At 43.0% G+C, this 144,179-nt stretch overlaps 2 protein-coding genes and 1 long non-coding RNA gene across 6 annotated transcripts; all 3 read left to right on the top strand.

Moving 5' to 3' along the window:
* Nucleotides 1-11,702: 11,702 nt before the first annotated feature.
* LOC138747236 (uncharacterized) lies at nucleotides 11,703-18,706 on the top strand. Its single transcript, XR_011347385.1, has 2 exons — nucleotides 11,703-13,701; nucleotides 16,500-18,706. It is a non-coding gene; the product is annotated as an uncharacterized lncRNA (long non-coding RNA).
* Nucleotides 18,707-36,309: 17,603 nt separating this feature from the next.
* On the top strand, nucleotides 36,310-57,348 carry LOC138747160 (zinc finger protein 229-like). Of its 4 annotated transcripts, none has more exons than XR_011347342.1 (4): nucleotides 36,310-36,447; nucleotides 39,457-39,706; nucleotides 49,431-49,685; nucleotides 56,802-56,899. XR_011347342.1 is itself a non-coding variant. In XM_069906145.1 (4 exons), the coding sequence occupies exons 3-4, from the start codon at nucleotides 49,979-49,981 to the stop codon at nucleotides 56,804-56,806; spliced, it is 729 nt and encodes a 242-aa protein (XP_069762246.1). In that variant the 5' UTR covers nucleotides 36,310-36,447; nucleotides 39,457-39,706; nucleotides 49,431-49,978; the 3' UTR covers nucleotides 56,807-57,348. The 4 variants fall into 4 exon arrangements, 2 of the variants coding, with proteins under 2 accessions (XP_069762246.1, XP_069762236.1); XR_011347345.1 differs by having other exon boundaries at nucleotides 49,431-49,680; nucleotides 56,802-56,893; XM_069906145.1 differs by having other exon boundaries at nucleotides 49,431-50,702; nucleotides 56,802-57,348.
* A 10,366-nt stretch (nucleotides 57,349-67,714) lies between these two features.
* Nucleotides 67,715-95,220, top strand: LOC138747151 (zinc finger protein 229-like). The gene is made up of 3 exons (XM_069906125.1): nucleotides 67,715-67,866; nucleotides 78,569-78,651; nucleotides 90,900-95,220. Exon 3 carries the CDS (start codon nucleotides 91,490-91,492, stop codon nucleotides 92,888-92,890), a length of 1,401 nt encoding a protein of 466 aa, XP_069762226.1. The 5' UTR covers nucleotides 67,715-67,866; nucleotides 78,569-78,651; nucleotides 90,900-91,489; the 3' UTR covers nucleotides 92,891-95,220.
* Nucleotides 95,221-144,179: the final 48,959 nt, after the last annotated feature.

Below are 144,179 nucleotides of genomic sequence, written 5' to 3'. Positions count from 1 at the left end.
CTATGTTGTGAAGAGATATTGACTCTATCTCATCACCAACAACTTTAATCAAAGTTTTCTCCCCTGTGTCAGTCTTTCGATCAAGAGTTCTTAACATCTTCCAACAGTGACTGAGCAGTCCCAGTATCTCGAATAATTTTAATTGGAACCTGTGATTCTAGCTCTTTACTGAAACCAAGCCCTCTGACACAAAGGGTTTGAAAACATCCATGACATCCGTAACAGGTTTGGAACATCTGCTCTCCTTAAATTAACCTGTCTGAATACATGCTTCTGGTAAATCCTCCTTTTCTCATCTCTTTTTCAAAACTAAACAATTTGCAATAATGTGACCAGGTTTTTTACAAAAATGACATACAACTCCAGAAGTTCTGTCCTTTCCCACCTTACCTTCATCTTTTCTCTTAACATTCTCCCCATACCTAATTTCAGGCTTACTTGTCAGCTCCACATTAACCTTCTGAACAGGTGTATTAATCTGTTCCACATTAACCCTCTGAAAAAGCTTATTATTCTGAATATTGTTTTTGTGAATTAGGGACTATTAGTCCACCAACCTTCCCATTTGCTGCCACGTCCCCACATCTCACTCATCCAGGTATAATTTAATCTCATTTGGAACACACCTTTTAATTTCTTTGATTAATATCAATTCTCTTAATCTGTCAAAATCAGTATTTATTCCTTTTGAGGCACAGCAACAGTCAAAACATACAGATTTTCTCAGAGCAAAATCCATATAAGATTGGTTCCACATTTTCACCAAACTCCTAAATTTTTGCCTATATGCTTCTGGAATCAACTCATAAGCTTTCAATATTGCTTGTTTAACAATATCTTAATTTGCCACTTGCTCTGTAGTCAATCTACAGTATGCAACTTGTGCTTTTCCCTTCAATACACTTTGAAGCATAAGAAACCATTTTTCATTTGGCCATCTTGAACTCTCAGCAACCTTTTAAAAACGCTGAAAATATGTCCATATCTCCCTCATCAAAATGAGGCACTAGATTTACCTCTCTACTATCCAAAAACCTCTCCCCAGGAGTTACAGCCTCAATTCTCTTACTTCACTCCATCTCAATTTTTAATTTCTCTAATTGAAACTGTCTATCCCTTTTAATCTTTTCCAAGTCATATTTTCTTTCTCTTTTATCATCCTCTCTCCATTTTACAGCCACCTCTAACTCATATTTCCTCAATTTCTCAGCCTCATCTACGTCATTTTGTTGTTTCTGCAACTCAAAGTTCCGTTTTTCTCTTTCTTCTTCCACCCTCAATTTCTCCTATTTCAATTGCAATTCAAAAGATTTATCCTCTGGAAAATTTTCTAAGTCTTCCCCAACAAATTTTTCCTCACCTATATAATATTTCACTATAATCCTCTGTATTTGTATTTTCCTCATCCAATGCTTGACTTCAGTCAGCTTCAATGCCTTAGAAATAACCATCAGTTACTTTTTTCTCTTGCTCTGTAGATCCGCAGGTGATGGGTATAATAAACATGTACTAATATCCAATGCTGCTGTTTCCCACACACTCTTTAAATTAGCTTGTAAAAACCAATTAACTAATAAATCACAAAAATGCAAAGTTTAAGATCCCAAGACTCCAATTTTCAATCTGAAAAATGTTATGAGCCCAGAGGACCCCAAAACCCAGCAGCAATAGAAATTCACCAAGATAAATGGTTACTTTAACAAAAGTTGTTTTAAATTATTTTTAAACATGAAAACAGAATCACACTTCAACTTATCACAATTGACTTAACTAACCTAACTTAACCCCCTTCTAACTCTTAAGTGCACATGTAAGTTCAGAAAAGTTCTTTGATTCGCAGTCCAATCTCACTTCTCACTCTTCCAAGTTCTGTGGTTACAGGCAATTTTTATACTGTGCACAGAATTTAACGTTTATGAAGTTCACCAGGCTGTGGTGCTTGAAAAGTACATGGTTACTGCTCAGGAAGGTTCTTGTTGGTTTTCAAAGAGAGATTTGTTGCTCTTTGGACGCAAACTGATTCCTTCCAATCAGCCACTTCAGAGTCTTTCTGAAGAAACTTGCTCCCTCAGGGTTTACCAGATGATAACCTCTTTCAGGTCACCACAGAGTTCCTTTTGTTTCCCTTATTTCAAGTGAAACTTGATACAACTAGTCCTCTCCTCTTGTATGGACCACAAGAGCTTTGACCAGGCTGAAGTAAGAACTCAACCTGTCTTCAAAATAGGGTTTTTTCCACAAACTTGCCAGGTTGTCCTGTTCCAGTCCCAGCTGCTGCTGCTGAACTGTAGAACTGTATTCTCTCTCTCTCTCTCTCTCTCTCTCTGTGAGAAAACCACATGACCCTCTTAAAACAGCCAACTGCACTTAGACAGACTACAGTTCCAGACCCAATCTTCCGAGTTCATTCATCGGATGCTTTCCAAAACAATAATCCATTGCTCCACAGTATGTCCAATTAACACCTACTTGTGAAGTCCTTATAGATATTCTTCAAAGTTTTTGCAAAGGCACCTGGAACCTGGCCTGTCTGGCTTGAGCCAAGCTCTTGCATTTTAAATGAGATCTGTTTTGAAGTGTTTGTATGTGACCTATACTAAACACCTTTGGAGTTATGAAACCATGCACATAATGTGTCATTGAAGGACGATTAAAACAGTGGTTTTCAAACTTTTTCTTCCCACCCACATCCCACCTTAAGCAATCCTTTACTAATCACAGAGCAACGACAGCAGAGGGAATAGTTAAAGTGGGATGTGGGTGGAACAAAAAAGGTTGAGAACCACTGCTTTAAACCATCTCTGCCCGGCTCAACTGCGAATCAGTATGTCTGATTCCTCCCCCTCCCCGACCCCCCCCCCCACCCCCCCCACCCAAGTCTGCTCAGCAATTTCTGGAAGAATTTTCTTCTGCTTCAACTATTCGATATTTTACTGAGATTGAGGTCACATGATGGTGAGAGTCTAGGAGGCTGCAGATCCAAGGAGCTCCCAGACCTCGACCAGAAAACATCATTAAAATTTTTAAATCCAGGATTGTAAAAGGGGAAAAAATCCTGTCTGGACACAAGAAGAAGATGAGGAAGTTTTAATCAACAAAAAAACCCCCGAAATTACAGTGAGGATGTGGGTAACCCGATGGGGATTTGAGGCAAGTGGAGGAACCTTATGTCGGGAGCAATGGTGGCACCGACCTGAGGGCCATCGAAGATAGCGCAACCCCCCTCCCCCCGACCTCAGCAACAACGTGATCTCTGCAGACAGGCAGTGCCCGGAAAGGAGGAACGGCCCTGAATGGCAGTAAGGCCAGACAAAACCTTGGGCCGGGTGAGCGGGAGTGAGGGAGGACAGCTGCCTCTTGCGGCTCGCAGGTTCGTGTGCAAAACAGCGGTCTCCCCGATGGTTGAGATCCTCTGGTAGTGTGTCGTCGGGGAGCAGCAGCCTCAAGTGGAGCCTGCGTGAGCTCGGGAATTGTGAACTCCGAAGAGTATGCAGAGGAGTGTCGAGTTTGACAAGGGTCGGCGGGGCGAATATAACGGCTGCAATGGCAGCGGTTGGGTGTGCAAGAGACCCAGCCATGAGGACAGGAGAAGCTGGAAGATTGGGCTGAAACAGAAATTGGAGGAGGAGGGTTCATAGCCCTCCTTAAGGGACATTTTACAGACTCCGACCTAAATGGAAAAGAGGTTGAAGAAGGCAGTGGACAGAAGGACCAGAGACAGGTCCGAAAAATTAGAATGGAGGGGGCTCTGGTGAATGTAACGGGCAGGGGGACAGAGGCAGAGGAGAGATTAGGGGCAGGGGAGGATAGAATTGCTACAACAGAACAAGAAATTAAAGGTCTCCTCAAAGAGAGAGATGAGATCTGGGGGAAGCTGGACTTCCTGGAGAAGTTCACAAAATGCTGCAACATTAAATTAGTGGGATTGAATGAAGACTCCGAGGAGAGAAACTTACAGAGGTCCTAACTAAATAGTTCTCTGAAGTACCAGGAAAGGAGGTGCTCGGAATGGAAATAGAAAGAGCCTTTAGAGTCCCAATCCCTAAACCAAGACTGGGACAAAGACACTGGTTGATCCTTATAAAGCTAAAATATTTTCAAGATCTTGAGAAAATATTAGGGGTGGCGGCAAAGGGAGCAGCAATTCAGAGGGGAGCCCCCTTGGAGAACAGAGGGTCGAAGTGTTCTTTTATCCAGATATTAGTGCAGCTCTGCTCAAGAGGTGGAACGACTTTGAACTGGTCAAGCGATTGGCAAAGTAAAAGGGCTATGATTGTGTTCTACGCCATCTTGCTACCCTGAGAATCATGTTCCAGTGGGGTGGGGGGGGGGGGGAAGGAATTTTTTTAAAGTAAAGGAGAAAGCACATCAGTTTCTAAATACTCTGCCTGCAGTAAATGGTGGACCAAGTGGAAAAAAATAAAAGGGGCAACAGGTCTTTAAAAAACAATTAAAACTAATAGATTGGGAGTACCTGGATTTCTGTTTTATATTAAGAATGGGCTTTTGGCTGTTTTCTAATTTAAAAAAAGAGGATACAAGATGTTATATGTAAAGGTCTGGGGTTTTTGGGACTGGACAGGTGGAGGGTGAGAATGGAGAGTCATTGTGACCGCATAGTAAGGGGTAATGGCGGTGAGAGTGACCACCAGAAGTGTGAGCGGAGGGCGGCTGAGTCTCGTGTATGATGTGTGTGGGGTATGTGTTCCCTTTTATTGTTTGGAGGGATATAGTTGTGAGTGGGGATGTATGTGGTGTGGCCAAATGGGTTTTTGGTGTCCTTTTTTCCCAGGGCTGTCGCAGCTTGGATGGAGTGGAGCAACGAGCAGATGGTAAGAGATTGGGTCTTTTGGGGTGTGGCAGTGAAGATGGAGGGAAAACATTTAGGGAGGGAACCCTGCTGTAATGGCTGAAAGTGTAAAGTTTGCTACTTTTAATGTTAGTGGCTTAAATGGGAGGGGTGAAATGAAAAAGGGAGGATGAAATGAAAAAGGGTCTTGGCACACATTAAAAAGATGAGAAAGGATCTGGCCTTGCTCCAAGAGATGCATTTAACTGAGCGGGAGCATCAGAAGCTAAAAAGGGGATGGGTGGGTTAGGTCATATCCTCCTTGTTTGGCTCAAAGGCAAGGGGGGGGGTAGCAATTCTAGTGGGAAGAATGTTCCGGTGCAGAGGGTGTTTACAGATAAAACGGGAAGATACGTTATGGTGCACTGTCAGATATATTCAGAATCCTGGACCCCAGTGAATGTCTATGCCTGAATTATGATGATGAAAAATCTATACAGGATATTTCCCGATGGTTGGTGGAGGGGAATGAAAATATTCTAATTGGGGGAGCGACTTTAATTTATGTCTGGATCCGGTGCTGGATAAATCCAAAAATTGGATAACTAGGACTAGAGTGGTGAAAGCCACCATGGACTGCTTGAGAGAGCTGAATTTGATAGATGCGTGGCAGAAAAAGCATTCAAGAGAGATAGATTACTCGTTTTACTCAAAACAACATGATTCCTGCTCTAGAATAGACTTTTGTCTGCCTTCAGCACATATAGAGGTTAGAATAATGGAAGCTGAATACAGGGCAAGGGTTCTCTCAGACCACTCTCCCCCCCCCCCCCCCCCCGGTTTTGAAATGCCAGATAAGCAGGACACAGCATACAGTTGGCGTCTTAACACTTGTTGAAAAAGCCGGAGTTTTGTAGTTTCATAAGAGCTGAAATAGCCTTCTTTTGTGAGACCAACTACCCCTCTACTACAAATAAATTCCTTCGTGGGACACCCTTAAGGCATACTTGAGGGGCCAGATAATTGGGTCTACGAAGATGGTCAAGAAAAATTATATGAGGGAGATGGAGGTATTGGAAAAAGACATTGTGCAATTAGAGAAGGATTTTCAGAAATCAGGACCACTATAGAGCTCTTACAAACAAGAAATTGGAATATAATACATTGCATTACAGATGTATAGTATGGAGAAAGCCCTTACGAGGTTGAGGGGAAAGAGCTCACAAGATCCTTGCCTGGGAGTTAAGGGCAGAACAAACCTCTAGAATAATCAATAAGGAATAAGGAATAGCCAGATCTCGTATAAACCAAAGGAAATTAATGAGACCTTCAGGGAATTCTATGAAGGACTGTATAAATCTGAATTGACTTGGAATTCTAATTGAACGGATGAGATTTTGGACAGATTGGATCTCCTAATCTTAAGCCTGGAGGAGCAGGAGGGACTAGACCTTCCCCTTATAGTGGAAGAGCTGGGGAAAGCATTGAGTGTGCTACAAGCTGGCAAGTCTCTGGGGGAGGACAGATTCCCATCGGAGTTCTATGGAGAACTTAAGGATTCATTCATGCCTCCATATATGGAGGTGATGGATCAGGCAAAGGAAACACGGACCCTCCCAGAATCTTTCACAACAACAATTGTTACGATCTTAAAGAAGGAAAGACCCACATTTGCTGCCTTCTTATAGACCAATTTCCCTGCTGAATACTGATTATAAGATTCTTGCCAAGGCCCTGACAAACAGATTGACATTGTATCTACCGAAATTGATAAACAAAGACCAGACAGGTTTTGTGCAGGAGAGACAAGCAGTGGATAACATTGGCAGACTGTTGAGTGTAATGCATTTGGCACAAATCAGAAATGAGAAGGGATTGGCTGAGAAAGCTGTTGTGGGAATTTTTATTTAAAGTGCTGAAGAAGGTGGGGTTAGGGCCAACTTTTCGAATTTGGATTAGGGTGCCATACCATGCACACAAGACAATTGTTACGTCCAATGGACAAATCTCTTCAGCTTTCTCACTTACCAGATCTATTAGACAAGGGTGCCCACTATCACCGGCTCTCTTTGTGCTAGTGATGGAACCATTGGCTGAGACCATTTGCCAGGATCCAGACATTAAAGGTTATAGAGTGGACCAGGAGGTGCTCAAAATTAATTCATTTGCTGATGACATGCTGGTGTACTTGACAGACCCTACGACTTCTTTGCCTCAACTGCATGTGGTATTGGAGGACTATGGGAAACTCTCCAAGTATAAGATCAATTGGGGAAAAAGTGAGGTGATGCCACTCACCGAGGGGAATTATAGCCAACTTAAAGAAAATAATAATTTAAAGTGGCCACAGGAGGGGATCAAATACCTGGGAGTTAATATTGATGGCAACTTGAAGAATTTATACAAGTTAAATTATGCCCCCTTGCTGGAGAGAGTCGAGGAGGATTTAAATAGATGGATGTCCCTGTCCATAACATTAGTGGGTAGGATTAACTGTATTAAAATGAATGTATTGCCAAGACTCCAGTATCTTCCAGACATTGCCTGTGCTGTTACCCCAGGATTCTTCAAACAACTGCTACATAAGATCAGAATGTTTCTCTGGAATGGTAAAATGGCAAGGGTCTCTATGGAAAAATTAAGGTGGGATTACAGTCTAGGTGGATTGAGAATGGCAGACTTTAAAAAAAATATTATTGGGAAGTCCAGTCGAGATACATCGCCTCTCTTCCAGGGAGGAGGTGTACCATTCTGAGCACAAATTGATCTGCACCTGATGGGCAAGAGGATGGCAGAGGACTTTATTTATAAATGGAAGCTAAATTGCTGTCAGGGAAGAAGGACAGCCCCATATTAAAACAGATGATTAATATCTGGAACAAAATTAACCAATATTTGAACATCAAAGTGGGTCTGTCCCCAAAAACATGCTTGACTCCTAATAAAGAAATACCATTTAACGGTAGGTAACAAGATCCTGGACACCTGGTGTTGTAATGGCATCAGGTGGATAGAGGACTGTTATGAGTAGGGGCAATTAATGTCGTTGAGCAGCTAAAAAATAAATGATTTGTCAAATCAGACATTCCACTGCTATCTTCAAATAAGATCTTTTTCACAGGACGTATTGGGTCCAAGTACGGCCCTACCTTGGTGCAGAGTGATAAAGACCATGATTTGAAGGGGGAGTGGAAGGAGATTCATTTCTGCAATGTATTTCATGCTCCAGTTGGAGGGACCCAAACTGGGCCTCCATAGATCAAGAGAAAGATGGGAGTCGGACTTGGGTATTGTAATTGATGAGGGATGCTGGTCTGACTTATGACTATGGTCATCAATGCAAGATACAGGTTAGAGCAATATAATTTCTTGCACCAGCTGTATCGAACACCGCAAAAAATAAGCAGGTCAAAACCAGAGCTCTCGGAGCAATCTTTCAGATGCGGTATTGCGACTGGGACATTCGTGCATGCAACCTGATCATGTGCCAAGATGAGGCCCTTTTGGGAAGAACTAGGCCAAGTCCTGGAGAAAATCCTAGGTAAAGGATTCCCGCAGGACCTGGAGTTATTCCTGCTGGGAAACATAATGGACATAAGGCTTACAATGAAGCTGTCCAAATTTCAAATCCAATTTTTATTAATTACATTGGCAGTGGCCAGGAAGTGCATTGTGGCGACTTGAAAGTCTGTCTCTATTCTTGGTATCGAACGATGGAACAAGGAAATGCAGAGCTGCGTTACCCTGGAGAAAATAACTTATAACCTGAGAAACTTTTCTTAGGATCTGGCAGCCATAAATGCACTACATAGGCACATGATGGTAATTGGCTTCCCATTCCTTGCTGTGGTTTCCTCTCCCTCACACTGATCCCAATCAAGGAAAGTCAGGAATGGATATCGGCCCAGAGGCCACCCATTGAGCTGCTACGGTCCTGACCCTTATTTATTATTTATTTTCCTGGTGTTAAAGTTTTGTGGTTGCTGGTTGAAGTTTGAGTGAGTCATCTTGTTTTATGTGAGGGAAAGGGGGTTGGTAGAGACACGGGCTTGTAATTATAGTCATAAAGAGAATGAATATATGTATATTTGAATGTGAACTGCCATCGTTGGCAGAACACTGTACATGACTATACAAGCTTGTGTGAAAATATAAATAAAAGAATCCAAAAAAATTACTGAGATGTTGGGGATGACTATCTCCTTTTGATCACTCTCTCAGTTTTTGTGTGGCTGTTTAATTATACCTGTTCTGAACTAACAATCCTTATTAGTACTAACACAGGTACAGTAATGGAAGATTCGCCAGACCATGGTAAATGCAAAATAATAGTTTTTATTAAACTATTAATTACATAACATTTCTTATTTATCTCTAAACTTAACTCAAAATTTAACTCCACTATCCACAAATGTAAATGTGTGTGAAGTCCAAACTATTTCAGTTTAAACTTGAGTGTGAAAAGTCAATCTTAAAGTCTAATTTCAAACTTCCTGTTGAACTTCAGGATCTTTTTAAAATTGTGCTTGAGAAGTAATTATAAAGCGAGAATGAAGCACCCAATTTTTTTCAAACTCTCACGTCTTTTGATGAGTTGGTTTTCAGAGAGATAATCTTCTCACAAGTGTTTTCACAAGTTTCCCCCTATCTTGTTGGGGCTGCAGAACTGATCTTCATGATGTCATGGACATCATGCTTTTGCTTCTGCAAGGCTGAGTATCTGTAACCTACTTTGAGAAGAATGTAAGAATCGGCAGGCATAAGCTAAATTCCACCATGGGACCCAGAGATGCAGTTATCTGACAAAAAGACATCTGGTACCAAGAACGTTTAATCTTCCTGCTTGTTAGCTGGTTGCTGAACTTTGAGATTGATGGGATTGTTGGTCGCAGACTGTCAGGAGAGACCTTGAAGCGAAGTAAACTAATGTATTCAAAGTGATAAGCTAGAAAGTTGTGGTATTTGATAAAAGCCTAGGCGTGCTTGGTTTTTTTTTGCGCAGGGAATAGGTGCTTGAGTAAGCAATTTTTGGGTAATATAAGCCGTGGTCCCACTGCTGAAATGTCAGACTCTCTGAGGGGTGGAAACATCTTTCAGCAAGAGGAACTTCTAGAGTCCAACCAACATCCCGGTCGGGGGAGGTGGAGAAGCTGCTACTGGTGCCCCGGCAACCTACTACAAGTGTGCGGTCGTTGCCTCGCTTTGGCAGTTGGGACCAGTCCAGGCATTGATAAGTATAATTGGGTAGGGCTTGCATATTGTAGTTTGAAATCAGCTTTAGAGTTAGTAATAAAGATTTATATAAACTGAAGTGCTCTCGGCATGTATCTCTCTTTTCTTTCGGTAACTCAAATACTGTGACCAATCTAAAACGAACAAAGTGAGATGTATAAGTTTACCAGGACAATTGGTGTAGTCGGCAGGATTGGTCTCGAGATGTTTCGCCGAAAGAAAGAGGTGAGCCCTGAGCAGATCTTGATTCCGGGATGGACTTCCAAAGACGATGGGTTTGGCATGTTGGGACTTTGTTGGGAACACCCATTAGTTGGGATGAGAGGTTAGATCCATCAAGTGCGCCTCTGGGAGAGTGGGTTGCCACTCTCCTTCGAGAGAGTAAGTTTCCTGATAAAAAAGGGGATGCTGACAGATGGTTTTTGGCTGCTGGCCACAGCCTTACACTGCACTATTCAGCGTGAAGCAGAATGAGTTCAGCAAGAAGTAGAATCCCAGTACAAGAGAGCAACTAGAGGAGGAGATAGAAGCCATGCAACAACGCTGTTCCATGATGAGTGAGATTGTTCACACCAGTCAGGACTGAGCCAAAGAATGGGAGGATAAGCATGTCCAAACGATCTGCTGTAATATTAAACTCCAGCAGCAGCTCTGTGCATATAAGGAAAAGCAAGGGGTAGAACCTTATTCGTGCCATAATAAGGAATGGCAACGATACTGATGTAATTGATGATTGGGACAGGAATATCTGGTATGATGGCAATGGTAATAATGCAGATACCCCTCGACATGTGCTTGACATACTCCCCTCTCCACCTGCTGTTCACGCCCACCCCGTAAGGCAGTGGACTTTCCAAACAGGCGGAGACGGAAAGGGGATTGATGTAATTGAAGAGATTGAAGGGATAGATGCCCCGGCCTCCCAAGCGGACCCAGGGGAAAGTACCTGAACCCCTGCTTATGCTCAATGCCCCCCCCCTCATACGGGATGGCCTCGGCCTCCTCCCGTCCACTGGGTAGAGGGCCCTGTGGGCCAAAGTGGGAACAGGGGTCGGGAGCAGTCAACGATACGTGACTTCTCTATAAAAAAGCTGGCCGCCATTGGAGATTGATTTAAGCAAAAGACGGGAGAAACTCTGGCGGCCTGGCTCCTGCGTGTTTGGGAACAAGGAGGGGGTAATGTATATTTAACCCCTGAGGAATTGTTAGGATTAGGAACATTGACTACTGATATCCAGGTCACTGCTGAGCTATGTGGTAGAATGAGAGGGGTGGATTACTTACTTGCCACTCTAGGGGATGCCCTGTTACGAGTATACCCGTCACCAGTAGATTGGGATTTACATTTGCACCCCAGAGGAGGGTATAGCAGTAATTCGTCAACAGGCCCTAGCCTCTGCCTTGTATGCAGGACGTTTGAGGCGGTGGGTACACAGGGGGAAGCCCTGATGAAGAGATATTCACAGCTGAAATGCATATCAGATTGGTTCGTTCCGCCCAACCCACTGTACGGGGACTGGTCTGTCCATAACTAGTCCACTAATTGGGCACCTTGTGTCTGAGGCGGAGCACGCCTTATCTGGGCTTAGAGAATTGGAGTTGGGAGGTAAAATCCACTCACGTACAACCCAGGTTAAATCAGACAAGCAGGATGAAAGGGGAGGGGCTGCTGCTAATAACGGACCGACAAGGAAGGACCTTTTTCTAACCTTGTTAAAGTTAGGCATACCTAAAAGTGATATTGATGGGAAACCTACCATGGTCCTTTATAAGAGGAAGGCAGGGGAACATCATCCCTAGCTGTTGTGTCCTCCTGGCCCAGCTGTGCCTTCTGCTCCCACTGCTGCTCCTATCGAGCCAGCTTCTCTTGCTTCAGTTACCCGTGATGAAATACAACAATTAATTAAAAAGGCTCTTATGGATAATAGTAGCATGTGGTCCTGTGGTCCTGGAAGCCCCTGAACCCTACTAAGGCATGAGGGTGTGGGCGGGATTCCCGTGTCTACTCCATTGAGATATTGCAGATACACAGGGACCCGCAGCCCTACATACTGTTAACAATCCATTGGGGTGGGGGTAATGATCGCCAATATTTGGCCTTGGTCGATAATGGTGCAGAGCTCTCGGTGATTCCTGGTAATCCCGACCTCTGGACTGAACTGACATTTCAAATAGAGGGGATGGGAGGAGCGATCACCCTGGCAAAGGAAATAAAAGTCCGCGCCACGGTGGGTGATGGCCCTTCACCTGTATGGTTACATGCCCTGGTGGCTGCCACTGACGAGTGTATCCTGGGTATCAACATGTTGGCCGGTACAGCCCTTAATACTAGCCAAGGGGGATTTGCATTTGGAATTTGGACTATTACAAAAAGACTAGTGATGGGTTGGGCTAAGTGGGATGCTGTGATGGTGCCTCCCTCTCCCCCCCCCCCCCCAGAAACCAGTATGCATTCCACAATATCGCCTCCCTGGAGGGCAGGAAGAGATTACTGCCACCATCGCTGCTTTGCAAGAAGAAGGGGTAGTGAGGCCTGCAATTTCACCCTTTAATAGCCCTGTATGGCCAGTCCAGAAGCCAGATGGCTCCTGGAGAATGACAGTTGATTATTGTTTTTTGAACAAACATGCCCCACCACTTGCTTCGGCAGTTCTGGACATTGTTACCCTTATTGAAAACATTGCTACAGTGAACTTGTGAACATGGTATGCTGTCATTGATCTCGCTAACGCCTTCTTCAGGATCAGTTCGCCTTTACCTGGAAGGGCACCAGTATACCTTCACCCGCCTCCCTCAGGGCTATGTACACTATTTGCCACAGCCTAATTGCCCGTGATTTGGAGGCGGTGCTAGTATCGCCTTCTCTCTCGATTCACCATTATATTGATGATGTGATGATCCAAGGGGCCACGGAAGAGATGGTACAGGAAGGTCCAATATACCCTTGTGAGAGATGAGTAAAACTAATATGAAAATATGAAAGATGAAGAAAACTAGTATGGATATATGAGTAATGAATAAAGCCAGTATGAATAAGATAAGGATAGATAATAGATAATAGAATGTAGGAAGTAAAGTTAGTCTGAATAAGATTAGGGTCTTCTAACCTTTTAGACAGAATTAGCAAGTTCTGCATATAAGAAGTTAGTAAGCCCTGAGAGTCAGGAAGGTGTGAATAAGGACAATGACATGATGGGACACCGACAGGATACCCCCTGGTCCTCCAAGTTCACAGAAACAGCACGTAGGCAGACAGGATTGCCTAATGCCAAACTCATCCAGGAGGCAGAAGAATGTAAGGGGGAGGGTACTTCTATACTGAAATAAACAGTATAAAAGTTGGGTGAGCCCCAGTGTATGTGTGTATTCCCAGGGTAAGGGGAAAGAACCCAACTTTGCATTGTTGTATAATAAATGTTCTTTGTTCTCAATTTTTGTCTCGAGCAAATTCTGTGAAGGTACTTCTGTTTCTCACAAATGGGGGCTCGTCCGGGATCCCACTCCCTCCACTGACAGAGTGCCCGACGACGAGGGTAGGTGCACCCCGGCTGATTCCACTGGACTCACGGACAACGGGTGACTTGTCAGTGGATTAAGTGAGTGATATCCGCGAAGAGGCATTGAGAACAAACGACGGGAGGACGTTAAGGAAGCGCGCTCGGAATAGCTACTGGATCCCGGTAAGAGGAATTTTACTTACCTGTTAGTATGGGAGGTGTGAGTAGCAAGGGAAATAGTCCTAAGGAAGGACGGGATGATCAGATAACTAAGCAAAGTCCGTTAGGATAAATGCTATCTGAATGGGGTGCGGGGAAAACCCGTAGGAAAGACAAACAGACCATGGTCAGGTATTGCTGTCTGGAATAGGTTAAAAAACCCGATAAAAGGGAATTCGGTATATTGGCCAAAGTTTAGATCCGATGAGGACTGGATGTGTCAGGCATTGAACATCTGGCTCTATCAAAATCAAAGAGATAATATTGAGAGCAGAGAATATGCAGCCTAGCCTGCTGGCTCAGTGGATTGGTTGATCAACTGGTTTTGAATGAAAAGGAATGTAAGGGCAAGAAGGATGAAGAACCTTTTGTCCCTGAAACACAAGGATGGGATGCGTTACATTCCCTTTCTCCACCTTATGCTCCTCCTATGCCGGCTCCTATCTTTCCCCTCTCTCCTATGCTCTACCCTTCTTCACCTTCCCCTCCTCCCCCACAGCTAAAGAAAGGAGAAGAAAGTAGGGGTGGTATGATGACCTGTTCACAAAGTACTAGATTACCACCTCAATTGACAAGAGAGGGAGGAGACTTTGATTCAAAACAGTGTGAGACCCTCCGGGAGGGAAGGGCAGAACCCTTTGATTCATTTCCCGGAGAGCAGGAATCTAGACATTATAAAGGAGAGGATAAGCCAGAAATTAACTGGATGAGATCTTTATGGGAAGTTCCCATGGGAGGGGGGTCTCAGTTTCGTAAATGTGCCCCTGACTAGTATGGAGGTGCGTAATTTTAAGAGATAATTCCCAATAAACAGAAAGGAAAGGCTAAGATTTTGATGCAGGCAGTCAAGGAAGTCGTGGAGGGACAGCAAGGAAAGGGTAGGGGCTGTGTGCCAGCTCCTGGGCATTGGGAGGAGCTCCGGGAGTGGGAGAGTAGAGACCAGAGCAGGGGCAAGGGTAGAGGGGAATTCCGGGGACGACGACTGTTCCCGGGACCTCGTGGTAATCCCGGTAGGAATTGGGAAACAGGAGCATTAGTTTGCTACCATTGTAAAAAGGAGGACATTTTAAGAGAGAATGCCCAATGCGAGCCAGGGAGACGCTATCTTACGCACTGATGTGTTGGAATATAGGGGTTAATTTAATCAAAACCCAACACCCAACCCCAACCAACCAATTTTCCCCTGCAGCCGCTGCAACCGTGTCTGCCTGTCCCGCATCGGACTTGTCAGCCACAAACGAGCCTGCAGCTGACGTGGACTTTTACCCCCTCCATAAATCTTCGTCCGCGAAGCCAAGCCAAAGAATCATAGAAAATATGTAGAATATATGCTTATGTACTATTCAGTTTGTATTCATGAATCCAGTACTATGTAACAATTTAATATTTACCTCATGGTGAAGGGAAAGAGTAATGTAAGTGAGGGGCAGCCACAGTATGTAGCAAAGTTGGCTGATTACAGTAGGTTTAGAATTGCCTGCTCCCAAAATACAAAAGAGAGGATATGTATGAAACAATTTAGTAGGAAGGTTAAGGCAAAAGGAGGTGTTGATGAGCACAGGAACGATGGCCAGACAAGAACAAAGAGAATCCTGACAGAGACTGTCAGAAACAAAGAGAATGGAATAACTCAGTAAGAAGGCAGAAGGAGGTGTTGAGTAGAACAGAAGAACATGGCCAAATGAGAACAAAGAAATAATTAGAAATATCTGGGGTATGAATTGATTTCTGATCAAAACAACAGGATATTCTGACCTTGATAGCTGCAGAGCAGGAAATTACTTGTGATAAATCTTATGCAAGAAATCTAGCAAAGAAAGCCAACTTTTGTTCTGTATGATAATGAAATCTAGCAAAGGAAGCCAACTTTTGTTCTGTATGATAAGGTTGAGCTATATAAACTGTAGAGACTGGACAGTAGCGGTCAGTCTTGGGGAATAGCTCACTGTGCAGGTAACCTATGAACTAATGACTGAACCAGAGCTCTGTTAAGCTTTATTCTTGTGCTGTGTAATAAACTGATTGTTGAACCGAATACCTTCTCCTATCACTTCATTTAACGAACACACTGGACTCAGACGACACATAGACTAAATTAAGGGTAGGGTAAAGCCAGAGTCCGACAATTTGGTGACCCCGACGTGATGAAGATGAAGAAGTGACGGAAGAGAAAGAGATGAAACACCGGTCGATTGTGGTGTGGTGAAAACAACAAATGGCCACTCAACAAAAGGAGGTAAGCAGACGCCTGTTTAAAAGAAGTTCTGCTATTGGCAATGATAAAATTGTGTGTGGTCACCACTCTGCAAAAGTCCTAGTAGAAGCCAATGAATAAAGCTTAAAAAACCAGGGGTTAGAGTCCCCTGGAGACCCAGGGGTTAGAGGTCCCCTAGAGAAACAGGAGTTAGAGGCCCCTGAAAAACCCAGGGGTTAGAGTCCCCTGGAATAAAAACGGGTTAGAGTCCCCCTAGAGAAATAGGGGTTAGAGTCCCCTAGTAGAGACATAGATATAAAAGTTAGAGTTCTTGGCCAAATAGATTTAGTGAACATATTGTATAATAGTTACGTTTTCTAGTAGTGTTCTGTTTTCCTTGTTCAATATTGTATAATAGTTACATTTTTTAGTAGTGTGCTAAGTTTTCCTTGTTCAATATTGTATAATAGTTACGTTTTTTGTTAGTATTGCACTGTTTTCCTTGTTCAGTATTGTATAATAGTTACTTGTTTTAGTATTGCGATAAGTTTTCCTTTTGTGTTTGTAGGAAAGTGTGAAAGTTCAAGGTAAATTGAAGGGAGGCGAAAAAGGAGGTACAGGAACATGAGAAAGAGAGACAAGGGTCTATCTTGAATAGAAGATAATTTAAACAACAGAAGGAAGCGAAGGAGCAGAGGAGAGCATATTTACATAATATGACATTGGCTTGCATGGCTGTGGAAACAAACCTTCAGCATGCTACTAAAAAGGCATCCCCTATCACAAAGGAGAAAACGGGGGAGGAGATGACAGGGGAGGTTAAGCCATCAGCCCTGCTCTATCCAAAGTTACCAGAGACGTGGCCACCACCTTATCCGATTCCCCAGATGCCAGTGATGCAAATAAGTGAGGGAATAGTGAATGTCACTGAATTAGCAGGTCACGAACTCCAGGAGGCGAAGGAGAGACTTAAGAGAGTTATGCAGGAAAGGGTGGAGGAAATGAAGGAGTTAACGAAGGAAATACAGAATGATGTATGTCAAGTAAGGGAAACTAGTATGCGACTGGAAAAAACAAATGAGAGAAAGCAAGAACAGACACTTGAGAATGCCTTCTCGGTAGGAATGTCAGAGGATCACTCCACCCCGTTTACAGCTTGGGCTGTGGGAAATACAGCAGGTAGAAATGGTCGCAGGAACCACTAGGTGCCCTGATGCCGAACCATTTGCAAAACATGCTAAGGCAGTAGGAAGTGCAATGTGGGATAAGTTTCTCGTTCGCCCCGGTATCATGCAGTCCCTGACCTTTTCCATTAAGGAAGATGAGAGATCTCAACCTTTTGAGTCTGTGTAAGGAGAGTTGGATGGATAAAGCAGGAGTACACCCAGCCACAGAACCCTTGCAGACTACACTATTTAGGTCTGCAGTAACAGCTGTAGTCAGGGAGGCGTTAGAGAATAACCCTGATATTCCTGGTTGCTCGACTGAGCAATGGGAAAAACATTTGACCCATCACATGAAGCGTTATAGGGCTAAGCAAAAGGAGGACAAACAAATTACGGAGTCTGCACAAGTGCAACTCCTTAACCTTCAATTGGAAGAGGCTAGGAAAAAGGCAAATGAGGCAAAAAAGAATCCCCCAAAGGGAGCGAACCAGATGATTCAGCAGCCACCGCAGCCACCACAAGGGAATAATATGAATTGGCACCCGGCCCCAAATTGGGCACCGAGTCCCACCTATGGGGGCAGGACTGGAGGTCCAATGGGGGGATTCTGAGTAAGAGGGAGAGGTCGGGGTGTTCCACGAGTGCAGCCAGCCGTATGTTTTGGATGTGGTTAACCAGGACACTGGAAGAGAGACTGCCCCCTAGCATGGGGTCTTCAGGACACTGGGGGAAGGGGATATGGATCACCACAATATGAGCCTTGGGTCCAGCCCCAGAGTTCGTCAGTGCCACCCCCGGTACATCAGGCACCCCATGCGGCTCTAGTTCCGACGAGACAATTCCCATTGCTGACGGAGGAGGAGCAATTTTACCCACAGTGACGGGGCCTGAGCACCCAAGAGCAGGCTAGGTTGGCAGACCCCTTCCTGCAGATTAAAGTGATGGACATGGAAGTATCTTTTTTAGTAGATACGGGTGCCAGATTTTCAACACTTACTGGCGCTGAGTTTCAATCTAAAAAGTCATCCTCTAGTGTCCAGTTGATAGGGTTCTCGGGTACACCAGAAAATCTGCCGTTTTCTACACCACTAGTCACTTCTGTGGCAGGACAGACTTTTGCACATCAATATATTCTGTCGGCAATGTGCCCTACTAATCTTTTGGGCAGAGATCTGCTGGTCAGGTGTGGAGCATCGATCCTTTGCGGACCCAGTGGAATAGAGGTCACCTTTCCAAATGGGTTTTCAATGAACTGTTCATTAACTACACTTCGTTCCAGTTCCCAGATGTTACTGTCAGCCGCTGGAGGATCCATATCTGAGGGACTATGGGCTGACATTTACTGGGGGCTGCTGGAACCAGAGGACCCACAGAAGGGAGGGCTGCTAAAGCTTTATAATCAATGGAAGCCGTGGATCCAGACGTTACACCTGTATATCCCTCCCTTGGACCCCATCCATGTTACCCTCTTTTACGATAGAGATGGGGATGAAAGAGGGGGGCGTGGCAAGATGGCGTAAGGATCAGACGTGCCTTCCAGTCCTCTCCTGACTCTATCTTATTGTTTTGTCTAGAAATGCCCATTAAAATTCTTTAAAAGTTTAGATAATTTCAGTGCTGTTAATTTAACTTATGATGGTACAATTGGTGGAAAAGAGCAAAAAAAAACGACAACAGATCATCAAAAAACTAAATTTTCCAAAAGTTCAAGTTTTGGAGCCTACCTACAGGAAAGACACCGGGACTCAGCGTGAAATGGATCCCAGGAGAGAGGTACAGTGTTCGGATGTAGAGCTCTATGTTACATCGGTAGAGCCCCCTAAAGAGGGCACCAAACAGCCTTTAGAACAAAGAGTTACTCAAAGGCATTTGTCAACTGTAGAGGTAGTGCTGCAAACTGCATCTCTTGAGATACAAGAACCTATACAACTTGATGTACTGGGAGAATTTAATACATTATGGACTGGGGAAAACCCCGGCCAGCGTCCTCCAGTCATTGCTGGAGAGACTGTGGCTGGGGTTTCCACACGCAGTCATACTACAAGGAAGGCAACCAGAATGAAGGAAGGAATAGAAGATCCTTTGGAGAAGAAGCAGGAATCTGTTGAGCCAAAATCTCTTCCAATTGAAAAGATTTTTGTGAATCTTGAATCTAAATTATCTTATACAATGCAGGGATTATCCAAGATTATGACTGAACTTGGTACTAGGTTTAATACTCTGGTGAAATGCATTCTCAACAGATGGCTGAGTTTGGAGCTTTTAAGCTTGAAGTGAGAGATAAATTTAATTCGTATGAAGAAGATATAGACGAAATACGGGATTAAGTTTTTGATGTGACCAAAATGGTCGAAGACTTACAAACTCAAAATAAAAATTTGGTGAAAAAGATTGATTATTTGGAAAACCAATCCAGACGGAACAATATAAAGATGATTGGTTTGCCGAAAGGTATGGAGGGACCAGACCCAAGAAAATTTTTTACTGAATGGATTCCGCAGGTGTTGGGTCAAGAACATTTCCCGGAAGGTATAATACTGGAACGTGCTCACAGAGCCTAGCGTAGAAGACCTATTTCAGTCCAAGACCTGTTTTGGTTCGTTGCTTGAATTATTACGACAGAGAAATAATTTTACGATTTGCTATTAGAAATGCACAACAGAGAAAATCACCCTTGATGATTCAAAATAATCGAGTTTTCTTCTATGCGGATTTGAGTCAAGAAGTTATGTTCCAACGACGGGAATTCAATCCTGCTAAAGAGTTGTTGTGGAAGAAAGGTTACAAGGCAACCTTTAGATATCCAGCTGTTTTGAAGGTTTTTCAAGATGGTTACCAACCAAAGTTCTTTGATTCTCCAAAGGAAGCTATAGTATTTGCTCAAGAGCTGCCAATTACTCAGTTTCATCAGAGACATAGTCCGCCGCGATCCCTAAGGAGTCAAGAGATGGAAGAAAAGAGCTGAGATCCAAGAAGGAATGGTTGTAATGGTGACTCGGCAGTTGGAGCTGATTAAAAGAAGAGTTGTCCTTTTTTTTTCTAATGTTTTTTTTAAAAAAAAAAGGGATATTAAATAATGATGATGTTAGTTTAAGATGAAGTGAGAGTTGGGGGAGAGAACTGGATAGACACTATTTCCTGAAAGTCATCTGCTACGTGTGAGTTATCTCACACCCATTTTTTTTTGGGAGTTACCGCATTGCGCAGTTTAGACGGGAGGGGGTATTTTTAACCTCCTACCCGTTTTTTTTCCTTTTTTTTTGTATTATTAGATTAAAGAGTGAAAGGTTTTATTTTGTTTAAATATAAAAAAAAGCATAAGAAAGTATTTGATTGTTTAAAAAAACTAAAAATTGATGTGGTTTTTTTTTCTAAAGTTTATTCAGTAGATAAGGAATATCTGAAATTTAAATGTGAATGGGATGGATAAGTTTTTTTCTAATATTTTTTCTTTAACTTTAAGGTGAAAGGAGTGGTAATTCTGGTGTACGTTATTTTGCTATTTTAGTTATAGAACGAAGGGAATAATGGTGAAAGTTATAAATTGAATTGTACAATTCTTAATGAGGCTTGAATTTTGTTTGTGGTTTATGCTCCATTTCTTGAAGGTATAGATTTCGTTGTAGATGTGTTTTTATTATTTGGAGATCTGAATTTTAATGTAATGATTGGGGATATTTAAATGTGGTATTAGAGCTTTTATTAGATAACCATTCAAGAGTAAAAGGGAAAAATGGTGGAAGAGTACTAAAATTGAATTGTACAATGTTTTTTTTTAAATTTTTTATTTTTAACACCATAAACCACATTGACCATGATACATACATTTTCCTTTTCAAATATATACAGTGCCATTTTCTCCCCCCTCCTCCCACCCCACCCTCCCTACCTCGCACCTCCCATCCATTTAAAGTACAAAATCTAGGATACATTAAACCAGTCAAACAATGATGTCATTCAATAAAAATAAACAAGAAATTCCACTGAGTCAATTCTTTTCATTTCCTTCTCCTTTTGTTAATTTAGGTAGTGAATGTCCCCAGTAGGTTTTCTCTATTGTGTTTCATGTAAGGCTCCCATATTTGTTCAAATATTTCAATATTATTTCTTAAACTATATGTTATTTTTTCTAATGGAATACATTTATTCATTTCTATATACCATTGTTGTATTTTCAAATTATCTTCCAATTTCCAGGTTGACATAATACATTATTTTGCTACGGCTAGAGCTATCTTAACAAATCTTTTTTGTGCACCATCCAAATCAATTCCAAATTCTTTGTTTTTTATGTTACCTAGGAGGAAGATCTCTGGATTTTTTGGTATATTGTTTTCTGTCATTTTATTTAATATTTGGTTTAGATCTTCCCAAAATTTTTCTACTTTCTCACATGTCCAGATTGCATGAATTGTTGTTCCCATTTCTTTTTTACATCGAAAACATCTATCAGATACTGTTGGGTCCCATTTATTTAACTTTTGAGGTATAATGTATAGCCTGTGTATCCAGTTATATTGTATCATATGTAACCTCGTATTTATTGTATTTCTCAATGTTCCAGAACATAACTTCTCCCATGTTTCCTCTTTTATCTTTATATTTAAATCTTGTTCCCATTTTTGTTTAGTTTTACCATTTGTTTCCTCATTCTCCTTTTCTTGCAGTTTAATATACATATTTGTTATAAATCTTTTGATTATCATTGTATCTGTAATCACATATTCAAAGTTACTTCCCTCTGGTAACCTCAGACTGCTTCCTAATTTGTCCTTCAAGTAGGATCTCAATTGGTAATATGCCAGCACTGTATCTTGAGTTATATTGTATATATCTTTCATTTGTTCAAAGGATAATAATCTATTTCCTGGAAAACAATTTTCTATTCTTTTGATCCCTTTTTTCTCCCATTCTCTAAAGGAAAGGTTATCTATTGTAAAAGGAAGTAACTTATTTTGCGTCAATATTAGTTTTGATAATTGATAATTTGTTTTATTCCTTTCTACATGAATCTTTTTCCAAATATTGAGTAGATGGTGTAATACTGGAGAACTCCTACGTTGTACCAATTTTTCATCCCATTTATATAATATGTGTTCAGGTATCTTTTCCCCTATTTTATCTAATTCTAATCTCGTCCAATCTGGCTTTTCCCTTGTTTGATAAAAATCTGATAGGTATCTTAATTGTGTGGCTCTATAATAATTTTTAAAGTTTGGCAGTTGTAAGCCTCCTTGTTTAATTTAACCATTCTGTTAATTTATCTAGTGCTATCCTCGGTTTCCCCCCTTTCCATAAAAATTTCCTTATTATTTTCTTTAACTCCTTGAAGAATTTCTCTGTCAAGTGTATTGGCAATGCCTGAAATAGGTATAATATCCTTGGGAAAATGTTTATTTTAATACAGTTTATCCTTCCTATTAGTGTTAATGGTAAATATTTCCAATGCTCTAAATCGCCCTGTAATTTTTTCATTAGTGGATAATAATTGAGTTTATATAGATGGCCGTGATTTTTATTTATTTGTATGCCTAGGTATCTTATTGCTTGCATTTGCCATCTGAATGGTGATTCCTTCTTAAATTTTGAGAAATCCGCATTATTCATTGGCATTGCTTCACTTTTATTTACGTTAATCTTGTAACCCGACACTTCTCCATATTCCTTCAATTTCTTATATAATTCTTTTATTGATAGTTCTGGTTCTGTTAAGTATACTATAACATCATCCGCAAATAAACTGATTTTATATTCCTTGTCTTTTATTTTTATACCTTTTATATTATTTTCTGTTCTTATCAATTCTGCTAGTGGTTCTATAGCTAACGCGAACAATAAGGGTGATAGTTGGCATCCCTGCCGTGTTGACCTGCTTAAGTTAAATTGCTTTGATATATATCCATTTACTGTCACTTTCGCCAATGGCCCCTTATATAATGCTTTAATCCAATTAATATACTTCTCAGGTAAACTGAATTTTTGCAATATTTTGAATAAATAATTCCATTCTACTCTGTCAAAGGCCTTCTCTGCATCTAAAGCAACTGCTACTGTTGGCGCTTTACTCCCTTCTACTGCATGAATTAAGTTAATATATTTTCAAATATTGTCTGTTGTGCGTCTTTTTTTGATAAATCCAGTTTGGTCTAGATTCACCATTTTCGGTACATACTCTGCTAATCTGTTTGCTAATAGTTTAGCTATTATCTTATAATCTGTGTTAAGTAATGATATTGGTCTATATGACACTGGTGCGAGTGGATCTTTCCCTTGCTTTAGTATTAGTCTAATTATTGCTGTTTTACATGAATCTGGTAAGCTTTGTTTTTTTATCAATCTGGTTGATTACTTCCAGGAGGGGAGGAATTAATAAATCTTTAAATGTTTTATGGAATTCTATTGGGAATCCATCCTCTCCTGGTGTTTTATTATTTGGTAATTTTTTTATTATCTCTTGTATTTCTACTATTTCAAATGGTTCTGTTAATTTATTTTGTTCCTCTATTTGTAATTTTGGTAGTTCAATTTTAGTTAAAAATTCATCTATTTTCCCTTCTTTCCCTTCGTTTTCAGTTTGGTATAATTGTTCATAGAATTCTCTAAAGTTTTCCTTGATCTCCTTTGGATTATATGTGATTTGTTTGTCTTTTTTCCTTGATGCCAATACAATTTTCTTAGCTTGTTGTGTCTTAAGCTGCCATGCTAGAATTTTGTGTGTTTTTTCCCCTAGTTCATAATATTTCTCTTTTGTCTTCATTATGTTCTTCTCCAAAATATATGTTTGTAGTGTTTCATATTTTATTTTTTTATCTGCCAATTCTCTTCTTTTAGTTGTATCTTCCTTCATTGCTAATTTTTTTTCTATATTTACTATTTCCCTTTCCAACTGCTCTGTTTCCTGATTATAGTCCTTCTTCATCTTGGTGACATAACTTATTATTTGCCCTCTAATGAACGCTTTCATTGCATCCCATAGTATAAACTTATCTTTCACTGATTCCGTATTTATTTCAAAATACATTTTAATTTGTCTTTCAATGAATTCTCTAAAATCCTGCCTTTTAAGTAGCATGGAGTTTAATCTCCATCTATACATTCTTGGAGGGATGTCCTCTAACTCTATTGTCAATATTAAGGTTGAATGGTCCGATAATATTCTAGCTTTATATTCTGTTTTTCTTACTCTATCTTGCATACGAGCTGATAACAAAAATAGGTCTATTCTTGAGTATGTTTTATGTCTACCTGAGTAATATGAATATTCCTTTTCATTTGGGTGTTGTTTCCTCCATATATCCAAAAGTTGCATTTCTTCCATTGATTTAATTATAAATTTGGTTACTTTGTTCTTTCTGTTAATTTTTTTCCCAGTTTTGTCCATATTTGAATCCAAATTTAGGTTGAAATCCCCTCCTATTAATATGTTCCCTTGCGTATCTGCTATCTTCAAAAAATATCTTGCATAAACTTTTGATCTTCTTCGTTAGGTGAATATACATTGAGTAGATTCCAAAACTCCAAATATATCTGACATTTTATCATTACATATCTCCCTGCTGGATCTATTATTTCCTCTTCTATTTTAATTGGCACATTTTTACTAATTAATATAGCTACTCCTCTTGCTTTTGAATTATACGACGCTGCTGTTACGTGTCCTACCCAATCTCTCTTTAATTTCTTGTGCTCCAATTCAGTTAAATGTGTTTCTTGCACAAATGCTATATCAATTTTTTATTTTTTCAGTAAATTTAGCAGTTTCTTCCTTTTAATTTGGTTATGTATTCCATTAATATTTAAAGTCATATAGTTCAGCGTAGCCATTTCATACTTTGTTTATCTTCCCTTTCCGTTTCTCCATCATCACCTTTCCTTCTTATCCATTTCTGCTTTCTTGTTTTGAACACTTTATAAGACAACATTTCTAAAACATCAAACATTTTCCTTATTCTCCTATTTAAAACTTCTTTAACCCCATTCTTCCCTTCCCCTCCTGAGTTGCCCTTTATCCCTTGTCGGGCAACCACATCTCCCCTCTCCATTTGGATTTGCGAATTCACTCGCAAACGTCAACTGATTTTGTAGTGACCGTAACTCCTCCCCACCCAGCCCCCCCAGAAAAGATTTCAATTTTCATATGTAACAAAGGTCACTCTTTTAATTCCCTCCTTATTCCCTCTATTCCCTTTCCCTCCCTTATTAATTCTTGTCTATACTCTATATATTTTCCTCTAAATACGGATACATTCATGTATACACACTACATATATACACACACATACATATAGTTCGTGGTCATTTTTACTCTCATTACATGTCTTCATCTCTCTGCTTGTTTTGTAGTTGTTCTGCAAATTTCCTTGCTTCCTCTGGATCTGAGAATAGTCTGTTTTGTTGCCCTGGAATAACTATTTTAAGTACCGCTGGGTACTTTAACATAAATTTATATCCTTTTTTCCATAAGATCGTTTTTGCTGTATTGAACTCCTTCCTCTTCTTCAGGAGTTCAAAACTTATGTCTGGATATAAAAAAATGTTTTGACCATTATATTCCAGTGGCTTTTTGTCTTCTCTTACTTTCTTCATTGCTTTCTCCAATATATTTTCTCTTGTTGTATATCTTAAGAATTTTACTAAAATGGATCTTGGTTTTTGCTGCGGTTGTGGTTTTGGGGCTAAAGTTCTATGTGCCCTCTCTATTTCCATTTCTTCCTGTAATTCTGGTCTTCCTAGGACACTGGGGATCCAATCTTTTATAAATTCTCTCATATTCGTGCCTTCTTCATCTTCCTTAAGGCCCACTATCTTTATATTATTTCTTCTATTATAGTTTTCTATTATATCTCTTCTGAGCTAACAGCTCATGTGCCTCTTTAACTTTTTTATTAGATTCTTCTAATTTCTCTTTTAATTCCTCTACTTCCATTTCTACAATTGTTTCTCGTTCTTCCATATTTTCCACTCTTTTTCCCATCTCTGACATGGCCATTTCTATTTTATTCATTTTTTCTGCATTCTTAATTCTTCTTTTTATCTCATTCAATTCTTGTAATTGACATTCTTTCACTGATTCCATATATTCTTTTAAAAAAAGATACATCCATTGTCTTGCCTTTCTCTTCTTCTTCCATTTCTTTCTGTTCTTCTTCTTCTTCCTCTGGGTTGACCATCTGTTGTTTCCTTGTTTTCTTTTTACCCTCTTCTTTCTGTTTCTCATACCCTGATGCAAAGAGAGTGGGCCATTAACCCCACCAAGGTGCAGGGCCCATCCCAGACTGTTATTTTCCTTGGAATTCAGTGGCATGCTGGAGAACAGTTGTTTCCTGATAAAGTTCACAATAAGATCGCAGTCTTGGCCACTCCTACTAGTAAAAAGGAGACCCAGCGTTTACAAGGGTTATTGGGATACTGGAGACACCATATTCCACACTTGGCATTGCTTTTATGTCCTGTATATAAGATTACCCGAAAGAAAACAGACTTTTTAATGGGGTAACAGTCAGGAAAGGGCATTCCAGTCCCCCAATCAGGCTATTCTTCAGGCCCTGCCCATTGCTCCCCGCATCCCAAATACCCCCTACGAACTACAGGTCTCCGTGACTGATTATGTGGCCTCCTGGAGCCTCTGGCAGAAACAAAAGGGTCGCCGAGTCCCGCTGGGATTCTGGTCACGAACCATGCTGGAGGCTGCCACTTGTTATTCTCCTTTTGAACAACTGTTACTGGACCGTGCTGGAGACGGAAAGAATGACAGGCAATGCAGATGTTCAGTTGCGACCTGCACTTCCAATAATGAACTGGGTCCTGGCTAATGACGCTAATCTAAAGATCGGGCGGGCTCAGCTGTTTTCTATTGTTAAATGGAAGTGGTATATTCAGAGTCGCGTGGCCATAGGGACTGAAGGGATGGGCCGCATACATGAACAGGTGGCTGATCTTCCGTCTCATCATGAGGACGTTGAACCCACCTTGCCCCCTCCCCTACCCCCTTCACCAGTTCAGTGGGGTAAACCATATGTTTCGCTCACTCCAGCAGAACAAGAGGTTCTGGTTTACTGATGGTAGAACCGATGTGTGCAAGGAAAGCAGAAGTGGAAGGCGGTGGCTTACCATCCCAGGTCGGGAACTCACTTATCAGAGGATGGGGATGGTGGCTCCACCCAGTATGCTGAGTTGAAGCGGTTACTTTACCACTAGACTAACATGATCACCCTCTTCGCCTGTTTACCGATTCCTGGGCTGTGGCTAATGGACTAGTGGTATGGATGCCTGATTGGCAAAAGAATGACTGGCTGGTACATGACCGCCCAGTATGGGGGAAACAGTTGTGGCAGCTGTTGTGGGATGCTTCCCCCCATCGTGAGATAACTGTATATCACGTTGACGCCCATATCAATGCGACAACGAACTTGGCACAACATAGTGCAGTAGCAGATCAGCTTGTCACTATCAGCCACGCCAATACCATCCCCTTGGCTCGATAGGCATATGAACAGAGTGGCCATTTGGGGGAGAAGGGATCATTTATGTGGGCCCGTACACATGCCTTACCTGTCAATCAGGATGATGTCCGCATGGTTGTGCGTACATGCCCAGCATGCCAGCTTGTGAAGTCCTGCACCGTTTCTCCTGGTCCGCATGGCTGAATAAGACAGGGAGCTTGCTCAGCTGCGTTCTGGCAAATTGGTTACATGGGCCCCATGCCAGACTGTATGGGTAAACGTTACATCCTAGTAATGATTGACACCTTTTCGGGCCTGGTTTTTGTTTTTCCCACCAAGACGGCTGACCAAGCTAACACTATCCAAGGACTAAACCATTTAATATTCCTTTTTACCCCCAGGCTGCCAGGTAAGTTGAACGAATTAACGGCTTACTGAAGAAACAAATTCATTTATTAACACCACTGGGGACCCTGAAGGGGTGGTGCCATGTGCTGCAGCAGGCAGTCGACAATTTGAATCATCGCCCTTTAAAGGGAGATACACCTTTCCACTGACTTCTTCACACTTCTGAACTACAGCCTATTCCAGAGGAAAAACAGTCATTGCTCCCCATTCCTGAGCCAGAGAATGCCGGACAAAAGGTATGGGTGGCCCCACCAGGTAGTGGCCCTCCTGTAAAAGGGGAAATAGTGACACCTGCCCAGGGTAACACTCGATGGGTAGCTATTGAGGGACAGGATGGTTTAGTTTGTTTAAATACTGAACGCTTACAGCATCGTGAGTGACATATGTCAGGCTTCTTTGTTCCAGGTCCTTCGTTTTGCAGTCCTACTGATCTGGCTTAACAGCTGCTTTGGTGCCAGCAATTGGATTTGTAATGTCGATGACGTTCCGAGGGAGTTGCCCGTGGGGGACATGGCCCGATGTATCCACTAATATATCTGTTATTGTTCAGCATGATTCAAAATCTGTTCGTGAGCTTCAGCATCTGAGTATTGTGGCCCACAAGGATAGTTTGAGCCTTGGTTGGGATCCTTTTTCATGTTAACTGGTACATTTGGGGGATTGGGCCACACTATTCTCCGTTGGTTGCTCACCTTATTGCTTATTTTTGTGATTATTGTAGTTTTGGTTTCTCTTTTTTGCTCCTTCTGTACTCGAATGCTTGTTAGGTCTCGTAAGTGACAGACTGCGACTAAGGGGTGGAATGTAATGGAGGATTTAGACCATGCTTTTGCTTCTGCAAGGCTGAGTATCAATAACCTAGTTTGAGAATAATGTAGGAATCAGCAGGCATAAGCTAAATTCCACCATGGGGCCCAGAGATGCAGTTATCTGACAAAAAAAAAACATCTGGTACCAAGAATGTTTAATCTTCCTGCTTGTTAGCTAGTTGCTGAACTTTGAGATTGATGGGATTGTTAGTCGCAGACTGTCAGGCGAGACCTTGAAGCTAAGTAAACCATTATATTCAAAGTGATAAGCTAGAAAGTTGTGGTATTTGATAAAAACCTAGGCGTGCTCCGTTATCTTTTTTTTTGTGCAGGGAATAGGTGGTTAAGCAATTTTTGGATAATTTAAGCCGTGGTCCCACTGCTGAAGTTTCAGACTCTCTGAGGGGTGGAAACGTCTCTCAGCAAGAAGAGGAACTTCTAGAGTCCAACCAACGTCCCGGTCAGGGGAGGTGGAGAAGCTGCTACCGGCGCCCCGACAACCTACTACAGGTGTGCAGTCGTTGCCTCGCTTCGGCAGTTGGGACTAGTCCAGGCATTGATAAGTATAATTGGGAAGCGCTTGCATATTGTAGTTTGAAATCAGCTTTAGAGTTAGTAATAAAGATTTGTATAAACTGAAGTGTTCTCGGCGTGTGTCTCTCTTTTCTTTCGGTAGCTCAAATACTGTGACCAATCTAAAACGAACAAAGTGAGAGGTACAAGTTTACCAGGACACATGATGAGTTATTTCTTAAACAGAAGTGACCATCTTCTGGGCACATGAGGCTTCCTCACTTTTCTGAAAAGAGCAGTCAGAACTGGTCTTACTTATTAACTCCTATAATAAGCATGATACAATACAGAAAGGCATCTCCTTCTCATTCTAGAGATTACTCCCCTAGTTCTGTCTTTCCAGGATGTCGTGTTTCTTCTTCAGTACCTTCGGTCTTCTGATCCAAAAATGTCTGATTTCTTCAGTTACTTGGGTCTTTGACATCGTGTGACTTGACTTCAGCATGATTTCAGTTTCATTTCTGCAAAATCTCTTGGCTTTTCCAAACCACTTACACCCTTAATTACACTTAATTACACTTCTCCCCTGTTTCAAGAGGCACAAAGTCTAGGCAAATGTCATCCAAATGGTACTGAATTTGCAACAGTTGCCAGCAATATTGCTTTTAAGAACCACACATTGTCCTGAAATCATTTAAAATCCACTTCTGTTTCATTATTAGCTTTGTCTTTCTAGACATTGCACTTTTTCTCTCAGTGCTGTGGTGTTTTTGCAAATGTGCTGTGTCTAACCCTGTAGCCACCCATAACTAAGTTTATGAGGACATTTTAATAGGATATATAGCATTGTGGTGGCTCATCACTAGGTAGGCGAACCGGCCCTGCTTGTAAGCCACGCGGCGGGGCAGCCGGCCAAAATGGCGCCGATGGGGGTGTTCCCTTCCTCCCAGCACATGGCTCAGAAGCCCCACACTGGGGGACCACATGATGCCCAGGTGACATCAGCGCCCTCCAGCGCGGTTCTCAGCCAGGTCCAGCCTGGAGTATAAGGAGTATGTGCAGCCCAGCAGCCGGCAATAAACTAGTCTGCTCACTGAACTCAACCCGATTGGTTGTGTGTTCTTTCAGTAGCAGTGTAGCTTCCGCTAAAATTGGTGACCCCGACTGGTTCAAATGTCTTTGAACCCATCATGAGCAAGCCTGGGATCAGTGCTATAGCTTTGAAACTGCCTGAATTCTTGGTTCAGGAGCTGGAGACCTGGTTCTACCACGCAGAGGCTCAGTTTCACCTCAGCCAGATTTGATCCGACCTGACCACATTCTACCATGTAGTTGCTGCCCTGGAACAGGTCACCGTCAGATGCTTGCTGCACCTCATTCAGCACCGACCCACTGAAGACAAGTATGAGACCATCAAGCGAGTGCTTACCGGGACCCTTGGACTATCCAGACACCAGCATGCCGCTTGGGTGCTACACTTCAACGGCCTGGGAAACTGGTCCCCAATGGAGCTGATGGACAAGATGCTCGCACACACGGGTGAGCACACCAACTGCCCACTCTTTGAGCGCATTTTCCTTGAACATATGCCTGGGGACATCTGGCCACTGCTGGTCCAGGAGAGCTTCACCAACCAGAGGAAGGTCACCTAGAAGGCTGAAGAGCTATGGCTCGCACAATTCCCGGAGGGCTCAGCGGTCCAGCAGATCATGAGGCACAGGCATGACCATGCTGTGCAGTAGAGCATCTGGCCCCTGCAGGGCCCCCCAAGAGCATAACCAAGGCCACAGCATCCGCTCCAGGCCTCTGCTTCTACCACCAGTGCTGGGGAGCCAAGACTCAAGTGTTTTCAGCCCTACTTGTTCCAGGGAAATGACCAGGCCGGCCACTGTTAATGGCTGCAGCGCCTGGCCAAGGACATAGCCTCCTCTATCTGTGGGACTCAGTCAGCAGCCGGCGGTTCCTCATTGACACTGGAGCCCAGATCAGCATCATCCCGGCCACGGCCATTGAGTCCAGGAACCAACCTCGTGGACCTCCCCTCCATGCGGCCAACGCAACAGAAATCCAGACGTATGGAGACAAGACAGTCCACTTCCAGATCGGCCAACGAAATTTCGCATGGAGGTTCACTGACTCATCTATCCCGACTGCCATCCTGAGGGCAGACTCCCTCCTTGCACACGGGTTTCTGGTGGACATCCAAGGTAGGCGCCTGGTGGATGCCCGTACCTTCCAGGCCATTCGCCTCGACACCTCTCGCTTGGAGCAACCGCAGGTGGCCACGATCAGCACAACCAGAGACGAGTTCCAGTGAATCGTGGTTGAGTTCCCAACATTCCTCAAGCCACAGTTCTCTGCTGCCTCGCCGCGCCACGGGGTGTTCCACCACATATCCACCCGGGGCCACCAGCTCATGCTAAGGCATGCCGACTCCCACCTGACAAGCTCCAGGTGGCGAAGGAGGAGTTTTTGCACCTGTTGAAACTGGGAATCATTTGGCGGTCTGACAGCCCATGAGCCTCGCCGCTCCACCTGGTCCCGAAAGCCTCCAGAGACTGGCATCCCTGCGGAGACTATCGATGACTCAATGAGGCAACAGTTCCTGACCATTACCCCATCCCTCACATCCAAGACTTTACAGCCAACCTGCACGGTGCGAGGGTTTTCTCCAAGGTTGACCTGATGCGCGGATATCACCAGATCCCGGTGCACCCTGAGGACATACTCAAGACGGCCATCATCAACCCCTTTGGCTTGTTTGAATTCCTGTGCATGCTGTTCGGGCTCAAGAATGCTGCTCAGACCTTCCAGCGCCTCATGGACTCTGTGGGAAGGGACTTGGATTTCATCTTTATTTATTTGGATGACATCCTTGTCGCCTGCAAGGATCAGGCACAACACAAGGCCCACCTATGAGCCCTTTTCTCCCGGCTGGCCGATTTCGGCCTTACCATCAACCCGGCCAAGTGCCAGTTCAGGAAAGAGTCCATGCAGTTCCTGGGTCATACCATCAAGGCCAAAGGAGCCACACCCACTGCTGCGAAGGTCGTCGCTATCAGGGAATTCCCACACCCGGACAACCTCAAGGGGCTGCAAGAGTTTGTGGGTATGCTCAATTTTTACAACCGCTTCATCCCGGGAGCTGCACGCATCATGCAGCCGCTATTCGCCCTCATCGCAGCCAAGCACAAGATGTTCGCTTGGAACCCAGAAGCCTGCACCCCATTCGAGGCTACCAAGGACGTGCTTGCGAAGGCCACCATGCTCGCCCACCCGCACACGACCTGCATGTGGCACTCTCTGTTGATGCCTCTGCCACAGCTGTCGGTGCCATCCTGGAGCAGCAGGTGAATGGATATTGGAAGCCGCTGGCATTCCTCAGCTGCCTGCTCCGTCCACCGGAAAGCAAGTATAGTGCCTTCGACCACGAGTTACTGGGCATGTACCTTGCGGTGCGGGATTTCTGCTATTTTTTGGAGGGGAGGACTTTTACCATCTTCACCAACCACAAACCCCTCACCCAGGCACTCGCAATGGCAAAGGATCCCTGGTCGGCCTGCCAGCAGCCTCATCTATCCTTCATGTTGGAGTTTACCACCGACATTCAGCACAAGGCGTGGAGGGACAATGTGGTTGCCGATGCACTCTCGTGACCGGCCATCTGTGCACTGACGCCCGGCCTTGACTTCGACCAGCTCGCCCAGGACCAGAATTCTGATGAGGAGACGAGGGCCTTCAAGACTGCCATCATGGGCCTGCGGTTCCGTGACCTCCCAACACTGAGCGGCGAAGGCACCATCCTGTGCGATATCTCCATGGGCACCCCACGACCAGTGGTTCCCCGGCAGTGGTGCAGGCAGGTCTTCCATCACATCCACGACCTTTCACATCCGTCCATCAGGTCCACGGTCCGGATGGTGGCAGAACGGTTCGTATGGCATGGCCTGTGGAAGCAGATCACGGGCTGGGCCAGAACATGCACCCATTGCCAGATGTCCAATATGCACAGGTACACCAGGGCACCCGTACAGGAGTTCGAGTACGTCCGGAAACGGTTCAGCCACATTCACGTGGACATCGTTGGGCCCTTACCCGTTTCCCGGGGCAACCGTTACCTGTTTACAATTGTGGACCGCACCACTCGCTGGCCTGAGGCGATCCCGATGCCAGATGCCTCCACCAACTCCTGCTCCTGAGCACTGTTGCATGGTTGGGTTGCTCGGTTCGGTGTCCCGGGTCACCTCACCAGTGATCGGGGCGCCCAGTTCACATCTGCGCTCTGGGCACAGCTCGCTAACAGGTTGGGGATCCAGCTACACCGCACCACGGCCTACCATCTGCAGGCCAATGGACTGGTTGAACGTCTGCACTGCCACCTTAAGTCGGCACTCATGGCCCGCCTCACCGGTCCTGACTGGGTGGACGAACTGCCTTGGGTGTTCTTTGGCATCCACTCCACTCCCAAGGAAGATTTGCAGATGTCATCTGCTGAGCTGGTCTACGGTGCGCCGCTGGCACTACTTGGTGAGTTTGTCAATTCACCTCACAATCCCTAGCGGTCGCCGCACGAACTACTTCCTCACCTCAGGCCACGCTTGGACTTGTTCGAACCCTCACCGCTGCCCAGGCATGGCACCCGCCTGTCTCACATTCTTGGTGAACTGCTTTCCGTGGAGTACATTTTCATTCAGCGTGGCCTGACCACAGCACCTCTGCAGCGACCGTATAGGGGCCGTACAGGGTTGTTCAGCGTTCCAGCTCCACATTCACGCTGGACATTGGCGGCAGGCGGGAGTTGTTTACTGTGGACAGGCTGAAGCCAGTGCGCCTCGATCCCACTGAGCCCGTAGTCGTAGCCCAGACCAAGAAGCGAGGAAGCCTGGCGAAAAAGGACATTGGCGCCGGTTCTGGGTGGGCTGTGTGATGGCTCACCACTAGGCAGGTGAAACAGTCCCGCTTGCAAGCCATGCGGCAGGGCAGCCAGCCAAAATGGTGCCATCAGGGGTGTTCCCTTCCTCTCAGCATGGAGCTCAGAAGCCCGCACTTGGGGACCACATGACGCCCGGGTAACGTCAGCGCCCTCCAGCGTAGTTCTCAGCCATGTCAGGGCTGGGAGTGTAAGTACAGACCAGCAGCCTACAATAAACTAGTCTGCTCACTGAGCTTAACCTGTCTGGTTGTTCTTTCACGAGTAGTGTAGCTGCCACTACAGCATAACAGTAACCTAAATATTAATTTTAACACAGATCCATTTCATGCCTTTTTTTTTATTCACTTGACTCATATATTTGGAAAAATAAGTGTCGCAGTCTTAGTAAAGTTTTCCTTCAAAACTTTAAAAAGAAATGCGGTTTGGCTTTACTTAATTTTAAATCTTATTATTGGGGAGCTAATATTTGATGTATCATTTTTTGGATTCATTGTAAGGACAGAATGGACTCTTCAAATTGGATTAACTTAGACATTGATTCTATTAAAAAGTACTCTCTTATTTCGATACTTGGAGCACCATTACCTTTTTCCAGCTTCTAAATTAATTGATAATTTTTTTGTTAAAGGTACTTTGAGAATTTGGTTTAACTTCAGAAAATCGTTTGGATCTCATAGAATCTTAATTGCTTCTTTAATTAATTCTTTAATTCTCTTAAGAATTAGGTTTTTAAAAGATTTTTCTTTTGATTATTTTTATAATTGGGGAAGTCCATTTTCTTTCATTTTTACTCTTTATAAGACTTAAGGTCTTATTTCCCTTTTTTTGATTTAATACTTTTTTCACTAGTTGGGATTTACTGTTAAGTGTATTAAATTGAAGTATTTTAAATTTAATTTGTAATTATAATTTAGGTAACATAAACACAAGGTGGCAGCTGCCTTTGTTTTTGCCCTTGTGTTTCTTTCTTAATCAAAACATGTCTAGTGTTTAATGGGCACTTTTGATGCAGGATTCCAATTTTCATGAATGGCTTAAGTTGGGTAACCAATCTTTTCAAGACTTATTTATTGATAATAATTTACCTTCATTCAAACAACTGTCTCTTAAATTTAAACTACCCTAATATTTCATACAAACATATAAATTAGGAGTTTTCTGAACTCTGCAATGTTGAGACTTCCTCAGGACGTTGTTATAAATACAATAGGAATGATCTATAGTTATAAAGCGAATGAAAAGTAGCTGAAGTACGATTTATTATTAAAGCTATGGATAATTCCCTAGATAAGGTTAAAAATCATGGGACAAGATCTTCAATGTTCAATTTCAGATCCTGCTTGGGATTCTATCTTAAAACTGCGAAATTCATCTTTTTATGTAATTGACATTCGCTTTTGCAATTAAAGGGATTACATTCAGCTAACTGTTCTAAAGTTCAATTGGCTCCACTTTGATGTTCCCCTTTTCCACCTTTTCCTTCTGTCTCTATTTTACTTCCTATTATCATTCTGCACATGAAGCCATTCCCCTGCCATAGGTATCTAACCCTCCCCAAAACCACTGGCAAACAAATGCCAGGACATGGATCCTGGCCAAGCCAGCATTGGACAGAGGTGAGGTGGGTATGCCCTGTTGATATAGAGGATTAGATCAGGGTGACCTTGGGAGGTGACCAAGTTTGTGGGGAGGGGAGGTGGAGAAGCCCTCTTGATTCAGGGTGAGATTAGGGTGACAGTGGGAGATGATCTAGTTTGTGGGGAGAGGAATGTTGGAGATGGAGAAGCCCTGTTTATTCAGGGTGGGATCTGGGTGACAATGGGAGATTATCTAGTTTGTGGAGAGGGGAAAGTTGCAGATGGGGGAGGTGGGGAAGCCCTGTTTATTCAGGGTGGGATCTGGGTGACAGTGGGAGATTATCTAATTTGTGGGAGGGGAATGTTGCAGATGGGGGAGGTGGGGAAGCCCTATTGATTCAGAGTGGGATCACGGTGACAGTGGGAGATGATCTTGTTTGTGGGGAGCAGGAGGTTGAATGAACTGGTGAGATCAGGAAGCAGGTGACGTCATCGACCCTGTTTGTACACATCACCACCTGCTGGCCACCCTTTGTATGTGCAGGTCGGGTTGAGCGTTGATGTGATTGGTCCTTTCTGATCACATGTCGGTCTGGCCATGTTAGTCCCTCTGTGCTGTGGGGAAGGAGGCTTCGCTGGTCCTTGATGCGAGTCAGCGCTGTCGATGTGTAAGAGCTTGAATTTACTTGGCGATGGGAGCTGGTGGTCCGAGGGGCAGCCGCTGATCCGTGGGGCTGTGACTGGGTCGGTTGTTGGTTGTGTCTGAGCCACATAAACCCACATTGGGCCCAACTTCACTGGGTCCAAAGGCCCGGAGACGGGGCCCTTCTTCCCGGCAGGAATTTGGGCTCAACAAGGGCAGCTCTCCTGTCGGCCCTGTCCCTATTATCACCCTGTCCTCTGTTCACTGTGGGGTGGGGCATTACACTGGGGACTGGGGGGAAAAGGGGGACATTACACTGGGGACTGGGGGGAAAGGGGGGACATTACACTGGGGGAAAGGGGAACTACTCTGGGGAAAGGGGGACATTTCTCTGGGGACGCGGAAAGGGGGGGAACATTACACTGGGGACTGGGGGGAATATTACACGGGACTGGGAGCGGAACGTGGGGGAGATTACACTGGAGACTGGGAGGAGAAAGGGGGGACATTACACTGGGGACTGGGAGGGGAAAGGGGGGACATTACTCTGGAGACTGGGAGGGGTAACGGGGGGACATTACACTGGCGAAAGGGAGGGGACATTACATTGGGGACTGGGTGGTGAAATGGGGGGCATTACACTGGGGACTGGGGGGATAGTTGGGTGACATTACACTGGGGACGGGAGAAGTAGGGACAAACTGGGGACTGGGATGGGGAATGAGGTGGGATATTACACTGGGTAATGGGGGAACATTACACTAGAGACTGGGAGGTGATTGGGGGGGGACCTTACACGGGATTGGGAGGGGATATGTGGGGGACATTACTCTGTGGACTGGGAGCGGGAATGGGAGAGGAATGGGGAGACATTGCATTGGAGACTGGGAGGGGGATGGGGGTAATATTACACGGGACTGGGAGGGGAAAGGGGGTACATTACACTGGGGACTTGGGGGATGGGGTGTCATTACATTGGGGACTGGTGGGAAGGGGGCACTACACTGTGGACTGCAGGGAAGGTGGCACTACGCTGGGGACTGGGGGGAAGGGGGCATTACATTGGGGACTGGGAGGGGAAGGGGAGACATTACACTGGGGCTGGAAGGGGAAAGTGGGGACATTACACTGGGGACGGAGGGGAAAAGTGGGAAATTACACTGGGGACTTGGAGGGAAAAGGGGGAGTTGACTTGGGGTTGCGGTGGGTGGGTGCGGGAAAGAGTGGGTTGCCTTGGTGGAGGGTGGGGCCGTTTTTGTGGGGGTGAAAACTGCTTTTGTTGGCTTCGTTCCTTGTATTTACATTGGTTAAAACTTTGAATAATACAGCACAGTACAGACCATTTGGCCCTCGATTATGTGCTGACCTGTTTATTTTTTTTTAAAAGTACTGAACTTACCCTACCCCATAACCCTCTATTTTCCTTTCATTCATCTGTCTGTTAAAGAGTCTCATAAATGCCCCCAATCTTTCAGCCTCCACCACCATCTCTAGCAAGGCATTGTGGACAACTACACTCTGTGTAAAAATAAAATTTACCCCTGATGTCTCCCCTAAACTTCCCCCCTTTAACTTTGTACACATGTCCTCTTGTGTTTGCTGATCCTGCCCTGGGAAACGGGTGCTGACTGTCCACCCTATCTGTGCCTCCATCAAATCTTCTCTCGTCCTTCTACTCTCCAAAGATAAAAGTTCCAGCTCTGATAGTCTTGCCTCATAAGACTTGTTTTCCATTCCAGGCAACATCCTGGTGAATCTCCTCTGCACCCTCTCCATAGCTTCCACATCCTTCCTATAATGAGGTGACCAGAACTGAACACAATAGTCTAAATGTGGTCTCACCAGAGATTTGTAGAGTTGCAACATGACCTCTCTACTCCTGAACTCAATCCCCCTATTGAAGCCCAGCATCCCATTGGCCTTCTTCACTATCCTATCAACCTTTGTGGCGACCTTGAGGGATGTATGGATTTGAACCTGAAGGTCCGTCTGTGCATCCACACTCTTAAGTAACTGACCATTAACCCTGTACTCAGTCTTCTGGTTAGTCCTTCCAAAATGCACCTCACACTTAACAGAATTGAAATCCATCTGTCACTTTTCTGCCCAACTCTTCATCCTATCTATGTCCTCGTAACGTTTCACAATCTTCAACTCCATCTACAATTCCTCCAACCTTTGTGTCATCAGCAAACCTACTGGCCCATCCATCTGCTTCTTCATCCAGGTCATTTATAAAAATCACAAAGAGCAGGGGTCCCAGAACAGATACTTGTAGTGTTCCACTAGTCACCGACCTGCAGACAGAATACGTTCCTTCCACTACTACTCTCTGTTTTCTTCCTACAAGCCTAATTTTTATCTGTGCAGGCAAGGTTCCACTGATCCTGTGTGTTGTGACTTTCTGGATGAGTCTCTCATGGGAAACCTTGTCAAATGCCTGCTAAAATCCATGTTGACCTCATCTACCACCCTACCTTCATCAATATCTTTTGTTAGCTCCTCATAAAACTTAGACTCGTCAGGCACAACCTTCCCTTCACAAAGCCATACAGACTATCCTTGTGTAGACTGTACTTCTCCAAATGCACATAGATCCTATCCTTAAGAATCATCTCCATTAGTTTGCACACCGCTGATGTAAGATTCACTGGTCTATAATTCCCAGGATTCTCCCTATTACCTTTTTTAAACAAGGAGACTACATTTGTCGTTCTCCAATCCTGTGGCACCTCCCCTGTGGCCAAAGAGGATTCAAGGAGCTGATATGGAACTCCTCATTTGCTGGAGTGGTTTTAGACTGATGAATCACGAGAGAATTTTAAGGAATGTGTACATGTAGGGAGCAGTCTCTTTGGTGGTTCCAGAAACTAAAGATAAGAAATTAAAAATTCTGTGTTTTTTTTAAAGCCACGAGTAGCTCCTTTATGAAAGTTAGCAGCTCGTGGCCGTTTTCTTGCTGTAACAGACTTGTCACACTTTGTAAAGTTTTTCAAAGTTTGTTTATGCAGCTGTATTCTTATTTGTTTTGGAGCAACTTCAGGTCCACCTTCAATATTTGGTGTAGTCGGCAGGATCCCAAGACAGGAATCACGGATTAAGTTAGACTGAAGAAATGGCCAGGCCAGTGATGGAGAAACAGAGGGAGATAGGGATCCAGCATAAATTTACCTTGATCTCTCACTGTTGATCCCTTGGTGGAATAGTCCCTCGCCCAAGGTTGACTAGAATGCCTTGATGGGATCCACAAAAGAAATGGCAGGAAGGAATATGGATTACATGAGGTTAGTGTATTTTAATGGGGCAGTAAGTTCGAGATACTCGGTCAATTGAACTAAACTCAGTCTATTTGGGAATTGGGTAGTGAGTAGGATGACTCCTATTATCAGTGGGAAGGATGGGGCTGCGAGTCTGGTAGAGCTCAGTCTATGGGGGAAATTTGGAATTGGACTGCGAGTCAGGGGATGAAGTCTATGGGGGCGTGGGGAATTGGACAGTGAGTCAGGAGACTCAGTCTGTTGGGGGATAGTGAATTGGACAGTGAGTCAAGGGACAGTCTAATGAGAGGTGGGGAATTGGACAGTGAGTAATGGACCTCAGTCTATTAGGGGGTGGGGAATTGGAGATTGAGTCAGGGGACTCGGACAATTGAGGGGTGTGGAATTGGACAGTGAGTCAGGAGTGTCAGTGGTGGGGAATTGGATAGTGAGTCAGGGACCAGTCTATTGGGGGGTTAGGGAATTGGCAGTGAGTCTAGGGACAGTCTTTTGGAGGGTTGGGAATTGGACATTGAGTCATAGGATTGTGTTTTGGGAGCTGGGGAATTCACCTCTGAGTCAGGGGCCTTAGTCTATTGGGGTGTGGATAATTGGACAGTGTCAAGAACTCTATTTGGGGGGGGGGGGCGGGTTGGGAATTAACAGTGAGTCAGGGACCAGTCTATTGGGGGGTTGGAAATTGGTCAGTGAGTCAGGAGGCTCAGTCTATTGGGGGTGGGAATTGGGGGAATTGTGCTGAGGACTTGGTCTCTTCAGAGTGGGGAACTAAAATCAGTAACAATGGATAAAGATGCCCCAATATTAAAAAATCTACTTACTATTTGGAATAAAGTTAAATCAGAAATTGATGGGTATTCCCTCTCCTTAAAAAATCCATTAATGAATCCTCTCTTAATCTTTTCAAAAAATAATCCTTTTTTTAAATACTTGGAATAACAAAGGAATTTCTAAATTGGGAGATTGTTATGATAATGGTAGATTGATGTCCTTTGATCAATTAAGAATTAAATATGGTATTCCTCATAATACGTTATTTTGAATTAAGATCTTATTTAAGGGAGAAATTAGGACCTGATATGACTTTAAAGAATCTTACAAATCTGGAGGAAATTATAGTGGATGGAATGATTAAAATAATTTTTTAAATTTCAATCACATACATCTTGTAACAAGAAAAAACACCTTAAAGTAGGTTTGTTTAATTCAAAAGAAAGATGGTAACAAGATTTAGATATAATAATAAATAAACAGGTCTGGCAAGATTTATGTAAAGTGATGTCCAATACTATCAATGTGAGATATAGACTCTTCATCATAATTTTTAACCTCAATTATATATTACACCTCAGAAATTGATTAGAGACAAAATTTATTAAATCAATATTTTAGATGTGGTAAAGAAGTGGGAACTTTTCATTCTATGTGGTCTTGTTCAAAAGTTAATCCTTTTTGGGTTTCCATTAGTAAGTTTTTACAACGAGTCACTGGTGTGACTTTTCCGTTAAACCCTGAATTATTGCCATTAGGAAACTTTGAAAGTATTACACCGAAGTTACTTTTGGTGGATTCTCAATTGAAATTTGTTAAATTAGTTTTACTAGTAGCAAGAAATGTATCGCTGCAACCTGGAAATCTGATCTCTCATTAACATTAGAAAGATGGCATACTGAGATTCAAAGTTGTATCCCTTCAGAAAAAAATTGACATAACTTAATTAAATATTTCTTATTTTTACAAATTTGGACCCCTATGCTAAATTAAGGAGATTAAAACTATAATATTTTGTTAAAAATTCTCCTGACCAATGTTGTTTCTCCTGAACCAATAATAATTTTTGGAGTGATATTTTTGGGATCCTTGAGTGTCATCCGAAGCATCCAAATTAATATGTAGTTGTTATGTTACTGTGCATTATATAATGCAGTCCTGGCAGACTGGAAGACAGCTCCCATCAGGTTGGAAGACAGCAAATGTCACGCCACTTTTTAAGAAGGGAGAAGACTGGAAATTATCGGCCAATTAGCTTGACATCTGTGGTTGGAAAAATGCTTGAAGCCATCATTAAAGATGAAATAGTGAAACTTTTGGAACATAAGGGTTCAATCAGGCAGATGTAGCATTGTTTTAGAAAGGGAAGATCTTGTTTGACAAACTTGTTAGGATTCTTTGAGGATAGAGGGGAACAGGTTAATGTTGTATATTTGGATTTCCAGAAAGCGTTTGATAAGGTGCCGCACAAGAGACTTATCAGTAAGTTACAGGAAAGTGGAGTCCAGGGAAATATATTGGCCTGGATTGAAAATTGGTTGTCTGACAGGAGGCAGAGAGTCGGGATAAATGGGAGTTTTTCAGGTTGGCAGAGAGTGGTAAGTGGGGTGCCGCAGGGGTCAGTGTTAGGCCCACAACTGTTCATCATTTACATTGATGACTTGGAGGAAGGGACAAAATGTGGTGTAGCCAAGTTTGCGGATGACACTAAATTGAGTGGAAGAGCAAATTGTAATGAGGATGTGGAGAGTCTGCAGACGGATATAGTTAAGCTGGATGAGTGGGCAAAGGTCTGGCAGATGGAGTACATGTTAGTAAGTGTGAGGTTATCCACTTTGGCAAGAAAAATAAAAGAGCTGAATATTATTTAAAGGGTGAAAAACTACAGCAAGCTGTTGTGCAGAGGGACTTGGGAGTGCTTGTGCATGAATTGCAAAAAGTTAGGTTGCAGGTGCAGCAGGTTATTAAGAAGGCAAATGGAATGTTGGTCTTCATCGCTAGAGGAATTCAGGAGTAGGGAGGTAATGTTGCAACTGTATAAGGTACTGGTGAGACTGCACCTGGAGTACTGTGTCCAGTTCTGGTCTCCATATTTGAGGAAGGATATACTGGCTTTGGAGACGGTCCAAAGGAGGTTTACTAGGTTGATCCCTGGGATGAAGGGGTTGACTTATGATGAAAGATTAAATCATCTAGGATTGTATTCGCTCGAGTACAGAAGAATGAGAGGAGATCTTATAGAAACATATAGGATTATGAAGGGTATGGATAGGATAGATGTAGGAAGGTTTTTTGAGCTGGCCAGGGAAACTAAAACGAGAGGACACAGTCTCAAGATTCGGGGGGAGTAGATTTAGGACAGAGATGAGGAAAAATAGTTTTTCCCAGAGAGTAGTGAATGTTTGGAATTCTCTAACCAGGGAAGTGGTTGAGGCTGCCTCATTAAGCATATTTAAAATTCAGTTAGATAAATTTTTACATGATAGATGAATTAGGGGATATGGGGAGAAGGCAGGTATGTGGAGTTAGGTCATAAATTAGATCAGCCATGATCGTATTGAATGGCGGAGCAGGCTCGATGGGCCATTTTTGGCCTACTCCTGTTCCTACTTCCTATGTTCCTATAATATATTTAGATTAGTAATGGGATTACATTAGGTTAATGGGGGGAGGGGTGGTCTAGGGGTTTTAGATTTTGTTTTTATTCCTTTTTTTCTATATATACTTACAACATATATTTGTTAACACTGTAATATTGTGATTTGTTATTCTTTGTTATTATTATCATGTATATGTTGATTAAATAAAATATTCAAAAAAAGGGATAACTGGCCAGCAAGTTCATAATGTTTGGTGTCATGTAGTTATTAGATTAAAGAGGAGAAGGTACAGGATCCAGATAAGGAGACGTTTGGCGAGGCAGCCAGGAGAATACAGAGAAAAATATATGACCAAAACACATATAAGATTAAGTATAGTGCTAACTGACTGGGCTAAGAAGTATGGCCTGTGGCGTGGGGGTGGGGGGGTGGGGAACACGATGAGTGAGCTTGTTGTCAAAGATCATGGTTCATGGGAAACACCAGGAAAGAAAAAGCACAAGAAAGAAAGGACCGGTCAGTCCTTGCTGGCAGGAAAAATCGCCATGGGATCCCAACCCATGGTCAAGACTGGCTCACTGGTGTTTAAGGGAAGCGATTTGGAACAGACTGATGATCATTGAAGTGCCTGATCTCCACGATGTCCTCGTCTGTGCCCTGCTGTATCTCTGCTCCCCCTGCTGCTTTCCCCGCATTGACAGCTTCTGTCATTCTTGGTTCCCCTTCATTTTCTCTTGTTCCTTCATAGAGGGAGAGAGAGAAAACTTTCCTCCAAATGCTTCCCCCTGTGTGACTGACTTAACCCTTTGTGTGGATGGCAGCTCTTTTATTGATGATACTGGTTAGCGATACTTTGTCTGTGCTGGTGTTTCTGATTCTGAAGGTCCTGAAAGTGCTTTTTTCTCTTCACCCATATCTGCTCCAAAAGCTGAACTTTTTGCACTCATTTTAAAGGCCGGTTATTCTGTGAACATCTGTACTGATACTCCTATTAATAATGCCCCTTTTGTCAAAATCTGTTAAACGCTCTACAGCTCCCTGCCAAACTAGCAGAGAATAGGTTTACTGCACACACAAGTACCTCTGCAAAGTCATTAAAAGCTGTATTTATATTTGTTTGGAAGCAACTTCAGATTCACCGTCAACAAAATTATAGCATTACAGGGGCGCAGACACTGATAGAGGTGTTTTAAAGGACATTCACACAGCAACATGATGTTGAATGTGGAGATACCAACACCCAGAAGGTGCTTCAGAAGTCAAGAACGAGGCCAAAATCTTCCTGTCACATAATTCTGTTTTTTTAAATAATTTTTTATTTTTCACACCATAAATCACATTAACCATGATACACACTTTTTCATTTTCACACATATACAGTGCCATTTTCTCCCCCCCCCCTCCCTCCTCCCATCCCACCCTCCCTACCTCCCCCCTCCCGTCCATTTAAGGCCTGTCACATAATTCAATGTAATTCCTATTACTACAATGTGTCCCCTTGTGGTGTCTACAGACAAGCTGCAAAAACAGGATGTCCTGACTTATTTGGTCTTATTACATTCTTTGTGGTATTAGTTACTATCTCACTCCAGCACAGGGAAGGTCCTGTTAGAAGCAGTCACAAGGAAACTATATTCTCACCCAGTTCATTAACCCTTTGTTAAGCATATCCATTAAACTGATTCTTTCACAGCAAAATAGCCCAATTTGTTGCTTGAGTGGATATAACGGCCTGTTCCAGTCCTATTCTCATCTCCCCCGCACAAACCAGATCTCCCTTTAGTGCACCTGTTTAGTGTAAAATATGGGGTATTGTGGACAGGTCATATTTGGCCTTATACCAGTTATTGAACAGATATTTAACAGGCCGGCATGGAATTGCTCTTATAATGCTCAAAGTCCAATTAGAGTGACATCTCCACGTCTGATGTTCTGATCGTTAAAGGCTATTCCTTTAATGGGGACTCCCTGACCATTGTAGGTTGATATGTGGGTGCAGGTCCCACAATGGGACACATTCTTAGTTCCAACATCCATCAAGCACATATGTAAATAGGTGTTATCATACCATTCCCATTTGGATCTTGGGGATTGTGACCCTGCTTGATGTTTTAAGTCCCCATGTTCCCTTATCTGATAAACTATTATCAGGACTATCAGAAAAAGAACAAGAGCCCCCAGAAGAATAATAACCATTCGTTTCAGCCATTCATTGGTGTTGTCTTTAAGTCCCCTTGTTTTTGGTTGAATCATGTTCTCCCGTGGAATCCTCTTCTTACCATCTTTGTAATGAATCCACGAGGCTGACCCTCCACCTTTACTGCTGTGGACATGGGTAGGAACACTTGGAATTGACCTTTCCAGTTTGGTGCCAACTTCTTCCACTCCTCATTTCCTCATTCCTTATCAGAACATTGTCTCCTGGCTGGATTTTCGGTGGGATCCCTCCTTATCACCACCTTCTCTGAGCACTACGCACCTGCAAATGTGAAGTCTCAAGAATTTCAGTTAGTTCTTGTACATAAGTGATCATCTTCTTACTAAGGGCAGATAGGTCAAACACACTTGTACGTTTTTATCTGCTGCCCAAGGTTTTCCAAAATGACTTCTGCTGGGCTTGATCTTGTGCGTGATCTCGTTTCAAAGAGGGCCAGAGGATGTACCTTTTCCCCATTTAGACCTGTTTCCTCTGATCGCTTGGCCAGCTTATTTTTCAATGTGCCACTTGCTCTTTCCACGATTTCAGCTGCCTGTGGGTGCTGGGCGCAATGAAATTGTTGTTTTATTCTTCATTGACTGTAGCAGGAAAATGCGGTCCATTATCTGTGCTAATATGGTCAGGAGTCAATATCGGGGTATGATTACCTGTAGTAGAATTCCTCCCGCTGTTTCTACTGTTGAGTTTGACATTGGGATTGCTTCCCCCATCAACTAAAAATGCCATTAAAAACAAGACAGTACTTCTAGCTGTGTACTCAAGGTAATTCCATAAAATTGATCTGTAAACACCCAAAGAATCCCATAGGCATTCATGCCCTTCCCAGAGGGCACTTGGTTGCTTTACCAGGATTATTTTTCTGACAGATAACACACGCCCGTGTTCTCCTCTGTGCCTCTTTTCGTAAGTTAGGATTCTGCCATGTTTGAAATACCACTCGTACCATTCCCTCTCTACCTAAATGTGTCATTGCACAGGTAAAAAGGTAAGTGAGAGGCTGGGAATGGGCATCTCTTCACACGTTAAAATATCCAAATGAGGGGCTGGGAATGGGCATCTCTTCACACATTACTATGTCCAAATGAGGGGCTGGGGGTAGGTATCTAACACACTTGATACATACAGGCATTCTTTATGGGGGAGCCTGATAAAGTAAGGAGCCCTCAGTGCTGCTGCAGAGCACCAAAACATGGGCTACCCCAAAAGCATAACCTGAATCACTGTAAATGTTAAGGGAAAGATCTCTTCCTTTGATGCATGCACGAGTCGAAGTGAATAGTTCAGTCCAATGAGCAAATAAGGGTTGGTGGAAGGCAGCATCTTCTATTTCAGTGTCACTGTCCCTTACCATCGCATATCCAGATCGCCGTTGTCCCTTCTCATCTACAAACCATGTTATCACTTTGTTGATCAGGCCATCTGTTAGATCATGGCAGGCCGAGGTCAGAAGATGTTTTCTCTGCAGGCAGTCATGATCTGGTTGTTCCTCAGGGTTGGGGACAGGTGCTGAGTTAATAGTGGCACAATGATGAACAGGCCTTGGGGTTGTGCACCATAAGTGGTCTGGGTGGAGTGGATATCATGTACAAACCCAACCGGATCTCCATTGCTGTCTGCAGCATGATGTGCTATCAGCAACATTTTCTGGGGGTTCCACAGTGTATAAATCTGGACCATAGGTTACCGGCCTGAGGATGAAGGACAACATCTTCTGTAATGGCTTCTGAGGCCTTTTTCTAGGATACGCCTTTACTCGTTCAGCTACTGAGGTTGGGCCAGGTGGTGCAGTTGTCTGTTACTGAGGGGCGGTAGCAGGGGAGGCTCCTCCAGCTGCCTGCGGCAGTGGTGCCTGGGCTTGTGGCACTGCCTGAGGAAGGGGCTCATAGAGGGGTGGTTGTGCCCATAAAAAGGAATCTTCTGATTCCTCATCCTTGTTTCATCCCAGAGAAGGGTCGCCATGACAGAAAGTGGGTCCCCAGGGTCATCCGATTGTTTATTGGCTGCTTTAGTGATCATCTGGGGATGGGCCTTACATTCACCATTTCTCCCCTTTTTGTCCTGGTTTTCACACTGAGATTTCAAAACCTCCCAGTCCTTGAGTGCACCCTCCTTTGTACATTTCTCTGTCCCCCTTCTACTTGCACGGTCTCACCAACTCCTTCCCTTTGTCCTGAGCCACTCATTTAATCCTTGTTCCCACCATTCTCCCATCCGTTTCTTCCACTTCTGTCCTGTGTGCTTTTCCCTGAATAATTGTTCCGCTTTCTCTATCGTCCTCACAGACCATGTACCTCCAACTGGCCATTCCTGGTTGCCTAACCTTTTTGTTAATGCTGTTGACAATGGTTGATATTCCTTTTGATATTTTGCATAGAAATAACATATTTGTTGCACTGGGGTTCGCCCATCCCTTTGGTCCAATGCTTGTCCCATAATGTAATACGGCTCTTGCCCGAATGGTACTTTATCCCAGCTAACACTGCTGCAGTTTGACTAAAATTTATCCCAGCCCTTGGGTATTAATCCTTGTCCTGTGCTTGTCTCATTTTGCTGTTTATCTGGCTTCTATGGCTGTTGTCCCAATTTACAATTTATCCCAGCATCAAGCATTGCACTAACCTGTAAACATCCTGCTCCTTCTACAGTTCTTTTGGATCTCGGCAGGGAACTAGGTCTAAATCGAACGAGGGATCACAGTGCTCCTGGAGGCTGATGTAGGAGTCAGATGCAAGGGATTGGAAGGTGCCTTTATTTCTCCCTCTGGCTTCCTGAACTCTGCTGCTTACTTGGTCTGAAGTAACCCAGGTGACCCAGTGAGATCCTGCCAAGTATGAGTCGACTTTAACATTGCTGATGACGCCAATATTGATGTTGACTTGAGTTGCAATAAAACAGCAGCAGAACCAATGAGCGTACAACTAACATTATTGTATCGCACAATTGGGAGCAAAGGATCTACAAAGGATGAGTAGACAGTGTCACTCATTCCCTGCACTGAGCCTTACTCAACTCATACAGCGATTTAGTTCCTCTTATTTAGTTCTTTAGATGGGTATTACGTGCAGCTGTACATGTTTGTTGGAGCTGGTTGTTCTTTATTTGCAGTTGGTTATTCTTGTTTTTGTAACATCTTGACCTTGCAGTTTTATCAACTTCAGATATGCTAATCTTGCTCAGGTCTAGTCAAGCTATCTTTGTCAAGTTGCACCATGATCTTGTGCCTTTGTTTTCAGTCATTTTGTGTGACCTCGTATTTGTACAACCTTGTTCATGTATATTGCTTAATCATGGTTCTTCATCTGCAAAGACCAGCAAATCTCCATGATTCTATATCCAACAACAGAAACCCCTTCCCTTAATACATTATATTCTTTCACAGTGCCAACATCCAGGTCTGTGTACTCTCCCTGTTCCTTGCCCATCCACACCCCATTATCTGACCCCTGACCTTACTCAGTTCTTGGATGCCTCTGAATTCCTGCCACCAACACTGTCTGTGCAAAGGAACCCCATTTCCCATCCCCCAGCGTTGCTGCTCAGGGAGCCCTGTGCAGAGTGGGGAGAGAGTGATTCAGCGACAGGTCTCTAATGTGACTGTAGGTGGGTCAGGTGGTTCCAATTGGTTGGAAGCTGCACATCCTTTTAACGTCCCAATGGGAAGGTGACATAGGGACACAGATTACATGTGAGAGCCATTGAGGCTCTTTGGACAAAAGGATTTCTGGACTGTTAAGGATTCTGGGTATCAATGCGGTCCTCAATCTCCGAAACAAAAACTACCTTGAGCCTTTTGCTTGAAAATGTGAAATAATTCCTGTGCCCTCCCTCAGATTGTCACGGGTTCACTAAAATGTTTCCCCCCCCCCTCCCCCATGTAACAGTAAATGCTGGGTTCATAATACGTTCCTTGGTTTGTGGCTTTTCCTTGGTTTGTGGCTTCTCCTTTCCCTCAAAATGTCTCACGCTTGTTTCTCTACTAAATTTCACCCTCATGAGTCTACCTGTCTGTGGTGACCATTCTCGCAGTTCAGGACACTTCTATAGTTTGTCGTGTAGCTGTCCTTGCCTCCAGGGTGTGTTGTCCTGGAACATTGGCTGTAGAAAATGCCTTGCTCCCTCTCACTCCACCATCTTCTCTTCACAGGGTGAAGAAAGCGGTGCGTTTCCAGACAGGAAGCTTCAGGCAACACCACGTTGTGGTCTGACACCCCGACTGGATACCTCGGGACTATAATATCAGCCAGATTTAGGGGTGGATCAGGATCACAGAGATTACTGCTGGAAAAATCCCTACACTCGTTGAGTGTATGAACTGGTCTTCAGCCGATTGGCTGACGTGGAGGATCAGGTGACCAGTGATACGGCAGATAAAGGACTCCAAAGTGAAGCGTGCGGTGAGGTGGGGCTTTCTTTGGACTTGCTGGACACAGATCACTGAGCTCTCACTGGCGAGAGACCATTCCCCTGTTCCAAGTGTGGGGAGATTTGCCAGCTCTGAGGCACTGCTGCATCATCAGTATGTCTCCACTAGTGTAGCACATTCCCCTGCTCTGACTGTGGGAAGAGCTTTAAAACCTTCAAGGGCTTGGAGGACCACGAGTGTGTTTCCCCTGGGGTGTGTCCGTTCACCTGCCGCGTGTGGGAAGTGGTGTGATCCCCCAGGAAAGTCTGTTCACCTTCCACGTAGGAGGGATGGGTTTCACCCAGTCCTCCAACCTCATGAAGCACCAGAATATTCACTCTGGAGAGAGAGCCTTTAAATGTGGTGTGTGTGGGAAGGGGTTCTCTCGGCCCTCCAACCTGAAGGTGCACCAGCGGGTTCACACTGGGGAGAAACCGTTCACCTGCTCCCTTTGCGGGAAAGGGTTCTCTCGCCCTTCCAACCTGAAGGTACACCAGCGGGTTCACACCGGAGAGAAACCATTTGACTGCTCCCTGTGTGGGAAGGGGTTCTCTCGCCCCTCCGGCCTGCAGTTACACCACCGGGTTCACACCGGGGAGAAACCATTCGACTGCTCCCTGTGTGGCAAAGGGTTCTCTAACCCCTCCAGCCTCCAGACACACCAGAGGGTTCACATCGAGAAGAAAACGTTCACCTGCCCCCTGTGTGGGAAGGGGTTCTCTCGCCCCTCCAACCTGAAAGTACATCAGCGAGTTCACACTGGGGAGAAACCATTCAACTGCTCCCTGTGCGGGAAGGGATTCTCTCGCCCCTCCAACCTGAAGGTACACCAGCGGGTCCACACTGGGGAGAAACCATTCAAATGCTCCCTGTGCGGGAAGGGATTCTCTCGCCCCTCTGGCCTGCAGGCACACCAGCGGGTCCACACTGGGGAAAGACCGTTTGACTGCTCTCTGTGTGGGAAGGGGTTCTCTAATCCCTCCATCCTGCACGTACACCAGCAGGTTCACACCGGTAAGAAACCGTTTAACTGCTCCCTTTGCGGGAAGGGGTTCTCTCGCCCCTCCAGACTGAGGATACACCAACGGGTTCACACCGGGGAGAAACCATTCGACTGCTCCCTGTGTGGGAAGGGGTTCTCTAATGCTTCTAGCCTGCAGGTACACCAGCGGGTTCACACCGGAGAGAAACCGTTCACCTGCTCCCTGTGTGGGAAGGGGTTCTCTCAGTCCTCAATCCTGCAGGCACACCAGCGGGTTCACACCGGGGAGAAACCATTCACCTGTTCCCTGTGTGGGAAGGGGTTCTCTCACCCCTCTGGCCTGCAGGTACACCAGCGGGTTCACACCGGAGAAAAACCGTTTACCTGCTCCCTGTGTGGGAAGGGGTTCTCTTACCCATCCAGCCTTCAGGTACACCAGCGGGTTCACACTGGAGAGAAACCATTCACCTGCTCCCTGTGCGGGAAGGGGTTCTCTCAGCCTTCCCACCTGCAGGTACACCGGCGGGTTCACACCGGAGAGAAACCGTTCATGTGCTCCCTGTGTGGGAAGGGGTTCTCTCACCCCTCTGGCCTGCAGGTACACCAGCGGGTTCACACTGGGGAGAAACCGTTTATTTGCTCCCTGTGCGGGAAGGGGTTCTCTAATCCCTCCAACCTGCAGGTACACCAGCGGGTTCACACTGGCTAGAAACTGTTTACTTGCTCCCTGTGCGGGAAGGGGTTCTCTAATCCCTCCGATCTACAGAAACACCAGCGGGTTCACACTGGATTAAAACTGTTCATCTGTTCCCTGTGTGAGAAGGGGTTCTCTCATCTCCCGCCTGCAGGTACACCAGCGGGTTCATACCGGAGAGAAACCATTCGACTGCTCCCTGTGCAGGAAGGGGTTCTCTCACCCCTCTGGCCTGCAGCACACCAGCAGGTTCACACCGGAGAGAAACTGTTCACCTGCTCCCTGTGTGGGATCAGATTCACTGAGTCCTCTGCTCTGCGCTGCAACCTCAGGATTCTCAGATGATTTCAGCATCTATAAAGTAAAAGTTGGTGGGCATTTTGGGGCTGAGGCTTTTGCCTGGAGTTAAAAAATGAGACAGACACCTGAATAAATAGGTAAAGGGAATTGGGTAACAGGGGCTTAAATGTGGGCACTGGGGGATAAGTTTGGAACCATCATTGGCCCTGTCAATGTGCACAGACATGGAGGTTCTCGTTCGAAAGGGCAATGCAACTACATTCCTTTCTACTCTGTATTTCCTGCTCCAAGCCCAAAGCCCAAAAATTGGGTTACATAGATCCCTGGAGAGAAGGGAATCGGACTTGGGCATTGTAATTGATCAACACTGCTGGTCAAATTTATGCTTGTATAGTGTGACATCTCTTATTAATTCAAGGTATAGAATAATCCATTTCAATTTTTTACATCAACTCCATCTCACACCTCAAAGTTACATCATTGGAAATTGGAAATTACAAATCTGTGTTTTAGGTGTGACATAGATATTGGTACTTTCATTCTACCTGGATCTGCATGAAATTAAGACCCTTTTGGATAAATTTGGGGGAATATGAACAAAAATGACAGGGGTGGACTTCCCTCTTGATCCACAATTGTTCCTTTTGGGGAATTTGCCGTTATGAATGTTAATGTCCCCAAAATTAAATACAAATTTATTAAAATTGCTTTGGCAATAGGCAGGAAATATATGGAAGTAACATGGAAATTTGATTCCCTCTTACATCTTGATAGTTGGAATATGGAAATCCAAAGTTGTAAACCCATGGAGAAAATTACTTCTAATCGTTGAAATTAATACAATATGTTCATCGATATTTCACAGTCTTATTTGAATTATTTAAATGCCCGGATAATTTGGACCAGTGGTTCTCAACCTTTTTCTTTCCACTCACATCCCATTTTAAGTAATCCCTATGCCGTTGGTGCTCTGTGATTGGTAAGGGATTGATTAAGGTGGTATGTAGGTGGAAAGAAAATGTTTGAAAACCACTGTTTTAATGTACCCTCATTGACTCGTTATGTGCACGGTTTCAGAACTTCAAATGAAATGGGCCAATGACAATTTTTCTCAAGCAAAATATTTCATTAACAATTGGATCTAGAGCAGTGATTCTCAACCTTCCATTCCCATCCCACCTTAAGCCATCGCTTAAATCACTGCAGTGGAAATATCTGCCTTATTCCACAGATATGACTTCCCCCTCCACAACCATCAACAGCTCTCACCCACGTCTCCTCCATTTCCCACTCATTCTCCCTGACCCCCTCTTCCCCCACCTACCACTCCAGCCTCCGCATCCAACACATCATCCAATGGAATTTCTGGCACTTACTCCAGGATCGCACCACTGGACACATTTTTTCCTCTCACATCTTGGCCTTCCACAGGGACTGCTTCCACCATGATTCCATCCCCCTCCTGGAACCTTCTCCTGTGGCCGCAGGTGCAACACTTGCGTCCTCACCACGGTCTGGAGCACAAAACAGGGCTTAAAAATGAAGAAACGCATGCATATCCACCTTATTTATTTACTGCTTCCGGTTCTCCTTTTGTGATGGTCTACATTGGAGATACCAGTCGCAGATTGGGAGCTCACTTCACTGATCACATCCTCTGTCCGCAACAACAGAGACCTCCCAGTAGCCAACCACTTCAATTCTGGGTCACCCTCCCAGACTCGGATGTTTGTCCATGGTCTTATGTACTATCCCACCCTGACCACCAACAGATTGGAGGAACAACACCTTATTTTCCATCTGCGCACCCTCCAGCCAGATGGCATTAACGACTTATCTGCTTTCTGCTAAACCTGTTTGCCTTTTCTTCTCCCCCTTTCTGGTCTTTTTCCCCCCCTTCCCCACCCAGCCATCCCCCCTCCCCCTGATTGCTGCTGTCCCCTTCCTCCACCTATCATCTCCAGCCTAGGCTACCTCCCCTCTACCTTTTTGTTCAGACCCTGCCACCATTCTCAAACCTTGATAAATCTCAAGCCCGAAACATTGGTTCTGTATTTTTACCTTTTTTTTACCTAATGGGCACTGTGTGACCTGCTGAGCTTCTCCAGCATTTTGTGTTTTCACTTCAACCGCTGTGTCTACAGATTTTCATGATTTACTACAGGTGGGCAGTGGTGGGAGGGTAGAAGAGAGAGAAGCTGAGAAGGGCAGCTCGCTGATGGGAGCAGGAAGTGAAGGGGGTGGGCAGCTGGAAGAGAGAAAACGGATAATAGAAACTGGAGAAGTTGGTCTGATTCCACCGAGTTGGATAGTGCCAGATTGGAATAGAAGGTTCACACACAAGTGCAGGTCAAACTCAGCAGGACACACAGCAGCCACAGGAAGTGACAGGCAGTCAACGTTTTGGACAAGCTCTTCGCCAGGAACATGGAAAAACAGACAGTCACCTGAATAATCAAGGGAAGGCTAATCCGATACCCACCTTCCCTGGACTCAGTGCAGGCTGTGCTTCTAGGGACACTCCCACCCCTATAAGGGTGCACACATTACCATCCATTTCTCTAGTGCTGCTCCATGGTTCTTGGTCTGGTATGAAGCAAGGTGATCCCAAGATGGCAAGGAGAAAACTGAGCACAAGTGGTGCTCTTTGTAGAGCTGGGGTGGGGGTTGGTGGATCCAGCCCAGTTCGTTCACAGGGTCCCAATGACTCAGTGCCAGGAAGGTTAATCTGATTACAAAAGCCATTGGCCCAAGGGCAAGTACAGAGGAATGGAAGATGGCCTTTGGAAAGGAGCGCACTAATGGGTGGAGCCAAACCTTGATTGGCAAGTGGTGTGTCTTCTGAAGAAGTGGGCAGTGCTGTCAAGTGACGGCCTTGACCCATTACAATACAGGAGAGGGCAAGGCAGGGATGGGGGTGGGGAGCTGAAGGAAAGGAGGCAGATGAGGAAAGAGAGACTTTGAAAAGTGGCCAACAGAAATTGGAAGTCAATGTGCATGCTGTTTGGTTGCAGACTGCAGAGACAGAATATAAAGGGTCGTTACTCCAGTTTCTAAATGTCGTCAACATTTGGGGCCCGATTGTTGCAGTGGGGTTTTCCTTTTAGACTCCAGATCTCTGTGTTTGTATAATCCCCAGTTGGCCTGCTGCACCTGTTCGTCGGACTTTTCACCTAAACTCCATCAGATCTCCTGGGTCACTTCCCCTTTGTACTTGCTGGCCTGGCTGGTACAGATGACCCTGTCTGACCTGGACTTTAATGGACAATGAATAAAAATGGCTGTGACTAGAAGATTTTGACCTCGCTCTTGACTTCCAAAGGGCCTTCTATCTTCAGACTCAACAGCTGCCTCAAAGTCCTTTCAAAATGCCTGGGCCTGTGCCTGCTCCCCTGTAATCCTATTATTTGAGAACCTGTTCCAGGTTCCACTGTGTTTTTGTCCCCTTATTATCTCTAATTTCTATCTAGATTGCTCCAACATTCTACCCACAAACTTGATCATCTCCCACTGTCACCCTGATCTCACCCTGAATCAATAGGGCTTCCCCACCTCCGCCATCTCCAACATTCCCTTCCCCACAAACTAGATCATCCCCCACTGTCACCCTGATCCCACCCTGAATCAACAGGGCTTCCCCATCTCCAACATTCCCCTCCCCACAAGCTAGACCATTTTCCACTGTCACCGTGATCTCACCCTGAATCAACAGGGCTTCCCCATCTCCAACCTCCTGCTCCCCACAAACTAGATAATTTCCCACTGTCACCCTGATCCCACCCTGAAACAACAGGACTTCCCCATCTCCTACATCTTCCTGCCTGTCCTTCTCAATGACCTTATATCCCTGGGTATTCAATTCCCAATCTTTACCAAACTGCAACCACATTTGTAAAATGGCGACTAAATCCCACCCCTTCAGGCTGATTTGTGCAAACAGTTTGTTCACCTGGTTTCCAATCCTCTCAGTGTTCAGATATAATGCCCTCCCACTCAGTGACTTTTTGAATCAAGTTGCAATATGGCCCTTTTTTTGTCTATTGCATTGATCTTTTCTGTCCTCCACTTTGACTTTTCCCTTTTCTGCCTTTTGCTTCTGTTTGTATTTTACTTCTTTCTTGCCAACCTGCAGATGAAGCCATTGCCCTGCCATATTCATCTAACCCTCCCCAACTGCACTGGCAAACAACCTCCTGGGACATTGATCCCAGTCCTGCCCAGATGTGGAACATCCAGAAGGGCTGGTGGAACGGGTAGACGGGGATGAAACATGAAGGTGAATGGAGAGACAGTCTGAGGCGTCCTGACGAGGGGTTGAAGGAATGTGTCCATGCTCCCTGACAGAAGCTACAAAGGAAACTATTTTGTTGGGAAGAAAGTGGCGGTAAATTTCAATTCAAGAGCAAAATTCATAAAATGGTGCAGGGACAAAAAAATTGACGAGAGAGTTAAAGAAAATGAAGATTGGGAGCTTTATAATGAGATGCAGATTATAGCAGCTAGGGAGTAAATGATAAACGTTCAGATGCTGTGGTTTTAAACTAGGAACAAAATTTTCAGGAACACGTGGAGGTCGTTGGGAGAATAAAGAAATAATTTATCAGAATACACTTGATTATTTTTTATGGGGAAAATCATGTTTTGCCACTAACAATGAGTTTGATGGTGATGTTTTTACCCAGAATACTTCATGGACCAGAAAATGCTCTAATCTCTCTGATAGAACTCACCATGTGAGCAGGTTTATGACATCATATTTAACCCCTCCTTCATGCAAATCACACTCAACCCAGCCTCCATCTTCCTCAGATTCTAAGACTCCTGGACCTGCCTATTCCCGTCTCTACCACGGATTCCCATGGTAACTGTTAATCACCATCTCTTGCATCTGTACACTGAAATCACGGTTCAGATTTATTGTCAAGAGTACAGACATGACATCACTTACAACCCTGAGATTCTCTTTCCTGTGGGCCAGATAGAATTTCTCCTATTAGTTGTGCAATAACTGTACTGAGTGATTCTGATACAAAAGAGAGAAATGTATACAAAAGGAATATAGAAAATAATTATTAAAGATCAAATAAAGTGCAAAGTAAGAAATCTTAAATGTTTGATTGAGTTTGTTGTTTCGTAGACTGATGGTGGAGAGATAGCAGCTGTTCCTGAACCTGGTGTGTGCGAGTCTTGTGACCAGTACCTCTTTCCTGATGACCGTAGTGAGAACAGAGCGTGAGCTGGGTGGGTGTGGATCCTTGATGATTTCTGCTATTCTCTGACAGCAGCCTTCCTTGTAGATTTTTTCGATGGTGGGGAGAGTTTAGTGATGTACTACGTTTTGCAGGGCATTCAGCTCAGGGGTATTGGTGCCCCCATGCTAAACCGTGATGCAGTCAGTCAGCACACTTTCCACTCCACATCTGCAGAGGTTTGAGAAGTTTCCAATGATATATGGAACCTCCCTCCACAAACTCCTGAAGAAGTAGAGGGGCTGACGACCTTTTTTCACAATGACATTGATATGATGGGTCCAGGAAAGCTCCTACAAGATGGTGACTTCCAGGAATTTAAATATGCTCACCCTCTTCACCTCTGATCCCCCAATAATCACTTTACTGTACATCTCTGGTTTTCTTTTCCTAAACTCGACAATGAGCTCCATGGACTTGTGTCATTGAGAGGTTGTTGTTAGTGCACCATTCAGCCGAGCTTTCAGTCTGCCTCCCGCATCACCTCTATACAGCACACTAGCGTGGTATTGCCAGCAAATTTGGAAATGTTGTACTGAGCCACACAGTCGTCAGTGTGAAGTGAGTAGTGCAGGGGCTAAGTGCACATCCCTGTGGTGCTCCAGGGTTGATAGAGACTGTGGGAGAGCTGATCTTAACAAACTGCCCTGATTGGGGTGTGGAGGTGAGGAATGCCAGGATCTAATTGCACAATAAGGTATTGGGACCCAGGTCTTGGAGTCTGCAGATTAGTTTTGAAGGGATGATGGTGTGGAATGTCGAACTGTGGTAAATAAAGAGCATCCTATGGATGTTTTGTGTACAGCCAGCGAGATGGCACCTGCTGGAGACCTGTTGCTGCAAAAGGCAAATAGGAATGGATCCATGTCACCACCCAGACAAGAGCTGATCTGCTTCAACACCAGCCTCTCCAAATAGTTCCTGACTGTGGATATGAGAGCCACTGCTAGTTAGTCATTCAGGCAGGTTACCACACTCTGCTTGCACCCTGGTACAATGGTTTTCTCCATTGTTTCTATTCTCACCCCATATCTCCACTTTGCCCGGGAGATGGCTTTCTGTAGGACATACACAACACTTTGTGTTGTGTTCTGGATGTCTGGACTTAAATGCCTGTGATCTGGCTCTGTCTTTTAAAGCTGGATCCCTCCTCCAACTGCTGGTCACAATCACTCTTACCCCTCATCATTACAGAGGTAGGAAGTACTTCCATCTGTGCCAGCCTGGCGTGAGGGACAGAGAGATCCTGAGGTGTGGGAGCTGGAGGGCGTCACAGAGAGGAGAGCATGAGGTTGCTGGTTGGAAGGATGTAGGTATTGGAGGTGGTTGCAGAGATGGATGTGTCAGAGGTCCCATCGCCAACCAGATCAGTCTGTGACAACCTGTGCAGAACAAGCCCATAGTTTATAACATTAAACTAAGCACCTTGATTTCTGCCTCAAGCCCAGACAGGAGCCTCAACAATCCCAAGCGTAGAGGGGTCAACATTCTACACAAGGCTGACACAGAGTCCCTGAACAGGCTCTGTGCTAAACTGCATCACAGCAAGAGGACATACAATACTTCATGAAGGTCCCAGGCAGAGATTCTCCAGAACCGTTGGTTATTGCGCTGGTCCCTAGCATCTCTATGAAGGATACAGGTAAATTGGAAAAGGAAATAACATTATTGGAAAAGGAGATTCAAAATTCATCTTCTGAGGATGAATATAGAAGCTTAGTCAATAAAAAAACTACAATATAATACATTGTTAATATACGGAACAGAGGAAATTATACCCTATATTACAGTTCAAGTATAAATATTATGAATTAGGGGATTGATCACATAAAGTTCTAACTTGGCAATTAAAAGTGGAACAATCTTCCAGAACAATTAATGCAACACAACAGAATAGTAATGAAGTGACCCCAGCATCTGCAGATTTTCTTGTTTAACTGGAAAATACTTCAAGGAAATTCTGTGTTTTCGCTGAGATGCAACATGCTCCTCGATCATCGGGAGCCCCTGGTCTGTGACTACACAGAATGAGCAATGGGAAGGTATCCATCTTCCTGAATGGAAGGGAGACTGAGGCCCCACAATGGAGGCAGACAAATTCACAAACCTTCTGTCCATAACATTGGCAAAGGCTGCAGGCCTGGACAGAGAAGATGGAAAGGGGTGGGGGGTGGTGGGAGGGTTCATAGGACGTGGGTATGAAGAGTAGGGTTAGGGCAAAAACAACAGCAGGCCACCATAGGGCTGAATGGCCTCACCATCTTCTGTTGCTAAGGTGACCATGGGAGAAATGGGATGGTTTGGATGGATCCCTCCATCAAGTCACACAGTGTGGAAACAGGCCTCTCGGCCTAATTTGGTGACCAAAACTTCCCACCCACACTGGTCCTGCATTTGAACCACTAAAACCCATCCAATCCAGGATCGGGCGTAACCATCTCTCCAACACCCATTTCCTTCCAACCAGCAACCTCATGCTCCAACACCTCTCAGGACTTCTCTGTCACTCTCTCCAGGTTGGCTAAGGCGAAAGTGCCTCCTGCCTCTGCAGTGATGAGGGACCTGCACCAGTGGCAGGAAGGAGGGATCCAGATTTGATTGACAGAGACAGGTCACAGATATTTAAGTCCAGAGCTCCAGGACCCAACACAAAGTGCAGGTACGACCTACAGAAAATTATCTGCCTGGTGAGCTGGAGATTTTGGACGAAGGAAACCGAAAAGCTCCAGCACTCACCCTGAGTGACATCATCTGCTACAAAACCCAATATGGTGCAACTGGACACAGCAGAACTTCACTCCCAGATAAGCCTGATTTGACCAGAAGAGCAAATCTGATCCACTGGGCTCTCCCACATCCAAACCTGGATGATCTTCACTTGTCAGTATTCGAGGATGACATGCAGGCTAGCTTCAGGAGAGTGAGGCCAGGGAAAGGATCCCGTCCGGATGGAGAATCCGGCTGAGAACTGAAAACCTGTGCTAACCAACTGGCCGGAATGTTGGGGAGGGTTAGATGACTATATCTGGAATGAAGGTATTTGAGAGGCTGGTGTTGAAACATATCAACTCTAGTCTGTGCAGTGACATGGGTCCGTTCTGATTTGCCTTTTGCAGCAACAGGTCTATGGCAGATGTGTAGTGTGGATTGTGGAAAGTCATGTGGCCTCTCCATCTAGAACCTGGTGGGAGTATGGATTGTGGAGAGTCATGTGATCTCTCTGGAACCTGGTGGGAGTGTAAATTGTGGAGGGTCATGTGGTCTCTGTCTGGAAACTGGTCGGAGTGTGGATTGCAGAAGGTCATGTGACCTGTCTGGCTGGAGCCTGATCAGAAGTTACCTCACCTGCCAATCAATGGTTGATCTACACACAGGTGAGGCTGATGCACAATTGTCCTCTCAGGCCACATGGATGGTTCTTGCACTGAAAATGCCAAGCATGTGCAGTCTCTGTTCTCTCTCTCCCTCTCTGTGTTTGCTACATGGAGACCATTACTGAACACCAGGCTGCAGGCCACGGGCAGTTCCACAGGGCTGACTGAATACAATGGGCCCGTCCCAGATCCCGAGCCGTGGGCAATGCTGGAGACCAGGTTCATTTGTTAGTTGTAATTAATTTACTAGTTGTTTGTGTGCCTCTCCTACTAGAGATAGAGAGAGTGATTGTATGGGTGCTTAACCCTTGTGTTCCCTTTCGGGAGTTGAGAATGTTTAGCAGTGATTTATTAGCACCCGATGTATATTATTCCAGGTAGGTCTGTGTGAGTGCATGCCCTTTTGTGAATTCCTCCACACTGTTTGTTCATAGCAAGTGTCCAGCCTTGATCTCTTTGAACCCTTAACACAGCGTTAGATGCCAACTCACTGGCTCTACACAAACTGCTGGAACATCTGGACACCAAAGACACACCCATCAGGATGCCCTTTATTGATAAGTTCAGCCTTCAACACCATCATCCTCTCCAAACTGATCTGCCCCCTCCAAGACCTGGGCCTCAATACCCTACTGTGGGATTGGACCCTGGATTTCCTCACTTCCAGCCCCCAATTAGTGTGGATTCGCAAGGACATCTCCACCCAATCTTCATCAGTTGCGGAGCACCAGAGGCTTGTGTTCTTAGACCTTGCTCTTCTAGCTTTACATCTATGACTGCGTGGCTCAGTTCGACAACACCACCATTTGCAAATTGCTGTATAAAAAGGCCCAATGAGTCAGCATACAGCAGGGAGGTTGATAGCTTGGCTGAATGGTGTACAAACAACAACCTCCCAGTATCACAAGACTGTGGAGCTGATTGTAGACCACAGGATTCTCAAGGTGGGGCATACACCCCACTGTTGGGGCATGGGAATATCTTGGTGGGGCAAAGGAATATTTTGAAAAATAATCAAAAGGTTGGTTTGAAAAAATAATCTCATTATGTTGGTGTGAAAGATGTGACTGTCAGTACAACATAATTGTGGTCCCTTCCAAGTAAAATCACTTTGTTTTTATTTTCATAACGTGTTTTTGCTCTTCCAATGTTTCTCTGTTTCTCTTATTTAACTGTTGTTATCCTTGGTTAACATTATAATTATATTTTTTCTGACCAGTCTTTTTTATCATCCATTCTAAATTATCTCATTGGCGACGAGGATTCCAAAATATTTCAACAATCATGTCTCTGTCCTTACCCCTTGGCTTTTTCAGTTCAGTAGTGAGTGAGACCTGTTTCTGTATGGATCTTTGTGCACTAGCGTATTGATGGGGAAGGGGCCAGTGCAGTGGGGGGGGGGGGGGGGGGAGGTCCGCTCCAGCAGATGACAAAATGGAAAAGAATAAGAACCCCAGAAAGTAAAGCGCGAGTCTAGCGCAGTTTTGATTCACTCTCTGTGAGAAAAGATCTCAGAAAACGCGCTAGTTTTTTTTAGGGTCAGTATTGTTCCTTTGATTCGATCTTTACCTTTATTACATGTTTCAATTCTACAACATAATAAAATATTGATTAATCAGTTTCTGGGAGCTCGCGCTGTTGTATGAATCTGTTTCAGGGACCTCATGCTGTTGTATTAATCTGTTACAGATAGCTTGTGCTGTTGTATTAATCTGTTTCGCGGAGCTCATGCTTTTGTATTAATTTGTTTCAGAGAGTTTTCGCTGCTGTATTAATCCGTTTCATGTGTAACAATATTAATATTTGGGGAGAATTTAGAAATTTAGAGTAGGTCACATACATACACACATTTTAAAACAGATCTTATTTGAAAGACTGAAGAATTCACATTGCAGGATCTCTTTGAGAATGTAAGCACCTTTCACAAGTAGGTGTTAATTGAACTGATGTCATAAAATGCTTGACCATTGTCTTGCTGTCTAAGTACCCTTTCTGAAAAGTGCTCATAGAAAGGTCACTCCTGGATTTTCTTGATCTAACAACAGATGGGAGCAGAAGAAAGAACTCCTGTTGTTTGCTGGAGAAGGTGGGGGTTTTGCAAGTGAGAGTCACATGCTTTTCACTGGAATTTTCATTTGGAGTGAGAGAGAGAGAAGAGAAGCCCTCTCAGCTGATGTGACACAGTGCAATCCAGGAAGAACTGATGAAAAGTTCCAGAAGCAGTGGATGGCTGGAAGTGCTATCTGACTAATGTTTCTCTTGGAATAAGAGGGACAGAAGTAGCTCTGTCATAACTTGAAAGAAAGAGGTTACTATCTGAAAAACCCTGATGGGGCAAGTTTCATCAGCAAGACATTGAGATGACTAATGGTGGTATCTCAGTTGTGGAAATCCTGCTGCGACAAATATCTCTCTTTGCAAACCCTACAAGAACCTTCCTGAGTGGTAAACATTTACCTTTCAAGCACCAAGCCTGGTGAACTTTATACAAGTTAAATTCTGTGCACAGTATGGTGATTGCCTGCAACCAGAGAACTTGGAAGAAGGAGAAGTGAGATTGAATTGTGAACCAAAGAACTTTTCTTGAATTTACACACATATTACATACATGTGCACTTAGAATAAGAAAGGGGAAATTTGGGTTAGTATAGAGTATAGTATAAGAATAGAGTTAAGTTAAAGTTTGATTCTATTTTCATGTTTGAAGTTGATTAAAAATAACTTTTGTTTTGAAAGCCACTTGTCTTAGTGAATGTCTATTGCTGTTGGGTTCTGGGGTCCTTTGGGCTCGTAACAAATGGACCAGGCGCTGTTGAATTAATCTCTTTCAGGGACCTCGTTCTGCTGTATTAATCTGCTTCAGGGAGCTCGTGCTGCTGTATTAATCGGTTTCAGGGAGCTTGTGCTGTTGTATTAAATTGTTACAGGGAGCTTACGAGCTGAATTAATCTGTTTTAGGGACCTCATGCTGCTGTATTAATCTGTTTCATGAACCTCGTGCTATGTATTGATCTGTTTCAGAGACCTGGCGCGATTGTATTAATCTGTTTCAGGGAACTCGCGCTGTTGAATTAATCTGTTTCATGTACCTTGCGCTGTTGAATTAATCTGTTTCAGGAATGTTGCACTGTGTATTAATCTGTTTCAGGGAGCTCGGGCTGTTGTATAAATCTGTTTCAGGGAACTCGTGCTGTGTTTTAATCTGTTTCAGGGAGCTCGTGCTGTTATATTAATCTGTTTCAGGGAGCTCGCGCTGCTGTATTAATCTATTTCAGGGAGCTCGCGCTGCTGCATTAATGTATTTCAGGGAGTTCGCACTCTGTATTAATCTGTTTCAGGGAGCTCGGGCTGTTGTATAAATCTGTTTCAGGGAGCTCGTGCTGTGTTTTAATCTGTTTTAGGGAGCTCGCGCTGCTGTATTAATGTATTTCAGGGAGCTTGCGCTGTTGTATTAATCTGTTTCAGGGAACTCACGCTGCTGTATTTATCTGTTTCAGGGACCTCCTGCTTTTGTATTAATGCATTTCAGGAAACTCGCGCTGCTGTATTAATGCGTTTCAGGGAGCTCGCGCTGTTGTATTAATCTGTTTCAGGGAGCTCGTGCTGTGTTTTAATATGTTTCAGGGAGCTCGCGCTGTTGTATTAATCTGTTTCAGGGAACTCACGCTGCTGTATTTATCTGTTTCAGGGACCTCCTGCTTTTGTATTAATGCATTTCAGGAAACTCGCGCTGCTGTATTAATGTATTTCAGGGAGTTCGCACACTGTATTAATGTGTTTCAGGGAGCTCGGGCTGTTGTATAAACCTGTTTCAGGGAGCTCGTGCTGTGTTTTAATATGTTTCAGGGAGCTGGCGCTGTTGTATTAATCTGTTTCAGGGAACTCACGCTGCTGTATTTATCTGTTTCAGGGACCTCCTGCTTTTGTATTAATGCATTTCAGGAAACTCGCGCTGCTGTATTAATGCGTTTCAGGGAGCTCGCGCTGTTGTATTAATCTGTTTCAGGGAGCTCGCGCTGTTGTATTAATCTGTTTCAGGGAGCTCGTGCTGTGTTTTAATATGTTTCAGGGAGCTCGCGCTGTTGTGTTAATCTGTTTCAGGGAGCTGGCGCTGTTGTATTAATTTGTTTCAGGGAGCTCACGCTGCTGTATTTATCTGTTTCAGGGACCTCCTGCTTTTGTATTAATGCATTTCAGGAAACACGCGCTGCTGTATTAATGCGTTTCAGGGAGCTCGCGCTGCTGTGTTAATGTATTTCAGGAAGCTCGCGCTGTGGTGTTAATATGTTTCAGGGAGCTCGTGCTGCTGTGTTAATGTATTTCAGGGAGCTCGCGCTGTTGTGTTAATCTGTTTCAGGGAGCTCGCGCTGTTGCATTAATGTGTTACAGGGACCTATCACTGTTGTATTTATCCATTTCAGGGAACTTGCGCTGCTGTATTAATCTGTTTCTGGGACCTCGCCCTGTTGTATTAATGCGTTTCAGGGAGCTCGTGCTGTTGTATTAATCTGTTTCGTGACCCTCCAGCTGTTATATTAATCTGTTTCAGGCAGTTTGCCCTTTTGTATTAATCTATTTTAGGGACCTCGCACTGTTGTATTAATGCGTTTCAGGGAACTCATGCTGTTGTATAAATCTGTTTCACGGAGCTCGCGCTGTGTTTTAATCTGTTTCATGGACCTCGCACTGTTGTATTAATCTGTTTCAAGGATCTCGTGCTTTTGGATTGAAGTGCCAGTTAATGAAGTAGACGATGGAAGGGTAGTCAAGCAGTAATCATGGCTTTTATTAGCAGAAACTAGTGGTACAAAAATGAAAAACAATGGGTGCATACACAGTTATACCCAAGGCGAGTGTCTTAAATGGTAGAGATAATAGACGTCCAATGTCAGTAAAGCAGGGCAAGGCACAGTGAGAGACTGACAGCTCAACATAGATTCACCAGTCTACCCCCGGCAGAGTAGGGTTAAATGGCTAAGTGGAATTCAAACAGGCAAGCAAATCTACTGCAAGCGTAATACAACAATAAAATAAATGGCATTGAGAATTGTGAAATATAATGTGTTCACAATCACTACTCTGTAGACAAAGTCTTGGAGAACAGGTTCAGCTTTATTTCGAGTCTGCAGAGTCAGGTGTCCCTGGTCTGGAGACACACTGGAGGTTCAGAATCATCACTCTTTTGTACAGTCCCGGGCTCAACATCACCCCACCTTCATTTACCTTCTTACAATCGGAATCCAAATACATTACAACATTCTCCTTTACCCTTCCATCAATACAGGTATCACTCAGTTCCTCCCTCTTCATACATCGCATGTTATGTTAATTAGTTCATTCCTTCCTTAGAGGCATCTAAGTTAATATTCATATTCATGTCTCTATTAAGCAAGCGCAGTACTAGCTATAGACTACCTTAGGTCGCTGTACCAGCCTGAACCAGATCCTAGCATCCTTGGGGCTCCTGATAATAAGAGGTCTACTAGCTAGTATTGCCTGTTTTCAAGCTCTCATCTACATTCTTAGCATTCCATCCCTTTTCACAGAATAGTTAATCATCTTCAACCATATTTCACATTCCATATTGACTGCCTCGACATCGCATTAGTTTGCCAACGAGTCAAGTGCATAGGCAGTATCACTTTCCCCAGGTTCTGTCGTCTAGTCAGCAACTGGTGTTGAACAAGTACCACATTCCGTGGCACCGCATAGTAAGTGGTCATTCCTTCTTGGGCTATAGCCAGAATCATAGCTCCTGGCATTACAGGAAAAGGGACCTCACCCAGTAGGGAATTCAGGTGGCCCCACTGTATTGCCTCATCGACCACGTTGTTTTGAGCCATGTAGTAATTGAAACAAGCATTACACTGTGGGGAGGGTTGAAGATTTCTCTGGCACTTGGGGCAGACTGGTCGATTATCAGCTGCTCTGCTTGAGTGCTGCATCCATTTCTGCTAAAAAATTGAATTGCCAGTTAATGAAGAAGATGAAGGCGGTGGAGTCAACAGGCAATCATGGCTTTTATTAGCAGAAACTAAAAGTACAAAATTGAAAGACAATGGGTGCATATACAGTTATACCCATGGGGAGTGTCTTAAGTGGTAGAGATAATACACGTCCAATGTTAGTAAAGCAAGGTTAGGCAAGAGGAAGACTGACAGCTCAACGTAGATTCACCACAGGGAAATGATCTAGTTTGTGTGGAGGGGAATGTTGGAGATGGTGGAGGTGGGGAAGCCCTGTTGATTCAAGGTAAGATCAGGGTGATAGTGGGAGATGATCTAGTTTGTGGGGAGGGGAATGTTGGAGATGGTGGAGGAAGGGAAGCCCAGTTGATTCAGGGTAGGATTAGGGGTAAAGTTGGAGATGATCTAGTTTGTGGGGAGGGGAATGTTGGAGATGGCGGAGGAGGGGAAGCCCAGTTGATTCAGGGTAGGATCAGGGGTAAAGTGGGAGATGATCTAGATTGTGGGGAGGGGAATGTTGGAGATGGTGGAGGAAGGGAAGCCCAGTTGATTCAGGGTAGGATCAGGGGTAAAGTGGGAGATGATCTCGTTTGTGGGGAGGGGAATGTTGGAAATGAGTGAGGTGGGGAAGCTCTGTTGATTCGGGGTTGGATCAGGATGACAGTGGGAGTTGATCTAGTTTGTGGGGAAGGTTTGTTGGAGATGGGGGAGGTGGGGAAGCCCTGTTGATTCAGGGTAGGATCAGGGTGACAGTAAGGGATGATATTGTTTGTGGGAGGGGAATGCAGGAGATGGGGAGCCCTGTTGATTCCGGGTGGGATCAGGGTGATAGTGGGAGATGATTCAGTTTGTGGGGAGGGTAATTTGGAGATGGGGAGTGGGGATTCCCGCTGATTCAGGGTGAGTTCAGGTTAACAGTGGGAGGTAATCTAGTTTGTAGGAAGGGGAAAGTTGGAGATGGGGGAGGGTGCGAAGCCCTGGTGATTTGGGGTGAGACCAGGGTGACAGTGGGAGTTGAGCTAGTTTGTTGGAAGGGGATTGTTGGAGATGGGGGAGGTGTGGAAACCCTTTTGATTCAGGGTGTGATCAGGGTGACAGTGGGAGATTATCTAGTTTGTGGGGAGGGAAATGTTGGAGACGCGGGAGTTGGGGAAGCCTTGTTGACTCAGGATGGGATCAGGGTGACAGTGGGAGTTGATCAAGTTGTGGGGAGGGGAATGTTGGAGATGGAGGTGGTGGGGAAGCTCTGTTGATTCAGGGTGGGGTCAGGGTGACAGTGGATGATGATCTAATTTGTGGGAGGGGAATTTTGCAGATGGGGGAGGTGGGGAAGCCCTATTGATTCAGAGTGGGATCACGGTGACAGTGGGAGATGATCTTGTTTGTGGGGAGCAGGAGGTTGAATGAACTGGTGAGATCAGGAAGGAGGTGACGTCATGGACCCTGTTTGTACACATCACCACCTGCTGGCCGCCCTTTGTATGTGCAGGTCGGGTTGAGCGTTGATGTGATTGGTCCTTTCTGATCACATGTCGGTCTGGCCATGTTAGTCCCTCTGTGCTGTGGGGAAGGAGGCTTCGCTGGTCCTTGATGCGAGTCAGCGCTGTCGATGTGTAAGAGCTTGAATTTACTTGGCGATGGGAGCGGGTGGTCCGAGGGGCAGCCGCTGATCCGTGGGGCTGTGACTGGGTCGGTTGTTGGTTGTGTCTGAGCCACATAAACCCACATTGGGCCCAACTTCACTGGGTCCAAAGGCCCGGAGACGGGGCCCTTCTTCCCGGCAGGAATTTGGGCTCAACAAGGGCAGCTCTCCTGTCGGCCCTGTCCCTATTATCACCCTGTCCTCTGTTCACTGTGGGGTGGGGCATTACACTGGGGACTGGGGGGAAAAGGGGGACATTACACTGGGGACTGGGGGGAAAGGGGGACATTACACTGGGGACTGGGGGGAAAGGGGGGACATTACACTGGGGATTGGGGGAAGAGGGGGACATTACACTGGGGATTGGGGGAAAAGGGGGACATTACACTGGGGATTGGGGAAGAGGGGGACATTACACTGGGGATTGGGGAAAGGGGGGACATTACACTGGGGATTGGGGAAAGGGGGGACATTACACTGGGGATTGGGAGGAAGAGGGGGGACATTACACTGGGGATTGGGGGGAAGAGGGGGGACATTACACTGGGTCTGGGGGAAAGGGGGACATTACACTGGGGACTGGGGAAATGTTGGGATATTACACTGGGGACTGGTAGGGGAAAGGGGGACATTACACGGGTCTGGGGAAATAGGGGGGACATTACACTGGGGACTGGGGGGGAATAGGGTGGTCATTACACTGGGGACTGGGGAAAGAGGGGACATTACACTGGGGTCTGGGAGGGGAAAGGGGGCACATTACACTGGGGACTGGGAGGGGAAAGTGGGGGATATTACTGAGGACTGGGAGGAATAGGGGATTACACTGGGTCTGGGGGAAAGGGGGACATTACTCTGGGGACTGGGGAATAGGGGACATTACACTGGGGACTGGGAGGGGAAAGGGGGATATTACTCTGGGAATTGAGGGTGAAAATGGGGGATATTATACTGGGGACTGAGTGGAAAGTGGGGGACATTACACTGGGGACGGGGAAAAGGCGGACATTACACTGGGGACGGGGGAAAGGGGGGACTACACTGGGATCTGGGGGAAAGGGGGGACATTACACTGTGGTCTGGGAGGGGAAAAGGGGGACATTACACTGGGCACTGAGTGGAAAGTCGGGGACATTACACTGGGGACGGGGGAAAAGGGACATTACACTGGGGACATTACACTTGGGATGGGGAAAAGGGGGACATTACACTGGGGACGGGGGAAAAAGGGGGACATTACACTGGGGACGGGGAAAAGGGGGACTACACTGGGATCTGGGGAAAGGGGGACATTACTCTGGGGATTAGCGAAATGTTGGGACAATGCACTGGGGACTGGTAGGGGAAAGGGGGACATTACACTGGGGACTAGATGGGCAATGGAGTTAATATTAAAATCGCGACTTGTCAGAGGGACAGATAGGAGGTTTGTTGGACGAGTTCGGGATCCAGGTTGGTCTGTTGCCTCCCTGGTGCTAGGGTCAGGGATGTCTCTGATCGAGTTCACAGAATTCTGCAAGGGGAAGGTGAGCAGCCAGAAGTCGTGGTCCATGTGGGGATCAATGACTTAGTTAGAAGTGGGGATGAAGTCCTGAAACAGGAATACATAGAATTGGGCAGGAAGTTAAAAAACAGGACCTCTAAGGTAGTAATCTCTGGATTGCTGTTGGTGCCACGCGCTAGAGAGGGTAGTAATAGGAGGATGTGGAGGATGAATGCGTGGCTAAAGAGCTGGTGCAGGGGACAGGGGATAAGATTTTTGGATAATTGGGATTTCTTCTGGGGAAAGTCGGACCTGTACAAAAGGGATGGACTCCACTTGAACTGGAGGGGGACCAATATCCTGGCAAGCAGATTTGCTAGAGCTGTGAGGGACGGTTTAAGCTAGTTTGGCAGGAGGGTGGGGAGCAGAGTTTGCGAGCAGTGTCTAGGATGCATGGCCACCTAGTTAAGAATGATAAAGATAACAAAGGAAGGATGGAGGTAAAAGGTAGAAAAGGGAATATATGTGAGGGTCCTTCTCTGAAATGCATGTACTTTAATGCAAGAAGCATAGTGAACAAGGTAGATGAGCTTAGAGCATGGATTGGCAATTGGAATCATGATGTTGTGGCAATTAGTGAGACCTGGTTACAGGAGGGTCAGGACTGGCAACTAAATATTCCAGAATACAAATGTTTTAGATGTGATAGAACAGGGGGTAAAAAAAGGGGGAGGAGTTGCTCTGCTTGTCAAAGAGGACATTACTGCCGTGAGGTGGCAGGATGGTTTGGAGGGATCGTCCAGTGAGGCTGTTTGGGTGGAATTGAGGGGTGGAGGATGCATGAGGGCACTAATGAGTGTACTATAGACCACCAAATGGGCCAAGAAATTTGGAAGAACAAATTTGTAAGGAGATAGCATATATGTGTAATAAACATAAGGTAGTGATCATGGGAGATTTTAACTTCCTTCACATTGATTGGGATACCCATACAGTAAGAGGGCTGGATGGGCTAGAGTTTGTCAAATGTGTACAAGGTAGTTTTCTTAATCAATACGTAGAGGAACCGACTCGGGACGGTGTAATACTGGATCTCCTGTCAGGGAACAAGATAGGTCAGGTGTCTGAGATTAACGTGACAAATTGGGTCTAGTGATCACAACTATTAGTTTTAGGGAAGAGCAAAGAAGGGCCTAAAGTTGAGGTTCTGGATTGGAGAAAAGCAAATTTTGAAGGAATAAGAATGGATTTGGGGAGTATTGAGTGGGATATGATTTTTTCAGGAAAGGATGTAAATGAAAAATGGAGAATATTCAAAGAAGAAATTTTGAGAGTATAAAGTAGATATGTCCCAGTGAGGATCAAAGGAAAGGCTGGAAGTCATAAGGAGCCTTGGTTTTCGAGGAATATTAGAAATTTGGTTAGGAGAAAGAGGGAGGTGTACAAGAGGTATAAACAGCAAGGTGCTGAGAAATTGAAAGAGGACTACAAGGAGTGTAGAAAAAAATCTTAAGAAAGAAATTAGAAAGGCCAAAAAGAGGCACGAAGAGGCTTTGGCAGAAAGAGTAAGAATAAATCCAAAGGGTTTCTAGAGGTACATTAAAAGTAAAAGATTAGTGAGGGGTAGAATGTGAAAAGTCAGAGGAGATGGGGGAAATTTTAAATGATTTCTTTGCCTCGGTATTAACTAGGGAAAAAATTGTACCAGTTGAAGTAAAGAAAAATAGTGTGGAGGTCATGAATTATATAAGGATAACCGAGGAGGTAGTGATGGCAGTGTTGAAAAAGATAAAGGTGGACAAATCTCCGGGTCCGGACAAAGTATTCCCAAGGACACTCAGGGAGACTAGTGTACAGATAGTGGGGCCATTAACAGAGATATTTAGGATGTCACTGGTCACGGGGGTAGTGCCAGAGGATTGGAGGGTGGCTCATGTTATTCCACTGTTTAAGAAAGGGTCCAAATGTAAGCCTGGAAAATATAGACCTGTAAGTCTGACATCTGTGGTGGCTAAATTTATGGAAAGTGTTCTGAGGGATGGCATTTACAAATATTTGGAAGAACAGGGATTGATAGGTAGTAGTCAGCATGGTTTTGTCAGGGGTAGATCATGCTTAACAAACCTTATAGAGTTTTTCGAGGGGGTTACAAAAAATATTGATGAAGGGAAGGCTGTGGATGTTGTCTATTTAGACTTTAGTAAAGTTTTTGACAAAGTTCCCCAGAAGAGGTTAGGAAAAAAGGTGGAGGCATTAGGTATAAATAAGGAGGTCGTGAAATGGATTCAGCAATGGCTGGATAGGAGGTGCCAGAGAGTAGTGGAAGAAAATTGTTTGTCAAATTGGAGGCCAGTGACTCAGGGATCGGTCTTGGGTCCACTATTGTTTGTTATATATATTAATGATCTGGAAGAAGGGGTGGTGAATTGGATAAGTAAGTTTGCAGATGATACAAAGATTGGTGGTATTGTTGACAGTGAGGAAGATTACCGTAGATTAAAAAGAGATATAGGAAAGCTAGAGGAGTGGGCTGAGAAATGGCTGATGGAATTTAATATGGATAAGTGTGAAGTGTTGCATTTTGGAAAGGAAAATCTAAATAGGTCATATACATTGAATGGTAGACAATAGAGGAGTGCAGAGCAACAAAGGGATTTAGGAGTTATGGTAAATAGTACCCTCAATGTTGATACTCAGGTAGATAGAGTGGTGAAGAAGGCATTTGGAATGTTGGCCTTCATAAATCGGAGTATTGAATTCAAGAATTGGGATGTTATGATGAAATTGTACAAAGCATTGGTGAGGCCAAATTTGGAATACTGTGTGCAGTTTTGATCACCAAATTATAGGAAGAATATAATCAAAATAGAGAGAGTGCAGAGAAGGTACACGAGAATGTTGACAGGATGTCATGGTTTGAGTTACAGAGAAAGGTTGAGCAGCCTGGGGCTTTTTTCTCTGGAGCGTAGAAGATTGAGGGGGCATTTGATGGAGGTGTTCAAGATTTTAAAAAGGACAGAGGGAGTCAACATGGATAGGCTTTTTCAATTAAGAGTGGGGGATATTCAAACCAGAGGCCATGGTTTGAGATTGAAGGGGGAAAATTATAAGGGGAACATGAGGGGAAATTTTTTTCACGCAGAGGGTGGTTGAGATGTGGAATAAACTTCCGGCGGAGGTGGTTGAAGCAGGGACGTTATTTACATTTAAAGAAAGACTGGATAATTACTTGGAGAGGAGAGGATTGGAGGGGTATAGAGCAGGTGCTGGTCAGTGGGACTAGGAGGGAGGGGATTTGTTCCGGCATGGACTAGTAGGGCCAAACTGGCCTGTTCTGTGCTGTATATGGTTATATGGGACTGGGAGGGGAAAGGAGGAACATTACACTGGGGACTGGGGTAAAGGGGGGACATTACACTGGGGTCCAGGGGGAAAGGGGATCATTACACTGGGGGGGGGAGGACATTATACTGTGGTCTGGGGGAAAAGGGGGACATTACATGGGTCTGGGGGGGAAGGGAGTGCATTACACTGGGGACTGGGGAGAAATGGGGGAAATTACACTGGGGACTGGGAGAAGGGGAAAGTACACTGGGGACTGGGAGGAGAAGGGAGGACATTACACTGGGGAAAGGGGGAGTACATTACACGGGAATGGGAAGGAAAAGGGGACTGGGAGGGGACATTACATTGGGGACTGGGGGTGAAGGGGGGGACATTACACTGGGGAATGGGAGGCAAACGGGGGGCATTACACTGGGGACTGGGAGGGGAATGGGGAATATTATACTGGGGACTGGGAGGGGAAAGGGGGACATAACACTGGGGACTGGGAGGGGAAAGGAGGGCAAATTATACTGAGAGAAAGGGGACATTACACTGGGGTCTGGGGGAAAGGGGGGACAACACTGGGGACTGGGAGGGCAGATTACATTGGGGTCTGGGGAAAGGGGGACATTACTCGGGACGGGAAAGGGGGGGACATTACACTGGGGACTGGGAGGGGAAAGGAGGGGACATTACACTTGGGATTGGAAGGGGAAAGGAGGGAACATTACTTTGGGGACTCGGGGGGTGGAAGGGGGACTACACAGGCCTGGGGGAAAGGGGGACATTGCTCTGGGGACTGGGGGAAATGGTGGGACATTACACTGGGGACTGGGAGGGGAAAGGGGGGACATTACACTGGGGACTGGGAGGGGAAAGGGGGGACATTACACTGGGGACCGGGAGGGGAAAGGGAGAACATTTCACTGGGGACCGGGAGGGGAAAGGGAGAACATTACACTGGGGACGAGGAGGGGAAAGGCGACATTACACTGGGGAAAGGGGGGTACATTACACTGCAGACTGAGAGGGGAAAGGGGAGGCATTACACTGAAGACTGGGAGGGGAAAGGGGTGGCATTACACTGGGGACGGGGAGGTGAAAGGGGGACATTACACTGGGGAATGGGAGGCAAACGGGGGGCATTACACTGGGGACTGGGAGGGGAATGGGGAATATTATACTGGGGACTGGGAGGGGAAAGGGGGACATAACACTGGGGACTGGGAGGGGAAAGGAGGGCAAATTATACTGAGAGAAAGGGGACATTACACTGGGGTCTGGGGGAAAGGGGGGACAACACTGGGGACTGGGAGGGCAGATTACATTGGGGTCTGGGGAAAGGGGGACATTACTCGGGACGGGAAAGGGGGGGACATTACACTGGGGACTGGGAGGGGAAAGGAGGGGACATTACACTTGGGATTGGAAGGGGAAAGGAGGGAACATTACTTTGGGGACTCGGGGGGTGGAAGGGGGACTACACAGGCCTGGGGGAAAGGGGGACATTGCTCTGGGGACTGGGGGAAATGGTGGGACATTACACTGGGGACTGGGAGGGGAAAGGGGGGACATTACACTGGGGACTGGGAGGGGAAAGGGGGGACATTACACTGGGGACCGGGAGGGGAAAGGGAGAACATTTCACTGGGGACCGGGAGGGGAAAGGGAGAACATTACACTGGGGACGAGGAGGGGAAAGGCGACATTACACTGGGGAAAGGGGGGTACATTACACTGCAGACTGAGAGGGGAAAGGGGAGGCATTACACTGAAGACTGGGAGGAGAAAGGGGTGGCATTACACTGGGGACGGGGAGGTGAAAGGGGGACATTACACTGGGGATTGGGGGGAAATGGGGGACATTACACTGGAGATTGAGGGTGTAAATAGGGGACATTACACTGGGGAAAGGGGGAAAGGGACATTACACTGGGTCTGGGGGGAAAGGGACATTACACTGGGTCTGGGGCAAAGGGGGACATTGTGGACTGGGGAAAGGGTGGGACATTACACTGGGGACTGGGAGGGGAATGGGGGAAATATTATACTGGGGACTGGGAGGGGAAAGGGGGACATGAGACTGGGGATGGGAGGGGAAAGGAGGGCAGATTATACTGGGGGAAAGGGGATATTACACTGGGGTCTGAGGGAAAGGGGGGCATTACACTGGGAAAGGGGGGCATTACACTGGGAAAGGGGGACATTACTCGGGACGGGAAAGGGGGAACATTACACTGGGGACTGGGAGGGGAAAGGGGGGACATTACACTGGGGACTGGAAGTGGAAATGAGGGGACATTACACTGGGGACTGGAAGAGGAAAGGAGGGGACATTACTTTGGGGACTCGGGGGGGGGGGTGGAAGGGGGACTACACGGGTCTGGGGGAAAGGGGGACATTGCTCTGGGGATTGGGGGAAATGGTGGGACATTACACTGGGGACTGGGAGGGGAAAGGGGGGACATTACACTGGGGACCGGGAGGGGAAAGGGAGAACATTACACTGGGGACTGGGAGGGGAAAGGGAGAACATTACACTGGGGACGAGGAGGGGAAAGGCAACATTACACTGGGGAAAGTGGGGTACATTACACTGAAGACTGGGATGGGAAAGGGGTGGCATTACACTGAAGACTAGGAGGGGAAAGGGGTGGCATTACACTGGGGATGGAGAAAATGGGTGACATTACACTGGGGACTGGGAGGGGAAAGGAGGGGACATTACACTGGGGACTGGAAGGGGAAAGGAGGGGACATTACTTTGGGGACTCGGGGGGTGGAAGGGGGACTATACAGGCCTGGGGGAAAGGGGGACATTGCTCTATGGACTGGGAGGGGGAAAGGAGGGGACATTACACTGGGGACTGGGAGGGGGAAAGGAAGGGACATTACACTGGGGACTGGGAGGGGGAAAGGAGGGGACATTACACTGGGGACTGGGAGCGGAAAGGGGGGACATTACACTGGGGACTGGGAGGGGAAAGGGGGGACATTACACTGGGGACTGGAAGGGGAAAGGAGGGGACATTACTTTGGGGACTCGGGGGGTGGAAGGGGGACTATACAGGCCTGGGGGAAAGGGGGACATTGCTCTATGGACTGGGAGGGGGAAAGGAGGGGACATTACACTGGGGACTGGGAGGGGGAAAGGAAGGGACATTACACTGGGGACTGGGAGGGGGAAAGGAGGGGACATTACACTGGGGACTGGGAGCGGAAAGGGGGGACATTACACTGGGGACTGGGAGGGGAAAGGGAGAACATTACACTGGGGACGAGGAGGGGAAAGGCGACATTACACTGGGGAAAGTGGGGTACATTACACTGAAGACGGATGGGAAAGGGGTGGCATTACACTGGGGACGGAGAAAATGGGTGACATTACACTGGGGACTGGGAGGGGAAAGGAGGGGACATTACACTGGGGACTGGAAGGGGAAAGGAGGGGACATTACACTGGACTGGGGAAGGGGGGTCATTACACTGGGGACTGGGCAGGCAAAGGGGTGGCATTACACTGGGGACTGGGGGAAAATGGGTGACATTGCATTGGGGACTGGGAGGGGAAAGGAGAGGACATTATATGGGACTGGGAGGGGAAAGGGGTGGCATTACACTGGGGACGGGGGAAAATGGGTGACATTACACTGAGGACAGGGGATATTACACTGTGGACTGGGGGAAGGGGGGTCATTACATTAGGGACTGGGGGTGGGGGGAGGGGAGATTACAGAGAGGGGAAAGGTGGGACATTACACTGGGGAATAGGAGTGGAAAGTGGGGGACATTACACTGGGGACTGGGGGAAGGGGGGTCATTACACTGGGAACTGGTAGGGGAAAGGGGGGAGACATTACACTGGAGACGGAGAGGAAAGGGTGGGGATATTACACTGGGGTCTGGGAGGGGAATTGACGGCACATTATGCTGGGGAAAAGGAGGGTCATTACACTGGGGACTGGAAGTGGTTGGACATTGCACTGTGAACTGGTAGGGGGAACGGGGGTGGGGGGGGACATTACGCTGGGGACTGGGAGGGGAAATGGCGGGCCACCTTGGTGGGGGTCTGTCCACCTTGGTGGTGGACAGGGGGGAGGTGGTCACCTTGGCGAAGGGGGGTGGGTTGTCTTGCTTTGGTTGGGGCCTTGTTTGTGGGGGGATTCCGTCTTGTTTGGGGGGCCGTATTTGCGGGTGAGAGGATTGCTTTTGTGGGCGACGTACCTTGTTATTTACCTTTGGAATAAAACAGTACAGACCATTCAGCCCTCGATAATGTGCCAACCTATTTATTCCTCTTAAAAGAAGTACTAGATCCTCCCTACCCCATCACCCTCTATTTTCCTTTCATCATTTGTCTGTCTAAGAGTCTCTTAAATGCCCCCCAGTGTTTCAGCCTCCACCACCATTGCAAGGCATTGTGGACAACCACATTCTGTAAAAATAAAATTTACCCCTGATGTCTCCCGTAAACTTCCCACCCTTAACTTTGTACATATGTCCTCTTGTGTTTCCTGATCCTGCCTTGGGGAAACGGGCACTGACTGTCCACCCTATTTGTGCCTCCATCAAGTTTCCTCTCATCCTTCAATGCTACAAAGAGAAAAGTCCCCGATCTGCTAACCTTGCCTCATCAGAGTTGTTTGACAATCCAGGCAACATTCTGGTAAATCTCCTCTGCACTCTCTCCATGGCTTCCACATTCTTCCTATAATGAGGTGATCAGAACCGAACACAATAGTCTAAATGTGGTCTCACCAGAGATTTGTAGAGTTGCAACATGACCTCTCTATTCCTGAACTCAATCCCCCTATTAATGAAGCCCAGCATCCAATTGGCCTTCTTCACTATCCTATCAACCTGTGTGGTGACCTTGAGGGATGTATGGATTTGAACCCCAAGGCCTTCTGTTCATCCACACTTTTAAGTAACCGACCATTAACCCTGTACTCAGCTTTTGGTTGGGTCTTCCAAAATGCGTCACTTCACACTTATCTGGATTGCAATCCATCTTCCATTTTTTTGCCCAACTCTGCATCCTGTCTATATCCTCTTGTAACGTTCCACAACCTTCAGGTCCATCTACAATTACTCTTAACTTTCGTGTCATCCTAACTTACTGGCCTATCCGTCTGCTTCTTCATCCAGGTCATTTATAAAACTCAGAAATCACAAGATAAAATTTTTAATCATTGCATCCACTATAATTTCCTCCAAATTTTTAAGATTGTTAAAAGTCATATCAGATCCTAATTTCTCCCTTAGATAAGATATTAATTCAAAATAAGAAAATAATGTATTATGAGGAATACCATATTCAATTCTTAATTGATCAAAGGACATCAATCTACCATTATCATAACAATATCCCAATTTAGAAATTCCTTTGTTATTCCAAGTATTAAAAAAAAGGATTATTTTTTTGAAAAGATTTAAGAGAGGATTCATTAATGGATTTTTTAAGGAGAGGGAATACCCATCAATTTCTGATTTAACTTTATTCCCAATGGTAAGTAGGTGTTTTAATATTGGGGCATCTTTATCCATTGTTACTGATTTTAGTTCCCCACTCCGAAGAGACCAAGTCCTCAACCAAATTCCCCCAATAGTCTGAGTCCTGACTCACTGTCCAATTCCCCACACCCCAATAGACTTCGTTCCCTGACTCACAGACCAATTCCGAATATCCACCATAGACTGAGTTCTACTAGACTCGCTGCCCTATCCTTCTCACTGATAAAAGGAGTCATCCTGCATGCTGCCCAATTCCCAAACAGACTTTCAGTTCAGTTGACTGAGTATCTCAAACTCACTGACCCATTAAAATACACTAACCTCGTGTAACCCATATTCCTTCCCGCAGGTCCTTTTGTGGATCCCGTCAGGGCATTCCAGTCAACCTTGGGTGAGGGACTTCCATCAGGGGATCGACAGTGAGAGATCAAGGTAAATTTACACTGGATCCCTATCTCCCTCTGTTTCTCCTTCACTGGCCCATCCACTTCTTCAGTCTGACTTAATCTGTGATTCCTGTCTTGGGATCCTGCCGACTACACCAAATGTTGAAGGTGGACCTAAAGTTGCTCAAAAACAAATAAGAATACAGCTGCATAAACAAACTTTGAAAAATTTTACAAAGTGTGAGAAGTCTGTTACAGCAAGAAAATGGCCGCAAGCTGCTAACTTGCATAAAGGAGCTACTCGTGGCTTTAAAAAAAACACAGAATTTTTAGTTTCTTATCTTTACTTTCTGGAACCACCAAAGAGATTGATCCCTGCATGTACACATTCCTTAAAATTCTCTCGTGATTCATCAGTCTAACATAACCCCAGCAAATGAGGAGATCCATATTAACTCCTTAAATCCTCTTTGGCCACAGGGGAGGTGCCAGAGGATTTGAGAACGGGAAATGTAGTCTCCTTGTTTAAAAAAGGTAATAGGGAAAATCCTGGGAATTATAGACCAGTGAATCTTATGTCAGTGGTGTGCAAACTAATGGAAAGGGTTCTTAAGGAGAGGATCTATGAGCATTTGGAGAAGTACAGTCAACTCAAGAATAGTCAGCATGGCTTTGTGAAGGGTAGGTCGTGCCTCACGAGTCTAATTGACTATGTGTTTAATTATTTATTGATTTTTGAAGGAGGTTGGGGAAGGGGAGAGGGATGAAATGGGGGAAAAGAAGAAATGTCACTATGTATAGATGATCATTTGTGGATGTTATTGATATGACTCAGTGCAAGAAATTAAAAAAAAGAATTTCAGTTAGTTGTTGAACACAAGTGATCATCTTCTTACTAAGGGCATGTAGGTCAAAACACACTTGAACATTTTTATCTGCTGCCCAGGGTTTTCCAAAACAACCTCTCCTGGGCTTGGTCTTGTGCTAGTGTGTGGCGTGATCCTTGTTTCAAAGAGGGGCAGAGGATGTACCTTACCCCGATTAGACCTGTTTCCTCTGATCGCTTGGCCAGCTTATTTTTCAAGGTGCCACTTACTCTTTCCACAATTCCAGCTGCCTGCGGGTGCTGGGCGCAGTGAAACTGTTGTTTTATTCTTCATTGACCGTAGCAGGAAAATGCGGTCCATTATCTGCGCTAATATGGTCAGGAGTAGAATTCCTCCCGCTGTTTCTGCTGTTGAGTTTGACGTTGGGATTGCTTCCCCCCATCAACTAAAAATGTCAATAAAAATAAGACAGGACTTCTAGCTGTGTACTCTAGGTAATTTCATAAAATCGATCTGTAAACCAAAGGGTCCCATAGGCATTCGTGCCCCTCCCAGAGGGCACTTGGTTGCTTTGCCAGGATTATTTTTCTGACAGATAACACATGCCTGTGTTATCCTCTGTGCCTCTTTTCTTAGGTTAGGATTCTGCCATGTTTGAAATACCATTTGTACCATTTCCTCCCTACCTAAATGTGTCATTGCACAGGTAAAAAGGCATCAGGTCCACAAACCTGTCCAGCAGGGGTGGTCCATAACCAAGTCTCGGGATGTTAGGTGCACCCCTGCTGTTTCCATTTTTTAATCTGTTTTGCTGTAACTTTTGTCCACGCCCATGTCTGGGTAAGTCTGGTCTAGTCAGTATTTATCTATTTTCGTCTGAATAGACAATAAGGGCACCATCGATGACAGCTGAATGAGCATTGGCAGCGTTATCCTGCCATATTGGATCCTATAACTTGGTGTGCGCTTCACACATTTTGACGGCCAAATGAGTGGCTGGGAATAGTCATCATTTCACATGTTACAATGGCCAAATGAGGGGCTGGGACTAGGCATCTCTTCACATGTTACAATGGTCAAATGAGGGGCTGGGGACAGACATCTCTTCACACGTTACAACAGCCAAATGAGGGGCTGAGATGGGTATCTCTTCACACATTACAATGGTCAAATGAGGGGCTGGAAACAGGCATCTCTTCACACGTTACAATGTCCAAATGAGGGGCTAGGGATGGGCATCTAACATATTTGATACATACAAGGCATTCTTTATATGGGAGCCTGATAAGGTAAGGAGCCCCCAGTGTTGCCACAGAGCACCAAAACATGGGCTTCCCACAAAAGCATAACCTGAATTGGTGTAAATGTTAAGGGAAAGGACTCTTCCTTTGACGCATGCACAAGTCAAAGTGAATAGTTCAGCACGCTGAGTAGATAAGGGTTGGTGGAAGGCAGCAGCTTCGATTTCAGTGTCTCTGGCCCTTACCATTGCATATCCGGATTGCTGTTGACCCTTCTCATCTACAAACCATGTTGTCACTCTGTTGATCAGGCCATCTGTTAGATCATGGCAGGCCGAGGTCAGAAGGTGGTTTCTTTGCAAGCAGTCATGATCTGGTTGTTCCTCAGGGTTGGGGATAGGTGCCGAGTTAATAGTGGCACTGTAGCTAGCTGCTTCAAGTTATGGCTCTGCAGAGCCTATAGCACAGAAGAGGTTATAGCTGCATGCAGGTTAGCTCATAATAAACATGCTGTTCCTAGAAAGAACGACACGAACCCCAGTTAAGTGTAGTTAACACAAGCCCTGCTTTTATTCTCAAGCTGAGGGGCGTGGTCAAAACCCTCTCAGCACTGATTGGTGTGTTTGTGATCTGCTTTCCCTGATAGGCCAGTTATGCTCTTTTGGTTGTGGCCAATTGGAGGGCAGCGCTGCGGGCCTCATGCAGCCTGCTGGATCATCGCATTTGTCCTTCATTTTTGTGAGGCCCTGTGGGGGAGCTGCAAAGGGCCACCACACAACCCACCCTTCCCCTCCCCAGAGCTGGCGATCGGAATGTTGTTATCCTTGGAAGGCCAGCTCTTTTGCAACGGGTGGGGGGGAGGGTGGTTGATCGGCTGTGGTAAAGATCTCCTCTTGGCTTCCTATGTCAGTTACACAGGTTGAACCATTGTGCCCCTCATAGGGTCTCTGCAATGGGGGTCTGTGCACTCCGCATTTTACAAAAACAGTGAAGTTCTGAAAATCTTGTGACAAACGTGTGCGGTTGGCCATGGGCTTTGGGTGGTAAAGGGGCCAGTGTTCCCAACTGCTAGCGCTTCTCTGGGGGACGGGGGGGGGGGGGGACGGTGGGGGTTCTTCAGTTCCCCCTGTTAGTGGCCAGGAATTCACCTGGAATGACCCATATACCATTTTGGCGGATGAGACTTCCAAATCCTCTTTTGGCACGGTTCAGATACCCAAGAGGATCCAGGGTAATTGATCAGCCCATTTGGGCCCAGTGAGTCGGGCCATCAGGGCTGCTTTTAGATGCCTATGAAATCTCTCCACTAGGCCGTTAGTCTGGGGCTGGTAGACTGTAGTGTGGCGCCGCCATGCCCCGAGTGCTGTTACTAAGGCTGCCAAAAGACTGGAGGTGAACTGAGCTCCCCGGTCTGAGGTAACGTGCTCAGGGACCCCGAAACATGCCACCCAAGTGTTGGCACATGTTTCAGTGGATATTTCAGGTAGGAGAATGGCTTCCAGCCATCTGGTAGATCTGTCTACCATAGTGAGTAGGTAATGAGTGCCTCGAGAGACTGGTAAGGGGACAACTATATCAATGTGAACATGGCTAAATCTGTTTGGAGTGGGGCTTTAATGTTTGTCTGGACTTTCGAAGTTTGGCAACGTGTGCATGTTCTGGCCCAGTTGGTGACCTGTTTACGAAGGCTGTGCCAGACGTAACGGTTGGCCACCATCTTGACTGTTGTCTTGATGGCAGGATGGGCTAAATTGTGTACAGATTTGAATATCTACCTCTTCCATGTGGTGGGGATAATGGGATGGGGCTTACCAGTCGAGGTGTTGCAGTAAAGTTGTATGTCCTGTACCGAAGGGAACTTCCTCGATGTGGAGGCCAGTTATAGCGTTCTGTAGACTGCAATGTTGGGATCGGAGTATTGTGCCTCAGCCAGGGCCTTGTAATCGATGCCTGGAGTGTATGGACAGCAAACACGTTTGGGCATGACAGCACATCTGCCATGACATTCACCTTGCCAGCAATATGTCTGTGGTAAATTCTCAGAAATAAGAAAGGTGATGCTATGGACTGGCCGACCAAGGATCCGAGAACTCTTTGAAAACATAAGTGAGTGGTTTGTGGTCAGTAAAAACTTTGAAACTCCTTCCTTCCAGGAAGTAACAAAAATGTCTTATGGCCAGATACAGTGCCAGCAGTTCCCTGTCGAATTGTATTTTAGGTGGTCGCAGGTGTTTACTGAAGAAAGCTAGAGGTCTCCAGTGTCCATCAATTAATTGTTCCAATACTCCTCCAACTGCCGTATTGGAGGCATCAACTGTGAGGGCTGTGGGTGCCTCTGATTGTGGTTGCGCCAGGAGAGTGGCATCTGCTAAAGTATCCTTAGCCTTTTGCAAGGCCTCTGAGGCTTCTGCATTCCATTTGAAATCTTTTTGGGTGCCTGACATTAGAGAGAAAAGGGGATACATGATGTGGGCTGCTGCCGGTATGAATCTATGATAAAGATTAATCATCCCTGTGACTTTCTGAAGGCCTTTAACTTTAGTAGGCTGGGTAGGATTTAATAGCCTCTACCTTTTTGGGTAGTGGCCCACCACTGTGTATGTCAATGCGGTGGCCCAGGAAGTTGATTACCTCTTTTCCAAACTTGCATTTAGCTGGATTGATAGTCCATATTCACTCAGTCTATTGCACAGTAGTCTTAAATGAGTGAAATGCTCAGCCCGGCCATGGCTGGCAATTCGATATCGTCTAAGTAGATGAAAATAAAGTCGAGGTCCCTGCCCACAGCATCCATTACTCATTGGAATGTTTGGGCTGCATTTTTCAGTCCAAAAGGCATCCTTAAAAACTCAAATAAGCTGAATGAGGTGATAATGGCTCTTTTTGCAATGTCTTCTAGGTGGACCAGGATTTGGTGGTAGCCTCGGATTAAATCAATCTTGGAAAAGATCCGTGCCCCTTGTAGATGTGCGGTGAAGTCCTGAATGTGGGGTATCAGGTAGCGGTCAGGTGTTGTAGTCTCGTTGAGGCGTCTGTAGTCCCCACATGGTCTCCACCCTCCTGTGGCTTTAGGGACCATGTGGAGTGGGGAGGCCCAGGGTCTATCTGAGCTCCTCCATTTTATGGAACTCCTTCTTTGCGAAGCTGAGCTTTTCTGGTGGAATGTAGCGCGCTCTGAAATGAAGAATTGGATCTGTAGTAAGAATATGGTGTCTTACTCCATGCTTGGCCTTGGATGACGTAAATAATGGCGGGACATTCGGATAAGATTTGCACAAACTCATTGTCAGCCGGCATCACTGAATGCAAGTTGTAGATGGCGGGCTCTTTCTCCCTTATTTCGAAGGTCTAGAATGTTGTGGCGTGCACTAATCTGCGGCCTTTAATGTCCATTAGAAGTGAATTGGCTCGTAGGAAATCTGCACCCAGGAGTGGCTGTCGAACAGCTAAGGTGAAGGTCAATTTAAAATGGCTGTTCCCAAAGCAGAGAGGGATGGTGTGAGTGCCATAAGTTGGTATGCCCGAATTGTTAGCAGCCTTTAATTGTTGGACTGTTTTGCCATTGTGGACGACATTTTTGGTCAGGGGGAGCATGCTTATCTCTGCCCTGTCTCCATTAAAAAAATGGCAGCTGGATAGGGAGTCTTGGACATGGAGGCTGTTAACGATGGCCGGCTTTGGCATTTCCCGGGAATGTGCAGGGGGAGAGACATCATCAGGCCTCTGCCCCCCACCATTGATGATAACGACAGTATCGCTCACCAGGGTTGTCTGTTGTCCATGTGGCTGGTCAGCGGTTGGGCTTTGCTGCTGTAGCTTGCCCACATGCTCCAGTGCTGGGGTGGTGTTGTGTCTGATGGGTGTGGACGTCTCATGAAGTGTGAAAGAGGTTTCCCTCTCGGTCATCAGGGAGTCCGTCTACTCTGTTACCTTTCGTGGATCGCTGAAGTTTCCTTCCTGGATCATCATCCGGACGTATTGTGGCAGCCTTTCCAAGAATAGTTCCTTTAAGAGTGACCAGGGGGCGTGGCTATCACATCGGGCGAGCATGCCGCCCATTAGGTTGGATGTGGCCCCATTCCCCAACCCATCCGTATGCAGTAGACGGGCTGTGCATTTGCACTCAGGCAGCCCGAAAGTGCGGGTCAATAGCTCTCGGATGGCTTTGTACTTGCCCTCCCAAGGCAGCTTTTTCAAGAAATCTGTGATCTTGGTGGCTGTGGCTTTTTCGAGGGCACCCACCATGTGGTAGTAACGGATGTTGTCAGAGGTGACTTTCCTCAGGGTGAACTGTGCCTCAATTTGTTGGAACTGTGGCGGCGCGCTCTCTCAAGGCGAACTGGCCCCTCGTGTAATGCCAGGTGGTGGGGCGGCCATGGGAAGATGGCGCCGTCAGGGGTTCTTCCTGATTCAAACCTCCCTCTCAGCGTGCGCCTTTGGCAGCGATTATGATGTCACCATACACATGGTGACTTTGCCCATGCTGCCCTTAAAGGGGCGCACGCTAGATTCAAATAAACAGTCGTTAACAACAATGTGGTAGCTGTACTTTCTTCAACTGTGCAGAGCGCCACAGTGGTGACCTCAACAAGCCCAGACGCCTTTCTGTACTCAAAAGTATGGATTCGGCTACCCCCATTTTGGACCCATTGCCCGCAGACATGGTTTGGGCAGGCAGAAGCACAATTCCACCTAAGAAACATCTCAGCAGACGCCACGATGTTCTACCATGTCATGAGCGCGTTGGATCAAAACACAGCAGCCAGGGTTGACGACCTCATCCATCATCCTCCAGCTGAGGGTAAATATGCCACCCTCAAGAACTTACTCCTGGGACATTTGGTCTCACCCCCCCCAACAGCGGGCTTCCAGGCTCTTACACCTGGACGAGCTTGGGGACCTCAGCCCGTCGGCGTTAATGGATGAAATACTGGCCCTGGCGGAGGATCATAAGCCTTGCTTCCTCTTCCGCCAGATTTTCCTCGAGCAAATGCCAGAAGAGATACAGTTGCTCCTGACAGATGAGGATTTCCTGGACCCATGCGAGGTCGCAGCCCGAGCGGATACCCTCTGGCGCACAAAGAGGGAGATCGAGGCCGGAACTAGTCGACTGCAAGCCGCCCCCAAGCACAAGCCAGAAGAGAGCCATCTGACCTGCTGGGGAACACAAACCTGTAAGCCGCCAATCTTGCAGCTTCCAGGGAAACGACCAGGCCAGCCGCTGTTGATGGCTGCCACGGCTGGCCACACGAACATCCTCCTTCATGTCACCAACAAGTCCACCGGCCAGTGTTTCCTGGTGGAGACAGGGACCGAGCTGAGCATCCTACATCAAGACCTTCGGTACCTGCAGGGTGCAGATCCAGATCGGCAAAGAAAGCAGCTGCGCCCACTGGAACTCAAGTACAGCGCGTTCGATCGGAAACCCCTGGCATTGTACTTGGCCATCCGCCATTTCCGCTATTTCCTGGAGGGCAGAGCCTTCACGATCTTCACGGACCACAAGCCCATCACCCAGGCACTCGCCATGACCAAGGACCCCTGGTTAGCCAGACAACAGTGCCACCTCTCGTACGTGTTGGAATTCACTACTGACATCCAGCACAGGGCAGGCAAGAACAACGTGGTAGCGGATGCACTCTCTCGCCCATCCATCGATACTCTAGCCCTCAGCCTGAATCTATACACAGGTTCAGCAGCACGACGTGGAGATGTAAGCCCTATGGACCTCCATCTTGGGCCTCGACCTCAAAGACATCCAGTTGCCCAACAGCCCGGACACGCTGCTCTGCAACCTATCCACAGGCCGACTGCGCCCGGCAGTCCCACCGCAGTGGAGGGCAAGAGTTTTCAGATTAGTCCACAACCTTGTTCATCCTTTGGTGAAGACGTCCATACAGATGGTGGCAGAGCGATTCATGTGGCACAGACTTAAGAAAGAGGTGGCGGAGCTGGCTAGGAACTGCACCAAGTGCCAGACCTCCAAGATCCACAGGCACACGCAGGCCCCAATCCAACCTTTTGACTTGTCAGCATGGAGGTTCCAGCACATCCACATTGATGTCGTTGGCCCCTTGCCAGTGTCCAGAGAGGCGCGCTACCTACTTACGCCATCCTGATCAGAGAGGCTTCGACGGAGACGTGCACTAGGACCCTTGCTGCCAGTGCGTCGCCTGGTTCGGCGTGTTGGCGCATATCACCAGTGACAGGGATGCCCAGTTTACCTCTGCTCTATGGGCCCAGCTGGCGAGACTCTTGGGGGTTAAACTCCACCACACCACTGCCTATCACCTACAATCCAATAGTTTGGTGGAGAGGTTTCACCGGCACATAAAGTCCGCTCTCATGACCCGTCTCACTGGCCCGGATTGGACAAACAAACTGCTCTGGGTCCTCCTCAGGATCAGGACGGCACCCAAGGAAGACCTGCAAGCTTCGTTGGCAGAATTGGTATACGGCACGCCACTCTCCCTGCCTGGCGAGTTCTTCGGCCCAGAAGTGGGTATAGCACCTGAGGACACGAACCTGCTGGCAGATCTCCACAGGAAACTGGCCTCCCTGGCTCCCACACCCCTATCACGCCAAGGCATCCTGCCATCCCACTGCCCCAAGGAACTGGACGGAACAGTTTGTGTTTGTTCGGAGAGGACCACTACAGCGCCCATACGAATGTCCGTATAAGGTCCTCCAGCGATCGGGCAGAACTTTCACTTTAGACGTGGGGGTGGGGAAGGCGGAACTTATTACAATGGACCGTTTGAAGGTGGACCACTTGGACTTGTTGCAGCCAGCGCAGAAGGCCGTGTCCAAGCGGCGGGGTGTAGCCGGTTCTGGGGGGGTGGTTGTGCAGTGGCGAACTCTCTCGTGGCGAACCAGCCCTGCGTGCAACACCACATGGCAGGGCACCCATTGGAGGATGGTGACATCAGGGGTTCTTCCTGATTCAAATCTCCATCTCAGCGCGTGCCTTGGGCAGCGATTATGACGTCACCACACACATGGTGACTGAGCCCGTGTTGCCCTTAAAGGGTCGTGCGCTAAATTCAAATAAACAGTCGTTAACGACCCTCAACGTGGTGGCTGTACTTTCTTCAACTGTACAGACCACCACTGAACCATACTTTGGGGTTCACTGCCCAGAAGTTCAGCAGCTTCAATGAAACGAAGTTAATTGTAGGGTCTGTCTCCATTGCTGGGTCCAGAATGCCGTCTGGACCGTCAGGGTCACCACTGTAGCTAGCTGCTACAAGCTATGGCTCCGCAGAGCCTCTAGCACAGAAGAGGTTATAGCTGTATGCAGGTTAGCTCAGAAAGAACACGCTGTTCCTAGAAAGAACGACACGAATCCCAGTTGAATGTAGTTAACGCAAAGCTTTATTGGACTTACAGCCCTGCTTTTATTCTCAAGCTGAGGGGCCTGGTCAAAACTCCTTCAACACTGATTGGTGTGATTGTGATCCGCATTCCCTGATAGGCCAGTTAAGCTCTTTTGGTGGTGGCCAATTGGAGGGCAGCGCTGCGGGCCTCGTGCAGCCTGCTGGATCGTCGCGTTCGTCCTTCATTTTTGTGAGGCTCCATGGGGGAGCTGCGAAGGGCCGCCACAGCACAATGATAAACAGGCCTTGGGGTTGTGCACCGTACGTGGTCTGGGTGGCGCGGATATCATGTACAAACCCAACCAGATCTCCATTCCTGTCTGCAGCATGATGTGCCATTAGCAATATTTTCTGGGGGTTCCACAGTGTATAAATCTGGACCGTAGGTTACCGGCCTGAGGATGAGGGAGAACTCAAAGGGGAAACATGCCACCAACATCTTCTGTAATGGCTTTTGAGGCCTTTTTCTAGGATACGCCTTTATTCGTTCTGCTACTGAGGTTGGGCCAGGTGGTGCAGTTGTCTGTTACTGAGAGGCGGTAGCAGGGGAGGCTCATCCAACTGCCTGCAGCAGTGGTGCCTGGGCTTGTGGCACTGCCTGAGAAAGGGGCTCATAGAGGGGTGGTTGTGCCCATAAAAAGGAATCTTCTGATTCCTCATCCTTGTTACCATGCCAGAGTAGGGTCGCCATGCCAGAAAGTGGGTCCCCAGGGTCATCTGATTGTTTATTGGCTGCTTTGGTGATCATCTGGGGATGGGCCTTACAGTCACTATTTTTGCCCTTTTTGTCCTGCTTATCGTGCTACTCACACTGAGATTTCAAAACCTCCCAGTCCTTTGGTCACCCTCCTTTGTACATATTTCTGTCCCCCTTTTACTTGCACAGTCTCTCCAACTCCTTCCCTTTGTCCTGAGCCACTCATTTAATCCTTGTTCCCTCCATTCTCCCATCCATTTCTTCCACTTCTGTCCTGTGTGCTTTTCCCTAAATAATTGTTCCGCTTTCTCTATCGTCCTCATAGACCATGTACCTCCAACTGGCCATTCCTGGCTGCCTAACTTTTTTGTTAATGCTGCTGACATTGGTCGATATTCCTTTTGATATTTTGGGTGGAAATAACACATTTATTGCACTGGGGTTCCCCCATACCTTTTGTCCAATGCTTGTTCCATAATGTAACAGTTCTAGCCTGAATTGTACTTTATCCTGGCTAACACTGCCGTAGCCCTTGGGTATTAATCTTTATCCTGTTTTCTCTCATTTTGCTGTGTATCCCGGTTACGACTAATCCTTGTCCGGTGCTTGTCTTGTTTTGCTGTTATCCAAATTTACAATTTAACCCAGCATTAAGACTGCACTAACCTGTAAACATCCCGTTCCTTCTTCGGTTCTTTTGGATCTCGGCAGGGAACCTACCTCGGACAAGGGATCACAGTGCTCCTGGAGGCTGATGTAGGAGTCGGATGCAAGGGATTGGAAGGTGCCTTTATTTCTCCCTCTGGCTTCCTGAACTCTGCTGCTTACTTGGTCTGAAGTAACCCAGGTGACCCAGTGAGATCCTGCCAAGTATGAGTCAACTTTAACATTGCTGATGACGCCAATATTAATGTTGACCTGCGTTGCAATAAAACAGCAGCAGAACCAATGAGCGTACAACTAACATTATTGTATCGCACAATTGGGAGCAAGGGGTACAAAGAATGAGTAGACAGTGTCACTCATTCCCTGCACTGAGCCTTACTCAACTCGTACAGCGATTTAGTTCTTTTATTTAGTTCTTTAGATGGGTATTACGTGCAGCTGTAGATGTTTGTTGGAGCTGGTTGTTCTTTATTTGCAGCTGGTTATTCTTGTTTTTGTAACATTTTGACCTTGCAGTTTTATCAACTTTAGATATGCTAATCTTGCTCGGGTCTAGTCAAGCTATCTTTGTCAAGTCGCACCATGATCTTGTGGCTTTCTTTTAGTCATGTTGTGTGACCTAGTATTTGTATAACCTTGTTCATGTATATTTCTTAATCATGGATCTTTATTTGCAAACACCAGCAAATCTCCACGAGCCTATACCCAACAACAGAAACCCCTTCCCTTAATACATTATATTCTTTCACAGTGCCAACATCCAGGTCTGTGTACTCTCCCCGTTCCTTGCCCATCCACACCCCATTATCTGACCCCTGACCTCACTCAGTTCCTGGATGCCTCTGAATTCCTGCCACCAACACTGTCTGTGCAAAGGTACCCCATTTCCCATCCCCCAACATTGCTGCTCAGGGAGCCCTTTGTACAGTGGGGAGTGAGTGATTCAGCGACAGGTCTTTAACCTGACTGTAGGTGGGTCAGGTGGTTCCAATTGGTTGGAAGCTGCAAATCCTTTTAACGTCCCAATGGAAAGGTGACATGGGGATACAGTTTACATGTGAGAGCCATTGAGGCTCTTTGGACAGAAGGGTTTCAGGACTGTTAAGGATTTTGGGTATTAATGCGGTCCTCAATCTCCGAAATAAAAACTACCTTGAGCCTTCTGCTTAAAAATGTGAAATAATTCTTGTGCCCTCCCATAGATTGTCATGGGTTCACTAAAATGTTGCTCCCCATATAACAGTAAATGCTGGGTTCATAATATGTTCCTTGGTTTGTAGCTTCTCCTTTCCCTCAAAATGTATCACCCCTGTTTCTCTGCTAAATTTCACCCTCATGCGTCTACCTGTCCGTGCTGACCCTTCTCACAGATCAGGACACTTCTATGGTTTGTCGTGTAGCTGGCCTTGCCTCCAGGTGTGTCGTCCTGGAACATTGGCTGTAGAGAATGCCTTGCTCCCTCTCACTTCAGCATCTTCTCTTCACAGGGTGAAGAAAGTGGTGTGTTTCCAGACAGGAAGCTTCAGGCAACGCTACATTGTGGTCTGACACCCCGACTGGATACCTCAGGACCATAGTATCAGCCAGATTTAGGGGTGGATCAGGAGCACAGAGATTACTGCTGGGAAAATCTCTACACTCATTGAGTATATGAACTGGACTTCAGCCGATTGGCCAACGTGGAGGATCAGGTGACCAGTGATAAGCCAGATAAAACACTCCAAAGTGAAGCGTACGGTGAGGTGGGGGTTTCTTTGGAGTTGCTGGAAACAGATCACTGCGCTCTTACTGGGGAGAGACTGTTCCTCTGTTCCAAGTGTGGGGAGATTCGCCAGCTCTAAAGCACTGCTGCAGCACCAGTATGTCTCCACTAGTGGAGCCCATTCCTCTGCTCTGACTGTGGGAAGAGCTTTCAAACCTTCAAGGGCTTGGAGGAGCACGGGTGTGTTTCCCCTGGGAAGTGGCTGTTCACCTGGTGCGTGTGTGTTCCTTCTGGGGTGAGTCTGTTCACCTGCTTCGTGTGTGGGAAGTGTTGTGATTCCCCCGAGAAAGTCCGTTCACCTGTCACGTAGGAGTGATGGGTTTCACCCAGTCCTCCAACCTCACGAAGCACCAGAATATTCACTCTGGAGAGAGACCCTTTAAATGCGGTGTGTGTGGGAAGGGGTTCTCTCGCCCCTCCAACCTGAAAGAGCACCAGCGGGTTCACACTGGGGAGAAACCGTACACCTGCTCCCTGTGTGGGAAGGGGTTCTCTCACCCCTCCAGCCTGAAGGTACACCAGCGGGTTCACACTGGGGAGAAACCATTCGACTGCTCCCTGTGCGGGAAGGGGTTCTCTCGCCCCTTCAGCCTGCAGTTACACCAGCGGGTTCATACTGGGGAGAAACCATTTGACTGCTCCCTGTGTGGGAAGGGGTTCTCTAATCTTTCCATGCTGCACGTACACCACCAGGTTCACACCGGGAAGAAACCGTTTACCTGCTCCCTGTGCGGGAAGGGATTCTCTTGCCCCTCCAGACTGAGGATACACCAATGGGTTCACACCGGGGAGAAACCATTCATCTGCTCCCTGTGCGGGAAGGGGTTCTCTTACTCGTCCAGCCTGCAGGCACACCAGCGAGTTCACACCGGGGAGAAGACATTCACCTGCTCTCTGTGCGGGAAGGGGTTCTCTCGGTCCTCAATTCTGCAGGCACACCAGCAGGTTCACAGTGGGGAGAAATCGTTTGATTGCTCCTTGTGTGGGAAGGGGTTCTCTACCTCCTCCAACCTGCAGGTACACCAGCGGGTTCACACCAGGGAGAAGCCGTTCATCTGCTCCCTGTGCGGGAAGGGGTTCTCTTACTCGTCCAGCCTGCAGGTACACCAGCGGGTTCACACTGGAGAGAAACCGTTCACCTGTTCCCTGTGCGGGAAGAGGTTCTCTCACCCCTCTGGCCTGCTGGTACACCGGCGGGTTCACACCGGGGAGAAGCCGTTTACCTGCTCCCTGTGCGGGAAGGGGTTCTCTAACTCCTCCAACCTGCAGGTACACCAGCGGGTTCACACTGGAGAGAAACCGTTCACCTGTTCCCTGTGCGGGAAGAGGTTCTCTCACCCCTCCGGCCTGCTGGTACACCGGCGGGTTCACACCGGGGAGAAGCCGTTTTCCTGCTCCCTGTGCGGGAAGGGATTCTCTAACTTGTACAGCCTGCAGGTACACCAGCGGGTTCACACTGGAGAGAAACCGTTCACCTGTTCCCTGTGCGGGAAGAGGTTCTCTCACCCCTCCGGCCTGCTGGTACACCGGCGGGTTCACACCGGGGAGAAGCCGTTTTCCTGCTCCCTGTGCGGGAAGGGATTCTCTAAGTTGTATAGCCTGCAGGTACACCAGCGGGTTCACACCGGGGAGAAACCGTTTACCTGCTCCCTGTGCGGGAAGGGGTTCTCTAACTCCTCTAACCTGCTGGTTCATCAGCGGGTTCACATTGGGTAGAAACTGTTCACTTGCTCCTTGTGCAGGAAGGTTATCTAACCCCTCCAACCTGCAGAAACACCAGCGGGTTCACATTGAATAGAAACTATTCACATGGTCCCTGTCTGGGAAGGGATTCTCTCAGCTCTCTGGTCTGCAGGCACACCAGCGGGTTCCCACTGGGGAGAAACAGTTTACCTGCTCCCTGTGTGGGATGTGGTTCTCGCATTCCAGCAACCTACAAATACACCAGTGGGGTCATGCTGGGTAGAAACCGTTCAACTGCTCCCTCTGCAGCAAGGTGTTTCATCAGTCCTCCAGCCCTCAGACACACCAGCATGTTCCCACTGGGGAGAAATCATTTACCTGTACCCTGTGCAGGAAGGGATTCTCTTATCCCAGCAACCTACAAGTACACTAGTGGGTTCACACTGGGTAGAAACTATTCATCTGCTCCCTGTGTGGGATCAGATTCACTGAGTCCTCCCACGTGCAGCGGCACCGGATAGTTCACACCAGGGAGAGACGGTTCTCTCCTAGCAAATATGGAATGGGATTCTCGATTCCTCCTCTCCGCAGTCCCACTGTTGAATTTGCCCTGGGAAGAGACAATTCACCTTCCTGTGTGAGGAGGTGTTCACTCAGCTCTCTGGTCAGTGGCTGGGCTTCAGTGTTGAGATCATAAAGCAGAGAGAAGACGTCGGCGTCGTTAACTGTTGGTCGAGACTTCGCTGTGCAAATTCCCTTTGATGTTTGCAGTTGATTGTTTGAAGCTCTGCGCTGCAACCTCAGGATTCTCAGATGATTTCAGCATCTATAAAGTAAAAGTTGGTGGGCATTTTGGGGCTGAGGCTTTTGCCTGGAGTTAAAAAATAAGGCAGACACCTGAATAAATAGGTGAAGGGAATGGGGTAACAGGGGCTTAAGAGTGGACACCGGGGGAGTTCCCTGTTGGCAGCCCATGGGATAACAGCTTCTATTACCTTCCAACCTACACTCCTTTTCCCCAAAGTCACTTTTTCTTTTGTTTTTTTCCTCCCTAAAATTCTTTTGAAATAAGTTCAAAGCGTGGAAAGAAAAGAAGAAATCTCCACCCCTGGGGAATCATTCTTTATTATTCTGCAAGACATTAAAGACCTGAGGAAGGGTGTTAACGAATCTAAAAATTACGGGAAAAATATGAAAGAATCTATTGCTTACATTGCCGATAAACTGGACGAGTTACGGACTGTTAATGATTTTCATGATACCAAAATTAGAATCTGCAAACTAGATTTGCTGCTTCCTTTTTTAATCAGATGGCCATTCCTTCCTGTGTTACAATTGGGTTGTGCAACGTAGAAGAAGAGATGGCAGAAGAATATGTATATAAATGGGACTCTAAACTAATCAGGAAAAAAGCAAATAACCCTCTATTGAGTCATGTATTTTATGTCTGGGACAAGAAGAAACAATTTATGGCACTTGTGACAGAGTGTATATAGATAAGTTTTTGGGAGATAAATTTGGAAGGTTTGTTAGAGTTACACACAAACACTTTAAAACAAATCTTATTTGAAATGCTGGAGCTCTGCTAATGCTAGACATAACGGCCCCACAGCCTTTGCAAGAGCTTTGGAGAGTGCCCCAGAGACTTCACTAATGGATTGTTGTTTACAAAAAGGCAACAGATGAAAGAGCTTGTCAGAGCCGCCTTCTGTCTGGAAGAGAACTTGATGTTCTAAGAGGGTCATGTGGTTTGCAAGCAGAGAAAGAAACAGGCTTTCTCGCTGTGTGTGAGAGAGAGATCACTTCTACAGTTTTACAGCCAGCAACAGCAGCTGGGACTGGAACAGGACAGGTGATTTCTTGGGGGGTTCGGTCTTGTCAAAACCCTTGTGGTTCACTTGGAATAAGTGAAACAAGAAGGAACTCTGTGGTGACCGGAAAGAAAGTGGTTATCATTTGGAGAACCCTGAGGGGGCAAATTTTGTCAGCAAGACACTGAAGTGGCTGATGGAAGTAAATCAGTTGTGGAGGTCCTGGAACAACAAATCTCTCTCTGAAAGCCGACAAGAACCTTCCTGAGCGGTAACCATTTACCTTTCAAGCACCAAAGCCTGGTGAACTTTATAAATGTTCACTTCTGTGCACAATATAAGAATTGCTTGCAACCAGTGACTTTGGAGGAATGAGAAGTGAGATTGGTCTGTGAATCAAATAACTTTTCTGAACTTACACACACATTAGATACACGTGCGCTTAGAATTAGAAGGGGGTTAAGTTAGGTTAGTCAAGTCAATAGTGATAAGTTAAAGTGTGATTCTGTTTTCATGTTTAAAAATAATTAAAAGCAACTTTTGTTTAATTAACTATTTGTCCTGGTGAATTTCTATTGCTGCTGGGTTTATGGGTCCTCTGGGCTCGTAACTAATACACTTATAACACACTTATAGGCGCCTTTATTTCAAAATAATATAATATCCATGACTTTGGGGAATAATATTTTCAGCTGGTTCCAAAATGGTATCCGGTGTATTGAGGCTTGTTACAAATGACAGAGGCAACTCGTATCTTTTGAGAAACTAAAAATCAATACAGTTTGACTAATAGAACATTCTTCTGCTATCTCCAATTCCCGTCTTTTTCAGGGATAAGTTGGGAACCATCATTGCCCCTGTCAATGTGCACAGACATGGAGGTTCTCGTTCGAAAGGGCAATGCAACTACACTCCTTTCTACTCTGTATTTCCTGCTCCAAGCCCAAAGCCCAAAAATTGGGTTACATAGATCCCTGGAGAGAAGGGAATCGGACTTGGGCATTGTAATTGATCAACAATGCAGTTCAAATTTATGCTTAGATAGTGTGACATCTCTTATTAATTCAAGGTATAGAATTATCCATTTCAATTTTTTACATCAACTCCATCTCACACCTCAAAGTTACATCAGAACAAATCGGAAATCACAAATCTGTGTTTTAGGTGTGACATTAGTACTTTTACACATTCTACCTGGTTATGCATGAAATTAAGACCTTTTTGGATAGATTTGAGGGAATATGAACAAATATGATGGGGGTGGACTTCCCTCTTGATCCACAATTGTTCCTTTAGGGGAATTTTTCCGTTATGAATGTTAACGTCCCCAAAAGTAAATACAAATTTATTAAAATTGCTTTGGCAATAGCCAGGAAATGTATGGCAGTAACATGGAAATCCCATTCCTTCTTTCATCTTGATTGTTGGAATATGGAAATATTTCACAATCTTATCTGAATTTTCTAAATGCCCGGATAGTTTGGACCAAATTGGGTAAATATGGGGAATATAGAGATTACAAAAGATGTAGTTTTAGGGCTTTTGAAGAATATAAAGGTGGATAAGTCTCCGGGACCAGACGGGATCTTCCCCAGGACATTGAGAGAAGTGAAGGAGGAAATAGCAGAAGCTCTGTCGGTAATTTTCCAAATGTCATTAGATATGGGGATAGTGCCGGAGGATTGGCGCATTGCGCATGTGGTTCCGTTATTTAAAAAGGGTTCAAGGAGGAAGCCTGGCAACTATCGGCCTGTAAGTTTGACGTCTGTGGTAGGTAAATTAATGGAGAAAATTCTTAGAGATAGTACTTATAAACATCTGGATAGACAGGGTCTGATCAGGAGCAGTCAACATGGATTTGTGGGAGGAAGGTCATGTTTGACCAATCTGATTGAATTTTTTGAAGAGGTGACTAGGAATGTGGATGAGGGTAGCGCAGTGGATGTTGTCTATATGGACTTCAGTAAGGCCTTCGATAAGGTACCACATGGAAGGTTAGTTAAGAAGGTGCAGTCTTTAGGTATAAATTTTGAGATAGTCAAATGGATTGAACATTGGCTGAAAGGGAGAGGCCAGAGAGTGGTAGTGGATAATTGTCTGTCAGGTTGGAGGCCGGTGACCAGTGGTGTGCCTCAAGGATCTGTATTGGGCCCATTGTTGTTCGTTATATACATTAATGATCTAGATGATGGGGTGGTAAATTGGATTAGTAAATATGCAGACGATACTAAGATAGGTGGAATAGTGGATAATGAAGAAGGTTTTCAAGGATTGCAGAGGGATTTGGGCTGCTTAGAAAAGTGGGCTGAAAAATGGCAGATGGAATTTAATGCTGATAAGTGTGAGGTGCTTCATTTTGGTAAGAAGAATCAGAATAGGACATACGTGGTAAATGGGAGAGTATTGATGAATACAGAAGAGCAGAAAGATTTAGGAGTAACGGTACATCGTTCCCTGAAGGTAGAAACTCACGTGAATAGGGTGGTGAAGAAGGCTTTTAGTATGCTGGCCTTTATCAATCATTGCATGGAATATAGGAGTTGGGAGGTGATGTTGAGACTGTATAAGACGTTGGTGCGGCCTAATTTGGAGTTCTGAGTGCAGTTCTGGTCGCCTAATTATAGGAAGGATATAAACAGAGTGGAGAGAGTGCAGAGAAGGTTTACCAGAATGTTACCTGGGTTTAAGCATCTAGAGTATAGGGAGAGATTGGACAGATTAGGTTTTTATTCTTTGGAGCGTAGAAGGTTGAGAGGGGATTTGATAGAAGTATTTAAGATTATGAAAGGGATAGACAGAGTGGATATGGATAGACTTTTCCGTTAAGAGGAGGAAAGATTAAAACAAGAGGACATGAGTTAAGGGGCAGAGGTTTAGAGGTAACATGAGGGGGAACTTCTTTACTCAGAGAGTGGTAGACGTGTGGAATGAGCTTCCGGGAGAAATAGTGGCGGCGGAGTCAATTGTATTATTTAAGAAAAGGTTGGACAGGTATATGGATGAGAAGAAGATGGAGGGTTATGGGCATTGTGCAGGGAAGTGGGACTAGAGAGGGGTGTTTGGTTCGGTGCGGACTAGAAGGGCCTAATGGCCTGTTTCCGTGCTGTAAATTGTTATGTTTGTTATGTTTTTGTTATTCTTTCTATTTTGTACATAGCCTGTCCTGCTCATTATGTGGGACATGGGTGTTGCAAATAATCAAAGTGAAGCAAAGGCACTGGACATTGAACATTCACGCACTAATGATAGAAGTGGCTACAATTGACAAGGCAACACCCAATGGTTCTCAACCTTTTTCTTTTCACTCACATCCCACTTTAAGTAATCCCTATGCCATCGATGCTCCGTGATTAGTCAGGGATTGATTAAGGTGGTATGTCAGTGGAAAGAAAAAGTTTGAAAACCGCTGTTTTAATCGTCCCTCATTGACTCATTATGTGCTCGGTTTCAGAACTCCAAAAGAAAGGGGCCAATGACAATTTTTCGTTTTTTTAAATTAAACTTTATTTACTTGAAGAATCATTAATAGTAATACAAAATATATTGGATAAAGAAAAATTTATATGAATATATATTAATTTAAAAAAAAACAAGAGAAAAAAAAATCAAATCCCCACCCCCCTCCCACCCCATCAGCCAGCTCTTTTAAGGAGAGCTAAAAATATATAAACAGAAACTAAAAGTATATAATAAATCAAAATGTATCTAAATGCATATATTACAAATATCGCAACCACTTATTAACAAAAAAAGAATAATTGTCATGCAGATTATATGCAATTTTTTCCATAACAATACAAGCTTTTGGGGGGGGGGGGATGGCATAGAAGAAAGATGTGTACTCCACCTTTCCCCAACTGGATCATTAAATACCCAGTTTTTAAAAAGCATAAAAGTGGTTAAAAATAAGATTTACAGTTATTTAAATAACAGTGCTTTATGATGGCATCCAATGTGAAAAAAGTTAAACCTCAGCTTCAGAAAAATCTATCTTATTAAAGCACGGAAGAATTGAGTCCTACCTGCGTAGCTGAATCCATGGAGTCATTGCTGGGAGTCTCCAAGCCTCAGAAGGCTCCAGCCCGTTCGAGTCTGACTCCGGCGCTGATCCTGCATCTGCAAGATGGCGCCGGTACATAGGTGAGCTCAGCCGTTGCTGACCCGCGTTCACGTGAAGCCGTGCACACGGGTGGCACGGCCGATAAAGGGACCTGCGACCTCGCTGGGTGGCCAGTGGCACGAGGATGCTCCTGCGTGTCCGACGGCTTTGCCTGGCCTGCGTGGGGCATTGTGGGTCCGAGAACTGCTGGAGAACGTGTGGGCTGTGGGGGTGCCCGAATGCCAGCGTCCCGAAGAGGTCGGGGTGTCGGTGTCGTGTGTCCAGACCGCAGCCGTTCAGCCAAGGGACCTACAATGACTGAGGAAGAAGAGGAACTTATTACAATTCGTCCAGGAGGAGGATACGACCAAAGATGTTTTGTGGCGAAAAGGCTACAAGTTTGATTTTCATTATCCTGCAATTTTGAAGTTTTTCTAAGGAAATTTTCAATCTCAATTTTTTGAGAATGATCATGATGCTTTGGTTTTTGCTAATTCTTTGCTGGAATTGCGAAGAAATGGGTGTTCTCCTTTGTTATCTCCTAAAAGGAGTGTAAATGGAAATGGACATGGGAATGGAAAGAAGGAAGAATTGACAAAGTCTTCTTGATGTTGAAGATCCGGAGCAGTCGTGGGGCTTGGAATCATTGAGCTGAATATATGGACTATATTGTGTTTTATTAAATAATAAACGTATCTGGCTGTGGGGAGGGGGTGTGGATGACACTGAAAACTTTGATAGTCATCTGCCGCTAGTGGGTTCACCACACCCATATTTTTAGGGTATTACTACCTTTGGGTGGTTTTTCTTTGTATTTTTGTTGGAGTTTTTTTTCTTGGAAGAATTATTGAGGGGAGCATTATTTTATAATGTGTAAATAATGTCTAAATTGAATTTTGCAACTTTTAATGTTCAGGGGTTAAATAATCCAATTAAGAGAAAGAGAATATTGTCTTATATAAAAAAAGAAAATTGATATTTCTTTTTTACAAGAAACACATTTGACTGAGAAAGAGCATTTGAAATTGGAAAGAGATTGGGTTGGTCATGTTTTTTCTTCTTTTAATTCTCAGGCAAGAGGAGTAGCGATTTTGATTCATAAAAATTTACCATTTAAATTGGAATCTTCAGAGGGGTATGCTGGTAGAGTATTAAGAGTGAACTGTAAAATTTTTGCTGAATCTTGGACTTTGCTGAATCTTTATGCCCCTAATATAGATGTTGAGCTTTTTTATTGTTAACTCAAAACTAATGAAAATGTTTTAGTTGGTGGTTATTTTAATTGTGTTCTTATATATTCAGATAAGATTAATTATTGGTCAGAAATCCAAAAACTATAAAGAAATCAAAGATGGCAACACAAATTAATGCATTAATGAAACATTTAAATTGGGTGGATATTTGGAGAAAAGTTAATCCTACAGAGAAAGATTTCTCTTTTTATTCTTCAAGACATGATTCATTTTCTAGAATTGATATATTTTTGGTATCAGCACATTTACAAGGTAGAATATTACGAGCTGAATATAAAAGTAGAGTTATATCAGATCATTCATTATTTTTTTCTGGTGAAAGTTCGGAGGTAGTACGTCCGTCGTTTAGATGGAGGTTTAATGCAATGTTATTGAAAAAAAGTTTGTTACTTTTGTTAAAGAGCAGATTTCTTTATTTCTGACTGAAAATGTTAATTCTGTGGATAGTCATTGTGTAATATGGGATACTTTAAAAGCTTCTTTGAGAGAGCAGATCATTAGGTATTCTACGAAAGTTAAGAAACAATTTATGGCAGAAAGTTTAGAGTTAGAAAATAAGATTGCTGAGTTAGAGAAAGATTTTCAGAAAGGTGTAACAGAAGATAAAAAAAAAGTTGCATTAGAGAAATTGAAATTACGTTATAATACTCTACAAACTTATCAGTTTGAGTGCTTAATTAATCGATCTAAACAACATTATTATGAGTTGGGGGAAAGAGCTCATAAGGCACTTGCTTGGCACTTGAAAGCTGAATGGACATCTCGGACTATTAATGCTGTTAAGAAGAATTCAAAAGTTACTTACAAACCTCACTAAATCAATGACCAGTTTTATTCATTTTATTTGAAATTATATACTTCTGAGGGGAAACAGGATAATGGTTCTGTTGATTCATATTTATCTAAATTAAAGTTACCGGTATTAGATGGAATTGATGTTCAGGAATTGGAATCTCCCTTTACGAATTTTGAAATTAGGGAAGCTATTCAGGAAATGCCTAATGGAAAGTCCCCAGGGGATGATGGATTCCCTATGGTATTTTATAAACTCTTCTATGATGATTTTTCTAATGAATTTGGAGAAGTGTTGAATCAAGTTACTGAAGATCAGAAGTTACCAGAATCATGTACAAGTGCTTTAATAGCTGTCATTCCAAAAAAAGATAGGTCTTTATGAAGACACTTTTAATGCATCTCTTCTTCTATGGCTTGGCTTCGCGGACGAAGATTTATGGAGGGGGTAAAAAGTCCACGTCAGCTGCAGGCTCGTTTGTGGCTGACAAGTCCGATGCGGGACAGGCAGACACGTTTGCAGCGGTTGCAGGGGAAAATTGGTTGGTTGGGGTTGGGTGTTGGGTTTTTCCTCCTTTGCCTTTTGTCAGTGAGGTGGGCTCTGCGGTCTTCTTCAAAGGAGGTTGCTGCCTGCCAAACTGTGAGGCGCCAACATGCACGGTTTGAGGCGTTATCAGCCCACTGGCGGTGGTCAATGTGGCAGGCACCAAGAGATTTCTTTAGGCAGTCCTTGTACCTTTTCTTTGGTGCACCTCTGTCACGGTGGCCAGTGGAGAGCTCGCCATATAACACGATCTTGGGAAGGCAATGGTCCTCCATTCTGGAGACGTGACCCATCCAGCGCAGCTGGATCTTCAGCAGCGTGGACTCGATGCTGTCGACCTCTGCCATCTCGAGTACTTCGACATTAGAGATGAAAGCGCTCCAATGGATGTTGAGGATGGAGCGGAGACAACGCTGGTGGAAGCGTTCTAGGAGCCGGTAGAGGACCCATGATTCGGAGCCGAACAGGAGTGTGGGTATGACAACGGCTCTGAATACGCTTATCTTTGTGAGGTTTTTCAGTTGATTGTTTTTCCAGACTCTTTTGTGTAGTCTTCCAAAGGCGCTATTTGCCTTGGCGAGTCTGTTGTCTATCTCATTGTCGATCCTTGCATCTGATGAAATGGTGCAGGTGAGATAGGTAAACTGGTTGACCATTTTGAGTTTTGTGTGCCCGATGGAGATGTGGGGGGGCTGATAGTCATGGTGGGGAGCTGGCTGATGGAGGACCTCAGTTTTCTTCAGGCTGACTTCCAGGCCAAACATTTTGGCAGTTTCCGCAAAGCAGGACGTCAAGCGCTGAAGAGCTGGCTCTGAATGGGCAACTAAAGCGGCATCGTCTGCAAAGAGTAGTTCACGGACAAGTTTCTCTGTGTCTTGGTGTGAGCTTGCAGGCACCTCAGATTGAAGAGACTGCCATCCGTGCGGTACCGGATGTAAACAGCGTCTTCATTGTTGGGGTCTTTCATGGCTTGGTTCAGCATCATGCTGAAGAAGATTGAAAAGAGGGTTGGTGCCAGAACACAGCCTTGCTTCACGCCATTGTTAATGGAGAAGGGTTCAGAGAGCTCATTGCTGTATCTGACCCGACCTTGTTGGTTTTCGTGCAGTTGGATAATCATGTTGAGGAACTTTGGGGGACATCCGATGCGCTCTAGTATTTGCCAAAGCCCTTTCCTGCTCACGGTGTCGAAGGCTTTGGTGAGGTCAACAAAGGTGATGTAGAGTCCTTTGTTTTGTTCTCTGCACTTTTCTTGGAGCTGTCTGAGGGCAAAGACCATGTCAGTAGTTCCTCTGTTTGCGCGAAAGCCGCAGTGTGATTCTGGGAGAATATTCTCAGCGACACTAGGTATTATTCTATTTAGTAGAATCCTAGCGAAGATTTTGCCTGCAATGGAGAGCAACGTGATTCCCCTGTAGTTTGAGCAGTCTGATTTCTCGCCTTTGTTTTTGTACAGGGTGATGATGGTGGCATCACGAAGATCCTGAGGCAGTTTTCCTTGGTCCCAACAAAGCTTGAAAAACTCATGCAGTTTGGCATGCAGAGTTTTGCCGCCAGCCTTCCAGACCTCTGGGGGGATTCCATCCATACCTGCTGCTTTGCCACTTTTCAGTTGTTCGATTGCCTTATATGTCTCATCCAGGGTGGGAACCTCATCCAGCTCTAGCCTTAGGGGCTGTTGAGGGAGCTGGAGCAGGGCGGAATCTTGGACTGAGCGGTTGGCACTGAAAAGAGATTGGAAGTGTTCTGACCATCGGTTGAGGATGGAGATCTTGTTGCTGAGGAGGACTTTGCCGTCTGAGCTGCGCAGCGGGCTTTGGACTTGGGGTGAGGGGCCGTACACAGCCTTTAGAGCCTCGTAGAAACCCCTGAAGTCGCCAAAGTCCGCGCTGAGCTGGGTTCATTTGGCGAGGCTAGTCCACCACTCATTTTGGATCTCCTGGAGTTTGCGCTGAAGATGGCTGCATGCGCGACGGAAGGCTTGTTTCTTCTCTGGACAGGACGGCTTTGTAAGGTGAGCCTGGTGGGCAGCTCGCTTCTTTGCCAGCAGCTCCTGGATTTCCTGGCTGTTTTCGTCAAACCAGTCCTTGTTTTTCCTGGAGGAGAAGCCCAGTACCTCTTCAGTGGATTGCAGTATAGTAGTCTTCAACTGATCCCAGAGGGTTTCAGGGGACGGGTCCGTGAGGCGGATTGCATCGTCGAGCTTTGCTTTGAGGTTTGCCTGGAAGTTTCCTCTCGCTTTTAATGCATCTCTATCTCTTTATTAAATGTAGATTATAAAATTAAAGTGAAAGTATTAGCTAATAGACTTGCTAAATATTTAATTAAATTGGTACATATTGATCAAACAGGTTTTATTAAGAATAGAAATCTATTGATAATAAACAAATGAAGAATTTTCAACAATATCAGAATGCTCTTTCAATTGATTGAAAGAAACTGTCCTTCTTCAAAGCAATCCTGTAATGTTTTTATACCCTAAAAATCCCAACTCTTTAAATGACTATTAAACATTGAAAAAGAAATAAGATGATTATTATATAATGGAGTTAAAATTGACAATTTACCTTTTGATCCTAAAATCTTATTTTTTTAAATCTATAGTTTTAATAGATGTTCTAATATTGGCATATTATATTCCCTCAACAAATTTGCATTCCATTGAAATATAAATTGATACACCTCGACTTCAGAAATACAGGCCATCTCAACTTTAGCCCAACTCAGGGGCTGGTCCAAATCCATCAATCTACTAATAAATTTCAACTGGGCTGCTTCATAATAATTTTGAAAATGAGATAATTGAAGCCCACCTAATCCATACTTCCAAGTAAATTTATATAATGCTACCTGTGGTAGTTTACCTTTCCATAAAAATTCTCTCGTAACTTTATTTAAATCCTGAAAGAAATTCTTTGAAAGAGAACATGGTATTGATTAAAATAAATATTGAATACGAGGAAAAATATTCATCTTAATACAATTAATTTGACCAATTAAAGTTAACAGAAGATCTTAATTTAATCTACTTTAATCTTTTTTAATAATGGAACATAATTTAACTTGTATAAAGATTGATACTCAGTATTTACAGTTATTCCTAAATTAATTTTATCAGACCATTTCATTTTTATATTTTTATAGTCTGAATAATCTCCTCCGACTGGCAAAATGTCACTCTTATCCCAGTTAACTTTATATGCAGATAATGTTCCATATTGTAATAAACATTCCCGTAAATGTAGCAATGATTATTCTGGGTTTGTTAAATATTTCAAAACATCATCTGCAAATAAATTAATCTTATACTCTTCATCCATAACTCTTATCCCTCTTATCTGTTCATTCTGCCTTATTGTTTGAGCTAACGGTTCAATAGCCAATGCAAACAGAGCTGGTGACAATGGACACCCTTGTCGAGTTGAACATGTCAATTTAAATGATGATGAAACTTGACCATTTGTCACCACCCTAGCAGTTGGGTTCGGATATAAAGTTTTAACCCAACCAATAAAAAAAAGGCCCAAATTTAAACTTCTCTAGTACTTTAAATAAAAAATCCCATTCGACCCTATCAAAGGCTTTTTCCGCATCAAGCGCAACCACCATTGGATGGTTGGGCTGCTGTCGATATGCATTGACCAAACTAATCAATTGAAGAATATTATCTGAAGCATTTCTATTTTTAATAAAAATATGTATCAATTTAGGTAAATACTTAGCAAGTTGATTTGCTAACACTTTTACTATAATTTTATCATCAACATTCAATAAAGAAATAGGTCTATACGAAGACACTTTCAACGGCTCTCTATCTTTTTTTCGGGATTATAGTAATTAAAGCACTAGAGCAAGATTCTGATAACTCATACTGTTCAGTCACTTGTTGTAATACCTCCTCAAACACCAAAGATAAATCTTCATAAAAGTTTTTAAAAATTCCACCGAAAACTGGTCATCACTTGGTGACTTCCCATTGGGCATTTCCAACATGGCCGCCTTAATCTCTAATTCTGTAAACGGAGCTTCCAGATCCATAACATCCTCCTCTTCTAATGCTGATAAAGTTAACTTAGATAATTAAGAATCAATAGAATCATTATCCTGTTTCCCCTCAGAAGTATATAATTTTTAATAAAATGAATAAAACTGGTCATTAATTTCCTGAGGTTTATAGGTCAGTGTTGAATTCTTTTTTACAGCATTAAAAATTGGTGAAACCTGTTCCTTCTTTAACTGCCATACAAGTACCTTATGTGCCCTCTCACCCAACTCATAATAACGCTGCTCAGATCGATTAATTAAACATTCAAATTGATAAGTCTGCAGCGTATTATAAGGCAATTTCAATTTAGTCAAAGCCACTTTAAAAAAAATCTTCTCTCACTTCCTTCTGAAATTCCTTCTCCAATTCATCAATTTTGTCATATACTGCTTCTTAACTTTAGTGGTATAACTAATAATCTGTCCTCTTGAATAACCTTTTAACGCATCCCATAACACAAAATGACTTTTTACTGAATTAGCATTTTCAGACAAAAAAAAAGTAATCTGTTCTTTAACAAAAATAACGAACTCTGGTTTTTTTCAACAACATTGTGTTAAATCTTCATCTATAAGATGAACGTACCACTTCTGAACTTATATAAGAAAAAAATAATAAAGAATGATCTGATATAACCTTGCTTTTATATTCTCCTGTAATACCCTTCCTTGTAAATGTGCCGATACTAAAAAAAAGTCTATTCTAGAAAATGAATCATGTCGAGATGAATAAAAAGAAAAATTCTTCTCTGTAGGATTAACCCTTTTCCAAATATCCACCAAATTTAAATCCTTCATCAAGGCCCCAATTTGTGGGAGTCGCGTGATGGAGTAGTGGCCGGTAGGGGAACTCCAGCCCTCTCCAGAAAAGTAAAAAAAAATAGATAAAAAAAACAAAGGCACAAACATAAAAACCATAACAAAGTGAAAGTAAAAGTGAGGAGAAAATGGCAGCGAAGTAAGAAAAACCAAAAACAACGGGAAAAAAAGAAGGAAGGACGTCGGAGGTGGAAGGTGAAGGTCTTACCGGTACGAGGAGGCCCGCCGTGGAGAGAGAAGCCCGCTCCCTGAGGTCAGTGGAAGCCCCGAAGTCGGGACTACAAAAATGGCTCACGGAGCCAAACAAAAGTGCGCAACCGCGCATGTGCGAATCCTCGCGCATGCACGATGCGCAAGACAAAAATAACACTGACGGGAGGGGGGAGCAGCTGAGGAGTAAATCTCCACAGCTGAAACAGACAATTACAACACAACAGCAAGACTCTCAACAGGAAAACATAGAAAATAACGAGAACAAGAAGGAAGAGAATAAAAATAAGAAATCAAAGAAACAGCAGGTGACCAACCCAGAGGAAGAAGACCAACAACAAGACACTTTTAATAAAAATAAGAAGACCAAAAATACCCAACAAAATAAAACAAACAACCCAACAAGAAAACCATAAGAGACAGAGGTAAAGGACACAGATCCTGGAGTGGACTCAGAAGAAGAGGAGGAAGAACACGGAGAAATGGAAGATGAAGGGAAGGGCAAGTACATGGATATATATTTTTTAAAATAATATATGGAAACAGTAAAAGAATGGCAGTCACAAGAATTCAGTGAAATAAAAAGAAGAATAAAAAGTACAGAAGAAAAAGTGAATAGATTAGAGATGATCATGAAAGATATAGGAAAAAGAGTAGACAAGATGGAAGAACAAGAAACAGCCATAGAAATGGAAGTAAATGACTTAAAAAAGAAATTAGAAGAATCTGATAAAAAAAGTTAGAGACACAGGAGCTGTTAGCTCAGAAGATAGATATAATGGAAAATTATAATAGAATAAATAATATAAAGATAGTGGGCCTTAAGGAAGATGATGAAGGCAAAAATATGAAAGAATTTATAAAAGAATGGATCCCCAGGGTCCTAGGAAGACCAGAATTACAGGAAGAAATGGAAATAGAAAGGGCACACAGAACATTAGCCCCTAAACCACAACCACAACAAAAACCAAGATCCATTCTAGTAAAATTCCTAAGATATACAACAAGAGAAAATATATTGGAGAAGGCAATGAAAAAAATAAGAGAAGACAAAAAACCACTGGAATACAAGGGTCAAAATTTTTTTTTCTATCCAGATATAAGTTTTGAACTCCTGAAGAAGAGGAAGGAGTTCAATGCAGCAAAAATGACCCTATGGAAAAAAGGTTATAAATTTATGTTAAAATACCCAGCGGTACTTAAAATAGTTATTCCGGGGCAGCAAAGCAAACTATTCTCGGATCCGGAAGAAGCACGAAAATTTGCAGAACAATTACAAAACAGACAGAGAGATGAAGAGATGTAACAAGAACAAAAATGACAACAAACTATGTGTATGTGTGTATGCATATGTATATGTATATATAAAAAATAGAGTATAGGTAAGAACTAAGAAGGGAAAGAAAGGGAAGTAAGGAGGGAATTAAGAGAGTAACCTTTGTTATATATGAAGATTAAAATCTTTTCTGGGGGTGCTGGGTGGGGAAGAATAACAGTCACTGTGAAATCAGTTGACGCTTGCGAGCGGATTCGCAAATCCAAATGGACAGGGGAGATGTGGTTGCCCGACAAGGGAGGGACTATTGGGGTTAAAGGAATTTTAGATATGAGAATAGTGGAAATATTTTATGTTTTAGAAATGTCTTATAATGTGTTCAAAAAAAGAAAGCAGAAATGGATAAGACGGGAAGGTGGTGATGAGGAAATGGAAAGGAAAGATAAACAAAGTATGAAATGAATATGTTGAACTATATGACTTTAAATATTAATGGAATACATAACCAAATCAAAAGGAAGAAACTGTTAAATTTACTGAAAAAAGAAAAAAATTGATATAGCATTCGTACAAGAAACACATCTAACTGAAGTGGAACACAAGAAATTAAAGAGAGATTGGATAGGACATGTAACAGCAGCATCGTATAATTCAAAAGCCAGAGGAGTAGCTATATTAATCAATAAAAATGTACCAATCAAAATAGAAGAGGAAATAATAGATCCAGCAGGGAGATATGTAATGATAAAATGTCAGATATATTCAGAATTTTGGAATTTACTCAATGTAACGAAGAAGATCAAAAATTTATGCAAGATATCTTTTTGAAGATAGCAGATACGCAAGGGAACATACTAATAGGAGGGGATTTTAACCTTAATTTGGACTCAAACATGGATAAAACTGGAAAAAAAACTAACAGAAAGAACAAAGTAACCAAATTTATAATTAAATCAATGCAAGAAATGCAACTTTTGGATATATGGAGGAAACAACACCCAAAGGAAAAGGAATATTCATATTATTCGGGTAGATATAAAACATACTCAAGGATAGACCTATTCCTGTTATCAGCCCATATTCAAGGGAGAGTTAGGAAAACGGAATATAAAGCTAGACTATTATCGGACCACTCACCCCTGTTATTGGCAATAGAGCTAGAGGACATCCCACCAAGAATGTATAGATGGAGATTAAACTCCATGCTACTTAAAATACAGGATTTTGGAGAATTAATTGAACGACAAATTAAAATGTACTTTGAAATAAATACGGAATCAGTGAAAGATAATTTTATACTATGGGACGCAATGAAAGCGTTCATCAGAGGGCAAATAATAAGTTATGTAACTAAGATGAAGAAGAACTACAATCGGGAAACAGAACAGTTGGAAAGGGAAATAACAAATATAGAAAAAGAATTAGCCATAAAGGAAGATACAACTAAAAGAAGAGAATTGGCAGATAAAAAAATAAAATATGAAACACTACAAACATATAAAGTGGAGTATTAACTGTAATTCTGTTTCTAGTCATTTTGTTTTATGGGATGCAATGAAAGCTTTTTTGCAAGGCCAAATTATCAGTTATGCCTCTAAAGTAAAGAAGGAGAGAATTAAAGAGATTGAAGACTTCTAGAAAAAGATAACTGCTACTGAAAAAGAATTTCAAAAACATGCTACCGAAATGCAAAAGAATCAGTTAACTAATTTAAAATTTAAATATAATGAATTACAAACATATCAGTTTGAATGTTTAATGAATCGAACTAAGCATAAGTTTTATGAATGGGGTGAGAAAGCTCATAAAGTTTTGTCAAGGCAATTAAAAAAGGAACAATTATCTAGGATTGTACCAGCGATTAGAAAGCAATCAGGTATTACTTTTAATCAAAAGGAGATTAATGAGGAATTTTGTAATTTCTGTAAACAATTGTATACTTCAGAATGTAAAGATGTAACTGGAGACGCAATAGATTCTTTCTTGAAAAATATTAACTTGCCACAATTGAATCAAGAAGATAGACAAGAGTTAGATAAACCTTTTACAGACGATGAAATTGAAATGGCAATAAGAGATATGCCGAATGGAAAGTCACCTGGTGAAGATGGGTTTTCTATAGAGTTTTATAAAGTTTTTTATGCTGATGTATCTTCTATTTATAAGGATGTATTACAACAAACTTATAATACTTTTCAATTACCCGAGTCTTGTTCTAACGCAATAATTACGGTTATACCAAAAAAAGATAAAGACCCTTTACAGGTTTCTTCTTATAGACCAATATCGTTGTTAAATGTAGGTTATAAAATTGTAGCTAAAATTATGGCTAATAGATTAGCTCAATATCTGCCTAAAATTATACATGGTGATCAAATGGGATTTATAAAAAATAGGTATGCGTCAGATAATATTTTACGGTTAATAACCTTGATAAATAAATCTAAATTTCAGTTGAATTATCCAATAGTGGTTTCATTGGATGCAGAAAAGGCTTTTGATAGAGTGGAATAGAAGTTTCTGTTCAAAGTACTTGAGAAATTTAGTTTTGGTTCTTCATTTATTGGATTGATAAAGGCTTTATAAAATAGCCCAAAGGCTAGAATTGCTGTTAATGGCCAAATTTCAGAATCTTTTAGTTTGACAAGATCTACTAGACAAGGATGTCCATTGTCTCCTGCTTTAGTTGCTATAGTTATTGAACCTTCAGCACAATTAATACGTCAAAATGAAAATGTTAAAGGTATGAGAGTTCTGAATGAGGAATACAAGATTAATTTATTTGCTGATGATGTTTTATTATATTTGGTGGATCTGGATACTTCTTTACCTGCAATTCAAGAATGTTTAGAAATTTATGGCCAATTATCTGGTTATAAAGTAAATTGGGCTAAAAGTGAAATTTTGCCAATTTGTAAAGATGATTATTCAATGTATAAAAATATTACAAATTTGAAGTGGACTAAACAAATTAAATATTTACGAATTAATGTTAATACGAAATTTCAAGAATTATACTCAATTAATTATCTTCCTTTAATAAAAAGGATTAAATTAGATTTGATTAGGTGGAGGGATCTACCTTTGGGTTTACTAGGGAGGATTAATACCATAAAAATGAATATTTTTCCTAGAATACAATATCTGTTTCAATCAATTCCTTATTTTTTAAAAAAAAGTTTTTTTAAGGAGTTATATACAGCGATTAGAGAATTCTTATGGAAGGGAAAATTTCCGACAGTAGCAATGAGAAAATTGATGTGGGATTTTCAATTTGGAGGTTTAAGATTACTGAATTTTCAGCATTATTACGAAGCAGCTCAATTTAAATTTCTTAGTGCATTAATGAATATGGACGACCCACCTAGTTGGGTAAAGATAGAAATGGCGGTTATTTTAGAAAAATTTCCTCATGAGTTTTTGTTTCGATGGAATAAAAATTTACTACGAACTTACGATGTGCCAATATTGAAACATTTATTGAATTTATGGACAAATAAACTCAAAAAATTGGGACTTAAAAATATGTATTCTGGAAGATTGCCATTATATAATAATCAACTTGTTCCTTTTATGGTCTCCAATGCCACTTTGAAACAATGGGAAAAGAAGGGAATAATAAATTTATCTGATTGTTTTTCTGAGAGTTCTTTTTGTTCCTTTGACGAATTACAAAGGAAATATGGTATTAGTGGAAATTCTATATTTGTATATTATCAATTAAGATCTTTTGTAAAACAGTTATGTGGTCGACATATGATTTTATTACCTGAATCTAGTTTTGAAGAATATGTACTTTCAATACCAAAAAAGGGATATATATCTGATTTGTATTGTATTTTACAAGAAATTGATAGTAAAAAAGACTGGGATAAAGATAAGTTGAAATGGGAAAAAGATTTAGGACATAAAATAGCTGAAGAAGCTTGGATGAAATTTGTCAGAATAGTATTCGGAAATTAATTAACGTTAGACTAGCGATGATTAATTATAATTTTATTCATCAGCTATATTTAACGCCGGAGAAATTTAAAAAATTTGGTCTTAGTAAGTTGGATTCTTGTTTTCGATGTGATCAGACGGCCAATACTTTTTTGCATACTGTTTGGCTTTGTGATCAATTGCAACAGTTTTGGAAAGGTATTCAATCTATTTTTAACAGTTTATATAATATCCATCTTGTATTAGATCCCGATATATTTTTATTAGGGAACATGCAATCATTAATTGATTTAGGTTTAGAGGATTATTAGATTTCCTTTATCTATTTAGCTTTAGTCATGGATAAGAAATGTATAGCACTTACTTGGAAAGATAAAAATATACTAACTTTAGATAAGTGGTATTTGGAGATGAAATTTTGTTTGACTATGGAAAGGATATATTTTTCAATTCAGTATAGGATGTCTTTTTATAAGTTAAAGTGGACTCCGTTTGCTAATTATATGTATTTAAGTTTGATTTAAATATATGTTTAAGCGTGATATTTTAGTATTGATAAAAACTTTTTGTTGTTAGAATGTTTTTTAGGTTAAGTTTTATCTCTTTTTTTGTAAGTGGGTTTTTTTTTCCATATATAATATTGTTATATTAACTCTTCACTCTTTATTTGGGGGGGGGAGGGCTGGACTAATTTTAAGTTAGATTACTAATATTGTGTTACAATTAACGGGGGGGGGGGGTTATTTTGTGTAGTTTTCTGATGTAATATTGTAATCATACCATTTTAATTTTTTTTTAAAATTTTTCTTTAAATGTAATTCTCTATTGTATTCATGTTTTAAAATTTTAAATAAAGTCTTCAAAAAAACATATAAAGTGGAGAAGAACATAATGAAGACAAAACAGAAATATTATGAGCTAGGAGAAAAAATGCACAAAATTCTAGCGTGGCAGCTTATGACAGAACAAACTAAAAGAATGGTATTGGCATTAAGGAAAAAGGACAAACAAATTACATATAATCCAACGGAGATCAATGAAAACTTCAGGGAATTCTACGAGCAACTATATCAAACTGTAAACGAAGGGAAAGAAGACAAAATAGATGAATTTCTAACTAAAATTGAACTACTGAAATTACAAACAGAGGAGCAAAATAAATTAATAAAACTATTTGAAATAGAAGAATTACAGGAGATATTAAAAAAAACTACCGAACAATAAAACACCAGGAGAGGATGGATTCCCAATAGAATTCTATAAAACATTTAAAGACTTATTAATTCCTCCCCTCCTGGAAGTAATCAACCAGAATGATAAAACACAAAGGATACCAGATTCATGCAAAACAGCAATAATTACAGTAATACAAAAGACAGGGAAAGATCCACTTGCACCAGCGTCATATAGATTATAAGATAATAGCTAAACTATTAGCAAACAGATTGGCCGACTATGTACCAAAATTAGTAAATCTAGACCAAACTGGATTTATTAAAAAAAGACGAATAACAGACAATATCTGTAAATTTATTAACTTAATTCATGCAGTAGAAGGAAATAAAACTCCAACAGTAGCGGTTGCTTTAGATGCAGAGAAGGCCTTTGACAGAGTAGAATGGAATTATTTATTCAAAGTACTACAAAAATTCAGCCTACCAGAGAAATATATTAATTGGATTAAAGCACTATATAAGGGGCCATTGGCAAAAGTGACAGTAAATGGTATATATCAAGACAATTTAACATAAGCAGATCAACAAGGCAGGGATGTCCACTATCTCCCTCACTGTTCACGTTAGCTATAGAACCACTAGCAGAACTGATAAGAACAGAAAATAAAATAAGAGGGATAAAAATAAAAGAGAAAGAATATAAAATCAGTCTATTTGCAGATGACGTTATAATATACTTAACAGAACCAGAAATATCAATAAAAGAATTACATAGGAAAATGAAGGAATATGGAGAAGTATCGGGGTACAAGATCAATGCAAATAAAAGTGAAGCAATGCCAATTAATAATGCGGATTTCACAAAGTTTAAGAAAGAATCGCAATTTAGATGGGAAACACAAGCAATGCGATACCTAGGTATACAACTAAATAAAAACCTCGGCCATCTATATAAACTCAATTACCATCCATTAATGAAAAAATTACAAGACGACTTAGAGCATTGGAAAGACTTACCACTAACACTGATAGGAAGGATAAACTGTATTAAAATGAATATTTTCCCAAGGATACAATACCTATTTCAGTCATTACCAATACACCTAACAGAGAAATTGTTCAAGGAGTTAAAGAAAATAATAAGGAAATTCTTATGGAAAGGGGGGAAACCGAGGATAGCACTAGATAAATGAACAGAATGGTACAAACAAGGAGGCTTACAACTACCAAACTTTAAGAATTATTATAGAGCTGCACAATTAAGATACCTATCAGATTTTTATCAAACAAGGGAAAAACCAGATTGGACCAGATTAGAACTAGATAAAATAGGGGAGAAGATACCTGAACATATACTATATAAATGGGATGAAAAATTGGTGCAAGGTAGGAATTCACCGGTATTGCATCATCTGCTCAACATTTGGAAGAAGATTCATGTAGAAAGGAATAAAACAAATTACCAACTACCAAAACTAATATTGACGCAAAATCAGCTAATCCCTTTCACAATAGATAACCTTTCCTTTAGAGAATGGGAGAGAAAAGGGATCAAAAGAATAGAAAATTGTTTTTCGGGAAATAAATTATTATCCTTTGAACAAATGAAGGATAAATATAACTCACGATACAATGTTTGCATACTACCAACTGAAAACCTATTTGAAGGACAAATTGGGAAACAGTCTGAGGTTACCAGAAGGAAGCAATTTTGAATGTAATTACAGACACAATGATAATTTAAAAAATTGTAACAAACGTGTACATCAAACTGCAAGAAAAGGAGAACGAGGAAACAAACGGTAAACCTAAACAAAAATGGGAACAAGATCTAAACATAAAGATAAAGAATGAAACATGGGAGAAGCTATGCTCCGGAACTATTAGAAATACAATAAACACGAGGTTACGCATGATTCAATATAACTGGATACATCACACCTCAAAAGTTAAATAAATGGGACCCAACAGTATTAGGTAAGGGGAACAACAATTCATGCAATTTGGACATGTGAGAAAGTGGAAAAATGTTGGGAAGATCTAAACCAGATATTAAATAAAATCACAAAAAGCAATATACCAAAAAACCCAGAGATCTTCCTCCTAACTAATATAAGAAACAAAGAATTTGGACTCGATTTGGATGGAGCACAAAAAAGATTTGTTATGATAGCCCTAGATGTAGCAAAAAAATGTATTATGTCAACCTGAAAATTAGAAGACAACTTGAGAATACAACAATGGTATATGAAATGAATAAATGTATTCCATTAGAAAAAATAACATATAATTTAAAAAATAACATTACAATATTTGAACAAATATGGGAGCCATACATGAAACACAGTAGAGAAATCCTACCATGTACTTCCACCACCTAAAATGACAGAAGGAGAAGATAATGAAAATAACTGACTCAGTAAAATTTCTTGTTTATTTTTATTAAGTGACAACATTGTTTAGCGGGTTTAATGTATCTTATAGATTGAACTTCAAATAAATGGGGAAGTGGGTAAGGGAGGGAGGGAAGGGAGGGAGAAAAAAGGGAAAAAAAACGACACTATATATTTAAGAAGAAAAATGTCTGTATGTATCTTGGTCAATATGGTTTATAGTGTGAAAAATAAAAAAAATAATAATAAAAAAAAGGCCCCAATTTGTATCGCCATCTTTGATTTCTTTATACTTTTTGGGGATCTATCCAACTAAAATATTTTCATTAGTTTGATTTAATAACAAAAAGCATCCGAAATAAAACACTCATCGTCCACGTTAGGTGCATAAACATTAAGCAAAGTCCAAAATTCAGTAAAAATATTACAATTCATCTCTAAAACCCTTCCAGCATTCCTTTCCATAATTTGCAACTCAAAAGACAAATTCTTTTGAATTAAAATTATTACACCCCTTGCCTTAGAATTAAATGAGGAAAAAAACATGTCCAACCCAATCTCTCTTCAATTTCAAATGTTCTTTTTCATTCAAATGTGTTTCTTGTAAAAAAGCAATATCAATTTTCATTTTCTTGATATAACCCAAAACTTGCTTTCACTTAATTGGATTATTTAACCCCTGAACATTAAAAGTTGCAAATTTCAAATTAGACATCCTTAAAAACTAACAATATAATCACTTACTACAAAATATCGCTCCCCTTCTAGTAAATTAAAACCACTCTCCCTCCCCTAAATATTGTTTAAAAGAAAGTATATATAGAAAATTTTTAAATTATCCCCTCAAAAAAAACACTACCCAAAGGTAGTAACACCCTAAAAAACTGGGTGTGGATAGTGGCAGATGACTATCAAATAATTCAGTGCTATCCACCCACCCCCCAGCCAGAAATACATCATTCATATTAATACAATCCAATACTGTAAATATATTCAATCCAATGACTCCATTCCTAATGATTGTTCTGGGTCTTCAATGTCAATATGACTATGTGTTAAAACCTCTTTCATTGCATTTTTCCCCATTCTTCCCATTCTACCCATTTCCATTTCCATTTGCCCTCTTTTTAGGCGACGGTGGCGAAACTCTTCCATGTCCTCGTAAATCCGGTAATGAATTATCAAAAATTAATGCATCATAATCATTCTCAAAAAATTGAGATTGAAAGTTACCATAAAAGACTTTTAACACAGCAGGATATCGAAAAGCAAATTTTATAACCCTTCCACCACAGTACTTCTTTAGTCGAATTAAATTCCCGTCGTCACCTAATAATTTCTTGACTCAAATCTGCGTGAAAAAATACTCTGTTATTCTGGATCATCATAGGAGATTGACTTTCTCAGGCCTTCTGTCCCGCCCACCGTAGTATCATTTCTCTGTCTTGATAGTTCAGGCACTGAACTAAGACCGCTCGTGGTGGTTGTCCCGGTAACGGTTTCTTTCGTAATGCTCTATGTGCCCTCTCCAATACTAAACCTTCCGAAAAAAACTCTGCCAAATACCTCTGGAATCCAACTCTTGAAAATTTTTATTGGATCAGACCCTTAAATGTCTTCTGGAAGACCAACAATTTTCACATTGTTTCTCCGACTTTGATTTTCCAATTAATCAATTTTTTTCGGTAAGTCTTTCTTCTGGATTCCCCAATCCACAAACAAATCTTCCACTTTCTCTATTTTTTTCCTTATTACGTAGAACTTGAATTTTATATTCAGAAAATGCTGTTTCAATTTTTAAAAAAAATTTCTTGCCCTGGATCCACTGATTTAATACATTTACTGACATCCCTCTTAATTGTATATATATCTTCAGACATATTAGATACTCAGACATATTAGATATTTTAGTTGTCACATCCAAAAATCCTTGAGTGATTTGTTTAGACATATTGTCAATATGATAGGCAATCCTTTCCAAGACTGTACAAACAGACTCCATTCGAGGTTCCAGTTCCACATCTTGAGGACTACCTTCTCTAATCCGATACCCACCTTCCCTGGACTCTGCAGGCATGGCTCTGTGCTACTAAGGACACTCTCACCCCTCTAAGAGTGCACACATTACCATCCATTTCTCCAGCATCATTCCATGGTTCTTAGCCTGGTGTGAAGCAAGGTGATCCCAAGATGGCAAGGAGAAAGAACTGAGCACAAGTGGTGCTCTTTGTAATGCTGTAGAGATGGGGGGGGGGGTGGTGGTGTCCAGCCCAGGACATTCACAGGGTCGTTACTCTAGTTTCCAAATGTCGTCAACATTTGGGGTCCAGATTGTTGTTGCGATGGAGTTTTTCTTGAAGACTCCAGATCTCTGTGTGTTTGTATAATCCCCAGTCGGGCTGCTGCACCTGTTCGTCGGACTTTTCACCTGAACTGCATCAGATCTCCTGGGTCACTTCCCCTTTGTACTTGCTGGCCTGGCTGGTACAGATGAACCTGCCTGACCTAGATCTTGATGGATATTGAATAAAAATGGCTGTGACTAGAAGATTTTGGCCTCGTTCTTGACTTCTGAGCACCTTCAGGACGGCACTATCTTCAAACCCAACAGCTGCCTTAATGTCCTTGCAAAATGGGCCAGTGCCTGCTCCCCTGTAATCTTATTATTTGAGAACCTATGTACGACTCCCACCAGTGTTTTTCTCCCCTTATTATTTCTAATCTCTACCTTGATCGCTCCAACATTCTTCTACCCACAGGGTGCCCACTGACACCCTGATCTCATCCTGAATCAACCCCACCTCCCCCAACTCCAATTAATGTTGAACTGATGGGAAGACTGGGGTTGTAACTGCTACAGACACACAAATTCCTCGTGTGTTGCCTTTGAAGAAATGTCCAATGTAGGCAAGACTCGAACTGGATGGCCTCCATGAAGTTTTAAAGACCCTGGCACTGGGCTCTCCAAGTAACTTCACTGTTTGTCGCACTTAAAATGAGGCAATCTCTCCAAGTGACCAACTTCACTGTTAGTCACAATCTAAATGAAGCATGTTTCATCTTGTATTCATAGGTGTGAGTTCTTAGATAACACATGGATGAAGGAAAAGGTTATTTACTTTAAAGTTGATGTAAACAACACCATGAAGCAGTCCATGAGGCTGCAAGTCTCCATTACCGAGTTGCAAACTGCAGTGCCCTGGTTTGCGTCAGCCCCTGGTGGCATCCAAGTCTAATCAAACGGTAAGGCATTACTAGTTGCATTGCAACCACGATCTTTATCATTACATCTCCCTTTCTTAAAACAAAAGTAGCTTACTTTTAACTAACTTGTTTTCTTTGTATAACTCTGCAATTTTAACTTTAACACCAGCAACTTACATTTTCATCATTATCAACATTGTTAACATTTTTTAAACTTGTTTTGTGTGTTCACATTTACATCCACTGAAACTTGAAGAGTGAATAAGATAGCACTACTTCATTCTATAACAGGAGTCTTTAAATGTGCTCAATGAGCCTCTTAGGAGGATTCACGTGTTTTGACGATCTCCTGATTGATTGTCCTTGAATCTGAATTGTTGCCTCAGACAATGTCTTCTCAGATGTGCATTCAGGTTGTTCAACAGTATCCGTCTTTACATCTACTGTGGCTGATCCCATTTGAAGATCTCGATGATTTCTTCACAGACCATCACCTTCATCTGTCTGAATGATGAATGATCTTGGTTGAACTTCACTTCTGAGTCCATAAGTTTGTTTTGTCCTTTAGCCTTACTTGGTCACCAGTGTAGAGTTCCGGTAGGTTTTTTTTTCCCCTGTCAAAGTAATACTTTTGCTTTTCTTTCTGTTGTTCTTTGAACTTCCTCACTTTCTCCCCCTCTTCTGTGTTTAGGAGGTTCTCCTGAATAGGTAGGTTTGATCGTAGCCTACGTCTCATAAGGAGTTGTGCTAGTGACATACCACACTCGAGTGGCATTGTGTGGTTTACTAGCATGCTCTGGTAGAAGTCTGTTCCACTGTCTTTTGCCTTGTTTATCAGTCTTCACTGTCTGTACTGATTTTTCCACTAGACCAGTGGACTCTGCAAAATGTGGACGACGTGCTGTGTACAAAGTCCCACTCTTTGGCAAACTGTCGGAACTTTAAATTGCACAACTGGGGTCCATTGTCTGTGAAGATCTTGCTTGTCATGCCATGTCTGGCGAATATGGCTTTCATGCCTCTTATTACAGCATCTGGAATGGTGGTGTTCAGCTTACAGACCTCTGGATATAAGGAGTAATGGTCTGTGACTACAAGATGGTCCCTCCCTTGATATTTGAATACGTCAATGCCTACCTTCTGGTAAGGTCTGCCTGGTGCTGGGTGTGGCTTTAGTGGTTCTGCAGGATTACTTGCTTGATATTTCCAGCATATTGTACAGTTTGACACTTCATTTGTTATATCATTGTTGATTCTTGGCCAGTACATCACCTCCCGTGCTCATTTCTTGCACTTTTTGATTCTGAGATATTCTCCATGGATCCTTTTTAGCATCTCAGATTTTTTGAAATAAGGATTTTACTTCCTTTGTAGATGATGTCTTCAACCACTGATAGTTCTGCCCTGCAGTTCCAGTACTCTGAAATATCAGGTAAGCAGTCCTGCTTCATGTTGGGCCATCCATCCAATATGTTTTTTCTCAGTTGTCTCTTTTTTTGTCTCAGACTTTATGAGCTCTGATTTTGCATCTGATATGGGCAGTGCACTTGTGATCATGTCCATGAAGGCATTCACATCTTCATCCATTTTGGTGTTTGTGGGCAACAGCTCTAGACAACGTGTCTGTTGTCTACATTTGCTTACCTGGAGTGTACACTACATTCAGTGTATAGCATTGCAGCCTAATCATCATTCTTTGCATTTTAAGTGGACATTCAGTTAATGACTTCTGGAACAATGCAATCAAGGGCTTAAAGTCAGTGTCTACACCGATTGATTGTCCTGACACAAACTGATGAAATCTTTCACAGGCGTATGTGATGTTGAGTAGCTCCTTTTCAATTTGAGCATATCGCATCTCTGCATCTGTCATTGAGCAATGGTTGCCAGTCATCATATTTTTGCAGAAGAACTGCACCAAGCCCACTATGTGATGCATCTGATGATACCTTGATGGGTCTCACTGGGTTGTAAAACCTCAGAACTGGTTCCTCTGTGAGCAATTTCTTTAGTTCCCTCCATGACTTTTCCTGCTTATGATTCCACTCCCATTCAATGTTCTTTTCTGTTAGTGTTCTCAATGGAGCCATCTTTACTGAGAGGTTGGATATGAATTGACTCATATAGTTGACCATTCCATTAAACCTCTGTACGTCCTTTTTGCATTGTGGCCTTGACATGTTCCCAATGGCAGACACCTTTCTGGGATCTGGTCTGATGCCCTCACTACCAATAAAATCTCATTCAAATGTTAGTTCTGTCACCCTGAGCTGGCATTTCTCTCTATTCAGCTTCAGGTTTGCTTTCTTTGTTGCTTCCAACACTTTCCTTAGTGGTTCCCCATACTATGATGTCATCCATTGAGGTATCAACTCCGTCCAGGTGCTCATAGACCATATGGATAGTTTTGTGATACACTTCAGGAGCTGAGACAATTCCGAATGGCAACCTTAGGAATCTGTATCTGCCAAATGGACTATTGAACATGCACAGACTTGAACTTGCTTCATCCAATTTTAAATGCCAAAATTCTGATGATGCATCTAACTTGCTGAAATACTTCGCATTTGCAAACTGTGACATGATTTCTTTACGCGTTGGAAGCTTAAACTGTTTTATCTTTATTGCTCTGTTTAGATCTCTTGGATACAGGTAAATTCCAAGCTTTCCATTCTTTTGTCCACAACGACGAGTGAACTCATTTCTGCATATAAAATTGCATTTAGACCATTTTCATTGTTCTTGGTTCGGTGGGGACTAGAAGGGCCAAGATGGCCTGTTTCTGTGCTATAGTTGTCAAATAGTAATAACGGAAGATATTCTACAATCCATCTTTTCCAAAATAAATCTGCAATAAATTGCACTTGTTTCCATCTGTGTCTTGCAGAAATATCTTCTTTGTGAAATTGACATGGAGGCATCAAATGTTTAGATTTGAGAAGTAGGAGATGATTTGGTGTAAGTGCATTTGGTGTAAGTGCCTTGATGTCATTTGAATCGAGAGATATTTTTGTTATTGGATAACTATTTAAAATAGCTTCATTTTCACACAAAACTGTCTGATTGTCATTTGAATATTTGACTATTCAAATGGAATTAAGAATTTTTCTGATCTAATCATTCTTTCCCACACACCTCCATGATGTGATCCTGTGGGCAGGATAAATATCCACCTAATTTCCTTTTGAAGTAATTAATCATGAATTCGATGTTGATTCCAATTTTGAATTGCCTTTCATAACTTTAGTTGAGCTCCTATAAAGTTAGATCCATTATCAGAACGTAGTTCCTTCACGACCACGTCTGGTGATAAAATGTCAAAGAACATTGATAAAAGGGACTATGTCAAGTGATGACATCGCTTCAATAAGAATTGCTCTCATAGACAAACAGGTAAAAATAGCTCCATATCTTTTTTCTACACTTCTTCCTCATTTTACTTGCAAAATAATGAACTCCCACGTATGTAAATGGGGGTTCATCAGGTGAAATTCTGTCTTGTGGCAAATCTGCCATTTGTTGTTGTCCAGTTTTAGCATTTGCACATTGACAACACATTTTGATGTAATTCTTTTGATCAATGTTGAAGCACAAAATATCCAATATTTCTGGCGTAGTTCTGATAATATGTGATTACAACCACCATGACCCGTTTTCTCATGAATACGTCAAACAATCAATTCAGAAATATGAAATTCCTTAACTAATATAATTGGATTTTTCACTTCTTTTGGCATTATTGCTTCTTCCAATCTTCCTCCTACTCTCAATACATCATGAACTAATGCTTTCAATGTGGTGATACTCAAAGCACATTGTTCCTCAAGTTGTAGTCTTTGCTTTTGTCTATTCAATAATCTAATTTATTCTTCTTGCTGTTTCTTGATTTCAGCTTCTTGCCTCAGTTGCTGATTCCTGATTTCAACCTCTCCATTCTCTAAAGCACCTGGAGAAGAATTCATCCAAGAGAAAGAGCTTATTCTTTTTATTCAAATAGACATGATTTCTATTTAAAGTGCTGGAAAAATTTGGTCAAATTTTTATCAAGGATCAAGGCATTATACAAAAGTGGTGACTAATGGATAAATTTCAACATCTTTTCATTTTTCAAGATCTAGTAGACAAGGATGTCTGCTCTTTCCAACTCTATTCATTTTAGCTATAGAACCTCGTGTAGAAGTAATTCATTGAGATCCAGACATTATGGAATTTAGGGTTAACCAGGAGGAATATAAAGTTAGTTCATTTGCTGATGATATATCATTACAGAAATTATACTCAAAACTGGAAGATTATGGGTTATAAAATAAATTGGGATAAGAGTGAAATGCCTCTAACAGAAGGAGACTATACTCAGTGTCAAAGAGATACCCTATTTAAATGGCCAGCAAATGAAATAAAATACTTCAGAATACGTATGGATAATAACTTTTAAAATTTATACTAACTGAATTACTTATCTTTATTCAAAAAGGTTTAAACAGATGGACAGCCTTACCATCTGAGGAAAAAGTCAATTATATTAAAATGAATATATTTCCAAGAGGACAATATCTCTTCCAATCACTGCCCATACCATTATCTCAGAGGTTCTTTCAGGAGTTGAATAAATATGTCAGAAAATTTCTTTGAAAATATAAGATGTCAAGGGTCTCCATAGAAAAATGAACTGGGAGGCTTACATCTCCCTAATTTTAAAAAGCAATATTAAGCAGCTCAAATGAGATTTCTTACTTTCTTTTTTGAGTAAGGAGATAAACCTGCAGGGATGAAAATAGAACTGGATAAAATAGAAGAGAGAGAATGGCAGAGGTCTTTATAAATAAATGGGATGTAAAATTAGTAACTGGTGAAAGAGAAACCCCTTTGTTAAAACACTTAATCAATATGGTGTAAAATAAATAGTGATATTGGAACAAGAGGGCTTATCTCCCAAAGCTTCCCTGACTTATACCTTGTACAATGGGCAATCAAATTTTTGAAATTTTGTCTCAAAAAGGAATCAGACATATTGAAGATTGTTATGAGTAGGGACAATTGATGTCATTTGAACAATTAAAAAATAAGTATGGAATTCTTAACAATACAATTTTCTACTATTTTCATATAAGAGTGTATCTAAGGGATGAATTGGGCCCAGTAATGTTTTTAACCAAACAGCCGTGATGTGGAAACTCTGTTTCGAAAGGTAAATGCAAAGAAATTCACTTCAGCAATGTATCCCTTACATGGGAATCCCCAAATGGGGTTCATATGTCTAGACAGAGATGGGAATCAGACTTCATTGTAAGAATAGATGAGGAAACCTGATCTGAACGATCAGTGGGACTAATCCAATCAATGTAAGCTATAGATTAGTATAATATAATTTTTTGCATCAATTATATCTCACACCACAGAAGTTAAATAAATTAATTCTGACCAATTAGACCGTTGTTTTAGATGTGGCGAAGAGGTAGGAACTTTCTTACATTCAGAGACCTTTCTGGGTCAATCTAGGACATTTCTTTGAGCAGATTACAGAAATTAAATTTCCACAAAACCCAGAATTATTCTTATTGGATAACATTACAGGGATAAGACATAAATTGAAATGATCTAAATATCAAATAGAATTTGTTAAAATTGCATTGGCAGTGGCCAGAAGATGTAAAGCAATTGCATGGAAGTCTGATTCACATCTAGGTATGGCACGTTGGAACGCAGAAATACAGATGTTGATTCCCCTTGAGAAAATTACCTAAAATTTAAGAAATAAGTAAGACTTTTTATTTGGTGTTCATATTTACAAATCTCAGGAGTAAATCTTTAATTGTGTTCTGACTAATCCTGGAGACCTGCGTTGATCTTCTCCAAAGAAAATTAAATAGAGCATCAATTCATGATCCGTGGAGTGTGAGGCACTTTTCGGCGCTCCATTCTGCATTCTTTTCCTTCTTTAGCTTTTTCTCATTTTCTAGCTTTTTCTTGGGTGGATGGGGGTTAGGGGTTGGGGCATAACCACAATGGAGTAAATATTGTATTTACATTTTTACTTGAAATTTTTAATTTTGTATGGTCAAACATTTTAAATAAATTATTAGAAAAACAATATATACACAAGAACCAACATACATGTCTCTCTTTGAATGGAGTTCTGTGATACTCCCTCTTTCTGTTCCCCCCTGGAATCCTCTGCTCTCAACCAGCATCTGCAGACTTTCTTGTTTAACTCCATTCAGCTGCTCCACTGCTGTCTCTTCAAGGAACCTCCACCACTGAATCGGGTTTCCTTTGAAGACGATATAAAGATGGAAGGGGGGGCAGGTATTTAAAAACACACTGAAATGCAGGTGGAAATCATCCGGTCTTTTCAGCATCTATAGGAGACAAAGGTACATTGCCAACATTTCAGGTCTGTGCCCTTCTTCAAGAAATGATGGGAATAAGCCAGAAGCAGGAAGTCTCATAAGGTCTCAGAATTCAATGGGGGAGAAATCCAGACCAACAAAGAGTGTTAATAGGATATGAGAAGGGACGAGGTGAGAACTGATCATGTTTGTGGGAAAGGAAACAGGGAATGTAGAGACAGAGATGAGGAAAGGCCACAGGGCAGGGGGTTTAATGAAAGCTGAGATGTCAATATTCATGCCATTCAAATGGAGGGTGCCCAGTGGGAAGATGAGCTGTTGTTCCTCCAATTAGCGGGTGGTTTCAGTCTGACAGTGCACAAGACCATGGACAGACATTCTTCCCAGTCTGCGTCCAGCCTTTCCAATGTAGAGGAGATCACAACAGGAGCACTGGATGCAGTAGACGACCCCTGCAGATTTATGTGAAAAGTTGCTTCACATGGAAGGACTGTGGGGTCCCAAATGTTGGTGAGGGAGGAGGTGTGGGTGCAAGGGGAGCTTCTGTGGTCAAAGGGGTAGGTAAGATTGATTGATCGGGATGGAGGAGTGGGTAAGGGAGTCATCGAGGGAGTGGTCGCTGTGGAAGGCAATGAGGGGAGGAGAGTGGAAAATGTGCCTAGTGGTGGGGTCATGAGGGGCAGGAAGTGTTGATGAAGTCTGCAGAAGGGCATAGACAGGTTGGAAGATTGGGCAAGGAAATGACAAATGGAGTTCAGTGAAGAGAAATGAATGATAATGCTCTTTGGTGGAAGGAATAAAGATGTAGACATTTACTAATCAGAGGGACTTGGGAGTTCTCGTGCAAGACTCTCTAAAGGAGAACTTGCACAGAGAGTCGGTGGTGAGGACAGCGAATGGACAGAGGGATAGAATATGAAAGCAGGGATATAATGAGGCATTCTGAAGCATTGTGAGAGCATAGTTTTGGGCTTCATACCAAAGGAATGGGGTGTTGGTGTTGGAGAGGGGCCCAGCGAAGATTTACAAGGAATATTCCTGGAGTGATGGATTTTCACATCAGGAGAATTCGAAGGATCTGGGATTGTACTCGTGGGGGTGTGACAGAGTATTTTGAGATTGTTTGGGAGGAATTGCTAGAGCAGCTTGCACACACAAATTTTAAAACAATTTTTGCAGGATGGTTTTTGGAGAAAGAGAATCAAAGTTGCAGAATACAGCTTGCCGGGGAGAGCAGGCAGCGTCAGAACAGTTTTGCTCTCGGAGAGGGAGGGAGTGAAACAGAGAGGAAAGACTAAGAAATGAGTTCCAGAAGGACAAAGCTGGCAAACTTTTGGAAGACTGGTCAAAGAAGAATAGCTGTCTGTTGTGACCCGAAAGAAAGAGGATCATCTAGAGAACCCTGAAGGGGGCAAGTTTTGTCAGCAAGACTAATTGGAAAGGAATAAGGTGTGGATGTCCTGGAACAAAAGGAATCCCTCTCTGAAAACCAGCAAGAACGCTCCTGAGTGGTAACCATTTGCCACTTAAGTATGAAAGACTGGTGAACTTTGTTAATGCAAACTTCTGTGCACAGAACAAGAATTGCCTGCAACAAGTGAGATGAGACTGTGATCCAAAGAACTTTCTAATCTTAAATATACATTAGGCACACCTGTGCTTAATATTAGATGGGGGAAGAAGTAGTTATGTCGGTTAAGAAATAACTGAAAGTTCAATTCAGTTTTCTAGTTCAAATATAATTTAAAAAAAAACGACTTTTGTTTAAGCAACCCTATAGTGTATATCTATAGCTACAGGTTTTTGGTGTCCACTTGACTCAGTAAAATCCATAAATTCTGTGCGTATATTCCCACGCTCCCTTATAAATTGTGTGTGTATGTTCCCACTCTTCCTTATAAATTGTATGACTGTTCCCACGCTCCCTTATAAAATGGGTGTGTATGATCCCGCACTCTATTATAAATTGTGTGTGTATGTTCCCACTCTCCCTTATGAATTGTGTGTGTATGTTCCCACACTCCCTTATAAATTGTTTGAATATGTTCCCACACTCACTTAAAAATTGTGTTGATATTCCCACTCTCCCGAATAAAATGTGTGTGTATTTTGCCGTGCTCCCTTAAAAACTGTGTATGTTCCAAAGCACCCTTATAAATTGTGTGTGTATTTTCCCACACTCTCTGATAAATCGTGTGTATGTTCACACCCACATTTATAAATTGTATATGTTTATTCCAACATATCCATATAAATAGTGTCTGTCTGTTCCCACTCTCCCTTATAAAATGAGTGTTTATATTCCCATTCTCCCTGATAAATTGTGTGTGTAAGTTCCCACTCTACCTTATAAATTGGATGGATCTTTTTCCAACCTCTCTTATCAATTGTGTGCATAAGTTCCCACCCTCCCTTATATATTCTGTGAGTAATTTCCACAATCCTTTATAAATTTGGTGTGTATGTTCCCACGCTGCCTAATATGTTGGGAGTGTCTGTTCCCAAGATCCCTTATAAATTGTGTCTATATATTCCCACTCTCCATTATAAATATTGTGCGAATGCGCCCACTCTCACTTATAAATTGTGTATGTCTGTTCCCACTCTCCCTTATAAATTTTATGTGTATGTTTCCACGCTGCCTTATATATTGGGTGTGTCTGTTCCCAAGATCCCTTATAAATTGTGTATGTCCCCACTCTCCCTGATAAATTGTGTGTGTATGTTCCAATGCTCCCCAATAAATTGTATGTGTATTTTCCCACTCCCCTTATAAATTGTATGTGTTTATTCCCACACACATATAAATTGTGTGTGTATGTTCCTGCTCTTCCCATTAACAGTGTGTGTATTTTCCCACTCCCCCTTATAAATTGTATGTGTTTATTCCCACACACACTTATAAATTGTGTGTGTATGTTCCCACACGCCCTTATAAATTGTATGGGTCTTTTCCCAACCTCTCTTAAGAATTGTGTGCGTAAGTTCCCACGCGCCTTTATATATTCTGAGTGTAATTTCCACAATCCCTTATAAATTTTATGTGTATCTTCCCACGCTGCCTTATATATTGGGAGTATCTGTTCCCACTCCCCCTTATAAATTGTATGTGTTTATTCCCACACACACTTATAAATTGTGTGTGTATGTTCCCACACGCCCTTATAAATTGTATGGGTCTTTTCCCAACCTCTCTTAAGAATTGTGTGCGTAAGTTCCCACGCGCCTTTATATATTCTGTGTGTAATTTCCACAATCCCTTATAAATTTTATGTGTATGTTCCCACGCTGCCTTATATATTGGGAGTATCTGTTAACATGATCCATTATAAATTGTGTCTATATGTTCCTACTCTCCCTTATAAATCATGTGCGTATGTGCCCACTGTCACTTATAAATTGTGTGTGTCTGTTCACACTCTCCCCTATAAATTGTGTGTGTATGTTCCCACACTCCAAATTAAATTGTGTGTGTATGTTCCCATTCTACCTTATAAATCTTGTGTGTATGTTCACACTCTGCCTTATAAATTGTTTTTGTATGTTCCCAGTCTCCCTTAAAATATTGTGTGTCTGTTCCCACCCTGACTGATAAATCATTTGTGTATGTGCCCACTCTCACTTATAAATTGTGTGTGTATGTTCCCACGCTGCCTTATAAATTGTGTATGACCCCACTATCCCTTATAAACTGTGTGTGTATGTTCCCACTCCCCCTTTTAAATTGTGTATGAATTTTCCAACTCTCTCTTATAAATCATGTGTGTCTGTTCTCAATCTCCCGAAAAATCGTATGTATCTGTTCCCACTCTCCATTATAAATTGTGTGTGTCTGTTCCCACACTCCCTTATAAATTGTGTGTGCATGTTCCCACTCCCCCTTGTAAATTGTGTGTGTCTGTTCTCGCTCTAACTTATAAACTGTGTGTGTATGTTCCAATGCTCCCTTATAAATTGTGTGTGTATTTTCCCTCATTCCCTTATAAATCAAGTGTGTATGTTCCCACTCTACCTTATAAATTGTATATGTTTATTCTCACACACCTTTATATATTGTGTGTCTGTTCCCACCCTCCCTTATAAACTGTGTATGTATGTTCCAACGCAACCTTATAAATTGTACTTGTACGTTCCCACACAAACTTATATATTCTGTGTGTAATTTCCTCAATACTTTATAAATTGTGTGGGTATGTTCCAATGCTCCCTCATAAATTGTGTGTATTGTCCCATTCCCGCATATAAATTGTATGTGTTTATTCCCACTCACCCTTATAAGTCATGTATGCATGATCCCACTCTCCCTTTTAAATTCTGTGTGGATTTTCCCACTCACCCTTATAAATTGTGTGTGGATGTTCCCACTCTCCCTTATAAATTGTGTGTGGATGTTCCCACTCTCCCTTATAAATTGTGTGTGGATGTTCCCACTCTCCTTTATAAATTTGGTGTGTATGTTCCCACGCTGCCTTAAAAATTTTGTGTGTATGTTCCCACGCTGCCTTATATATTGTGAGTGTGTGTTCCCATAATCCCTTATAAATTGTGTCTACATGTGCCCACACTCACTTATAAATTGTGTGTGTCTGTTCCCACTCTCCCTTCTAAATTTTCTGTGTATGTTCCCACGCTGCCTTATAAATTCTGTGATTCTGTTCCCACTCTCCCTTATAAATTGTGTATGTCCCCACTCTACCTTATAAATTGAGTATGTTTTCACGCTCCCTTTTAAATTGTGTGTGTCTTTTTCCAACCTCTCTTATGAAATGTGTGCGTAAGTTCCCACACTCCCATATATATTCTGTGTGTAAGTTCCACAATCCCTTATAAATTGTGTGTATATGTACCCACTCTCACTTATGAATTGTGTGTGTGCCTGTTCCCACTCTCCCTTATAAATTTTGTGTATATGTTCGCATGCTGCCTTATAAATTGTGTGTGTCTGTTCTCACACTCCAATATAAATTGTGTGTTTAAGTTCCCACACTCCCTTATAAATTGTGTGTTTATGTTTCCACACTCCCTTATAAATTGTGTGTGCATGTTCCCACTCCCTCTTGTAAATTGTGTTTGTATTTTCCAACACTCCCTTAAAAATCTTGTGTGTATGTTTTCGCAATCCATTATAATTCTTGTGTATGGTCCCGCTCTCCCTTATAAATTCTGTGTGTCTGTTCCCGCTCTCCCTTATAAAATGTGTGTGAATATTCAAACGGAACCTTATAAATTGTGTGTGAATTTTCCCACTCTCTCTTATAAATTGTGTGAGTCTGTGCCCACTCTCCTTTATAAACTTTGTGTGTATGTTTCCACGTTCCCTTATAAATTGTGTGGGTCTTTTTCCAACCTCTCTTATGAATTCTGTGCTTAAGATCCCAATTCTGATCGTGAGTTCTACAATCCCTTATAAATCATATGTGTATGTTCCCACGCTGCCTTATATATTGGGAGTATCTGTTCCCACGATCCCTTATAAATATGTTCCCACACTACCTTAAAAATCATGTGCGTTTGTATCCACTCTGACTTATAAATTTTGTGTGTCTCTTCCCACTCTCCTTTATAAATTGGGTGTGTATGTTCCCATGCTGCCTTATATATTGGGAGTGTCTGTTTCAACACTCCCTTATAAATTGTGTGGGTCTTTTCTCAACGTCTCTTATGAATTGTTTGCATAATTTCCTAGCTCCCATATATATTCTGTGTGTAATTTCCACAATCCCTTATAAATTTTGTGTGTATGTTCCCACGCTACCTTATATATTGTGAGTGTCTGTTTCTACGATCCCTTATAAATTGTGTCAATATGTTGCCACTCTCTCTTATAAATCATTTGTTAATGTGCCCACTCTCACATAAATTGTGAGTGTCTGTTCCCACTCTCCCTTATAAATTTGGTGTGTATGTTCCCACGCTGCCGTATATATTCGGTGTGTCTGTTCCCAAGGACCCTTATAAATTGTGAATATCCCCACTCTCCCTTATAAATTGTGTATGTTTCCACACTCCCTTATATATTGTGTATGCATATTCCCACTCCCTCTTGTAAATTGTGTGTGTATTTTCCAACACTCCCTTAGAAATCTTGTGTGTATGTCCTCATTCTCCCTTATAAATTGAGTGCGTAAGTTCGTACACTACCTTATAAATTGTGTGTGTATGTTCCCAGTATCCCTTAAAATAGTGTGTGGATGAACCCACGCTCCTTTATAAATTGTGTGTGTATGTTCCTTCTCTTCCCATTAACAGTGTGTGTATTTTCCCACTCCCCCGTATAAATTGTATGTGTTTATTCCCACACTCCCTTATAAATTGTGTGTGTATGTTCCCACACTCCCCTATAAATTGTGTGGGTCTTTTTCCAACCTCTCTTATGAATTGTGTGCGTAAGTTCCCACACTCCCATATATATTCTGTGTGTGTTCCACAATCCCTTATAAATTGTGTGTATATGTACCCACACTCATTTATATATTGTGTGTGTGCCTGTTCCCACTCTCCCTTAGATATTCTGTGTGTAATTTCCACAATCCCTTATATTCTTTATGTGTATGTTCCCACACTGCCTTATATATTGGGAGTGTATGTCCCCAGATCCCTTATAAATTGTGCCTATATGTTCCCACTCTCCCTTAAAAATCTTGTGTGTATGTTTTCACACTCCCTTATAATTCTTGTGTGTATGTTCCCACTCTGCCTTATAAATTCTGTGTGTCTGTTCCCACTCTCCTTTATAAACTCTGTGTTTATGTTTCCACGTTCCCTTATAAATTCTGTGGGTCTTTTTCCAACCTCTCTTATGAATTCTGTGCGTAAGTTCCACAATCCCTTACAAATTATATGTGTATGTTCCCACGCTGCCTTATATATTGGGAGTGTCTGTTCCCACGATCCCTTATAAATTGAGTCTATATGTGCCCACTCTCACTTATAAATTGTGTGTGTCTGTTCCCACTCTCCTTTATAAATTGGGTGTGTATGTTCCCACGCTGCCTTATATATTGTGAGTGTGTGTTCCCATAATCCCTTATAAATTATGTCTCTTTGTGCCCAATCTCACTTATAAATTGTGTGTGTCTGTTCCCACTCTCCCTTATAAATTTTGTGTGTATGTTCCCTCGCTGCCTTATATATTGGGAGTGTCTGTTTCCACACTCCCTTATAAATTGTGTGGGTCTTTTCCCAACGTCTCTTATGAATTGTGTGCGTCAGTTCCTACGCTCCCATATATATTCTGTGTGTAATTTCCACAATCCCTTATAAATTTTGTGTATATGTTCCCACGCTGCCTTATATATTGGGAGGTTCTGTTCGCACGATCCCTTATAAATTGTGTTTAAATGTTCCCACGCTCCCTTAAAAATCATGTGCGTATGTGCCAACTCTCATTTATAAATTGTGTGTGTATGTCCCCACGCTGCCTTATATATTGGGAGTGCCTGTTTCTACGATCCCTTATAAATTGTGTCAATATGTTCCCACTCTCTCTTATAAATCATTTGTGAATGTGCCCACTCTCACATAAATTGTGAGTGTCTGTTCCCACTCTCCCTTATAAATTGTGTGTGCATGTTCCCACTCCCTCTTGTAAATTGTGTTTGTATTTTCCAACACTCCCTTAAAAATCTTGTGTGTATGTTTTCGCACTCCCTTATAATTCTTGTGTATGGTCCCACTCTCCCTTATAAATTCTGTGTGTCTGTTCCCGCTCTCCCTTATAAAATGTGTGTGAGTATTCAAACGCAACCTTATAAATTGTGTGTGTATTTTCCCACTCTCTCTTATAAATTGTGTGAGTCTGTGCCCACGCTCCTTTATAAACTTTGTGTGTATGTTTCCACGTTCCCTTATAAATTGTGTGGGTCTTTTTCCAACCTCTCTTATGAATTCTGTGCGTAAGATCCCAATTCTGTGCGTGAGTTCCACAATCCCTTATAAATCATATGTGTATGTTCCCACGCTGCCTTATATATTGGGAGTATCTGTTCCCACGATCCCTTATAAATTGTGTTTATACGTTCTCACTCTACCATAAAAATCATGTGCGTATGTATCCACTCTGACTTATAAATTGTGTGTGCCTGTTCCACCTCTCCTTTATAAATTGGGTGTTTAAGTTCCCACGCTGCCTTATATATTGTGAGTGTGTGTTCCCATAATCCCTTATAAATTATGTCTCTATGAGCGCACTCTCACTTATAAATTGTGTGTGTCTGTACCCACTCTCCCTTATAAATTTTGTGTGTATGTTCGCACGCTGCCTTATAAATTCTGTGTGTCTGTTCCCACTCTCCCTTATAAATTTTGTGTGTATGTTCCCTCGCTGCCTTATATATTGGGAGTGTCTGTTTCCACACTCCCTTATAAATTGTGTGGGTCTTTTCCCAACGTCTCTTATGAATTGTGTGCGTAAGTTCCCACGCTCCCATATATATTCTGTGTGTAATTTCCACAATCCCTTATAAATTTTGTGTGTATGTTCCCACGCTGCCTTATATATTGGGAGGATCTGTTCGCACGATCCCTTATAAATTGTGTTTAAATGTTCCCTGTCTCGCTTAAAAATCATGTGCGTATGTGCCCACTCTCATTTATAAATTGTGCGTGTATGTTCCCACGCTGCCTTATATATTGGGAGTGCCTGTTTCTACGATCCCTTATAAATTGTGTCAATATGTTCCCACTCTCTCTTATAAATCATTTGTTAATGTGCCCACTCTCACATAAATTGTGAGTGTCTGTTCCCACTCTCCCATATAAATTTGGTGTGTATGTTCCCACGCTGCCTTATATATTAGGTGAGTCTGTTCCCAAGGTTCCTTATAAATTGTGAATATCCCCACTCTCCCTTATAAATTGTGTATGTTTCCACACTCCCTTATATATTGTGTATGCATGTTCCCATTCCCTCTTGTAAATTGTGTGTGTATTTTCCAACACTCCCTTAGAAATCTTGTGGGTATGTCCTCATTCTCCCTTATAAATTGTGTGTGTAAGTTCGCACTCTACCTTATAAATTGTGTCTGTATGTTCCCAGTCTCCCTTAAAATAGTGTGTGTATGATCCCACGCTCCTTTATAAATTGTGTGTGTATGTTCCTGCTCTTCCCATTAACAGTGTGTGTATTTTCCCACTCCCCCGTATAAATTGTATGTGTTTATTCCCACACTCCCTTATAAATTGTGTGTGTATGTTCCCACACTCCCATATAAATTGTGTGGGTCTTTTTCCAACCTCTCTTATGAAATGTGTGCGTAAGTTCCCACACTCCCATATATATTCTGTGTGTAAATTCCACAATCCCTTATAAATTGTGTGTATATGTACCCACTCTCACTTATGAATTGTGTGTGTGCCTGTTCCCACTCTCCCTTATAAATTTTGTGTATATGTTCGCATGCTGCCTTATAAATTGTGTGTGTCTGTTCTCACACTCCAATATAAATTGTGTGTTTAAGTTCCCACTCTCCCTTATAAATTGTGTGTTTATGTTTCCACACTCCCTTATAAATTGTGTGTGCATGTTCCCACTCCCTCTTGTAAATTGTGTTTGTATTTTCCAACACTCCCTTAAAAATCTTGTGTGTATGTTTTCGCACTCCATTATAATTCTTGTGTATGGTCCCACTCTCCCTTATAAATTCTGTGTGTCTGTTCCCGCTCTCCCTTATAAAATGTGTGTGAATATTCAAACGGAACCTTATAAATTGTGTGTGAATTTTCCCACTCTCTCTTATAAATTGTGTGAGTCTGTGCCCACTCTCCTTTATAAACTTTGTGTGTATGTTTCCACACTCCCTTATAAATTGTGTGGGTCTTTTCCCAACGTCTCTTATGAATTCTGTGCTTAAGATCCCAATTCTGAGCGTGAGTTCTACAATCCCTTATAAATCATATGTGTATGTTCCCACGCTGCCTAATATATTGGGAGTATCTGTTCCCACGATCCCTTATAAATATGTTCCCACTCTACCTTAAAAATCATGTGCATTTGTATCCACTCTGACTTATAAATTTTGTGTGTCTCTTCCCACTCTCCTTTATAAATTGGGTGTGTATGTTCCCATGCTGCCTTATATATTGGGAGTGTCTGTTTCAACACTCCCTTATAAATTGTGTGGGTCTTTTCCCAACGTCTCTTATGAATTGTGTGCATAAATTCCCACGCTCCCATATATATTCTGTGTGTAATTTCCACAATCCCTTATAAATTTTGTGTGTATGTTCCCACGCTGCCTTATATATTGGGAGTGTCTGATTCTACGATCCCTTATAAATTGTGTTAATATGTTCCCACTCTCTCTTATAAATCATTTGTTAATGTGCCCACTCTCACATAAATTGTGAGTGTTTGTTCCCACTCTAACTTATAAATTTGGTGTGTATGTTCCCACGCTGCCGTATATATTGTGTGTGTCTGTTCCCAAGGACCCTTATAAATTGTGAATGTCCCCACTCTCCCTTATAAATTGTGTATGTTTCCACACTCCCTTATATATTGTGTATGCATGTTCCCACTCCCTCCTGTAAATTGTGTGTGTATTTTCCAAAACTCCCTTAGAAATCTTGTGTGTATGTCCTCACTCTCCCTTATTAATTGTGTGCGTAAGTTCGTACACTACCTTATAAATTGTGTGTGTATGTTCCCAGTCTCCCTTAAAATAGTGTGTGGATGAACCCACGCTCCTTTATAAATTGTGTGTGTATGTTCCTTCTCTTCCCATTAACAGTGTCTGTATTTTCCCACTCCCCCGTATAAATTGTATGTGTTTATTCCCACACTCCCTTATAAATTGTGTGTGTATGTTCCCACACTCCCCTATAAATTGTGTGGGTCTTTTTCCAACCTCTCTTATGAATTGTGTGCGTAAATTCCCACTCTCCCATATATATTCTGTGTGTGTTCCACAATCCCTTATAAATTGTGTGTATATGTATCCACACTCATTTATATATTGTGTGTGTGCCTGTTCCCACTCTCCCTTAGATATTCTGTGTGTAATTTCCACAATCCCTTATATTCTTTATGTGTATGTTCCCATGCTGCCTTATATATTGGGAGTGTATGTCCCCAGATCCCTTATAAATTGTGTCTATATGTTCCCACTCTCCCTTAAAAATCTTGTGTGTATATTTTCACACTCCCTTATAATTCATGTGTGTATGTTCCCACTCTGCCTTATAAATTCTGTGTGTCTGTTCCCACTCTCCTTTATAAACTCTGTGTTTATGTTTCCACGTTCCCTTATAAATTCTGTGGGTCTTTTTCCAACCTCTCTTATGAATTCTGTGCGTAAGATCCCAATTCTGTGCGTAAGTTCCACAATCCCTTACAAAAATTATGTGTTATGTTCCCACGCTGCCTTATATATTGGGAGTGTCTGTTCCCACGATCCCTTATAAATTGTGTCTATATGTGCCCACTCTCACTTATAAATTGTGTGTGTCTGTTCCCTCTCTCCTTTATAAATTGGGTGTGTATGTTCCCACGCTGCCTTATATATTGTGAGTGAGTGTGCCCATAATCCCTTATAAATTATGTCTCTTTGTGCCCACTCTCACTTATAAATTGTGTGTGTCTGTTCCCACTCTCCCTTATAAATTTTGTGTGTATGTTCCCTCGCTGCCTTATATATTGGGAGTGTCTGTTTCCACACTCCCTTATAAATTGTGTGGGTCTTTTCCCAACGTCTCTTATGAATTGTGTGCGTAAGTTCCTACGCTCCCATATATATTCTGTGTGTAATTTCCACAATCCCTTATAAATTTTGTGTATATGTTCCCACGTTGCCTTATATATTGGGAGGTTCTGTTCGCACGATCCCTTATAAATTGTGTTTAAATGTTCCCACGCTCCCTTAAAAATCATGTGTGTATGTGCCAACTCTCATTTATAAATTGTGTGTGTATGTTCCCACGCTGCCTTATATATTGGGAGATCCTGTTTCTACGATCCCTTATAAATTGTGTCAATATGTTCCCACTCTCTCTTATAAATCATTTGTGAATGTGCCCACTCTCACATAAATTGTGAGTGTCTGTTCCCACTCTCCCTTATAAATTGTGTGTGCATGTTCCCACTCCCTCTTGTAAATTGTGTTTGTATTTTCCAACACTCCCTTAAAAATCTTGTGTGTATGTTTTCGCACTCCCTTATAATTCTTGTGTATGGTCCCACTCTCCCTTATAAATTCTGTGTGTCTGTTCCCGCTCTCCCTTATAAAATGTGTGTGAGTATTCAAACGCAACCTTATAAATTGTGTGTGTATTTTCCCACTCTCTCTTATAAATTGTGTGAGTCTGTGCCCACGCTCCTTTATAAACTTTGTGTGTATGTTTCCACGTTCCCTTATAAATTGTGTGGGTCTTTTTCCAACCTCTCTTATGAATTCTGTGCGTAAGATCCCAATTCTGTGCGTGAGTTCCACAATCCCTTATAAATCATATGTGTATGTTCCCACGCTGCCTTATATATTGGGAGTATCTGTTCCCACGATCCCTTATAAATTGTGTTTATACGTTCTCACTCTACCATAAAAATCATGTGCGTATGTATCCACTCTGACTTATAAATTGTGTGTGCCTGTTCCACCTCTCCTTTATAAATTGGGTGTTTAAGTTCCCACGCTGCCTTATATATTGTGAGTGTGTGTTCCCATAATCCCTTATAAATTATGTCTCTATGAGCGCACTCTCACTTATAAATTGTGTGTGTCTGTACCCACTCTCCCTTATAAATTTTGTGTGTATGTTCGCACGCTGCCTTATAAATTCTGTGTGTCTGTTCCCACTCTCCCTTATAAATTATGTGTGTATGTTCCCTCGCTGCCTTATATATTGGGAGTGTCTGTTTCCACACTCCCTTATAAATTGTGTGGGTCTTTTCCCAACGTCTCTTATGAATTGTGTGCGTAAGTTCCCACGCTCCCATATATATTCTGTGTGTAATTTCCACAATCCCTTATAAATTTTGTGTGTATGTTCCCACGCTGCCTTATATATTGGGAGGATCTGTTCGCACGATCCCTTATAAATTGTGTTTAAATGTTCCCTCTCTCGCTTAAAAATCATGTGCGTATGTGCCCACTCTCATTTATAAATTGTGCGTGTATGTTCCCACGCTGCCTTATATATTGGGAGTGCCTGTTTCTACGATCCCTTATAAATTGTGTCAATATGTTCCCACTCTCTCTTATAAATCATTTGTTAATGTGCCCACTCTCACATAAATTGTGAGTGTCTGTTCCCACTCTCCCATATAAATTTGGTGTGTATGTTCCCACGCTGCCTTATATATTGGGTGAGTCTGTTCCCAAGGTTCCTTATAAATTGTGAATATCCCCACTCTCCCTTATAAATTGTGTATGTTTCCACACTCCCTTATATATTGTGTATGCATGTTCCCATTCCCTCTTGTAAATTGTGTGTGTATTTTCCAACACTCCCTTAGAAATCTTGTGGGTATGTCCTCATTCTCCCTTATAAATTGTGTGTGTAAGTTCGCACTCTACCTTATAAATTGTGTCTGTATGTTCCCAGTCTCCCTTAAAATAGTGTGTGTATGATCCCACGCTCCTTTATAAATTGTGTGTGTATGTTCCTGCTCTTCCCATTAACAGTGTGTGTATTTTCCCACTCCCCCGTATAAATTGTATGTGTTTATTCCCACACTCCCTTATAAATTGTGTGTGTATGTTCCCACACTCCCATATAAATTGTGTGGGTCTTTTTCCAACCTCTCTTATGAAATGTGTGCGTAAGTTCCCACACTCCCATATATATTCTGTGTGTAAATTCCACAATCCCTTATAAATTGTGTGTATATGTACCCACTCTCACTTATGAATTGTGTGTGTGCCTGTTCCCACTCTCCCTTATAAATTTTGTGTATATGTTCGCATGCTGCCTTATAAATTGTGTGTGTCTGTTCTCACACTCCAATATAAATTGTGTGTTTAAGTTCCCACTCTCCCTTATAAATTGTGTGTTTATGTTTCCACACTCCCTTATAAATTGTGTGTGCATGTTCCCACTCCCTCTTGTAAATTGTGTTTGTATTTTCCAACACTCCCTTAAAAATCTTGTGTGTATGATTTCACACTCCATTATAATTCTTGTGTATGGTCCCACTCTCCCTTATAAATTCTGTGTGTCTGTTCCCGCTCTCCCTTATAAAATGTGTGTGAATATTCAAACGGAACCTTATAAATTGTGTGTGAATTTTCCCACTCTCTCTTATAAATTGTGTGAGTCTGTGCCCACTCTCCTTTATAAACTTTGTGTGTATGTTTCCACACTCCCTTATAAATTGTGTGGGTCTTTTCCCAACGTCTCTTATGAATTCTGTGCTTAAGATCCCAATTCTGAGCGTGAGTTCTACAATCCCTTATAAATCATATGTGTATGTTCCCACGCTGCCTAATATATTGGGAGTATCTGTTCCCACGATCCCTTATAAATATGTTCCCACTCTACCTTAAAAATCATGTGCGTTTGTATCCACTCTGACTTATAAATTTTGTGTGTCTCTTCCCACTCTCCTTTATAAATTGGGTGTGTATGTTCCCATGCTGCCTTATATATTGGGAGTGTCTGTTTCAACACTCCCTTATAAATTGTGTGGGTCTTTTCCCAACGTCTCTTATGAATTGTGTGCATAAGTTCCCACGCTCCCATATATATTCTGTGTGTAATTTCCACAATCCCTTATAAATTTTGTGTGTATGTTCCCACGCTGCCTTATATATTGGGAGTGTCTGATTCTACGATCCCTTATAAATTGTGTTAATATGTTCCCACTCTCTCTTATAAATCATTTGTTAATGTGCCCACTCTCACATAAATTGTGAGTGTTTGTTCCCACTCTAACTTATAAATTTGGTGTGTATGTTCCCACGCTGCCGTATATATTGTGTGTGTCTGTTCCCAAGGACCCTTATAAATTGTGAATGTCCCCACTCTCCCTTATAAATTGTGTATGTTTCCACACTCCCTTATATATTGTGTATGCATGTTCCCACTCCCTCCTGTAAATTGTGTGTGTATTTTCCAAAACTCCCTTAGAAATCTTGTGTGTATGTCCTCACTCTCCCTTATTAATTGTGTGCGTACGTTCGTACACTACCTTATAAATTGTGTGTGTATGTTCCCAGTCTCCCTTAAAATAGTGTGTGGATGAACCCACGCTCCTTTATAAATTGTGTGTGTATGTTCCTTCTCTTCCCATTAACAGTGTCTGTATTTTCCCACTCCCCCGTATAAATTGTGTGGGTCTTTTTCCAACCTCTCTTATGAATTGTGTGCGTAAATTCCCACTCTCCCATATATATTCTGTGTGTGTTCCACAATCCCTTATAAATTGTATGTATATGTACCCACACTCCCTTATAAATTGTGTGTGTATGTTCCCACACTCCCCTATAAATTGTGTGGGTCTTTTTCCAACCTCTCTTATGAATTGTGTGCGTAAATTCCCACTCTCCCATATATATTCTGTGTGTGTTCCACAATCCCTTATAAATTGTGTGTATATGTACCCATACTCATTTATATATTGTGTGTGTGCCTGTTCCCACTCTCCCTTAGATATTCTGTGTGTAATTTCCACAATCCCTTATATTCTTTATGTGTATGTTCCCATGCTGCCTTATATATTGGGAGTGTATGTCCCCAGATCCCTTATAAATTGTGTCTATATGTTCCCACTCTCCCTTAAAAATCTTGTGTGTATATTTTCACACTCCCTTATAATTCATGTGTGTATGTTCCCACTCTGCCTTATAAATTCTGTGTGTCTGTTCCCACTCTCCTTTATAAACTCTGTGTTTATGTTTCCACGTTCCCTTATAAATTCTGTGGGTCTTTTTCCAACCTCTCTTATGAATTCTGTGCGTAAGATCCCAATTCTGTGCGTAAGTTCCACAATCCCTTACAAAAATTATGTGTTATGTTCCCACGCTGCCTTATATATTGGGAGTGTCTGTTCCCACGATCCCTTATAAATTGTGTCTATATGTGCCCACTCTCACTTATAAATTGTGTGTGTCTGTTCCCTCTCTCCTTTATAAATTGGGTGTGTATGTTCCCACGCTGCCTTATATATTGTGAGTGAGTGTGCCCATAATCCCTTATAAATTATGTCTCTTTGTGCCCACTCTCACTTATAAATTGTGTGTGTCTGTTCCCACTCTCCCTTATAAATTTTGTGTGTATGTTCCCTCGCTGCCTTATATATTGGGAGTGTCTGTTTCCACACTCCCTTATAAATTGTGTGGGTCTTTTCCCAACGTCTCTTATGAATTGTGTGCGTAAGTTCCTACGCTCCCATATATATTCTGTGTGTAATTTCCACAATCCCTTATAAATTTTGTGTATATGTTCCCACGTTGCCTTATATATTGGGAGGTTCTGTTCGCACGATCCCTTATAAATTGTGTTTAAATGTTCCCACGCTCCCTTAAAAATCATGTGCGTATGTGCCAACTCTCATTTATAAATTGTGTGTGTATGTTCCCACGCTGCCTTATATATTGGGAGATCCTGTTTCTACGATCCCTTATAAATTGTGTCAATATGTTCCCACTTTCTCTTATAAATCATTTGTGAATGTGCCCACTCTCACATAAATTGTGAGTGTCTGTTCCCACTCTCCCTTATAAATTGTGTGTGCATGTTCCCACTCCCTCTTGTAAATTGTGTTTGTATTTTTCAACACTCCCTTAAAAATCTTGTGTGTATGTTTTCGCACTCCCTTATAATTCTTGTGTATGGTACCACTCTCCCTTATAAATTCTGTGTGTCTGTTCCCGCTCTCCCTTATAAAATGTGTGTGAGTATTCAAACGCAACCTTATAAATTGTGTGTGTATTTTCCCACTCTCTCTTATAAATTGTGTGAGTCTGTGCCCACGCTCCTTTATAAACTTTGTGTGTATGTTTCCACGTTCCCTTATAAATTGTGTGGGTCTTTTTCCAACCTCTCTTATGAATTCTGTGCGTAAGATCCCAATTCTGTGCGTGAGTTCCACAATCCCTTATAAATCATATGTGTATGTTCCCACGCTGCCTTATATATTGGGAGTATCTGTTCCCACGATCCCTTATAAATTGTGTTTATACGTTCTCACTCTACCATAAAAATCATGTGCGTATGTATCCACTCTGACTTATAAATTGTGTGTGTCTGTTCCACCTCTCCTTTACAAATTGGGTGTTTATGTTCCCACGCTGCCTTATATATTGTGAGTGTGTGTTCCCATAATCCCTTATAAATTATATCTCTATGAGCGCACTCTCACTTATAAATTGTGTGTGTCTGTACCCACTCTCCCTTATAAATTTTGTGTGTAAGTTCGCACGCTGACTTATAAATTCTGTGTGTCTGTTCCCACTCTCCCTTATAAATTTTGTGTGTATGTTCCCTCGCTGCCTTATATATTGGGAGTGTCTGTTTCCACACTCCCTTATAAATTGTGTGGGTCTTTTCCCAACGTCTCTTATGAATTGTGTGCGTAAGTTCCCACGCTCCCATATATATTCTGTGTGTAATTTCCACAATCCCTTATAAATTTTGTGTGTATGTTCCCACGCTGCCTTATATATTGGGAGGATCTGTTCGCACGATCCCTTATAAATTGTGTTTAAATGTTCCCACTCTCGCTTAAAAATCATGTGCGTATGTGCCCACTCTCATTTATAAATTGTGCGTGTATGTTCCCACGCTGCCTTATATATTGGGAGTGCCTGTTTCTACGATCCCTTATAAATTGTGTCAATATGTTCCCACTCTCTCTTATAAATCATTTGTGAATGTGCCCACTCTCACATAAATTGTGAGTGTCTGTTCCCACTCTCCCTTATAAATTTAGTGTGTATGTCCCACGCTGCCTTATATATTGGGTGTGTCTGTTCCCAAGGTTCCTTATAAATTGTGAATATCCCCACTCTCCCTTATAAATTGTGTATGTTTCCACACTCCCTTATATATTGTGTATGCATGTTCCCATTCCCTCTTGTAAATTGTGTGTGTATTTTCCAACACTCCCTTAGAAATCTTGTGGGTATGTCCTCATTCTCCCTTATAAATTGTGTTTGTAAGTTCGCACTCTACCTTATAAATTGTGTCTGTATGTTCCCAGTCTCCCTTAAAATAGTGTGTGTATGATCCCACGCTCCTTTATAAATTGTGAGTGTCTGTTCCCACTCTGCCTTATAAATTGGGTGACTGTTCCCAAGATCCCTTATAAATTGTGTATGTCCCCACTCTACCTTATAAATTGAGTATGTTTTCACGCTCCCTTTTAAATTGTGTGTGTCTTTTTCCAACCTCTCTTAGGAAATGTGTGCGTAAGTTCCCACACTCCCATATATATTCTGTGTGTAAGTTCCACAATCCCTTATAAATTTTGTGTATATGTTCCCACGCTGCCTTATATATTGGGAGGTTCTGTTCGCACGATCCCTTATAAATTGTGTTTAAATGTTCCCACGCTCCCTTAAAAATCATGTGCGTATGTGCCAACTCTCATTTATAAATTGTGTGTGTATGTTCCCATGCTGCCTTATATATTGGGAGTACCTGTTTCTACGATCCCTTATAAATTGTGTCAATATGTTCCCACTCTCTCTTATAAATCATTTGTGAATGTGCCCACTCTCACATAAATTGTGAGTGTCTGTTCCCACTCTCCCTTATAAATTGTGTGTGCCTGTTCCCACCCTCCCTTAGATATTCTGTGTGTAATTTCCACAATCCCTTATATTCTTTATGTGTATGTTCCCACGCTGCCTTATATATTGGGAGATCCTGTTTCTACGATCCCTTATAAATTGTGTCAATATGTTCCCACTTTCTCTTATAAATCATTTGTGAATGTGCCCACTCTCACATAAATTGTGAGTGTCTCTTCCCACTCTCCCTTATAAATTGTGTGTGCATGTTCCCACTCCCTCTTGTAAATTGTGTTTGTATTTTCCAACACTCCCTTAAAAATCTTGTGTGTATGTTTTCGCACTCCCTTATAATTCTTGTGTATGGTCCCACTCTCCCTTATAAATTCTGTGTGTCTGTACCCACTCTCCCTTATAAATTTTGTGTGTATGTTCGCACGCTGACTTATAAATTCTGTGTGTCTGTTCCCACTCTCCCTTATAAATTTTGTGTGTATGTTCCCTCGCTGCCTTATATATTGGGAGTGTCTGTTTCCACACTCCCTTATAAATTGTGTGGGTCTTTTCCCAACGTCTCTTATGAATTGTGTGCGTAAGTTCCCACGCTCCCATATATATTCTGTGTGTAATTTCCACAATCCCTTATAAATTTTGTGTGTATGTTCCCACGCTGCCTTATATATTGGGAGGATTTGTTCGCACGATCCCTTATAAATTGTGTTTAAATGTTCCCACTCTCGCT

Source organism: Narcine bancroftii, chromosome 1 (assembly GCF_036971445.1).
Source record: "Narcine bancroftii isolate sNarBan1 chromosome 1, sNarBan1.hap1, whole genome shotgun sequence".
In the NCBI taxonomy this organism is placed as follows: domain Eukaryota; kingdom Metazoa; phylum Chordata; class Chondrichthyes; order Torpediniformes; family Narcinidae; genus Narcine; species Narcine bancroftii.
This window is presented reverse-complemented; position numbering and strand designations above follow the sequence as displayed.

Coding starts and splice junctions, on each gene's coding strand:
- LOC138747160 (XM_069906135.1), top strand. CDS start 49,979: ATGGGTTTCACCCAGTCCTCCAACCTCATGAAGCACCAGAATATTCAC.
- LOC138747151 (XM_069906125.1), top strand. CDS start 91,490: ATGGGTTTCACCCAGTCCTCCAACCTCACGAAGCACCAGAATATTCAC.